At 54.7% G+C, this 101214-nt stretch overlaps 4 protein-coding genes across 7 annotated transcripts; all 4 read right to left on the bottom strand.

Moving 5' to 3' along the window:
* Positions 1 to 9158: 9158 nt before the first annotated feature.
* Slc8a2 (solute carrier family 8 member A2) lies at positions 9159 to 36847 on the bottom strand. 4 transcript variants are annotated; one of them, XM_058582923.1, is made up of 11 exons: positions 36729 to 36847; positions 33312 to 33390; positions 32384 to 33074; positions 28444 to 29108; positions 22079 to 22501; positions 17859 to 17962; positions 17699 to 17716; positions 15846 to 15970; positions 15487 to 15586; positions 12476 to 12754; positions 9159 to 10176 (listed from the first exon to the last, which is right to left on the bottom strand). In XM_058582923.1, exons 2-11 carry the CDS (start codon positions 33362 to 33364, stop codon positions 9800 to 9802), a joined length of 2835 nt encoding a protein of 944 aa, XP_058438906.1. In that variant the 5' UTR covers positions 33365 to 33390; positions 36729 to 36847; the 3' UTR covers positions 9159 to 9799. The 4 variants fall into 4 exon arrangements, with proteins under 4 accessions (XP_058438906.1, XP_058438905.1, XP_046311825.1 ...); XM_058582922.1 differs by lacking the exon at positions 36729 to 36847 and adding an exon at positions 34073 to 34478; XM_046455869.2 differs by lacking the exons at positions 22079 to 22501; positions 28444 to 29108; positions 32384 to 33074; positions 33312 to 33390; positions 36729 to 36847 and adding an exon at positions 19029 to 19122.
* A 2153-nt stretch (positions 36848 to 39000) lies between these two features.
* Positions 39001 to 46238, bottom strand: Kptn (kaptin, actin binding protein). Its single transcript, XM_046455819.2, has 12 exons — positions 45934 to 46238; positions 45519 to 45601; positions 45331 to 45415; positions 45197 to 45251; positions 43798 to 43873; positions 43615 to 43688; positions 43150 to 43259; positions 43004 to 43081; positions 42190 to 42265; positions 41475 to 41610; positions 41214 to 41396; positions 39001 to 39419 (listed from the first exon to the last, which is right to left on the bottom strand). Exons 1-12 carry the CDS (start codon positions 46154 to 46156, stop codon positions 39291 to 39293), a joined length of 1308 nt encoding a protein of 435 aa, XP_046311775.1. The 5' UTR covers positions 46157 to 46238; the 3' UTR covers positions 39001 to 39290.
* A 2409-nt stretch (positions 46239 to 48647) lies between these two features.
* Napa (NSF attachment protein alpha) lies at positions 48648 to 71970 on the bottom strand. The gene is made up of 11 exons (XM_046455753.2): positions 71723 to 71970; positions 61643 to 61722; positions 58938 to 59054; positions 54411 to 54457; positions 53166 to 53243; positions 52959 to 53014; positions 52798 to 52882; positions 51929 to 52033; positions 50642 to 50710; positions 50116 to 50166; positions 48648 to 49366 (listed from the first exon to the last, which is right to left on the bottom strand). The coding sequence occupies exons 1-11, from the start codon at positions 71818 to 71820 to the stop codon at positions 49265 to 49267; spliced, it is 888 nt and encodes a 295-aa protein (XP_046311709.1). The 5' UTR covers positions 71821 to 71970; the 3' UTR covers positions 48648 to 49264.
* A 4172-nt stretch (positions 71971 to 76142) lies between these two features.
* On the bottom strand, positions 76143 to 100462 carry Znf541 (zinc finger protein 541). Its single transcript, XM_046455832.2, has 15 exons — positions 100133 to 100462; positions 94742 to 94985; positions 91275 to 93126; positions 89361 to 89419; positions 88931 to 89090; positions 88482 to 88655; positions 87158 to 87479; positions 82411 to 82474; positions 81739 to 81881; positions 81274 to 81377; positions 80146 to 80221; positions 79547 to 79635; positions 77306 to 77446; positions 76946 to 77127; positions 76143 to 76846 (listed from the first exon to the last, which is right to left on the bottom strand). Exons 1-15 carry the CDS (start codon positions 100437 to 100439, stop codon positions 76675 to 76677), a joined length of 4089 nt encoding a protein of 1362 aa, XP_046311788.1. The 5' UTR covers positions 100440 to 100462; the 3' UTR covers positions 76143 to 76674.
* Between the last annotated feature and the right edge of the window lie 752 nt (positions 100463 to 101214).

Here is a 101214-nt window from a genome sequence, read left to right as displayed (position 1 = left end):
CCAGCCCTTTTATTTTCATTTTGGGACAGGGTCTTGCTGAGTTGCCCAGGCTGGCCTGGAACTCGCGGTTCTCAGGCGAGTGACACACATCTGCTGTGCAGGCTTTCTCTACATGAGGGGATCCTGAGACTCCTGCAGGGGAGTACAGTCGGGTGTCAGGAGACCTGAGAACCCCTGAAATGGCATGGAAATCCTGTTTTCCCTGGAGGTGCCCGTGGTCCACACTCCTGCCAGTACGAGAGACCTGACCCCCACGAGTCACAGACCATTCCTTCAGAGGAACAGCAGCGGAGCAAGGAGATGAGATCAGGAGGGGGGGGGCCCCGAGATGGGCAGATGGAGACCCAGAGAAAGGGGCAAAGACCTGGAGGGGGGACAGGGACCCAGAGAAGGGGCAGAGTCCCATAGAGAGCAGGAACAGAGGCTCAGGAAAAGGAAACAGGAGGCAGAGCGAGCGAGGAGGCAGCTGGAGGCTGTGGCACCCCTGCCAGGCTCTGGAAGGTGCCTTTTATGAGTGTCATAAACAGCCCACCCTGCGCCATCATCCTCCCCATCATGGAAACGACCCCCCACCCCCAGGCCCAGGGCAGGGGTGGGGCCAGGGGAGTGGAGCCAGTGGAGCCTAGCAACCTGGGGTTAGGCACAGCAGCACTTCCTAATGGAGAAGTTGAACAGGGCTGGGGGGGGGGGCGCGGGGGATGATGACCATGACCTCTGGAGGAAGGACAAGGAGAGATGCTGGCCTGATCCTCCTCAGGCCCCTGAAAGCCCCTTTCCCCCACCCGGGGCTCAGCTCTGTCTGTCTGTCTTCCCCCACCTGCCTCTGTCACTCTCTTCCTCTTCTCCTGTACTTTCTCTCCCCATTCTCTGTCACCTGACACCCTGGTCACATCTGCTCCCATGGCCATCTCCAGGAGTCTCTCTGGGAACTGGAGTCTGGACCCACCTCAGCCGGGTCCTCCTTTCCCGAGCCTCTGTCTCCCAACCCTGCAACAGGCTGGGGGCAGATAGTGGAGAAAATGTTAAGCCAGTGTGGGCCAAGACTCCAGGGGCCTTGGCTGAGTCCCAGGTACCCGCAAGGTAGCCCTTCCACCCCCCAGCTCTTGATCACCACTGACTGTCCTGCTGGTGACACTGGCCCTTTAAGGCAGGCAGAGAAGGGGTCTGGAGAGCCCTTAATCACTGCTGTGCACACCGCCCCCCAGATTGGGGTTTTGGAGCAGAAAATTAATTTAAATCACTTTTTAATTAAAGATGCAAAGCTTCTGTCGGCCCCACCCCCTCCACACCTTCTGCTGAGACTCAGGGTGAAGGATGGGGGGACTCGGCGTCCCAGCCTTGATTAGTGCCCTGGGATGGGGGAGGGGAAAGTCACCTTTGCCCTTGCTGAGCCTGTGCTGAAGGAAGTGTCCAGTGTCCCCGCTGGACAGTCCCGGGGCGAGTGGGGGAGGGCGAGAGCGCAGACTGGCAGTTTCCTAGAGGGCTGGGTGGCTGGGGACTCGCACCCCCCAGGAGGCCCCCCAAGGAGGAGCTGGGGCTCCTGGGTAAATCTTTCTAGCTGATGAAACGGACGGACAGGACGACGGGGAGGAGAGAGCGTCTGCGGAGAAACTGATGGGGGAGGCTTCTGGAGCGGGGGCGGTCGTCCCGCTTTCCCAGGTCCCCCCAGTCTCTCACGCACAGCCACACACACGTGCTCAGGGCACACTCACATGCACACGCGCAGGGCGCACGCAGGCCTCATCCCCCTGGGCTCAGGCCTCCTCTCCCCACCCACCGTGTCCCTCGCCCTCCCTGGACCCTTCTCTTCCGAGAGGCGCCAGCTCGCCCCTCCCGAGGCCCGCGCGGATGCCTGCTCCCTTGCCCCGGGCTGGAGAGGTGGCGCCCTGGGCCCTGGGCCCGTGTCACAGCCCGAAGACCCTAGGCCACTCCCACCCGGTAGCCGCTGGGGGCCTGCCTGGCGTCCCCAGCACAGGTCCCCCTCGGCCTGCCGCTGCTCAGACCCCCCCCCCCAGGATCTGCGCTCAGAGGCTGTGGGAACAGATGGAGAGAGCGCGACAGGCCCAGGCCCCTCCTGTCTCTCTGTCCTGCCAGCTCAGCCTCAGTGTCCCCTCTCTGTCATCAGCTGTTTGTCTCTCTCCCTTTGGGGCCAAGTCTCTGTCCCAGTCCCTTCCTCCTGGACTCTGGGGCCTGTGTCTGCTCAGGGCGTGGGAAGAGGAGGCCCCTCTCGCTCCCTGCCAGGGTGTGTGACCTGCTGTCTGTCTGTCTGTCTGTCCTTCTCCTCCGGTCTCTTTGTCTAGACAGTTTCTCTCTCTCTCTCTCTCTCTCTCTCTCTCTCTCTCTCTCTCTCTCTCTCTCTCTCTCTCTCTCTCTCTCGGCCACCACTCCCCCCATATCCTCCGGGCTTCAGCCTCCCCGTCCTCCCCACCCGGCTCTTGGTGAGGACATGGCCCTGCGGCCCCTCCTCCCCCTCCAGCTGCTGGAGAAGGAAACATTTATCTTGGAGGGTCCCCTGCCCCAGCACCCCTCGCCCCGCCAGGCCATCCATCACTGCAGCAGTGACTCTGGCGGCTCATTTGTCACTGCAGCCAGCCGCCCCTTCCCTCCCGCCCCACCAAGCAATCATACCATTAGCCATGGCTCAGCAGAGGCCACCAGGGGGACCCGGCCTGGCCCAGGGCGGGGTACGCCGAGCTCAGGCCGCAGGCTCCCCCTCAAGGCGCCGCCCCCCCCCGCTCCCCCCCCCATATCTCTCTTCTCTCACAGTCTTTCTGTCCCTATTGTCTGAGTCTACTTTTTTTGTCCCCAGTTGCTCTCTGGGCCTCCTCTCCTGGCCTCCTCCTCCTCTTCCCTGAGCCCCTCCTTTCTCTGTGCCTTCCTGTCTCTGGCCGTGTCTGCCTTACCCCACAGGTGAGCCCCCGTCTGCTTCCCATCCACCCTCTGTGGTCCCTGGTGTCCCTGTGCTGAGGCCACAGGCCCTGGCCAAGGGTGAGAGCCCGGCTTGCACCTGGGCCTCCACCTCTGCCTCTCTCCTGCTGCCCCGTGGGTTGCAGTCTGTGGGCTTCCAGGCTTACACTCTCTTGTTTCCTTTTGTCCATGTCCCTGCAGCCTCCCCAGCCCCCCTGTCCCCTTCTGTGGCCTCTACTCCCCCCTCCACTTGCCTCTTCCCCTCCAGTCCTGCAGCCTCCTCTGCTGACCCCAGCTGCCCTTTTCAATCCATCATCCTCCACCTCCCCTGCAGGGGACTGCAGTGAGACAGCCCGGGACAGGGAGGGCAGGGGACAGGGAGAGGAGACAGCCGAGGTGTCTTGGGAGGCACTGAAGACCAAGCTCCACTCAGGCCGGGAACCCTTCCCTCCTCTCCCCAGCTCTGCATGTCCCAAGTCCTCCCTTGAGTCTGACTTTAGTCCTTCAGGCAATCCTGAGGGGACACAGGCAGGACATGGAGGAGGAGCCAGGAACCAGTCCTTCCTGGTGCCAGGACAGGAGGCGGCCCTGGGGGTCGCTGGTGTCCACACATCCTCCCACTGGAAGAGGAGGCAGGGGCGAGCTCTGCACAGTCCCCTGGAGGTCCCGGGGGAAGCTGCCATCCACAGGACCTTCAACGTTTCCACCCTTGCCCGGCACACTCCAGTGCCCCTGGGTCACCTCCCAGGTCAATCACTGGCCTGCCATCCTTACTTCTGTGGAGCTCAGGAGACAGTGACCGGGCAGTGACTGCTGGGTGGACAGAGCAGGGAAGGGGAGAGAGACCTCAGGGGTGGCTAGTTGTGTTCACTTCGTGAGGCTACGGTGCCTGGATACTTGATCAAACACCAGACTCGATGATGCTGTGAAAAGTTTTGTTTTGTTTTTAACTTCATTATTTATTTATTATTTTTGTGTGTGGTGCTGAGGATCAGACCCAGGGCCTTGCACATTCGAGGCGAGCACTCTACCTCTGAACCACAACCCCAGCCCCCTGTGAAAAGTATTTTAAATGAGATTAACACTTAAATCAGCTGAATTGGAGAAAAGCAGATTTTTGTGGGTGGGCTGTAGCCAATCAGTTGAAGGCCTTAAGAGAAAGACACTGGGGTCCTGGTGGAAGAGGTAATTCTGCTTCCAGATGGTCTTTGGACTTGACCTGCAGCACCAGTTTCTTCTGGGTCTCCAGCCTGCCGGGCGGACTGACAGGATTGAACTTGGCCCCATGATTGCACAGAGCAGCAGCTCCCCCACGCCATGCTCACACACTGACCCTCTTTCTCTGGGGACCTTCGACCAGTGCACCTGCAACCACCATCCCGAGAGCCCGTGAGCCCTGGCAAAGAAACCACAGGAGCCTCAGAGTCGGGACTGGAGAACCAGGAAACCAAGTGCTGCAGCCATGCAGCGGGGACCATCTGTCCACCCCACGCCGCTCTGTGGACAAAGCCAGGCACCAAAGGCCACCTAAGCCAGATGTCCCCAAGGGCGAGACCCTGGGGCAGAAGGCAGCGACGGCCGCCAGGCTGGGGCAGGGAGGACGGGAGTGACCGCTGAGGAGTGTGGGGTGTCCTTCTGGGGCGATGACCAAGTTCTAGAAGAAGGAGGTGGCACTGTGGCACCTCACCCTGTGCCAGATGGAAGTCAGCGCAGCCTAAAGGAGGAAGGGGCTGTGTGGGGGACAGACAGCTCCAGCTGCCACCCAGGGGAGCACGTCTTGTACCTTCTAGCCCCAGCCCAGCTCCAGAATGCACAGGAGTGACCTCAGGGGCACTGCGTGGCACGGGAGAACCACCGGCCAACACCAAGACTCCTGAGAGACCATATGCAGCTGCCTCCAGCCTCCAAGCCCCAGGGGAGGGGCTGTTTGTTACTCAGCAGCAGATAACGGACACACACAGGCGGGAAGACCTTTGGGAACACAGAGGGAGGAAGGGAAGGTTCCGATGGAGAAGGCAAAGGAGGGAGGGGGAGAGAGACCCACTGTGGATCGAGGGGAGACTGTTCCCGGGACCTAGGAGAGGAGCGTCCTGGAGAAGTTGCCTGACCACTGTCACTACAGGCCTTGATCATCTGGAGCCATCGAGAATCTGCAGTTTATCTGCCACCACAGATGACATCGGCTAATGCAGATGAGGACCAGTGGAGGAGTGGATGGGGTGGAGGCCCTGTGGGTGCTGGTGCTGGTGCCCTCACCGGGCTCCGGGGCAGGTGTGCAGATGGCTCACCTCCCTGATCATCGCAGCACACCAGCATGGTGGGTTCTGTCATTGTCCTCATCTTATAGATGAAGTCAAGGAGGTTAACTTCCCCAAGTTGGCACAGAGAGGTTAAGGAACTTGCCCACAGCAGCACAGCTGGTGAATGGTGAAGCTGGGATTTGAACCCAGACAGTCTGACTCAAGAATCAACACCCTGGGATATTTTAAATCACTGATCAATTTGAAAGTACAGTGACTGTTACAGCCTCTCTCCTCGGGGAGTTCCTGGGACTTGTCCACGGACCTTTTTGGTGCCATGGGCTCTGGCTCGGACTCCTCATTAGTCTATTCCCTCGGCATCTGTACAGGTTCTTGAGTTCACACAGAGGAGCTGACTGACAGATTGCACGGAAGCAGATGTGCCACTCAGCATAGGCTGTGCTGCGCTACAGTAACAAACAGCCCCAACATCTCAGTTAAAGGGAAGAAAGGTGCATATCTTGATTGCATTACGAGGTTGTTACCATCACTGTGGGGCCCCTGGCTATTAGAGCAGGTGACTATGGACCCATCATGGATCGTCATGGCCAAGGGGGAAGAGACACAGACCAGGTGCTGACTTCAAAGCTTCCACCCAGGTCACACCTCACTTCTGCCCTCTTACCTGGGCTGAGGCAAGCTGCATGGCCACTCCTGAATGGAGGGCAGGCATGGGGAAGGGAAGCAGAATTTAGGACCAGTAACAAAACTTGTGGTGTGGAGTCTAGCAGAGGCTCAGAAGGCACTGAGTGGCCCAGGGGATCTGTGAGAGGCTGGCTTCAGAAGGAGGGCCCCTGTCTGGCTCAGAGCAACAGACAGGTGACTGCCCCCTGGGATGACAGTTGTAGGGGAGTGTGAGACACAGAGAGGGAGAGACAGACAAGGGAACATGCAAGTGGGACCACTGGAAAGGATCACTGTTCCTGTTTACTGGGTGCAGAAACTTCTCTATTATACGCTCATTTAATCTTGTGAAGTAGTGACCATCAGCAGCAGGATCACCCTATTTCCCAGGTTCAGGAACCCAGGCACAGAGAAGTCAAGTCATTATGCTGTGCCACCTCCCAGGGCTGTTTAAGTCACTCCTGAGCTGACCCCTGCATTCTGCATCCGAGTGGGAGTTGTAACGTCTGGGCTGGGACAAGGGACCTGTGTGACGTTCCTGGTCTTGCCAAGTTCCAGGCTCGCCACTCTTTGAAGCCAAGACCTTGCTCGCATTCTCACCCTAGACTGGAACTTTCCTGGTCTCTAGGCCCACCCCCCTTGTTAGGGTGGAAGTGTCCCTGTCCCTCTGCACCCCAGGCCTCTCATCTCCCACCTCTGTCCTTCCTTGCTGTGACACCCTGGTCAGGCTGCTCCACCTCTCTGAGCCCCTGGGGAGTGGGGTGGTTCATGCCACCGAGGTGGATTTCATGAGATTCAACTATGCCGAGGCGGAGCCCGCACAGGGCTTGGCACAGGCCGTCACTGCCGGCTCTGGCACTGTTCCCACGACGGCCATCCCTCCATTTCTCTTCTGCCCCTGGAGCCAATGCCTCCTGCTGGATGGCCCCTCCCACCCTGGGGACAAGCCCCCTCCCACCCCGAATCTTCCTCTGTCCTCCACATCAAGATTCCTCAAAGAGCTGTCCACGGCCTCAATGTCCCCAACTCTCTGTCCCCACTCCGGACCATCCTGATTCTGCCCCACACCCTCCAACAAACTGCCCTAATCAAGGCGGAAATCCAAAGGTCCTTCCTACTTCTCATGTCCCTGAATCCTTCACCAAGTTCCATCAGTCTCGACTTGGTCCCCCCCGCCACGTCCCCATCCTGGGCACGTGTCTCTTGGCCTTGGGGGTCCCTGTCACCTGGTTTATTTCCTCCCTCTCTGCTTTCTCCTCTGCCTACAGCTCTCTGGTCTGGCATGGGCCCCCTACAGGTGGGGCGTCTCAAGGCCCCGTTGATGTCACAGACCTCCTAGGCAGCCCGCCCCAGGGCTTGCTGACAAATCCCCAAACTCAAATCCCCCTCTCCTGAACTGCCGGTGTCCCTGCTCTGTCCCCTCCTGTTCCCTCTGCGTGAACCACCTGTTCCCCAAGCCTGTTCACCTGTGCTGGGGACTCTCCTGCAGGCCACCCCTCCCGCTTCGACCCGCTTCCACCCTCTGGCTCCACGCAGCGCCCCGGCCTGGCGCCTGCATGCCCCACACCTGCGACCCTCCACCTGGGCGGCCCTCCACCTGGGCGTGGGCTGGGCTCACCAGAGGGAGGCGGCAGCAGGGGACCGGTGGGAGGGAGCAGGGTAAGGCCCGGGTGCTGCCTGTCCCGGGCCCTCCCCGCTGGGCGTGGGCTGGCGACGCCTGCGCTCCTGTCCTTGGCCAAAGCCACAGCCACGCGTCTCCTCAGCCGCGAGGACCGCTCCCTGCGCCCCACGCCCGGGCGGCAGCGGCGCCCCCTGCTGGCGGCCCTGGGTACGGCGCCGCCCCGCCCCGTCCCCTGCCCGCAGGTCCTTCTCCCAGCGGCTTTCCGGCCACCTGCCTTAGAAGTGCCACCTTTCCCCGCCGGGATGCTCTTTCCGAATCCCTTCGCCGGCCTGGTCCCTTTTCCCGCTTCTCACCTGGCACTCCCGCCATCCAACCCAGCCTCCCCGCTTCCAGCGCCAACCTGGTTTCCAACTTCGGCATCGCGGAGAGCAGGAGGAGCCTCCGACCACGAGGTCCACTGCCACCGCCCGCCTCTCCCCCTTGGCGTCCCCTTCGCCCTTCGATTGCAAGACCTGCTGGAACGTCACCTAGGACGGGTCCTCTTCACGGCCCCGCCCACCCGGCTTATTTCCTACTGTCCCGAAGGTGCAGGACTCTGGAGGAGCCACCACCCGCAGCTCTGCACACCTTTGCACCGGCGGTGCCTCTGCCCGCGCGCACCCTCCTGACCCCAGGACGCCGAGAGCTGCTTTAGTCAGGAAGCCCCCACCGGCCCTCGGCTCAAGTCGGGATCCCTCTCCCTACTGTTCCCAGGACTGAAGAGTTTGGGGCTGATGAACAGGGCGTGGCCAGTGGGGGCCCCAGCCGAGGGCGTGGGCGTGGCTAGGGGAGGCAGCCCTCCTGCGTGGCGGGTAGACGTGGTGTCTCCCCCAGAGGACTGGGGACCCTAAAAGCCCAGATTATCTGGTCTGCATCACAATTGCCCACATCTCAAACACCTCATCCGCCCCCTCCTCTCGAATCCCAACGTCCCACCGCAAGACGTTTTCAGGCAGAATTTCAAAATTTTATGGCAACTTGTACGGAATCACAGAGACGGTGAGGGGTGCTGATGAGCTGAGGGCGAGGAGGGGTGGGTGAGTCTGGGTGTGGAGACTAGCACAACTGGACGACAGAAGGCGAAGAACTCGTGGGGAGCACGAGGTTATGGGGTGGCAGGGTCATCCTAGGGGCGTAAGGAGTGGGCCACACTCCCCATATCCCAGGTATGCCCTTTAGGCCGGAAATAGGGGCAGTAAGAAAATGCAGGAGGCTACCAACAGATGGGTGACCTCCAAAGTTAAAAATGCCCACCCAGACCCTGGGCCCCACCCTCCCACCCACACCAACCCCGCCCCCCAACAGGCAGAGATGTGGCAGCATTTGCTGGCTTGTAGCATTGGTCCTCTGGGACCCTCGGTCCTCTTCGAGGGTCCTGCCCAAATTGGCTGGCACTGAGGGCAAAATGAACCTTCGAGATTGTCAGGGGAGATGGGCTGGAATCCCTTTGACCCCCAGTCTCCTCCCCAAAGCCGGATCTCAAGGCTGAGGGAGTCTGCTGCCCTCTGAAACGGAAAGCCATTCACCCCTTTCCCAAGACATGCACCCTCCCGAGTCCCCCCTCCCCCAAACACACTATATACACGCACAAGCCCCTCCCTCCAAGGCGTGGCTGGGCTCCCAGAGGTAGTGGAGGGCAGGTAGGGCGCTGGAATGTGAGAAGTTGCGGGTTCGAGACGTGCCGCCTCCAGCCGGAGCCTTGGGAGGAAACCAGGCTTCTCCCTCCCTCCCCGGCTCGGGGTCAGTGTCCTCCCGCAGCCCCGGGGAGAAGTCCTAGCACACCCACCCACCTGCCCCCTGGGCCGACTGGGCTCCCTGCTGGGGAAGGGCTGCGCTCTGGCTTCCTGGGATGGACCCGCACCGCCAAGGCTTCCCGGGAAGGGCAAGTTCTGGGCACGGAAGGGGGGTGTCGTCGGGGGAAGGGAGACTATGGGACAGTTAGGCTGGGCGTCTGGGAGAAAGAGACGCTGGGCTCTCTGGAGGAATGGTCACTGGGGTGGTTCTATGGGAGGGGCCTGGAGGTGGACATTTCCCCGGGGATGTAAGTAACCAGGGTGGGCTGGAGTTAGGGTAACCACAGAGGTTTTCCTCAGAGAAGGCAGGGGAACTCGGGGGGTGGGGGGCCTGAGTCACTGGGGACAAAGGACAGGGGGCAATGGGATCCCAGGAATAGGGAAGCTGAACCCCAGGAGGCGGCGGCCCTGTCTTTGCGGAGGAAGGAGCTGAGTCCCAGCGTTCCAGGCTGAGTCTGGAGAACGAGACCGAGGGTCCGAGAGCAGGTGCAGCCGAGTCCCGCGGAGGCAGGGCCCTAGAAACCCCGGATGTGGCAGTAAGCCTCGAGGCTGGCGAAGAGGATGTAGAGGAACCAGAGGCCCAGGAAGAGCGCGGTGGTGGCGAGCTTGGGTCCGCGCGGGCCGCCCAGCTCGCCGCCGATGTGCGGCCGGCGCCGGTAGAGCAGCACGGCGATGCCCACGAAGGCGAAAACGGTGAAGAGCGTGACGGAGAAGGCCAGCGTGCCCGTGCGCACCTCGAAGGGGCGGCCCTGCACCGCCCAGTACACGGCGGCCACCGACCAGGCCACGCCCAGGCCCAGGAAGACGTTCACGGCGTTGGAGCCCGTCACGTTGCCGATGGACGCGTCCGCACACTGGTCCTGCAGCGCCGCCACCTTGCTGGCGAAGGTGTCTGCGGGGCAGAGACCGCGGTCGGAGGGGCCCAGCGCGCCGCCCCCGCCCCGCCGCCTGCTTTCCAGCAGACCCCCCCTACCCTGGGCCCTCGGCGGGCGCAGCTGGAAGCCGACCAGGACCCGGAGGCGAAGTCCCTGGAGGCTCCCTCCCCAGGGCGCAGTCGCCTTGCCAGGGCGCCCCTGCCTGCCCTCACTTATCCAGCTGCCCTGGGGACTGAACCCGGGCCCTGGACCCCCGGCCACATCCCAGCCCGCGTTATTTTACATCTAACTTGCTGAGGCTGGCCTTGAACTTGAGATCCTCCTGCCTCAGCCTCCCAAGTGGCTGGGATCGCAGGGTGCGGTGACCGGCTTCCCTGCTTACTTTGAATGGAACCCTGCTCATTCCCCGGGAACTGTTTGCATTCAGTGGGCTCTTCTTCCTGTCTCGCAGGGCCGCGGGCTGCCTTCCCTGGCCTCCCATCAGTGGGTGCCCTGCGCACCTTCACTGCCCGCTCACTGCCCGCTCCGTGGGGCCTGTCTGCACTCATTGGGCACCGCTGCCAGCTTCGGGGACACAGCGCCTCCCATATGACTTGCTACATTCAGTGTGCTCCGCAAGTCCCACAGGAAGAGGCCATGAGTCTCTTACCTAGCAGGCCGTGGAGCCTACTAAGTGCAGACAAACCGAGAGGGAGGCAGGAGTCTGAAGGCTGCAGCGACTCCGCTGAACCGGACGCTGCCGGTCCCGGGGAAAGCGGGCTGGGCAGGCTGCGCATGCTCCCCACAGCCCGCTGGCATGGCGGTTGTGAGGTCCTGGGTCCCCTCCTCTCCCCCGGATTTAAAACAAGGCGTGGCATGGAGCCCGCCAAACACGAGCCTCCTAGGAGAGCAGTGAGGCCCCTCGGGGGCCAGGGAGCCCACTGCCACCATCCTTTACCATAAAAGGAGGCAGCGAGACCCCAGGACAGCTGCCCATGGAGCCCACTGAATGAGCCCCACGGAAGACACGGGCCCAGAGACCGCGAGAGGAGACTCCACTGGAAGTGGGCCTCCTGCTGCGGTTTCTGTGGGTCGCCTGCACTTGGAGACAGAGCTGTCTATGTGGCCTGTCTGCATTCAGTGGGCACCATTGCATACTTGCAAGGCACTTGCTGCCTTTTCTTTGTGGGGATGATGAGCACTGGCAGACACGCCCTGCTTGTGGGGACTCACGGGCCCCACTCTCTCCACTCGACGAGGCTCACTACTTCTTTTTTTGGGACGTGTCTGCATTCAGTGGCCTCCACTGCATACATCTCTGGGATTGTTTACATTTAGTGGGAGTCAATGCATACTTTATGTAATATCCATTCCCTTTCTCTCTAGAGACATCTGCATTCAATTGGCTCCACTGTATACTCTGATACTCACTGCCTATTCCCGTGGGACTACCTGCTTCTATGAGACTTGTCTTTATTGAGTGGGCTCCACTGTATACTTCCTATCAAATTTGTTGTCTGCTTCTATGGGACTAGGCTGCACTGAGTGGGCTCCACTGCATACTCTGTGGGAATCCCTGCATCTTCCTGTGGAGTTGCTGCCCGGGGTGCGGCATGCCTGGTTTCTAGGGCTCCAGGCCCTTTCTCTGGGGCTGCCTGTGGTCAAGGGGCTCCAGGGCCTGCTTCCTAAGGGAGCCGCTGCCTGCTCTCTCTGGCACCCGCTGGTCACTTGCTGAGCCTTTAGGGGCATGGACGACAAAGGCGTGAGGCCCCTGCCCCCGGTGTTCCTGCTCTCAGGAGAGTTTCAGTTGTCACCTTGTTTCTGAGGGACCTTCCTTAGGGGAAGGAGATGTGGCTCCTGTGGGGACGTGCCCCCAAGTGGGCGAGGCCCGCCCTGGTCTCTGGCCCTCGCCCCTCCTGCCCTCTGCTCCTCTGCTCTGATCCACCCGGGCCGGCTGGTTGCCTTCAGGCCCACAGCTCCTGGGCCACCTTCTGCCTGGCTCCCTGAGGGAGGGGACACTAGTGTCCTCCCCCTGTGGAGCCACTGAACTGCTTCCAGGGAGCCTCTGCGGAGACCAGGGACCCCTCAGCCCCCAGCTCCGCCTCCTTTCTGTGGAATCCACGCCAGCTCCTGCCCTTGCCCATGCCCGGCTCTGCGGGAGGTCCTGCCGGCTTGCTTTGGGGAGGACGCCATTCCCACATCACCAGGGACCCTGCCTGGCTGCCATCATTCCCGAATCCATTTCTCAGGGACTGAGGGTGGGCTCTGTGGGACCCCTCCTCATCTCTGCAGGGCCCCTCTGGGTGGCCCTGCCCCAGGGGCTCGCTCAGGAGTTACCAGGGATGGAGGTGCCCAGGGCCACGAAGACCACGGCGTTGACAGAGTCCTTGAGGCCCACAGTGCAGCCAAAGTGTGAGGCCAGGTCGCCGATGAGCGCGGTGAGCAGGCCGATGACCAGGATGCAGACGCCAAAGCAGGCCCAGCCGTGGCAGTACTCGGTGGGGGGCACGCAGGCGAAGAGCACCTTCCAGAACACCGTCAGGAAGTGCATGACGTAGTCGAAGCAGGACGGCAGCCGCTCCTCCCGGGACCCGTCCTCCTCCTCCTCCTCGTCCCCTGTGAGCACAGACCCCGCTGGGCACACTCGCCTCCCTCGGCCTCGCCCCTCCACACTCTCAGTGAGCCTCACCAAACTCACTGCTTCCCCGGGCCCTGCGGCCAGGGTGGCCAGGTCAACAGCTGAAGAGCTACTTTCCCAGAATCCCTTGCCCTCAGAGAGCACATGAGCCTGGGCAAAAACATTCACTTCTCAGGATCCCACATGGCATAAGGCAGATAGGGGATGCAGCTAGAGGTGGTCGAGTCTGGGTTGGAGGGCACTAGGGAGCCATGGCAGATTTTGGAACAGGGCAAATACCCAGCTTCCCAGGACCCCTGCTCTAGGGTGGCTCTATTTCTAGCTAAAAATATCCACTCTTCAGAATCACTGCAGCTAAGTGGCCACATTCTCAGCTACACATACTCACTTTCCCAGAATCTCCTGCAGCAGAAGAGACACACACCAGCTAAAATTAGTCACCTTCCCAGAATCCCCTGAGGCTAGCAAAAACCATGACCTCAGACAAAAATATTCTGTTTCCCAGAATTCCTTGCAGCTAGCAATGTAAAGACATGCTTTCCCAGAATCCCTTGCAACAGTTGCCATCTTGCCTTGCCTGGCAGTGAGACATGAACAGGGTTTCTAGAAAGCTTTTCTGATGTGAGCACTGTGCGTGGTTGTATTTTTAGCTTTGTAAAGGAAGCCTCGTTTTTATAGTATGTCACCTAGCGTGACCTAATTTGAACCGCTTGTGGCCTGCAGTAACTTGCATGATGTAAAAGCACAAAGGAAATGTCTGGATGACCTCGTCCTAAGGCGAGAAGCATTTGGTGACGGATGACGCGCCTGTGCATCCCAGGCGGGACACCTGGAAGACACAGACACTATCACAAGCCCGGAGTGGACACTCAGAGCGCGCCAGCCAAGTGGGAGCTGGGTCAGCTGTGACAGAGCCCCTCCCAGGTTCAGGCTGCCGGCTCCTCTACATCTGTTTCCAAGAAACGTCAAAGTGTCAGTGAGCAGAGATGCCTGGTGACGGGGGCAGGGAGAAGCTGACCGTGCTGGGGTCCCAGGTCCCTTCCCTACTGTCCTGTCTACTCAGCTGCTTGGCCTGTCAAAGAAACCAATGCCTGAATTTGTAAGAGCTTAACTGAGTAGTCTGTGCAGTCTTCCTGCACACTGTCTCAGGGAGTGAGGTTTTGCTGCAACCTCAAGTAAAATGGAAACTCAGACTCCCTGCCCCTTCCTGCTTCCTCTCTCTTCCTGCTTGGAATAGGAACTTGACATCTGCTGGCACAGCAGCCATTTTACAACCACAAGGAAACTCTGAAAAAGGGAAGGAAAGCAAAGGAGCCAGATGTTCAGCAACGCCACTGAGCTGCTACACCAATTCATTGCCTGCTACAGGTTTTTTCATGAGGAAAGTAATCTTCAGTGGCCTTACACCACCTGTGGTTGAGTTTTCTGTTTGCTGCTGAATTTATCTGTAACTAAACCACAGGGAGACACAGCTGAGGCCAGAGCAGGGGGCTACGCTCTGGGAACAGGGTGCTGCCTCACTTTGGGCTTTTCCCTGCCCTGTTCCAAAATCTGCCATGGCTCCCTAGTGCCCTCCAACCCAGACTCGACCACCTCTAGCTGCATCCTCTATCTGCCTTATGCCCTGCACCAGGTACCTCTCCCCACCCGCCATCACCTGCCACGCCTAGACCTCTGCACATGGCTGTGCCTTGCCTGGGGAGCTGTGCTGCAGGCTCTCTCCCATCTGAACACAGCCTGGTGCCTCCTCCTCTGGGAGGGCTTCTCGGACCTCCGGGGGCAGGGCTCCCCCGTGTCTCACGTCCGTCTCTTTCACTGGACTGTGAGTTCCATGAGGACAGGGCCAGGGCTGTCTTGGTCCCTTCTGTGTCCCCAGCAATGTCCCAGAGGACCCTCAGAAACGTGTTGAAAGAAGCCTACTCCAGAGGGAGAGGCCATGGTCTTGCAGGTCTGCAGCCTTCCCCTTCCCAAAGCCTGGCTTCTCTGCATCAGGCCCCACCAGCTGGGGTCTCCCTGAAGGAAACCTGAAGCTGTGTAAAGCACAGAGCCCTGAGCTCTGTCCCTGGCCTCTGGACACCCTGTGGGACTCAGGCCAGTTCCTCCTCCAGCTGCGAGACTCTGTTTCCCCATCTGCCTGGCAGAGGGCCAGCCCCAGCGCCTCTCTGTGGACCCACATGCCGTTCTGTCTATGGCCACACGGGGGCGCTGCGGGTCCATGTGAGGCTTGAGGAGGGTGGGCAGGTGCAGGTGGGAGAGATGGGAGCCTGGTGACGGTCTCCATAGCAACGGGGAGCCCAGGCTCTGTCTGGGGGGGCCACACCATTTCCCCTGTCCCTACCACCCGGCTGCCTGATGCTCACCACCAGGAGAAAGCGCAGGCCGCCATGAGTCCCCTGGGCCCAAAGCCAAACCCTGACCAGCCAGCCTCTGCCACAACCTTCTCCACCTCTGTCTTGTTTGTGTCCCCCCCTGGGACTCTAGGGCCCTCTGTCTCACGCTTCCGTCTCCCGCCTTCTCTGGTTTCCGGTGAGCATCTGTGTCTGTCTCTCCTGTTTCTGTTCTGTCTCTCTGGACCCCTCTGATTTTCTCTCTGTCTGCCTCTCTGGGGCCAATTCCTGTCATGTCCCTCTGTCCCTGTCCCTCTCTCCATCCACTATTTCTCCCCTCCCCTCCATCTCTGCACCCCCTTCCTCCCTTCCTCTCCACTTACCTGCGCTCACTGTGACCGCCTCCAAAAACTGCTCCCTCCAGGAGTGGGTCCCAATCACCAAGGCCAGGTTTGTCTTCTTGATGAGTTTATCCACTGTGTTCTGGGGACGAGAGGGCGGGAGAGCCATCACTGCCCAGGAACACCGGGTGGCTCTGTGGGGGACAGAGGGACTGGCGACTCCCCCATGCTCCCAGTCCTGTCCTCCACAGCCCCCCACAGCCCGGTTGGACTAGCAAGTGGGGTGCTGTCCATGGTGCTGACACTGCCCTGGAGCACGGCTGTGGCTCCTCCCTCTCTGGACCTTCCCCAAGGAAGTGACCCAGGCCAGACTCCAGGAAGGTGAAGCCCCAGCAAGTCACCTTGAAGTCGTAGGACTCCTCGATGATGACCTCCAGCCGGCAGTTCTCCCCCAGCACTGGCTTGCCCATCTCTGCTATCCTCCGGGCCTCCTCCTCCTCGGCTGTCAGCTTCCTGTCCCCATCCCCTGCAGCATGAGGGACTGGGATAAGACTCCCAGGAGGCCTGCCTAAGTGGCCTTCGATGCTTTGACTACCTGTTCCCTTCAGTAGAGAAAAGCTCTCTGCTCTCTGGGAAACCTCTTTGGCGATCCCTCCCAGTTCCCTCCATGAATTCCCTTGGTGCTAAAACCCACGAGGTTCAGCTGTTAGGCTCTGGGGTTCATAGCATGGAGGCTGTGTGAGCTTGGGCAGTGCCTCAGCCTCTCTGTGCCTCAGTTTTCATATCTGTAAAATAGATATGAATACCTACCTGATAGGATGGTTGTGAGAATTAAGCGATTTAATTCATGTGTAGGGCTTGCACAGTGCCTGACGTGCAAAAGCTACTCAATAAGTGGCATTTTCTTTCCTATCATCACCAACATCGCCGTCATCACCACCCCTGGGGAGGCAGCCTGGTCTCTACAGCCAGGCTCTGAGGACACCCTAGAGAGTGTCTTATGTGGGAGGAAACAGGAAGATGCCTGATTTTGGTAAAATCTTGGGTCCAAACTCACCCTAAGCCCTGGGTCTGAGGCCCTTTACCACAAGCCCACACCAAGCCAATCCCAGCTCTGGTCCCCAACTGCAAGTCTGATTCTAACTGTGGTCCCACATGTGAGTCTTTTGTCACAACCCTGACTTTAAACCCCAACCCACAACCCCAGATCTGACCTCAACCCAACCCTCTCCCTAACCCCATCCCAACTCCAACATTGCCCGTCACCTGGCCCATTGGTACCCCCCAGCAAAATCCCAAATCCAACCCCTGACCTAACTCCAGCACCACACGTGACCCCAAACCACCAATAAAGAATGTGACCACGTGGCAGAGACAGTTCTCCACTGAGGAAAGAGCTGAACTACATTTCCCAGCCTTCCTTGCAGCTAGGTATAGTCATGTGACCCAGGGGCAGCCCATAGGATGAGGGCATAAGCAATGGACAGTTGGCCCTTGAAAACCTCCCAGTTAGGCCTCCAAACTCTCCTGCCCTGTCCTCCAGCAGGAAGCAGAGGGCCCCAGTGTGGCAAAGCCACAGGATGGAAGGAGACGGCCACCCGTCAACCAGGCACACTCACAAAACTGCCTGGGCAAGACACAGTGACGTGGGGTCGAGTTCTGGGATGAGCGTTCCCTTACAGAGGCTCCTGTTACCCACTCTGCCGTCTACCCACAGGCCCAACTCTGGTCCTCACTCCAAGGCGACTACTGCTATCTCCAGGCCACTGACCCTAGCCCTACTCTCAGCCCGTCTGTGACGCTGACCCGTGTCTAACCCCAACCCCTCAACCTTGAGGACTCACATGGGACTTGGGCTGCAGCTTGGTGTAAGTTGGACCCAGCTCTAATCTAATCCCAACACAGGCCCTGGAGGCCGCCTCTGGCTGGCCTCTCACCTTGACCCAGTTGGACACGGCTCTCAGGTCTCCACTCCACCTGGTCCTGGCCATCCCAAACCTGACTCCCCTACCCCAGCAGGGCCGGATCGGGTTCTATGCCTTCTGCCCAACATGACCACGAATACAAATCTGACCTCCACACCCCCGCCGCTAACCCCAGCTGAGGGGGGCCCAGTGTGTGGCCCCAGCCCTCACCCAGCCCCAGTCCAACCCCAGATCACCTGCAGCCGCCTCAGACCCCACCTTGGGTCCCCACCCCTCCCGCAGGCCCCCCAGCAGCCCCTCCCCGCTCAGGCCCGGGGCGCCCGACTCACCTTGGTTGAGTAGCAGAGCTGGGGAGAGACAGAGACAGGGAGACAGTGAGACCACGTCCCCGCGGAGCTTGGGTTCACAGCTGAAGGGCGCCCGCAGGTGAGCCCAAGGACCCCCCAGCCCTGGACCCTGCTTCTCCCACAGCCCGCGCGTCCCTCTCACCTGAAATCCCTCGCTTAAGCCACTGGGGCTGGCCCAGCTCGATGAAGAAGTTGTCCTTCTTCTCGTACTCTTCGTCGTCCACGATCTTCACCTGCAGGGTCTTCCTGGCAGCACGAGGCAGGACACCAGCGTCAAGCCCTCCCAGGCCCCGCAGCCTCCTCCCAGCCCCCGCAGCCTCCTCCCAGCTCCTGCATCCCAGGCCACCGCCTCCTTTAGCCCTCACGCGCCCAGGAGGGGACTTGCTGTTGTGCCCATTTGCTGGAGTCACACCCAGGCACCGAGGGGGAAGCCAAGCCAGACAATCTCAGACAATCCGAGTTGCCAAGGAAACCAACTTGAACTTTTCTCCCTCAAAACCTTGAGTCCCAGCCCCTCCCTGAGGCTTGGGTGGCCCTCTCCTCCACTGCTGCCCAGCCGCCATCGCTGCCCACCTGGACACTGCGCTCCCCTCCTACACAGCCTATGCCTTGGCGCCACCACCCACAGACCAAGTGCTCAACACAGCCACAGGGATCCCAGCAAAACCCTGGTCAGATGGGGTCCCTCCTCTGCTCAAATGTGTGCCTGGCCCCCGACTCACTCAGAATAAAACCAAAGTCTCGAATGTCCACTGGACTCCATGAGGCCGGCCGCCTCCTCTGGCTGTCCCACTCCACCTCCGCGTGGCAGGCCGCTCCTGGCCCGGCTCTGGCACCCCAGCCAGAACGCGATTCCCAGGTCACGCCCTCCTCCCTGCAGCGTTCTGCTCAGACTCCACCCTCTCCATGAAGCCCCCTCCCACCACCCTAGTGCTGACACCCCTCGCTGTCCCTGCCCAGGGCCCCGGGCCCTCACAGAGCTCTGCCCTAGTCTCCACGTCACTTCCTAACACACCCTGCGACACACTGATTTTGTTTGCTTGGCGTCTGTCTCCTTGCTTTAAAATGGAAGCTCCACCAGGTGACCTGCCTCGGTCTCTGCTGCACCCGGCACCTGCACGGGCACGTCCTCCGTGGACACCTGCTAACTCAGTCCCTCCGTGCAGACCAGCCTCAGCTTCCTGCTCCCTCCTGGCCACCCCCCGAGGGTCAGCCAAGGGCTACTCGATTGGCTCTGCCTCTGCTCCCATGGGAACCAGGTGAGGCTGGGGACAGCCAGACGTTACCGTTCCCTTCAGGGTACACAACTCACCTCTTCCCCCCATAATCACAAGGACCCACAATCCCAGAATTCCGCAGCTCGGCCATTACAACTCTCTCAGCTGTGGAACCTGTAGCCCCACAAGGCCTGGCCCAGCACCCAGCAACACAAACACCCAGCCCCCGCCGTCCCCAGAGAGGAAGCACAGCCAGTCACACCGCCCACGCCCCGCCAGCACCCCCTGCCATTCCCGATGTGTGGCGAGATCCACAGGCCAGCTGCCTGTTAGTTAGCAGGACACCCCCGCGGCCTGGTGACAGCGCCAACCTGAGGCCCCGCTGAGGTGCCACCAAGGCTCCCGAGGTCCCCTTCTCTGCCCCGTGTGTCTCTGCACTCTGGTCTCCACCCCCTTCCTGCTCCAATCCTGTCGGCTCCCCCCCCATCTTCCCTTCTCTTGTATCTGCTAGTGTGGGGTGCTGGGGATGAACCTGGGGGTACCCCACCACGGGGCTACTCCCCAGCCCTCTCTGAGATAGGCTCTTGTTATGTAACCCATGCTGGCCTTGAACCTGGGATCCTCCTTCCTCAGCGTCCCAAGTTGCTGGGGTTACAGTCACAGGGGACACATGCCGGGGTCCACCTTCCTGGTTTGGGGAGATTTAAATTTTCCTATGGATCAGAAGAAACTGGGACCTTGGGAGTGGGCCAGGTGCTGTCCGTGGTGCCGAAAAACAGATCTCCCAGGAAAACGTCCTCACTCTTGACAGGTTGTCACCCGTGACAATCACTGACATGGTGACGTGCTGACATGGTGGCACACACACATCTCCATCACGCACTCTTACAGACACACTGTGATCCACTGACACACAATGACTGACGCCCAGTGACATGCACATCAACTGGTGCTCTAGCAGGCATGTCATAAGGGGACCCAGAAGGAGGAGAAACCCAACTGTCAAAGGACAGCAAGAGAGACTCTAGCTAGGCAAGAGAAGGACTTCCTGAGATCTAAGGAGGCAGCCTTCCTCCCCACCCTGACCCCTTTGCTTCCCAGAAATCCCCGCCTCACTGGTCCCCCTCTCCTGTTGACTCCAGTGCTCTCTTTTCTCTAGAACATGGGCATCTCTCCTTCCCTGGATCGCAGTCTCCATGTTGTCTTTATCTCCCTGCATCTCTCTGTTTCCTCTGCCTCAGTGTCTGCCTGCCTCCCCACTCCCCAGCCTCTGCCACCGCTCAGTTTCCTTCTCCTTGGTCTCTGACTCTCCCTGGCATGCGGCATGCTGCCTCTGTCCTCCCTGTTTCCTCCTCAGGGTCTCCTCTGTCTGCCTCCGTCTCTTCCTGCCTCCTGCTCTGTTGATCCTGCCTGGGCCTCCTCTCCAGCCTGGCTGCTTCAAAGTGCTTCTAATTAGCGCCTGCCCATCACAGGAAGCATGTGTTTCCCTAAACGCTAATTAGCCTCCTGTTCTCTGTTTCTTGAAGCCACAGCTGGAAACTTGGGCGGGGGTGGGGGACACAGGGTGTCCCAGCCTGGGGAAGCCTGTGGGGGAGGAAAGGGCCCACAGAGGAGGAAAGCAGGTTAGACTTCAGGAAGGACCAGAACAGCAGAAACAACTCCCCCCATTTCCTTTCCCTCTGGGATGTGAGATGGGGCTGAAACGACGCTCCCAGAAACCCCCAACCCAAGTTCCCAGCAAGACAGAAAAGAGCCAGAGACAGCGAAGAGGTATGGAGAGTCTGTGTCGCAGACTGGGAACCAGATACTCCCGACAAAGCCAGGGATTAACTAAGACCCAGAGACCCAGAGAGGACGAGCGCTCCTGGGAAGCCCGAGATGCAGAGATGCAAAGGGAGAGATGAGAGACAAGCGCAGTCCGAGGCGGAGGCACGGAGGCCGGGAGGAGGAGGGAGAGGCGCGGTGGGGGCTCCGCGGGGCGGCAGGCGCGTGGGCGGCGTGCAGGAGGGAGACAGCCGGGCGTGCGGGGGCGGACGCGCGGGCAGAGGAGCGGGAGGTGCGGCTGCTCCCGGCAGGCGGGTGGGGGAGGTAAGGCTGCAGGACCTCAGGAGAGACTCGGGCCTCAATGTGAGGGGGCGCGGCCAGGGGGCACGACAAGGCAGCCGCTGCTCTCTAGCGTGCGTCTGTCTGTCTACGGGGCTCTGCATCAACGCGTGTCCTGCTTCCACCCGCGGCCCGTGCGTCTCTGCCCCCAGCCGCCTACCAGACCCAGCCCTCCAGGCCCCCAGCCTCCCCGGCCCTTCCTCCAGGGCCCCCACTCCTGCCCGTAGGCCTCTCACTTCCCCAGGTTCCTGCTCACGCCCACGACCCCCGCCTCCCCAGGCCCCTGCAGTCCCTTGGGGCCACCTTTTTCCGCAGCCCACAACTATTTCCTCTAGCCCCACGGGGACCTCACATCCTCTTCAGCCCCCCGCTCCGTCTCCAACGACAGCGACCCGGCTCCACAGGGCCCTGCCTTCATCCCCTGGATGGCCACACTGCGTCTCCTCCAGCTACCACCACCTTCGCCACACCCTCTCCTGCTCTCCAGTTTCTCCTCACCTGTCCACCCTTGTCACTCTACCACCCGTGGTCCCTGTTGTCGCTGGACCCTAGGCAGTTCTCTGGGCCAAATCCTGTCCTTCATCTCAGTCACGCCCCGCCCATCACGGCCCGAGACCCCACCTCATCTCCGCAGCCCCCCAGGCCTCACCCCTCCCGAGGTCCTGCCCAAGCCCAAGGTCCCCTCCTGCCCCCACAACCAGGCCCGCCCTTTCCCCAAGTCCATCTCCCAGGCCCCGCCCACCCAGGCCCCGCCCTGCCTCCACAGCCACGCCCTTCTCCCAGGCCCCGCCCTGCCTCCACAGCCACGCCCTTCTCCCAGGCCCCGCCCTGCCTCCAGCCACGTCCTTCTCCCAAGTCCATCTCCCAGGCCCCGCCCACCCAGGCCCATCCCTGCCTCCACAGCTACGCCCCTCTCCCAGACCCCGCCCTTCCCCCCGCCCCCACAGCCACGCCCTTCCCCCCAGCCAAATCCATTTCTCCCGCCATTTCCCCATCCACCCGCGCCTGGCCTGGGGTACCTGCCACGGACCAACGCACTCACATGGTCTCATCGTCGCCGAACTCAAGTTCGCCGCAGGCGTCCTCATAGTGCACGCCGCCGCCACGCGCCGTGCCGTCCACCGTGCGGTAGGGGAGGCGCACAGTGCCACGCGCGCCAGAGCTGCGCACGACGCGCACGTCCACGGTGCCCATGCACTCGCTCACGTGCAGCAGGCGGTCCTGGAAGGAGAAGATGCCCGCGTGGTCGTCGTCCAGGATGGTGACGGTGGCCAGCAACGGCGACACTAGTCGCCCCTTGGGCCGCCCCCCACCGTCAGGCTCGAACATGCCCTGCGCGTCGCCCACGCGCAGGTTCAGCAGTCGCACGAAGAAGTGTTCGTCCTCCTCGAAGATGTCGTCGTCGATGATGCCGATGCGCAGCTCCTTCTGCGTCTCGCCTGGCTTGAACACCAGCGTGCCCTCGCTGCGGCCGGGAAGGGCGAGAGGGAAGAGCTCGGTCAACAGCGTGTTGTAGGGGGTTTTGGGGTGGGCTTCCTGCAGGAGGGGCGGCGGAGCAGGGGAGCAAGACCGAGTGCGTCTCTCCCACCTGGAGGTCTTGAGGGACAGATCAGGGCAGGCTTCCGGGGTGACGACCTAACCCAGAAGGAGGTGTTCTGGGCAAGCTGCAGGCAACATGGGAAACCCCAGAGCTGAGGCAGGGGGTGCTCTCCAGCTGCTTCCTGAACCTCGGGGTGCTGCATGTGGATGCCCTGGTCTCCTAAACTGTAATTCTGGTTCAGGACCCCCTGAATCTCTCAGGAGCTTCAGGGGGTGTGGATGGTCTGGTACTGGGGCCACACTCTGAGAAGTAGGGATTTAGGGACCGTGGGACCGCCTTGTCACTCCTCTGACATAAACAAAACAAAATCTTATTGGGTTTCCACCTGTCCCCAAGAGAAAGTCTACATTCCTTAACTCAGCATCATCAATTTGTCCCACAGATACTCCCCAAGCTGCTGTGCCCTGTCCTGAGTGGCACCAGGGACACAGCCATGACCAGGTCCTGTCCTCACGGGGTTCCCAGCCCCACAGGAGAGTTGCACCGGAGCGACAAGTACATACTCAGTGGCAATTACACGCTTGTTCTTTTACTCACCACACACTAACTGAGCACCTGCTGTGTGCCAGGCCCTGGTCTCAGTGTGGGCAAGAGCAGCTAAAGCAGATCAGACACCCTGCCTGGCCCAGCTGCGTCAGGGCAGCCTGGAGAGTGAGGCCCCGGGGACAGGGTGCCGCTGAGCAGAGGGTGAGTAGCGGGAGGGGAGAGGGAGGTGTCCTGGGGGTGGGGAGCCTTCTGAGAAGCCCCTGTGAGCAGAGCTGGAGGCGGTGGGGGAGCTGTGGGGGATTCAGGGCAGGACTCCTGGGAAGGCGAGCAGGGGGCCGCGTGTCCCGAGGCGGGAGCTGAGCTGGGTTTCAGGAAACAGTGAGAGGGGCTGCAGCAGAGAGGGGACAGGACGGATTCGTGGGGCCTCGGTGAGGACGCCAGGTTTGAGTGAGGCAGAGCCATGGGAGTCTTCTGACTGGGGAGGCACGGGAGCTGGCCTGGGTTCTGGCCGTGGGCAGGCAGTGATAGCCCGAGGAGTGGGCTCCTCCTGGTGGAACTGCAGACATCGACCTGACTCTGAGATGGTATTGAACCTCAAAACCTGTCACTTCCCCGGAGTCCCTTCCAGCCTGCCACAAGGGGCTCCGTGTCACACTGGAAGGCGCTGTGAGCCTGGTGAGGGGTCTTGTTGCATCACCACCTTTGTGATAAAGGGCCTCTGGGCTCCAGTTCTTCAAGAGAAGCTCAGTTCTGTGGGAAGGACCAAGGGACCTCAAGGTCCTGGCAAAGAGACAGGGGTGCAGAAGCAGGTGGCAAGACCTGGGGTGGACGGACAAGGGGCTTCCTGCTGTGGAAGCAGCAGGCTTTGCTGTCCATGGTGGCTTCATGCTGGGTGGGCTGACCTGCTGCCAGCCGCCCGCTGTATGATGGTCACAGTCACTGATCTGCAGTCCTCGGCCTCAGTTTTTTCATCTATAAAATGGAGCTAATCACAGTGTCTACTTGCTGGCATTGTGCTGAGGACAGAGTTAACCTCAGGGAGGCCCTTGCAGGCCCCGTGGAAGCACTCGCAGAAGTTAGCAAGTGACAGATGCATATTAATTAATGCTTGAATCTTAGGACTCTAAATCCCCAGAATGTTAGAAATTCAAATAGCAGAATGTGGCGAATTTAGCATCAGCTTTGCCAAACAGTTAAACTGGAGAACCCCAGTGAAGGACAAGCAGGTGACATGTGCCTCCTGAGACAGTGTACCGGGGAGGACACGGCACCCTTCCATGCACTTCCGCCAGAGGTGCCCAGCTGAGTCTAACCGTGAGCAGACATGGGACAGACTCAACCAAGGGCTGTTCTAGCAACTGCCAATCATCTTCAAAAGAGCCAGGGACACAAAAGTCACAGAAGCCCATCCAGGCTGGAGGAGACCAACCAGACGTGACGGCCGAATGCCACGGTGGTTATGGATGGAGTGGGAAGACAGAAGAACACAGCCATGGGATGGCATGGGGACACTGGTAAACGCAGTCACAGGCTGGAGGCTGGACCACATCCATTCAGCAGTTAAGTTTCCCGAGTGCGATCATCAGGAAGCGCTCACACAGGAGAACGTGTCCGTTCTTCATCTCTCTCAGCGCTGGGGATCGAGCCCAGGCCAGCGCTCTACCAGCAGCCACACCTCCTGGCCTGCCTTATTCTGAGGCTGTAGGATTCAGGGGAAAAGGGTCTGCAGCTCACTCTCGTAGAGTGCCACATCCTTATTTCAAGGCTGGCGTGGTGGTGCACACCTGTGATCCCCGTGAGCCAGGAGGCTGCAGCAGAAAGATCATGAGTTCAAGGCCAGCCTCAGCCACTTAGTGAGGCCCTAAGCAATTTTAGTGAGACCCTGTCTCAAATAAAAATAAAAAGGGCTGGGGATGTGGCTCAGCAGTAAAAAAGAAGAAAAATAACACAGAACCACCCACCACTGGTCACAGAATCCAAGGCGGCAAAAACCCCAGAGCTGTCAAACCAGACAGTTGGGGTGTGGTTTAGAATGCCAAAATGTTAGAATCCTAGAATCTCAGAACTTTGGACATTTAGTGTATTAGGATTATAGAGCCTTAAATCTGTTAGAATAGTCATGTTATTTGGGGGTTTCAGAGATCAGGTTTCATTTGAAGAAACTGAGGCCCATAGGGCCACCCTTTCCCCATGTGGTACCTGGGTGAAAATTAGAAAAAGGCTCTCTTTTTGATGACCCTTATTTCCATGACTTAGGAAATTGTTCAAGTAGACATACACATCTACAATGTCCACTATGAATAGAGCATCCTCAGATATAGTGACCTTGCACAGTGTACAACCTCAACAACTGAATTCAGTAGCCCTATTTCCCCAAACAGAGGCAGAGCTTTGCCCAAGGAACTTAACTCTGTGCAGTGCTGGAGATGGAACCCAGGCCTCAAGCACTCTACAGGTACTCTGTCACTGAGCCACATCCTCAACCCTTTGCTCTCTTCCAACATGTTGGAGGTAAAGTCCTTTGCAGGTGAGAAAGTGGCCTCTGCTTCCTGCAGGGAACACCTGGACTCACTTCCTTCCACCAAGACTCAGGCTTTACCTGGGGGCAGTGCAGACCCGGGTGTGGACAGCAGTGGAAGAGTGGAGGGGGAGACCAAAGCAAGTCCCATCGCAGTGAATGCAGCTTCCCCAACTGGGGGATAGTGGGGAGGCTGGAGGAGGAGGTCACAGGTGGCAAAGGGATTCCCTGCCACGGATGTTGGAACAAAGGCCCGTGAGGAGTTGGCATGCTCAGGCAGGGGCGGGGGAGGGAAGTGGGTGGATGTGGGACGCTGGCTGGCTGAGCAGAGGGCAAGACCTACAAGTGTCCATAGTGCCGTGAAGGTGGGAAGTGATAGCCAGAGGGGACTGGGTGGCTGAAGGTCCTGCCGAGGCCCAGTGTTGGACCTAGAAACCTGTCAAGAAGAGAACCCAGCATCGGGGAGAGGAGGGCGGAGGGGCTGGGAGTGCAGCCCAGGGAGGCCCCCGCACCGTGACGGACAGGTGCAGCCCCTGTGGGAAGCCCCGCGCCAGCCCCTGTGTGCCCTGCCGACTGGCACGGCTCTTTCCGCTCCTGGCACTTTTACGTCAGCAGTGCTGGCCTCCCAGGGTCTCCCAGGAGCATCCGGGCTCCACCTGGACGGGGTGTCCTAGGTTTTTTCACTGTGATGGTCACCACCAGTGGCAGAGTAGACACATGGCAAAGGCTCGACCTGGACCAACAAAGGTCTTTGCGAAGCCCTGAGTCTCGAGGGCGCGGCCGCAGGAGAACCAGACACAGGAAGGATCTGCCTCTGCGAGTGAGCTGGGACCTCGGTGTCGTCGTTTATTGTCTGATGTGGGGTCCCCACAAATGCACCAAGCACACAGCAGGTGCTCAGCAGGAACTCTTGGATGAGGGGCTCTCCCAGGCCCACAGGAAGAGGGCTAAGGAGAGGGACCGAGGCAGTGACTGTGGAGACCAAGGATGGGATGTGCCAGCCGTCTCCCTCTGCTCCCCCTAGTCACCGTGCAGCGCGACATTTACTACATGGCACCTTCTGACGTGTGGGGTCACGGACGTCATTTTTGCAACTGGAGTGCAAGGACCCTGCCGCCCTGTTCACGGTGGTGTGCTCACTGGTACACAGTAGGTGCTCAGTGAGCACCTGCATTCAGGCAGGTGCCGTGGGCTGCTCGCTCTACCTGTGCTAGAGCCACAGGGTTAAAATGGAGCCGCGTGAACACCATACCAGACAGCTGCAGAATAGGGGCAGTGCGAAGCCCGAGCCTGTCCCTCCAAGCTACCATGTGAGCTGAAATCCTGGGGCGGTGCCTGGCACATGGCAAGTGCCCACTAAAAGGTAATCCTGTCACGACTGTGGGGACAGCCGCGCATCAGGCTGTGATAAGACTGAAGGCTGTGGATGAGTTATGACCATGGGAGGGGGGGCTGGGGTGAGAGATTCCCCACCACGTTCAGGCACCATGACAGGTGCACCGAGGATTGCCTCTGTCGCAGACCAGCTGAGGGTCACTGTACATGACGGGGCTGGGGACTAGATCAGCCAAGTCGTGAAACAGACACCAAAGCCACAACAGCTGAAACTGCACAGTTCTGACACTCCAGTGAAGCAGTGAACGACACAGGGGACCCGTGAGAGGACAAGGCTCTGTCTTCCAATCAGGCATGCGATGGCTGCTCCGCGTGTGCACAGGCACTTACCCTCCTAGATACAAGACAGACAGTGAAACTACAGAAATTCAAACAGCTGGGCCCCCACACAGGAGGTGCAGGTGGCGGGAGCCTTGCCCTGTGCACTGTTCTGTATAAATGCCTGGAACAGGTCTGGCACACAGTAGGCTCCCTATAAATGTGACTTATTACTAGAATACGGGAGGAGGTCTCCCCATAGGAGACGGAGCAGGTGACAGAGCTGCCATGGTTCAAAGGTCAAGGCCTACAGCAAGAGCCTCGCACAACTCTTGTGTGTTGGAGTGGCAGCCGGGCATGGCCGCCGTCGGCTGGGGCATGCCTTCAGCATGGCATCCAGAACAACGGCTGGCACAGGGGGACACCCCACTCGAAAATCAGTTACTCCAAGCATCAGGGAGGGTTGGTTCCTCTGAGTGACAGAACATTCATCACCACTGTAACAAGGAGCACAGCAGGTATCAGGCCCAGAGCCCACAGGTGGACAAGGAACAGCAGAGGGGCAGTCTGCCCACAGCCAGTTGTGTGGCCCAGAGCTGTGTGCCACACGCCTGGCCCAGTGTCTGACACAATGAATGTTCTCGAGGACCAGTGGGTGAGAGCCAGACCCCATGGCACACGCCTGTAACCCCAGCAACTTGGGAGGTTGAGACAGGACTGCAAGTCCCAGGCCAGCCTGGGCAACCTGGGGACTGTCCCAAAATTAAGAAAAAAAAAAGAGAGAGAGAAAATTAGCCAGGCGCGGTGGCGCATGCCTGCACTCCCAGCAGCTCAGGAGTCTCAGACAGGAGGATTGCAAAGCCAGCCTCAGAACCTTAGCAAGACCCTGAGCAACATAGCAAGACCCAGTCTCTAAAAAATAAAGGATGTGGCTCAGTGGTTATGTGCCCCTGGGTTCAGTCCCTGGTACCAAAAAAATAATTTAAAAAAATGAACCAACACCACAGGTCACCCGTAGCAAGGGATGGGTCCTGAGGCCAGAGCCGCAGGCTGCAGCTGGGGCAGAGATGGCCCTGTGGACAGCCGCCTGCGCAGCAGCAGGGGGTGGCGGCCTGGCCAGGGACCCACCTGTACTCGTCCGGGGACCTACCTGTACTCGTAGTCGGAGCCCGCCTTGGCCGAGCCGTCCTCCGTGCGGTAGTCCACGTAGAAGGTGCTGTTGCCCTCGCCGCCCTGGCAGGTGACCGACAGCAGCACGGAGCCGCAGTTCTCCAGGCAGTGGTACAGGCTGGGCTCGAAGAAGATGCGGCTGGCGCCGTCGTCCTCATCCTCTCCAGGGCCATCAGCGGGGGTGGCTCTGCGCGAGGCGTCGGCTGCGTGTCGCCGTAGCACGTTGCCCGCGCCGGTCATCAGCCGCGTGGCCTGGATGCGGTAGAAGGCGCGGCTCTTCTGCTGGTGCAGTAGCGCGTAGTAGTTGGCGATGCCCACCAGCTGCTCCAGGTCCTTGTCCGGGTGCTTCTGCTTGAGATCCTTGAGGATCTGGATGACCTCGCGGCGGCTGGCGTCCAGCTCGCGTGCCTCGGCAGGGCCCGGGCCCAGGCCGCCCAGCTCGCCTGGTGCCTCGCTGCCCACAAACGTGCCGTCCAGCTCGATGCTCTTGGGTGGGTCGCCCTCAGCGCCAATGATGATGCCGCTGCGCGGGTCGGTGCGGTAGCGCTTGTAAACGTACTTGTAGAACAGCAGCCGCTTGTCGGCCATCCAGGCGAACACCACACACACCGGGAAGAAGATCAGGGTCAGCAGTGCCTCCCACACCTGCGGGCAGCTGGGTATCAGGACGCGCCACCTCCGCGCCGGCAGGGGGACGCACTGCGCGGGAGCCCGTGAGTCTCCAAGCTGCAGCTCCCTGTGCGCCCCACCTCCCCGCGCCTCCCCTCCTATCCACCCAGCCACCCATCCATCCACCCATCCACCACCCACCCAGCCACGCAGCCAATCATCCATCTACCCACTCAGCCATCCATCCACCCATCCATCCACCTACCTACTCATCTACCCACCATCCACCCACCATCCATCCACCCATCTACCCACTATCCATCCATCCACCATCCATCTACCCACCCATCCATCAATCCACCCACCCATCCACCCACCCACCGACCTACTCATCCACCCACCATCCACCCACCATCCATCCATCCATCCACCCATCCACCATCCATCCAACATCCATCCATCCACCCATCCACCATCCATCCATCTATTCACCCACCCATCTACCCATCCACCCACCCATCCACCATCCATCCACCCACCCACTATCCATCCATCCACCATCCATCTACCCACCCATTCATCAATCCATCCACCCATCCACCATCCATCCATCCACTCACCCACCCATTCATCAATCCATCCACCCATCCACCATCCATCCATCCACTAACCCACCCATCTACCCATCCATCCACCATCCATCCACTCACTCACCCATCCAACCTACCCACCCATCCACCCACCCACCTACTCTTCCACCCACCATCCACCCACCATCCATCCATCCACCACCCATCCACCATCCATCCATTTACTCACCCACCCATCTACCCATCTACCCATCCATCCACCATCCATCCACTCACCCATCCAACCTACCCACCCATCCACCCACACATCTACCCACCAACCCACCCTTCTATTCACCCATCCACCCACCCATCCATCCATCCCCTTTTACCCACTGGTGATCATGCCTGGCTGCTCAGGTGCCAGAAACCCACACATTCTCAGCCACCACCAAGAGACACACATCCCCACCCTGTGGTTGGTTCCAGCCCCTGTGAAGGCGCAGAGCAGTCTCCTCCTGTCCCTCTCACCCTCCACCAGGTCTGGCTCCACTGCTCCAGACCCTGCCCACCCTTGGGGCCTGCTCCCTGCTCAGCGCGTTCCCTCCGGGCCTGCTCCACCAGCAACTCGCCCTTGCAGGCCTCCTCCTGGGGAGCTCGCAGGCCTCCTCCTGGGGAGCTCGCAGCCCTCAGGGCAGGACTCTGACTCCAGGAGACGCCCACGGCTGGACCACCATCCCGAAGCTGCCTCAGATGAGTTTCCAGTACAGACAAGGACGACCCGAGCTGAGAGCTGGGATCTAAGGAGGAGGGTGGCCCAGCCTCTCTGTCAGTAAAATGGGGACATTCCAAGATGGAATGAATACATGCATGAGCAGCACTCAGCACGACCAGTTCCCAGCACGTGGAGACGCTCAGGAAGGGCAGTCACACTGTCACCATCGCCTCTAGTCTGGTTATCTCGGGCCCAGCTGGCCACAGCCCGGGCACATTCCGAAAACACCAGCCAGGGCTTGCCAGTTTGCCCCGTGTGGTGGCACATGTCTGTAATCCCAGGGACTCGGGAGGCTGAAGCAGGAGGATCACAGGTTTGAGACCAGCCTTGGCAATTTAGCAAGGTTCTAAGCAACTTAGCAACAGCCTGTCTCAAAATAAAAAATAAAAAAGGCTTGGGGGTAGCTCAGTGGTAGAGCACTTGCCTAGCATGATGAGGCCTGGGTTGCTACCCAGCACGGAGGTCTGTAATCAAGGTTACGCAGGAGGCTGAGGTAGGAGGATCACAGACTGCAATTTAGAAGGATCCTGTCTCAAAAAATAATTTAAAAGAAGTAGCTTGGTGGTAAAGTGCCTCATTTTTAATTAATTAAAAATTAAATTAAAAAATGCCCAACTCAAATGCTGCCTTTCTTATTGAAGATAAAGGAAAGATGGAGGGTGGATCCCATCCGAGGGCCCAGAGGCCCTTACAAATGAGCCTGGCAGGGGACCTCTCTGAAGATCCAGGGCCCCACCCCATTCTGACTGTTTACCGAGGGCTAGAGGAAGGGTAAGGCTTGAAGGAACAGAAGCCTGCCGGCTCTGTGCACAGAAACCGCAGGACCCTCTCCCCGCAGCCCAACTGAGCCACTTGCAGCTGCGGAGTCTGTTTTCCCGGGAAGGAAGCCCCGCCTCCAGGGCCCGCCCCGCAGGTGAGTGACTGACAGGTGATTCTAAGGGGTTCACTGGAGTTTCTGGGTCCTCGTGCTGCCTGAAGCGCATCCCACAAAGCATTTTTACACCGCTAGCTTTAGATCCTTCCTGGAAGAAACTATTAACTGGCGAAGTGTGACAGGCGGGAACAATCACCCACAAGTGTGAAGGAAGCCTAGGCCACCGCGGATAAATTATGCATGTGCGTGAGCGAATCAGGACAGGCCATAAATAAATTATGCAAATGGAGTGGCAGCCAGGGAGCTGTGGGAGGTGCGTTAAGCAAATGTTGTCAGGGAGGCTGGGGGGGGGGCAGGTTACGACACAAATGTGAGGCAAATGGCCACGGAACGCAGGTGTCCGTTATGCAGCCGAGGCTGAACCGGTCATAGTAGGAAGGAATCATGCCAAGGGGCGCCGGGCTTGTATCTAGGGTGCACTGGACGGGTACACCCGACACTGAAGCCGCATAAATTATCTCGACATCAGAAACCAATTATGAATAATGAATGGATTATGCAAACGAGGGCTGCACGGCGCTGGGCCAGCAGATGAGGCCGGCCTCCGCGCAGGCCCCGGGTACATCCTGTAAATCCCGGCAAGTCACCCAAACCAATTAGCGCTGTCAGAAAACAAGGGGCTGGCGACGCAACCAAGTGCGGCATGAATTATGCAAACGTAGGACGTCTTATTGCAGCGGCAGGAATAAATTACGCCACCAGTAGCGAGTCAGGGTGAAGTGGCGGACAGAGCTGGGCGCATCACACAGACCACAGGGGCTGTCGCACACAGCACCCTCGTGAAGACTAAAAGGAACCCTCTGGTGGGTGCAGTGCTCCCATTTCGGTGCCGGTGCCTCTGCAGGCTCCAGCCCGGTCTCTCCTCTTTGGCTTGAGCTCCTTGTGCAGTGTATGTACTGAGTATGCACAACTGTACCCGGCGCCCGCTCCGCGGCGAGCACGCACTTTTTCAAATGTACAAGTCAACCCGCCAGGCCAAGAGTCACCCCTCGGGCTCTGCCCCACACGAGCACCAGGGGGTGTCCTTGCTTACCTGGACCACACCCGGGGAAAAGACGGCGAGGATGAGGTAGAGCCAGACGTAGGCGAAGATGCTCCAGGAGGCGGTGACGAAGAAGACCCGCAGGTGCTTGATCCTGCGGCTCTCCCCGGCCGGGATGACGTAGACGCACACGGCGATGACCACGAACATGTTGAAGGCTGCGCTGCCCACGATGGTGCCAGGGCCCAGCTCGCCGGCCTGGAAGTTGTGGCCACAGACCTCGATGACGGACAGCAGGATCTCGGGCGCCGAGGAGCCCAGGGCCATGAGCGTCAGGTTGGACACCGTCTCATTCCAGATGCGCACGGTGCCCACGCTGGTCTCCCCGTTGGCCTTGGTGATGGTGATCTCCTTCTCCTTGGATGTGATGACCTCGATGGACGCCATGAAGCGGTCAGCGATGATGGACACGCCCAGGAACATGTAGACCATGGCCACGAAGTAGACCACCGCCCGCGCCGCCTTGTCGCCCAGCGAGGGGTCGTCTGGCTCCCACACGGGCAGCAGCACCCCCGGCTGGCAGCGGTTGGAGCCCTGGCAGCCCCCGGGGCTGGGGTCGCTGTCATTGGCCGGGGGAGGCGGCAGGGAGGGGGTCGGGGTGGCCGCCCCTGAGCATGGGGGAGCCCCCAGGAGGAGCGCGACCCCCACCAAGGCCAGGGGAGCCATGGGGGGCGTCGGAGCCCTAGGGAGGAGGAGTCTGGTGAGGGGAGCAGCCCCTCCTGTCATGGCACAGCCAAAGCCCACGGGGTCACCCAGGGAGCTGAGGACGACATGGGGGCCAAAGGAGACACGGCGGACACAGAGACCCAAGGGGGAGGCACGGAAGACCCCTGAGCGAGCGTGGGCAGGAAGCTGGCCTGAGCCCTGGGGACTGCACCATGCACCCTGAGCCTCAGTGACTCCGTTCCTGGGAACCTACCCAAGAGAGAGAGGCCCATGTGTCCACCAAGAGGCACCTGCGGGAGTCTTCATGGCAGCTCGTCTACAGCAGCACAGTCCTGAAACAGCCCAGGCGCCAGTCAGCAGCCAACAGAAGCCCCGCGAGAAGGCCCGTGGAATAGTATACAGCACCAGAAAGGAGGGGACGTGGGTGGGCGCGACAACACGAAGCCCTTGAGGAAGCGACAGATGGCGGGAGCCGGGCATGGAAGAAGGCCTGTGGGCCTGTTGGTCTCAGGTGGGGCTGGGCAGGGGCTGCGGAGCCTCCCTCACCCCCACCCTGCGACACGGTCCCTGGGTGTCGGTGCTGCGCCTCTCCCCAGGCTCTGTAGGCCGCCCAGCTCCTCAGCAGCGGAGGCACCGGGACCTGAGCTGGTTTGTGCCATTCGTGGGCACGGGGTCCTTCTGCCCGCCTCCCTGGCCTGGTCTGGGCTTTGGGAAGCCATTTCTGCGTCATGTGCGGGTCTCCTAGAGACACCTGTTAGATCAGGTCCTCTGCTCAGAACCCTCCGGGGCTTCCTCTGGCCTCTCAGGTCCCGCACGTCCTGCCTCCCCTGGCCTCGCCCCCTTGCCCAGAGTGCACCAGCCACACTGCCCCTCCCCACTGTTCCTGGGACACACCAGACCAGTCTGCTCCCCAGGGCCTTTGCACCTGCTCTCCCCTTTCCCAGGACACTCTTCTCCACACATCACGAACCTTGCACCCTCTTCCTTCAGGTATCCACTCTGACGTCACCTTACCTGGACACTTAATCCAGAATGACACCACCCCCTTGGGGGAGTCCCCATCCATTTCACAGATGAGAAGCTCAAGGCTCAGAGGTTAAATAACCTGCCCAAAGTCACCCAGCACCAACTCTGTGGCTCCCAGGCTCTCTCCAAGAGGGGCTCAGAGTCTGAGCGCCTCTGCCCCACCCTCACGTTGCCATGGTAACCCAGTGCCTATAAATGGAGGAGAGAGGGAGAGAGGGAGGGAGGGAGGTGTCATCTGAGCCTCCACCCTCTCAGACCCCTCTCTCTGCCATCAGCCTTAAGTCTCCCAGTAACTTCCAATTCTGTCTAAAAAGTTCCTCTGGGAGTCTAACCCACAGCCTGCCCCCAACTCACACCCACATACCATGGGCTGGGAGCTGGCTCCTCTGGGGGAGGGAGGCAGAATGTTGGCAGAACTTCTCCAAAAGGGGGGGGTTTAGGCAGGGGCGGGGAGAGGGGTGATCCTTAAAGGGCCACGGAACAATTAGTCCCCTCAACAAGGCCCCTAATGATACATCTAATTAGCAGCCCCCTAATTAGCAACGACTTAGGCATAATTACAGGCCCACCAGGATCCAGAGCAAACACTTAAGCTTGTTCCTTCCTCCCTCCACTTTGCCTTCCAGGAGAAACGGGCCACCTGAGAGTGAGAATCCTTCAACACATTAACTCCCTTTCTCTGGGAGGGAGCTGCGGCCTGGGAAGTCTTCCCCCAAGTCTAACCACCGGTCTCTGCTGCTGCAGCCCTCAAGGGAGACCAGGTTCAGAGCAGGATGCCAGGATGCGTGCTCAAGCCCCCTCCTTGCAGGGCTGGCAAGGCAGCCTCCCCAAGGCTTTCCTGCTACCCAGTTCCCTCTCACTGGGGCCTGGAGAGGAGGCTGGAAGAGAAAGCACTAGATAAATATTTGTGAAATGATGACCCAGAGCCTGCCGCCCCTGCAGCTCGGGCTCCCCGCCTCCTCCAGCAGCGGCCCTGGAACCTGATCTGCTGTGTCGGGTGCAGGGGCAACAGGATCGCCTGAGCCGCGAGGGGGTGGGGCAGATAGCAGGCACCTTCTCTGGGGCCCAGGGAGGTGGCAGCATCTCCCGGTCACCTCTTACTGGCCTCGGCCTCCTGGGCCTGTGGCCAGCTGGGTCAGTGGTGAGCGCCCCAGTTCCTGGTCATCCACCTGGAGGGGTGCTGGGTGAGTGCAGGCCTAGGGGCACGTGGGCCTGGTGACCGGTGGGACCTCTGGGGTCCCTCACCTGCTCAGAGAGTGGGCGGGGCCAGGCAGGGTTCCTCCAGCTGGCCCTGGGAGGACGATGTGGTTTTGGGGTGCGGATTCTACCTGAGCTCCTCAGTGCCCCCAGGGCCCAGGCTCTCCTGCACACCGCATCCCAGCTGGGGACCACACACACCAACTCCATACACCAAGGGCTCGGCCAAGCCGGGGGCAGAGCATAGATGGAGAGTCCTAGCCCGGTGATCTCCCAAGCCATCTGGAGTCCCCACATGGCACTGTCACGCTGGGCGGGGACTTCACTTGCAGCCAGGAAGGAGGTGGACACACGGGCACATATGGTCCCATGCCAGCTCCAGCCATGGGCTCAAACTTCCCCCTGGTCACCTACTCTCTCTCGCCCACCTTCAGGAAGAGGATGTCCGGCGCCTCTGGACTCAGAAGGGTCCTCTCAAAGTCCCCAGGAGGTGTCTGGAAAGCCCTTGCAATCCAGCTTACTGACAAGTCTGAGACAGGCATGCCACAAGAGGGATGGAAGTGAGACTATAGGAAGGACTGGCATGACCTGAGCCAACACGAAGTGCTATGCCTGGAATAAGAAAGTCACTCAGCAGTTGGCAAAAGAATGAATAAGTCCAGAGCTGGACAAACAGCAAGAGGCATGGAAGTTAGACTGGAAGGTCTGGTCCAGTTTATTCGAAGAGGAAAGGAAAGGTTAGAAAAAGAAAGAACTACTCCGTGCAATCTCTACTACAAAGGTTTCAGGTTAGACTGCAGGAAGGACCAGCCTCTGAGTGCCAGCAACAAGGCAGGGGAGGGGCTCTGCTTGGGGAGAGATGGGGCGGATGCCGCTGGGAGGATGGGAGGGAACTCCGCTGGAGAGGGGCGCGGAGTTTGGGGGGCTCCAGGCCTGCTGGGGGCCACTCTGCGGGGGACCGTCTTCCCCCAGGTCCCCTGCCAGGGGCGGAGGCAAAGGTGTGTAGGAGGAGTAACCGGCTCCCAGGGCGAAAAGGAACAGAGACAGGGAGACAGGGAGACAGAGCGGTAGGCAGGCGGGAGACAGATGACGAACAGACCGACAGACAGACGGACAGAGCCCGGGACCGCCGGACCCGAGAGGCGGAGGCAGAGATGGCGCAAGAGGTGGCGGCGAACCCGAGGACTTGAAGTCGTCGCGGGGAGCCCGCGGACCCGCCGGGGGACGGAGTGCGCGGCAGACGGGGACGCCGGGAGAGGCGCGGGGACCCCGGGGGCGCGCCAGGCACGGGAAGGCGGCGACTGCGGCCGGGGTCTCCCGGGCCCCTGCCCACCCCGGTCCCCGCCAGACGCGCAGCCCGGCCCCGGGAGCCCAGGGAGCTCCCCCGCGTCCCCACCGCGCACCTGGGGGCCGCGTCTCCTCCCACGCCCCGCGCTCGGTCGCTTACCTGCGCCCACGGCCTGGGCAGGTGCCCCCAGCTGGGCTGGCCGCGGTGGGCGACTCCGCCAGCGGGAGAGGAGCGAGAGGCGCCGCGACTGGCGAGGGACCGAGCAGGCAGCAGGGGAGGGGGCGGGGGCCGGAGGGAGGAGCCGGCGAGGGCGGGGCGGGGCCGGACGGGGGGTGGGGGGAGAGGCCGGGAGCGGAGGCAGCCCGAGCCTCCGACCCAGACTCCGGGTTCAGCACCAGAGGCCAGGGACAGCAGCGGAGGGCGCTGTCTGCGGGTCTGAGAAGCGCCCCGACCTCTCCAGCGCGCGCAGTCTCCGGCCCATACATGGGCCCAGATGCAAAGCAGCTACAAATAGTCACGGGCCTCGAGGGGGGGCAAGAATGTTGGGCCAGTCGGTCTAAATTTGCACAGGGCGCCTGCGCAGTAACCCCAACAAAGAAGGCCGGAAACAACCACAAAGGCACCCATTAATAATAATAACAGGGCGGCCATTCACACAGCCCTACCACGTGCCAGGCACTGCGAGGACATGTTTATGAGGCCTGCCACTCGTCCACACTGCCGCCGCCGCTGAGTCTGGAGCAGATGCTACCATCGACTCCATCTCCCAGGCTGGGAAACTGAGGCGGGGGCGGTGAAACGCAGCTCTGGGCTCCGTGTCCTCAAGCCACGCGCTGCACCGCTGCAGGCTGAGGCTGGGGCAAGAGGTCAAGAAACTATTTGTTTAAAAAATGAAAAGAAGTCCGGAAGCCAACCACCAAGGCCCAGGAGGTGGCCCTGGCTCCTGGGACGTGAGTGCTCGGGCCCTGGAGTGGACACACAGGCACACGCCCTGCCGCACGTGCACAGACCCAGCCACCACTGCTCACGGCTGCCTCTCCCCACGGCCCTCTCCGCACCTCCCAGAGCAGGAGGTGATGGCCATGCACCAGGCCCCGGTGCTGGGCCTCTGCAGGTGGCAGCGGGGGAGGAAGCCGCTCAAGCCAGTGCCCGTGCCCACTGCCTGTCCTGGTGAGCCAGCCTTGGGCCTTCTGCCAGGAGGAGAGGATCCAGCTCCCTGCAACTCCCCACGCTGGGCCTGGCTTCTGGGAGACCCGGCGGGGGATGGAGTTTGCCGGGATGAAGGCAGGGAGGCTCCTATCTCCCACACTGTAGAGACTGGAGGCTGGGCCTGGTCCCGGCTGGTGGTCAGATTTATGGGAGGATTTCCATGGCCAGAGGCAGAGACAGATGGTCTACATGACCATGATGCTGCACCCCCACCACACACAGGAGCAGGCATCCCACCCAAGCCCAAGTCCCAGTCTGGAGCCTGCTCAGGAACCATGCCCCCCCCACCCTGCTGACCCGGATTCTATTCCTGGCCTGTGGTGGGGGAGGGCAGGCCTGCTTCCTCACTCATCTCCTGCCTTCTGCCTTCCATGGTCCCTGGGAGGCAGACTGGTTCCTTCTCCTGGGTGCCTGTGTGCAGCTCCAAGTCCTGGGCTTCTCATACTAGGTCTGACCTCAGCCTCTACAGTCCGGTGCACCCTGGGTTCTGTCTGGTTTTCACCTCAGTATTCTCCACTGGGATCTAAACTCTATTACTGCCAGCCACAGGGATGCACACCTGCAAAACCAAAGGCTGGGGAGGCTGGGGCAGGAGGACTCAGTTTGAGTCCAGCCTCAGAAACTCAGCAAAACCATGTCTCAAAATAAAAAATAAAAAGGGCTGGGATGTAGCTCAGTGGTAGTGCCGCAAACAAAACGAAAACCAAACCGCAGTTTTGTTCTGCTGGGCCCTAACCCAGGCCCTTTGCACATTTTTTTGAGGGGTCCAACCCCAGTATGATTCACAGGGGCCTAGTCTCACACCCTCTGCGGCAACTTGACGACGTTCTCCCACAAGAATTCCTCCCACCACAGTCTTTCCATGGAGTCTCAACCCAGATCTAGACCCTACCACTGGAGTCCTCAGTCATCCTGAGAGCTAAACTGTTCAACCTCAGACCAGTCCACGAGGGCAAACCTCCACCACTTGCCGGGTCTAACCTCAGACCCTTCATCTTACCCAGCGTTCCACAGTGGCTTGGTTCCCACTTTCTTGCTGGGGTCTAACCTTAGTTTTCTCCTTTATGGTCTACACTGGGACCTAATCTCTGTCCCGTTTCTGGGTCTAACCTTGGATTCTCTTGTCCTTAAAACCTCCTCCCTTGATTTTTCTAGGTGACTTCAGCATCCACAGAACCTGGCATACAGTAGGTGCTTTAAAAATGCTTGCCATACAAAAGAATGAAGTCAACTGTGAAAGCTTTGTTTCTCTGGACACATGACCAGTGCTCAGTGCAGTGGAGATGGCGGGTGGGATCGCCCGTTTCCCGCTGGGGATGCTGAGGCACAGAGAGAGGGGCTAGCCTGGGTCACAGGGCTCGTGGGGCAAAGTTAGAGCAGAGACTCAGGGCTGTCCCACCCGGGGACCTGGGGAGACCACACTCTTCTTGGGACACCTCCTCAAATCAACGGCTGGAGATGTGTCTCATGAACTGCTCCAGGTGTAAGAAGAATGAACCGACAGGTAGGTGCTCAGGAGGCCGGGGGCTCTGCAGGCCCTGGGCCCGACCTGTCCCCAAGCCCCCGTGGCCGCTGTCTCCTCTGTTCTACTTGACGCCGAAGCCGGGTCAGGACCAGCTCAGAGGCCTGGATGAGACTGTGCTGTGGGGAGAGGAGGAGGAGGAGGGCCAGCTGAGACAAAGCAGGGAATGCACCTAGACCACGGCCGGGCAGTGGGGACTGGACACCCAAGGGCCAGCAGGGCACAGAGCGCAGACTGCAGGGTGTGGGGAAGAAGGAATTTCTGAGACAGAACGAAGGCTAGACCCAGAGAGAAGGTCTCAAGTGAATTCCAGTGGGAAGGACAGGCCTAGACCCAAAAGTAGGGGAGCAGGCCAGAAATCAGTGGAAGGGTCAGAGATGGGTCAAAATAAAAGCAGATAACACTACAAAGGGAGTGAGTCCGACTACTAGAGGCTCAATGACCCTGGAGAGGCGAAGGTGAGACCCTAACAGCAAAAGAAAGGTCAACAAGGCAAAGAAGCCGCAGATCCAAGGGGAAGAGAGAGGCTCTATTAACACACGAGGGCCAGGGTTAGACCTCAGCTGGAAGGTCTGAGGTTAGACCTCAGCAGCTGGGAGAGAGGAGCAGACAGCTGGAGTGAAACGCTTAAGTAGACTGTGATGAAGGGTGATGTGGCAGCGAGGTCACAGTAAAAGGAAGCCCTTTCACCCACAATCAGACCACAGTCTTTTCCACTAGGGTCTAACCTCAGACCTCTTCAGTGGGGTTTATGTCCTTGGCATTAGGGTCTAACAGCAGCCTCTCTCCTGGCTCTGAGTCTCCACATGGTCTAACCTCAGGACTCATCTGCTAATCTCAAGCATCTCCACTGGAGCCTAACCATCTAAACCCCTTTTTCCTGAGACCTCACTTTGTCCTGCCCAAGGTGGTCCAACCTCAGATTTCCCACTGGAAGCTCACTCTATCTTCTCCTAGGGCCTAATCTAGACCATTCTGGAAGGATTAGCCTGTGGGAAAAGGCCCAAGGAAGACTCCAGCAGCAGAGGGGAGAGCCAGAGGAGAACCCAGGCTAGACCAGCCAGTGCGGCCCTGGGTCAGAAGGGAGGGAAGGAGAGAGCAGGGGTAAGGTGGGCAAGGTACGGTACAGCCTCAAAGGTGGGGTGACGGTCAGCAGAAGGTCAAGGCTAGACCAGAGCAGAGGGAGCCACATTGCAATGGAGGGTCCAAGGCTGGACCACGGGCCATTTCCATGGGTGGATGATGGACCAGGACAGGCAGAAAGGCACCTAGGCTGCTGTGCGAGGGTCAGAGGTCAGAGGTCAGTGGGAGGTCAGAGCACAGTGGCTGGGTGCCTGGAGCTGCTGCAGCAGGCAGCTGGAGGTCACGCTGCAGGGCAGGGTAAGAAGTCGGACGTGGAAGTCGATGCCACCAGCAATTGGCAGTTAGCCACAGCCAGTGCCGTGGGGACCAGCGGAGGAGAAAGGGCTGCGGAGGTGAGGCAGGTGAGTCCCCCAGACACAGGGGCAGAGGCTCCGGTGCAGGGGAAGACTCAGGTTGGCCCACGGTGGGCAGCGCTGAGGCTCGCCACAGAGAAGGGCAGCGAAGCAGAGCTCGAGGAGGGACCGTGGGGGTGAGGAGGGACCGTGGGGGTGGGGAGGCCCCTGGAGGCTGAGGGGAGCTGGGGCGGGCGGGTAACCTCCTCCCCCAGGAGGGGCCCACCCAGCTGCAGTGTGTGTCCTCCTGGCCATGAACCCCACGGGAAGGGGAGAAACAGCACTCATGCTCCCCCTGGACCAGGCTGAGGCCTGACCCCTCCTTAGCGTCCCGTCCTGCCTCCCTGATGCCCACGAGGACCCTGCGGGAACAGGCCTGGTCCCACAGATGTGCGGACCCTCCGCGGGCCCCGTGCCCAGCCCTGGCCTGCGAGTTACCTGCAGGATGTGCATGCCCTTCAAGGAGACCACGGCCAGCTCCTGCAGCCCGTCGCCGGTCAGGTCCACGTGAGCCATGGCCAGCAGGGGGCTCGAGAAGCTCCGCCGCCACAGCAGCTGGAAGCCAGGGGTGGCCCCCGGCAGCCCCAACTCGGGGCCGCGGTACTTATAGCAGAGCAGCTCCTGCGGCGGGAGGCAAGGTCACAGGCTGAGGGGGGCGCAGGGACATGGGGCACGGCAGTCCCAGCCCGCATGTCCCACCTGTCCATAGGTGGCCACCAGGACTTCTGGTTGTCCATCTAAATCCACATCAGTGACCAGGCCACAGAGGACGCTGTCAAACTGGTCACTGCCAGGTAGGAGAAGCTGGTCTTCAAGGCCCCGGTTCAGCAGGTCCCTGAGGACCAGCCCAGCGTCAGCTGGTCACTGACCTGTGCCCCTCAGGGTGTCTGCCTCCCAACTCTGCAGGCCAGGCCACCTCACACCCAAGAGGAGGCCCCGTGCTCCTCCTGGGGATTCGCACGCCCCGTCCCCAGTCTGGACACCCATGCTGTCCCCAGAGCCTGGACGGCTTGGACCTGGCTCGGGTACCTCCCGTCCACCCGTGGTGTGCCAGAGCTGGCTGTGTTGGCCCGTGGGGGTGGACGGGGCTTTCAGACGCTCTGGTCTCCTGCTGGGGTGCCTGCCCCACTCCACGGTGGGGGCACTGACCCCATGGATGCGGCCTGCCCAGGTGTGTGGGAAAATACTAGCTGGAACACTCCCTGGCCCACCCTCTCCAGGGCTGGGCATCTCTGCCCACCCGAGGCCTCTGTCCACTCTCTACAGGACCCGGGTGTTAAATACTCACAGTGCCCTTCCTGGGTCACCAACAGCTTCACCTGCCCAGCCCTGCCCAGCCTCACCCAGAGGGACCTCCTGCTGAGGAGGACAAGGTTGGGTCGCGGGGTCAGGCCCCCCCTGCCCAGGCCCTCACCGGTACACCACTGCCGGCTCCAGCATGCTGACCACGAGCACGCTGCACGCCTCCTGCCGCGGCTGGTCCGGGGCCTCTGCAGAAGGAACGGGAGTGGTGCGGGGTCTGTGGGGACAGGTTCCTCCCCACACCCCGTCCCCCTAGGTGAGAGGAACACCAGTTAGGTCTCAAAGAAGACAGGAGGTTAGAGGCTGGACCACAAGAGAAATGACGGAGGTCGGTACTACAGGGAAGAGCAGGTGTTAGATGGCCACGTGAGGGGCCTGAGGTTCGACCCAGCAGAGAGACCGGTCCCTGAGGAGTCGTGGAGAACACCAGGTAGGGGGTGCGAGTAAGGGCCAACCCCAAACGGCACAGGGGCCAAAGAAACGCCATCAAGGCCAGATGGGCCAAGGAACAGGAAGAGACCAACGCACGGGGGTTGATGGTTCCATCCTCAGTGGTGGGACAGTAGTCGGTCCGCAGACAGTAGAAAGGACAGAACGGGGGATGCGAGTACGGCACCAGGGGAGGAGTGAGGGTCAGACCACAGAGGGAATGGTGCAGCTCAACCCCGGAGCAAAAGTCTAGGTCAGACCAAAGCACGGAGAGCAGAGGTGGCCAGCGGAGAAGACCCGCGCTAGGCTACGTGGGCAGGAGGGGAGAGGAGGGGAGAGGAGAGGAGGGGAGGGGAGGGGAGGGGCACGCCATCGCGAGGGCTGGACAGGGTGCGGAGGGAGGGATGGGGTCTGACACCCCGGGTGGGGGAACCAACTCGGGTGGGGGAGCTGAACCTGCGGAGTTGCCTCCCCTGGTCCCTGTGCCCTGAGCTCACCCTCGGGGGCCGTGAGGCTGAACACGATCACTCGGGAGATGGGGCCGTCCTGCAGGACTGTCCACATGTGCAGCACCTCTGCATGGAGAGCAAGGACTCAAGGCTCTGCCCCCGTTCCCAGCCCTGGCGCACGGCCTGGCCCTCACCTTGACTCCGTTGGTCCACGTGGGCGACACGGACATAGCCACTCTGACAGCCGAGAGCCGAGAGGCGCCGGGATGTGCCGGGGAGGTTGTGGACATCAAGCCAGAGGACACTGGTTGGCGGGTGGATGGACAGACAAATGGACAGCACAGAGGACCATCAGTGGCTCCCAGCACCCACCCCTCCCTGCAGCACTTGGTCAGCAATCTGATTTGCAAGTCGTGATCCCCACTGCCCAATGCTCTGGGGCCAATCCCCATCATCTGATTACTGGGTCCACTTCCTGTTCTCTCTGGGGTCACCACTGTTGGTCAATTTCCCTGGGGGTCACACCTTGCCTTTTCTGAGCTCGTGCCTGCTGCTCAATTTCTCTAGGATCCCCTGTTGTCCTTAAAGGCACTTCCCACCACTGTCTTCTCTGAGGTTACAGCCTAGGTCCCTGCTGGCTTTTCTGGGGCCCATCCTACCTACTGGTCAGATTCGTGAGCTCTGGGAAGAGGTTCTCCACGGGCTGTTCTTCAAACTGATGCAGCCCTTCATTCTGGGGGAACACGATCCACCCAGGTACCTGGAGTTAGCCACCAGCCTCCGGCATCCCCCGCCCAGAGCCAGCCCACGGGGAACCCTGGCAGGGTGTGTTGGTGCCTCACCTCCTTGTAGAGATGGATGGCTGGGTCGTTCCCGCTCAGGAGAAACACAGTCTCCAGCTGATCCCCAACCTGGACCCTGCAAGCAGACAAATCGAGAAAATGGAAGGACCTGAGTGTGGCTGAGTCCAGATGTTTTGGATCCTCTTGGCAGAAATCCTGGCTTGTAAGAACCCTCACATTCAGATGGCAGACCCAGACTAGAATCTCAGACTTCAGCTCTTAGTACCTGCCTCTGTGAAGCGCAGACCTGCAGGAGCCAACCCTCTCAGAAGCTCAGAGCCACCTAACTGTGGTGCTGCCCCATCTCAGCACCACAGAAACTCACGCCAGCACCTCCCACTCCTGGGGCCCTCCCCGGCTGGAATTTTCTCTCTGGAATGGAACTGTAGAACCTTAAAACACTGAGGTTCTTCAATCTGGAAGCCCAGGATTCCAGAAGTTGTTTCTTGTTTTCTCTGAAAGACTAGGGCTTTTAGAAATTGTCATGGTGGGTATGTAGTCTCGTGGAACGTGTGGAACATCCAAACCCTAGCATCTAGAACATGGCTGAGTTTGAATCTTCAGTTTTAGAACTTTTATCTGCTAGACCCAGGTTGGCAAACCAGGACCTGCAGACCAAAACCAACCCACTGCCTGTTTTTGCAAATAAAGTTTATTGGAACACAGTCGTGCTCATTCATTTGCACAGTTATCAACAGCTGCTCTCCTGCAACAATGGCAGAACTGAGTAGTTGTGACAGGGACTGGTCCCCAAAACCTAATATTTTACTATATGGGTCTTCACAGAATAAATTTGCAAAAATACAGTTTTCCAACCCTTATGTTAGAACACCGGTGTTCTACAAGCCCTGGAGTGGAATCCACATAGTTGGGAACACTAGAACTTTGAGATTCTAGATGGTCTGTGTTTCATCTGCTTGTAACACGAGAATGTTAGAAACCTTATACAGAATCTCAGAAGATGCTGGTATCCATAAAACTGTAGAACTTTCAAACCTTGGAATCTTTGAGCTTACAACTCTATAAAACTTAGCATCTTTGAACCTGGGGATGTCAGAATCTAGAACCTCAGAACCTGCTAATTCCTGATGTCTACAGCACAGGTGCTCAATGAGCTCTCTCAGGTAATCTTCTTCAGGGTTGAGAAAGTGGTGGCCTCTGGCTGTCTGGTCCACATTCACCTTAGAAGCATACTGTCCATAGGCAGGTGTGTGGTCTCCAGCTGGCTACTGCCCCTACCACACCCCATGCCCTCCCTCCCTGCTGTGCTGAACCTCTCTGGCCTCAATGGCACTTTGGTTTCCAGTCCTTGATTGACTATAACCCTTTTGTTTTCTAGATGGGGAAACAGACTCCCACTGACAGGGGTCTGGGACCCCAGGTGCCCAGTGACACTCACTCTGTGTGACACAGCTGGAAAGGTGTGAACTGGAGCTCCAGGTTCAGGCAGCTCTCTGTAGGAGGACACAGGCAAATGGGCACCCCACACTTGCCAGGCCCCCCTCCCACCCCCCAGTTCCCAGCCTCACTCACGCGCAATGGAGTCAAGGTTGAATTCAGAGCCAGGCTCATAGTCGCAATAAATGTTAAGAAAGGGGCAGCCCTTGTCCCCTGAATCCTGGGGAAGGAAACTGGCTTCAGGGGTAGCAGGAGGGATTTTGGGAAGGCACGATGGCTGGTGTGTAAGGAGGGTGTGGGTAGGTGGAGGGTGCTCTGGGTACCTTGATGAAAGTGATCCCCACAACCAGGCCCTGCTTCGGGGGTGACTTGTTGAAGGTGTCGATGGAGACAATCTCTGCATCCACTGGAAGGGGACAGTGAAAATGTCACTGTTGGACAGACTTGAGACTCCTGGTACCACCAATCACAGCGACTTCTGACCACCACAATTATGGGTCTGCGAGAGTCCTGACCATCACTATCTGACTACCAGGTACCAGCATCTTGACCTTTGCTTTAGGAATCCTGAATCCTACCCACTTTCAAGCCCCTATTATCCCTGCCCCCGACCCCAGTGATAATCAACCTCGACTCCGTTCAGTCACCCAGTCTCCCATCGTGGTGACCGGGCTCCAAAAGAGCCTCAGAAGCCTCAACACCACGTTTCACTCCCCCCAGCTCTATGGCGCCACGCACCGGGGATGTAGTTGAACTGCAGCTCCTTGGCCACCGGCCGGATTTTCTGTCGGAGGTCTTGGTAGCGGAAGCCGAGCACCTTGCCTTTAAGGGTGGCCGCGAGGAGCTCCCCGCGTCCACCCGCGCCGCCGGCCAGCCCGTACACATTGCTCTGCGACGAGAAACGCGTGAAGCTGTCCTCGCGCAGCGGGCAGGGCCCCGCGGCCACGGCCGCCTCCCCCATCACGCCCCTCCGCAGCCTATGCCTCGGACCACTGTTCTCTACCTAATCCATCGGACGCCTGCCAGTCGCGCAGACGGATGACGTAAACAAACTGCGGACGTTGCCCTGTATCAAGATGGCGCCCACACCACTTTGTCCTATTGCGCTTGCGCGCTCTTCCCTTTCCATTTCACCCGAAGGAAAGGGGCTGCAGGAGTGTAACCAAAGATGGTAGGTGGCGACCCTCGGCCCTTCCTTGTAGGCTGTGTGGAAGGTAGAATGAGAATCATCATAAAACTTAACATTGCCCTTCTGTGCCAGGAACAGTTACTCTGAGGGCATTCAACCTAACAATCTATTCAAAACTCACCAGCAGGCCGAGGTAGATACATCCACTCATATCTATTTTACAGATGGAGTTGAGGTACAGAGAGGTCAAGTAACTTGCTTATGACCACACAGCTATAAAGAACCAGTTAGGCCGAATGCAGTGGTGAGCGCCTGTAATCCCAGGGACTCAGGAGAATCGCAAGTCAAGAAGTTCAAAGTCAGCCTGGGCAATTTATTGAGGCCCTGTCTCAAAGTAGAAACTGAAAAGGGTTAGGGAAACAACTCAGTGGTAAAGCGCCCCTGGGTTGGATCCCCAGTATATATCTCCCCCAAAAGCAGCAGCAGCATTGGAGCCCAAACAAGTTGGTGCTTTACTTCATTATTTTAACTACCATGTTCTTACCCTAAAACAGATCTATCAGGGTGGCACATAACCACCTCCTTTCTTGAATGCCACCCCGCTGACAGTCCGGTTGGCCATTCTTATGGGTGCCACACAACTATTCAGTGGGGCCAGTGGGTACCTTCCCCCTTTCATTCACTAAGCTTTCCCCCTGTGCCAGGATACCATTTACAGATTTTACCCAGAAAATCCTTGCAAGAACCCTACAAAGAGATTTATATCCCAATTTACAAATAATGAAATTGAGGCTTGGGGACAGTAAGTCGTTGGCTGATGGCCAGGGAGTGGTGGCGACAAAATGTAAAATAGGTGTTTGAGGCCTCCAGGGGTTCTTGTTCACACTTCCTTGTCCCTAGGACAAGGTTTGGGGACCCTGTGTGCATCCATATGTCATTTCCAGGAGACATGGGTTGGTCAGGTGTCCTGGCCACTTTGAGTGGAGACTGCGTCTCCCTAGGCTCAGCCAAATCGCCAGCACCTGGAACACTAGGCCTGACTGAGCAGGCAGCAGTACCTGTTCAGAACCATAGAGCGCATGCTAGGCCCTTCACCAAGCCCTGGGCGATTAGTACCTGAAGGACAGCACGTGCAAGCCCTCAAGGCAGGTGGACATGGAAAGTGGGGAAAAGAAAGCGGGTGGACAACCCCAGAGATCTGGAGTTGGTAAGAGCTCCTAGGCGCAGCCCTGGGTGTGCCCAGAGTGTGCCTTCGACCTGGCACAGAGAGGAGAAGCCTGAGTGAATGGGACACAGGGGCCAGTGTCCCCTTCCCATGTGGCAGCCTGTGAACCTCGTTCACTTAGTAGTTGTTGAGTGAATGAAAAACACATGAAGTTATGATGGCAAGGCAAAAACTGCCCCCTTCAGGTTTCCCCCCCGCTGCTCATTTGAACCACCTGTGGAGCTTCCCTAAGACCAACCCAGAGCAGGAGCCTCACTCAAACCACGACTTAGCGTAGGCTGTGGCCCGAGGTGGAAGACGTTCAATGGCTTGAGAGTTAGACCTAGGTCATGGGCGCAGAAACAGCTTCCCACCCTTCCCCGTCAGCAGCGCCTGGAGCAGACCGGGCCGCCTGGCCACTCCTTCAACTCCGGAGCCTCACCAGAACTTCCTGCAGGGCCAGTGCTGGAGCCTCTCCCAGGCAGCCCCTCCTCATCACTGTCCCTGCTGCTTCGTGACCATCCCACATGCTGTGACACTCTGCCTCCCTGCAGTCTCCTCCAGCCAGTGCCCCACCACAGGGAGGGGTCACCCTGGGGAAGCATAGGCGGACCAGGTAATCTGTCTGGCTCACAGGGGACCCCACTCTGGAGTGTGGCAAAGCTGGCCAGTTCCCACCCACCTCTGTCAGGCAAAGGGACCTGTCACCTGTCCCACCCCCAGACCCACACAGGACTCACACTCTGCCCACAAAGTCAGTTCTTCTCCATCCCGTGACAGATGGAACAACTGTCACTGGGCGTCCAGCCTGCCCCCCAGGGGAACCTGGACGTGGGTGAGGGTGGGACAGTTCAGGTTCCCTTCCGCTCCGCCCTCCAGCCAGCTCTGAGGCTCCCCAGTGGGTGAAACCAAGGCCCACAGACCCCAAAGCCCAGGAACGTGGGACCAAGCCCTGAGGCTCCTCTGAGCCCACATCCCGGGCCTCCACCCCAGGACCTGCCCAGCCCAAGTCCCTGTCAAGCTGCTTGGGGGAGCATGTCCCACTACCCACAGGACGCACCATGGCCAGGCGGGGATGCTGTGGGCTGAGGAGGGCAGCAGAGGTGAGGAGGAAGAGACTCATGCAAAAATGGCGATTTTTATTTTCCTTCTCTGGCAGCTGCAGCTTCCAACCAACCGACAAAACCTTGAAGCACTGGGGAAGGAGCAGGCGCAAGGGTGGGTCTGGGGGACACCCTCTGGGCTCCAGGGCCCAGAGCTGACCTGAGAGGTAGGGGCTGCAGACTGCTGGGGCAAAGCGCACCCCGAGCAGTGAGAGCAAATCTCAGTGACTATGTGTACTCAGGGCTCATCTGGGGTCAAGGTGGGTGAGAAGCCGCCGACCTTGCGGCTCAGCTGCTCAGGAGCCGGGACCAGACACTGATCCCAGACTCCAGCAGGATCCAGAGCAAACAGGTCTCTATTAAAGATTCTGTACACCTGGTTTCTTGGGTGGAGGACACCTTTAAGGGCTTAAATAAATGGGCAGGGGTGAGGGATGTAGCGAGAACAGAGGGTGACTGTCCAGCCAGCAGGCCCTGGCCTCTGGCGCCCTGAAGTGGTGCTGAGCCCACACTGCCACCCACGTGGCCTGCAAGACTCCCCAGGTGGGGAAGGGGAGGGAAGGTCTCAAGGCCAGCTAGTCTCAGGCCCCGCCTCTCTGAGCAGACAGACAGAAGACAGGCGGGAGACAGGGCCTAGCGCAGGTCCTCCTCGTCGCCTTGGATGGTCTTCTTGATGCGCAGCAGCATCGTGGTGAGCCACTGGTCCAGCCGTGAGATGGAGTCGTACTCCTTCACCTGCAGGGGCCGCAGGTGAGACAACCGCTGCCCCCACTCCAGCAGGGCACCCGAGCTCCAGGCCCAAGCTTTTCAAGATGTGCTCCTGTCACTTTGGTCCCCGAGAAAGAGCCCAGGGGACTAGCCCTGCCTGCCCTCCCACTTCCCTGGGGCAGATGGGATCGGCTGGGGTTGGCTTAAATTCCTGGGAGCACTAGGGAAAAGTTGGGTGGCGACACCACCCCAAAACCAAAGCAGGCCAAGTCTGGGGTGGACACAACTGAGTTCCAGAATATCCAGGGCAGAGTGAGGAAAGGGCAGGAGACCCCCGGTGGGCAGGTCCACTGGGGAGGGGGGAGCTGGCCCCCTCGGGTCCCTTCCCACTCTCCTCTTCCCTCCCTAGAGGCTCCTCCTCCTGGGTCACCCAAAGTGCCTGATGTGAGACAGCTTCCACTGCTCATCCTGGGGGACTCCCAGTGGTGCAAAGACCTTGGCCTTTGTGAGCAGACAGATGGGGGTCTGCACCCTAAGGGTCCAAGGCCAAGTCCCCTTCCTTCCTCAGCCTCAGGGCTGCCCCTTACAAAGCTACCCACACCCTGGGAGTTACTTGTAGATTTTGGGGCAACTGACTGAGGAAAGGAAATTCTAGTCAGGGCCTAGGGACCAGAGACCAAAAAAGGTGAGATTTTGTGGGACAGCGTGTTGGAGAAGGCAGTCTGCTCTGGGGGTCACCCCCTTGGAGGGATCTGGCCACCCATACTGCCACTTACCGACTCTGTATAGCTGTCCACATTCTGTTCCTCATGAGCTTCTAACAACTTCTGCAAACAAATGGCAAGCCGGGGTCAGGGAGGCTAGCTGGGGCCTGGCCTGGACCAGATCCAAGCACAGGCTGGGAAGGGGTCTGAAGGCGAGGAGGTGGTCTCCCGTGCCACCAAGAGGGAGAAAGGGACGTGTCTCAATCCTGTCTACCTACTCATCAGAAATGACTCCCTCCCAGGGCACCTCCTGGCAGAATACCACAGGGTATGTATGTGTGCCTGTGTCAATGTCCAGCACCCAGCCCTGCCCCTGGCCTGTCCCTGGCTCTTCTCATCTAGAGACTGGAGAGCCAACTGATAGAAGGAAAAAAAACAAAACAAACCCTTTGAAAAGCACTGGGCATTGAAAAGCATTGGTAGTTATCCTACCAGGAGCCCAAGCAGCCAGGTCCTGTCCTCAGGAGCCCCTCGCCCTGACAACCCAACCGCCTTGCTCCACTGTGGGCTGGGGGTGGGTCCTGAGCCCAGCACTCACTTTCATCAGCTTGCACTCCCGGGAATCCGAGAAGGCCGGGAACAGCTCCTCGTACCTCTGGACAGCGAGCTGGGCAGTGGGGGAGGGAGGGAGAGGGAAGAACAGGGCAAGCCAATGAAGGGAGGGTCCGCTGGAGACTGGCCTGGTGGGAGAGGGACCTGGCTGCTGCTAGCAGCCCTGAGCCGGCTCTCTGCCCTTCTCCCCCAGCCTCCAGTGTCACCTGGCTCTGAGCCTAACGCTACCTTGGCGGAGCGGGGCTCAGTGCCAGCCTGGTTGCAGAGACGGTAGCAGGGAGGGGGTGGGCTTCCTGGACAGGTGCCCATGACCCTCCTTTCTGTGCCTGGGAAGGGGCAAATGACCTGTATGGTAGACCTATGTGGTAGGCCTGGGGCTGGCTGCTCCCCACGCTGACCTTCATGAGGACCCCAGGAAGGCCAAATGATGGCAACCCCATTTTAAAAATGGGAAAACACCCAGAGATGGCACAGGGGAGTGGGGCGGGGCTGTGACCACAGGCCAACAGGACCCCAGCTCACAGGCTGGAGTGTGCTCAGTGGTGGAATGCCTGCTGCACAGGCTCAAGGCCCTCGGTTCCAACCCCAGCACCACAAAAGAATCCTGACCTGACAGCCACCTTGCTGGGCCCACAGAGGAGCAGGGCTCACAGGGAGGTGGCCAAACACAAGCACCACAGCCAGAGAGACAGCAGGACGCCCCAGACCTGGCAGAGGCCTCAGGGTCTGCCTGGGCTCCAGCTGACCAGAACCGAGTGCCCACTCCCAGCTTCTTCCCGTGGCCAGCCCCTCTCCCCCAGCACTGACTCCTCTTGCCAAGAAGCCTTGGAAATAGCAAGGAGGACAGGGGCTGTGGCTACAGTCACCATCGGGAAGCGCGTGCTCGGCAGAGCAGGGCCGTAGCTCACTAGCCTCGAGGTCTCCATGAGGAACTCTCAGCCCAGCTCCTTCCTCAGCAAAAGGAGGTGACAGCACGGCCTTTAAGGGGTGCAGTGAGGATCTGGGAAGTACATCCACAAAAGAAAGGACCCAGTACTGGGTGAGCCAGAAGGTAGGAGCTCAAAGCCTCTAGGGCCAGGCAGGTGACAGCAGGATGGGTTGGCCTCAGTACAGCTACTGTCTCCCATGCAAAGGCCAACGGGCAGGGACAGATAGAGCAAGAGCACACCCCTCTCCCTCTGGCAGCAAGGGGCGACCTGGTGACGACACTGGGGTCCTGCGGCCACGGCCTGGCTGGAAGGAGGAACTCCCAGCAGGCCCAGGTCTGGCTCACCTTGGCATTCAGCATGTCGATGCAGAAGTGGCAGAGAGCCGCCTTGAAGAAGTAGTCCTTGGCGCTGTACTTGAGAAGGGGGCTATCCATGGCGTTGGTTCCTACCTGTGGTCATGTGGAGGAGCCCAGTGAGTTCAGGATGGGCAACTGGAGGGCAGACTCACGGCCAGGCACTGGGGCTGGCTGAGAGCCAGGTCCAGCCCTGGGTGAGGCCCTGTGACCTGAGGACCCCAAGGCTAGCGAGCCAGGGACTGGCCCAGGGTAGTCAGGAACTGGAACTGAGTGACCAGGACCTCCTGATGTGATAGGGCAGGGCTTGGGACAGGCAGAAACCAGGTGTCTGTGGGCCTCCCAGGGGCCCAGGACAGCGCGGAGGCGACACCCTGCCGTTAGGCCCACAGCAGACTGGCACTCAGTGGGCAGAGGAGTGGCAGCTGCTCGAACACAAGAGGCAGTGCCTGCCCCTCTCCCCAGAGGCCAGCTGCTTGCCTTCCTCTTGGCCACAGCCCAGCCCTCCCCATACAGCAGAGGGGGACCATGTGACATTCCCTGCCTCCCACTGCAGAGAAGGGACCCTGATCTGCCACCCATGGCCATTCCCCTCCCGCCTCACTGGTTGTGTGGAGGTTGCCTTTCTCTGGAGCCTGCAGGCAGCTCCTGTGTGGGGGTGACAGAGCACACCCCAGGGAGCGTGGTGACACCACATGAGGGCCCGTGTGGGTGGGGAAAGCCATTAGCCGGGGTGAACGCTAGGTGAAGGCCACAGAGGCAGGCAGATGGAGACGGGGAGAAGCAGGGAAGAGGACAGATGAGAGCAGGACGCGGCTTTGGCACTTCTGAGCAGACGGTAAGGCCCGTCCCGTCCCTACCTGTTCGTAGATGTCAATTGCCTTCTGATATTGCTCCAGCTGGGCGGCGTAGCCAGCCACCTTTAGCAGACACTTGTTGGCTGAGCTATGGGGAGGAGAGGGATGAGCAAAGGTGGTGGCGAGTCCCGCATCACCGAGACATGGGCAGGTGGGAGGACTACCTGTTAGACTCCTCGCCTTTGTAGTAGTCTGCAGACTGCTCGTAGTGGGCGATGGCCTGGGGAGACACGAGTGGGCACGGGCTGGAGGGAGGGCAGGCCTGGGGTTGCACCCTTTACCCAAGCTCTGGCAGCACTAGGATTCTCCTGGGAGGAGGGAGAAGCTGTGGTCCTGGCAGGCGGCCCAGCAAGGCCTTGGCACCCACTCACCTTCTCAATGTCCACCAGCTCCGTCTCATAGATCTCAGCAATGGAAATGTGGTGCTTGGCTGCGATTGTGAATCGGCCCTGCAAGGACAAGGGAAAGGGCCACTGTGACTGAGACTTCGTATGTGACCTACCCCACCGTCAGCCATGGTCCCTCAGCTCCTGTCCCTTGGCCATGCCACCATGAAGCACGTAAGAGGGCAGAGAAGGCCGACACCTAGTGGCCCAGGGGAAATGCTGTGCTGCCAGTGGCCTGGGCAAGTGCCCCCGTGTCCTGGCCTGTATCCATCCTGTCTGCAAGGCACAGGTGGATGGCGATGCCCCAAAGGTGATGTGAGTGGGCAGAACCTGGTCCAGAGGGGAAGAAAGATAAAGAATCACCAGGTGGAATGCTTTGGAGAAACCAGCACCAACGGCTGTAGAGTCCTGCTGCCGAGGGGCCCTTCCCCGTGTGGCCATGGAGCCAGCCCTTCCCACAGGCAGGTACCTTGCCCTTCCGCCTCCTCTGGGCATGCTCAGAGGTCCTCAAAGGAGCCCCAGGTTCCAAGACACTAAGTACCCCCATGTCCCTGGGCAAGGTGCCACTCCTGCCTTCCCACATTCCTCGACTATCAAATGGAAATCAGGGACAGCCAACCTCAAGGGCTGCTGCTGACCACCTGCAGTTCTATGTCAACAAATGGCCACTGCTGTGACCGTTTAACTACAAGGATTGCTGCAGCCTTGCCCAGCAACTGTGTTCCTGCCTGGGGGAGAGTCTGATCAACAGGGGTGGCCTGTGACGGGGTAAGCAGCTGACAGGAGCCAGGGCAAATCTGTGTCCATCACCTGGCTCCTTGCCATGGCCTGCCAGCTGCCTCTCTGGCTGCATCCCTGGGGTAGGGCAGGGGCTAAGCCTTCTCTGGGCTCTGCCTCTCCCTCTGGGATGCCAGGAGTTGCTCCTCACATGGGACCCTGGGCAACACCAGGCAAGGGGAAGGTGCTGGATCCACAGATGCCAATAACCAGAACTCCTGACACCAAACCCAGACCACCCAGAGGGTGGAGGCAGGAAATAAGGAGGGGCTGCCTGGCTCCTGGCAAGCTGCCGAGGATCCCGTCAGTCCAGTCCAGCTCAGGTGACCAGATTCTCCAGGGCTCCTGCTTCCCCGCTGGTCTTGGCAGTGGAGCAAGAAACACTGCTGGGTGCTAAGGCAGGGGAGGCGAGGCTGGGAAGCTGGGAGGGAGCGTGACAACCAGTGGCCTTACCATGTCTGTGTAGATCTCGATGGCTCTCATCAAACAGTTAATGGCCTCTGGGAAAGAAAGAGGAAGTGGAGAGAAGAAATGAGAGCTGAAGTCAGGGCAGCGTATCCAGAGGAGAGCGGGACGGCTGTTGAGAGCAGCAGGCGCTCAGGGCTGGGAGGAAAGGGGAAGGAGCTGATGATGGTCTCTGCACACTGTGGCGACTGAGCGTCTTCACAGGGAGACCTTCTCCCTTGGGCTGCTAAGAGTCTACCAGCTTCCTGGCAGCTCTAGGACAGGGCACAGCTGGAAAAGACAACCAGACTCCCAGGGGTGTGCTGAGCTAGACATGCCAAGGCCCTGCTCTCAGAGACAGAGCTGCTTGCGGCAGGCGGGGTAGGGCTGGAGGCGCTGAGCCCAACATCTGAGGTCAACTGGAAGTAGCAGGGAAACCTGGATCCCACCTGGGTTCTGCCAGCCCTGGGTTCTGTAGGAGCCTAAGCAGAATTTGTCCCCTATACCAGTCTCGCCTGGATCTCTGGCACAGGAGGCCAGATGCTGGGAATATCAGGACCCCTCAACATGGACTTGCCAACACCCTTCTTCCCCACACCCTGGGAAGCAGTCGGCACAGCCCTCTAATCCTGGCCCATCACCACAGGCTCCTCAAGCTGTAGGTTTCACCAAAAAAAACCCCCAAGCACAGCAAAGTGGCACTGAGGAAGAACTCAGCCACCTTTGTTGTACTATCTCTTGCAAGATTTTAAATTTGGGAAAGGCTTTTTCTTCTTCTTTTTGAAAAGTTATTTGGAGAAGAGAGAAGCATGAGTGGGAGGCATCTTCTAGCAGATAGAAATGAGCTCTCGGTGGGTATTTTTTTAAACATCAGTTTAATGCATCTCAGGAGCGGATGCTGGGGGAGGGAGGTCGGGGGAGGCAGAGGGCCTGGGCAGACCACAGACCAATCCCAGGTCCTGTTCCCCACCCAGTTGGCTGGGCAAGTGGCCTGAGCTCACCTGGGATGAGGATGCTACAGGAATGCAGCAGGCCTGATGCCTGCTTCTGTGGGGCTCCTGGCCTGGCCAGGGCACCAACTTCCTCAGGGAACCACCTGAACAGAGCTGAGCTCTCAGAGGTCTACAACCCCTTCTACATGTACATATGGGAAAAAGGGTGTCTGTGTACTACTCTGGGAGTCTGCAAGGTTCTGTCCAACTCTGAAAGGCCTCAGGGGACCCCAAAAAGATTCAGAGAATGTGCACCATTCAGTAAGGTTTGGAGACTGACGCTGGAAGAGGGAGGCAGTAGGGAGAGGAGAGAAAGGGGGCAGAGTAGATGGAAACGAGAACTGACAACAAATCAGTGGCTTGAAAAGTGTTAATTCACATCCACTCACAATTTTGTAACACAGCAGGTCTGGAAGCAACAGCTGAGCTAGCAGCTGGCCGTGGCAGAGAGGCAGCGGCCTCCACCCTGGCCAGGCTACTAGCTGGCTCCCTCTGCTGGTCAAAGGCCAGGAGCTCTACCTGGCCTCCTGCAGGCAAAGGATGCTCCTCAATGAGAACAGCAGCAGCTGTCCCCCCCAGCCTGCTGGCATGGGCTCTAGTCAGCAGACAGTGGCCCCTGCAGTGGCAGCAGGGGAAGAACATGGACTCATGGAGCTAAGTCTCCTTTGTGCCAACTCCTTGATCTGGGAACAGCTATCCTGGAAAGTGGCCGGCTGCCAGATGACACCTGCCTCTTCCTGGAGGAGCTTCTGACATGCCTTCCAACACTGGGCTTATCTCAGGTCATCAGGCCTCTGCATGTCCCTGGACAGACAGAGCAGGCCCGGTTCCCTGGCCAGCCCCACCCCTCTGCCCACTCGCAGGGACTGGCGAGGGGCTTCAGGAGATTCAGCCTAATACGGAGAGCGAGGCCCAGGCCACCCCACCCCACTCCCGCTGCAGCTGCTACCCCTGGACTAGAGCCAGCACACTCTGCCTCTCCCGGAAGCCCTCCCTGATCACATCCAGGCCTCAGCCCACCTCCTCCTCAACAGAACAGGCACAAGTTCCAAAGCGAACAAGGAAGTGGATGGGTTAAAAGATGCCAAGGGTCTGGTATACAGTAGGCACCCACTAAATGGCAGCAGATGTGGAGGAAGGGGAAGACAAATGAGGGCTGGGGCACTTCCCTGCCCCGGGGACACATGCACTGTGTACACTCTGCTCAGCATTGAGCAGGCCAAGGAAGGGGACTTCCCAGCCCTAGTCCACACAAAGCAGCAGCCAGTGGTCTGGGGGCTCTGAGGAACCATGGACAGCATGTGAGGCCTCTCTGGTGCCACCAAGGGGCAGCTGCCCCCCTCTGCAGAGGGAAAGCACAAATCCCAAGTGCGGCCTCAGGCTCAGGGAGCCTCCGGCAGAGACACTGGCCAGGCAGGGGAGGATTTGGGGTGAGGGAAGACCCTTGCTAGGGGAACCTGGGCAGGCAGGACCCCAAATGCACCCTCCAGCTGTTTCACAAAGAACTAGCCGAACTCAGAGCGCAGGCCAGGCAGGAACACCAGGCTGATGGGCACCAAGGGCTGCCCTTTTGGGGACGTGTGTGGTTCAGGGCCCGGGGCCATGCCAGCACATCATCTCACAGGAGACCTGTGCTTTAACACAGGAGCAAATGGAGGCTCCGAAGAGTCAGTGACTTGCCTGAGGTCACTGGATCCTCCCGGAGATCATGTATCTCCTCCCCTGCAGAGCCACATACAGCTGCCGCACCCGTGTCCCTATGGGCCGACTGCCCAGACGCAAAGCAACTGTCACCCCCATGCAAATGTGCCCCTTTCCCCTCGCTTCCGGCTGGCCACAGCCCCGACTGGAGCTGTGACTAGGGAGGACTTCTGGAGGTGGGGGCTGCTGCTGCCATCCCTGCCAGCAGAAACCCTCTTGCAGCAGCGCCCTCCTTCCTCCGTGAAGGGTCCCCTCCAAGCCTGTGTCCCCACCCCGCTCTCCAGCTGCACCCTCATCATACTTTCCCACTGGTCTGGCCTCCTCAGCGGCCACCTTCTGTGCTTTCTGTGGCCAAGGATGCGCCACATCTGGGCAAGGCCCACAGCCCGCAGCTCAGATCAGAAACAGGGAAGGCAGTGACCACACTCCAGCCAGCCCAGGCTGTGGGAACAGCACGAGGCACATGCACACATCAGGCAGCCTGGCAGCGGCCACCCCAGAAACAAGTCCTTCCAGTCACTCCGGATGGGGCAGCAGCTGAGCGTCACAGATGCTAAGGCAGCATCTCCAGGCCAACCAGTTCCTCAGGGAGCAGGAGGGCCAGCTGGGGGAGTGCTCTGCAGAGGATGCTGAGACTCCCAGGCTGATTTAAGCTGAAAACAAACCCAGGGTCACCCTGGGTCACTGAGTCACCCACAAGTTCTGCTGTGGCCAGGTGCTCCCAGCCAGGAACCCCTCTCTTGTCCTTGTCAAGCCGAAACCCCATATGAAACCACTTGGGCCAACCTCTGCGAGACACCAGCTAGACAGGAGTGACTGGTCAGCATGGGAACAGAAACGCTTCCTGCCTGCACGACCAAGGAGAGAGAGTGCACGGGAACTGTGCTCCACAATGCTGCCAGGTGCGGCAGCAACCCCCAGCGGTGGTGTGTAAGGCAGCATTTGAGGGGCCCTGGTGACACCAACGAGCCCTGCCGAGCACCAACCTCTCCTGTCAAGGGTAGGCCTTCATGCCAAAATTACATGTTCACCTATTTTCCATTCTCCTGAGAAGATCCTGACACTAGATGGTCATTTTTTAAAAAAATTTCTTTGCTTGCTAAAATTAGTCAGCAACCTCTGTCTGGCACAAAGGTTAAGAGGAAAACAAAACTCCTGGGAGTGGGGAGACAGGGCTCCGTGGTAGACCACATGCTCACCATGTGCAAGCTCTGGCTGAATCCTGTACACACACACACACACACCCCAAAACAGCAATATCCCAGCCCCACAAAACCCCAAAGCCTGGGACCCATGAGCTGTGCCTAGGCTTCACCACAAACCCAGTGGGACAATAACTGTTCTCTCCGAGCCAGCTCCACGCGAGGCTTCGTCCCCACTTGCTCTCCTGTGGAGGAGCCCGTTCTCTGGCAACTGGATGCGAGGCTCTGTTCTCTCCGACTTTCCCCAGGGTGCAGGGAAGCCAGGTAGGAGAATTTCCGCTCCTTTTTCGGCAGCAACTCCTACCTGGCTGGTCTTGGCGCCCCCGCTCCCTTCTGCATGTTAATTCTGACAACAGAACAGCTTTGCTTCTCTCCCTGGCAGGCGGAGGGTCTGAAATCTAACTCCCACTCCCAAATGCTCGCAGGCTAGGGGAGGGGAGTGACAGGCGGCACATCACAGGGTAGGGGGAGGCGGGGACCTGGAGCAGGACGCCGTGCCAGTGGAAGCACGGCCAATTCTGAAGTTAAGGCTGGCTTTGCCTCAGCCTATCACATGTCAGTCACTGGAAAAAAGAGAGCGGCTGGGACACCTGAGGACATTGAGGAGGGTGGCTGGCCGTGTGGCCCACAGAGGCCCTCACCTTGGGGGTCGGCTTTCTTGAAGGCGTTGCCAGCGTCCACAAAGCAGGTGGCCGCGTCGTGCTTGCTCTGGAGCTGCAGGTGCAGCCGGGCGGCCTGGCAGAAGGCGCTCCCAGCAGCTGCAACAGACAGGAAGGGTACCGGCCTCAGTGGCTGCACAGACACTACCCTAGAAGGTTGGGGACGCTAGAAGGCACAGAGAGTCCTATGTGGGCCAGGACTGGCTGGAGCAAGACCAGCTGAGGCCCAGGCTGCAGGTCTCCTGAGCTCTGGGCTGAGGCTCCTGGCAGTCCCTCTGTAGTCTCTGAGGAAGACAGGAAGCTGCCTCAAGGGGCAACACTGAGCCCCAGACACTTTGCAAGAGGTCCAGGGTTAGCCCAGCTCAAATCCCATGTTCCTCATCCTAGTCTCTGTGACATCTCCAGGGCCACCACTTCTAAAGTTCGAAGCCGCAACAGGCCCTGGAAGGCACGGTGGAGCTGAGTGGCAGAGCAGCCTGGAGGGGCAGTTCCGGGAACAGGAGGCAAGTGCAACTAGGATAAGTGACCCTCCCACTTGCTCCCCTTTCCCATCCTGCTCCTTGACCCCCAGCTCCCTGAAGCTCCTTCTAGTTCCCGCACCCTGGGTCTCTGCCCACACTCTCTGGCCTCATGCAGAGGCTGCAAGCTCCTGTGGACAAGGTACCACACTCGCTGCAAGGCAAGTGGCAGGGGACCCAGGGTCCACCCACTCCAGGGGCTCCACATACAGAAAGGGAGACGGACATGGATGGCAAGGGCTCAAATACAAATAGAAAAGTGCCCATGCCCAAGACCTCGTCCCCCAGGGCCTGAGCCACAGTTCACATGGCTCCTGACTGACTTTTGGGAGGCATCATGGTCTCTCCCACTGCTCGAGGGCTCCTGGCTCAGTGCCAAGGCTTCTCAGCGGGCTCTAGAATCTCGGAATTCCTGAGGCCGAGGTGGCCAGGCCCAGCCTCCAAGTGGGACACACAGCCTTCGTGAGCTTCACTCTGTCGTTTTGTTTACTGTTATCACTGTTCTTTTTCCCAGTACCAGGGGTTGAACCGAGGGGCACTTCACCGCTGAGCCACATCTCTAGCCCTTTTCATACTTTATTTGGACAGGGTCTCACTAAGTTGCTTAGGGCCTTGCTAAGTTGCTGAGGCTAGCTTTTAACTTGTAATCCTCCTGCTTTGACCTCCTGATGACTGGAATTATAGGTGTGTCCCACTGTGCCCTGCTTGTTTATTATTTTCATTTTGGGTACCTGAGATTGAACTCGGGGGTAATTAACCACTGAGCCACATTCCCAGACCCTTTTTTTTTTTTATTATGTTTTATTTTTAGACAGAGTTTCATTGAGTTGCTTAGGTCCTTGCTAAGTTGCTAAGGCTGGCTCTGAACTTGCGATCCTCCTGCCTCAGCCTCCCCAAGGTGCTGGGATTACAGGAATATGCCACCATGTCTTTCTTCATTATTATCATCATTATTATTTTTAAAATTTTCTTAGTTGTAGTTCGACACAATATCTTGGTGCTGAGGATCGAACCCAGAGCCACGCATGTGCTAAGTGAGCGCTCTACTGCTGGCCCTAGCCTCAGCCCCTTCATTATTATTTTTAAGAGCTCCAAATCTGACTCCTAAATTTCAATATAAAAGGGCTAACAGCAGGGAGAATGGACTGGGACTTCTGTTTGAATCACTGGGGAGGTGGTAACCAATTTTAGGAGAAAAGTAACATGTATGTGAGTAAAAAATAGGCCTTCCTTCTCTTAGGGCCCTTTATGAGTCTGGGAGGATAAACACATGCAGCACCAGCTTTATAAACAAGGCATCTTGTGAAAGTTCAGGAAAAAACTCTTCTAATTTTTGGGAAACCAGGGAATGGCATTCTCAGGACCTGGTGACAATCAACTCCGCCCTGCACCCCGGCAACCTACCTCCATGGCTCATCCATGGGTTGACTTCCTCCTTGTCTAGAAAATTCCTCTTTGGGTTCCAAAACTATCTCTGGCTTGATCTGATCTAACACTAGAAGTACCAAGGCCTCCGGGCCTCTCCTCCAGGGACACGCAACCCCCAAATACACCCTCACCTCAGTGCCCTCAAGGACCACCCCTGGCCCCTGCCTGCCTTTTCTCCCTAGGAAAGCTCTGCACCAGTGGGTGAAGCACCTGGGCTGCACCCTCAGGAGCCCTGGCTTCGGGACCCTGGTCCTGCTGGTTAGCAGTCATGGCACCATGATGAGGGGTGAGCCAAGCCTTAGTCTGAATCTCTAAAACGGGGATATTAATGGAACCCTCGTGGGTCACTGGGATGGTTTTCTTAAGCTGTGTGCGATGGCTACTTCACAGCACTCTCAATACATGGTAGCTGTGATTAATGTTATCCTGGAGTCACCAGGACACACCCTCAGCCCAGAATCATGAGTCTGATGGATGCAAAAGGGAATAGTTTCCAGGAAACCTGAAGTTCTGGGAGAAATCCTTCAAAGAACTCGTCCAAGTTGGTCTACCAGATTCGACCATCTATTCATCTCCACGCTTTCCATCCTTCTCTATCTCTGTCCTCCCACCTTGACTTAAGGTGCAAAATATCTCATTGGACTTGGGCCAGTGGGCTCCTGAGACTGGAGAGGGAGCTGCAAGTCGACCTCCCACCCAGGACAGCAGGACTGGGAGCTGAGCTCGGCAAAGAGCACGTACCACTCCAGTTTTTGGCCATTTTGAACAAGTTTGCTGCTCTGGCGTAGATTTCACACGCTTCCTCTATTTTGGATGAGCCTCTGGGGAAGAAGAAAAAGGAAAAAAGATAAGCAGATCGTCTAGTCTGTTATCAAAAAGAAAGCAGACATTCTGCCTCAGCGACAGTGGACATGTGTTCCAACCCTCAGTCCGATTTCCCTGTTAAGCCACCTCCCCCTGTCCTCCTGAGTCTGTGGTTCCCACCCCTGCACACAAAGGCACAATCTGCACAGGCAGAATGGCTACTGGCATGATTCCTGGAGGGGACTGGGTGGGTGCTCTTGGGGAGAGTGGGGCTTCCTGACCTCCCCGTACACCCAGCCTGACAGCCTCTTTCACTTCCCGCCTGGGTGTGGGGGGGTGATCAACGGGTCCCAGGCATCTGCAGATGCCTTTTCCCCAGAGACTGCAAAGCATTCTGGGGGACTGCCCCACTGGAGGTGCCCACTGCTTCCTGGGTGCCTTGATCCTGTGCCTAGCACACGACCACTCTTCCATCAAGACCTCGCCACCCTAGGGGTGTGTCATGCCAATTCGGAACTGGCTGGATGCAGCACACAGAGCATACATTATTTTAAGATATAAACATAAAAATGTTCCCATTTGGGGAAAAAAAAAACAACAGGGTGAGAAGAATAGAAACATACATGTTTATACAAACAGAATATCTCTAGACAAATACACAAGGCCTAGTGACAGCATCTCTACTGCAGAGTCACAGCACGGCCAGCTGTTGGGCAGCTTCTTCACCACACCCCCTCATTTGTACTAACTGTTTTAACCATCTGCACATTTTATCTATTCATAAAAAGACATTTAATATTAGGATTTAATTTGACCCTGTAGTCCAGAAACTTCTTACATTTCTAGCAATTTTCCCCAAGAAAGGAATTAGAAAAGTTACAAGAATATTCAGCATAGAGTTATTTAAAACATAAAACAATCCTCAAAAACTGAACTGTGCAATAGAACAGGCCTGGGAGATATAGAGGGTTCTTTCTTTTCTTTTTTGGTGGTGCTGGGGATGGACCCAGGGCCTTGCACACACCAGGCAAGTGCCCCATCACTGAGTTACACTCTAGCCCCAGGTTTAGGTTTTTAAAAAATAAAAACAGAGGCTGGGGTTGTGGCTCAGCAGTAGAGCACTTGCTTAGCATGAGCAAGCCCTGGGTTTGATCCTCAGAACCATATAAAAACAAATAAATAAAATAAAGGTATTGTGTCCAACTACAACTAAATGTGTGTGTGTGTGTGTGTGTGTGTGTGTAAATAAAAACAAAGGGCTTCTTCAGGCAGCTTTACTCTGGCTTCTTGACCTTCATGTGGCACACATGAACTTTACTGAGCTTGGGGTCCTTCACCACTAGCTCAAACCCTAAGCCCCTACCTTTGTTCTCCGTTTTTCTACCCCCCATATCCAACCAGGACTAGCCCATGAGGGCCGTGGTCTCCTAAGTGTTCAGATTCCAATCGCCAACAGAACCAGAATAAAACCTGAGCCCTTAGGAGTTCCACCAAACAGATTTCAAACTCTTCCCACACTTGACACAGCAGTGTCTAAAAGCCACACAAGTCACCCTCCCCATCCCACCCTCCACCGGTGCCCAGCAGCCCAATACTGTCCCCACAGCTTCAAGCTGTAGTGCAGGCGCAGGATACAACCTGCTTGCAGCTCTGAACCGCTGAGGTCAGACCCACAGCCACACTCCTAGGCCCTACGCAGCAGGTCCAGGGCCTGCAGTGGGATCCGGAACCCCTGGATTCCGGAATTCAGGTGTGTTCAGATGACTGGGCAAGTCTGGAAGGGAAAAGTGAGGCTGACTCCTGCGCCAGCCTACAAACTCCGGAGAGGGAATGGGCTGGCAGGAACCAAGCCCCCTGAATCCAAAACACACCAGGAACGGTTCCTCCTCAGGTAAGGTCTACCCTCAGCTGTCCCCAGGAGGCAGCCTGAAGCACTAGGCTCCTCCCACATGCACAAATGACACCAGGCCTCTCTGCATCCCCCAAGCCGCGCCTTGGCAGGCCAGTGGATTTCTTTAGAGCCCACTAGTGGCTGTGCAGAGTGAGCTTTCCCAAGCTTCCAGCAGTAGAGAATTCAGAGGGTCCCTCAGACCTGGCTGCAAAACACCACCGGAGGACCTTCTCTGGAATGGCCTTCTGTACGCTGGGGATGGCCCAGTGCCTTGCACATGCTAGTTAAGTGCTCTTACTTTTGAGGAACACCGCCCCCCCCCAATGTCTTCTTACACGTTCACAAATTTTAATCAGAGTCTGCCACCCCACAGACCCCCAGCTCATCCTTCCTTCTTTGTGGGTACAACCAAGACCTAAGCAGCTCCAGATGCTGTCAAAAGACCTTGGCCTCCTGACAGAGCAGAAATGGGCCATTCTACTGGGAGGCCCAATGCTGGTGAGCAACAATAAGCAGAGTCATCCCAGCTGGGCTTGCTCGGCTCAATGGGACAGAGCGGATCCCAGGCACAAAGCCCGTCAGCTGCCTGGACTGAACCTCTCTGACCCCAGACTAAGCCGAGCCACCCCTGTGCTGGGTCGGCAACTCTGACCGTGGGGTGGAGGAGCCCGCACAGGGATTAATGCCCACACAGGCCCTAGGCCTGCCCTCTCCTTCTCTTGAATACCCTGGGCCTGGCCACTGCTGCAGTGGGTGACAATGGATTGCTGGAGTCTCATCCTCTTCTTTTGGAGTTTGGAGGCAAGTCCCCAAAGCAGGAAAGTGATTTGCATACTTTAACTGGTAAATTCCGAAGAAGTCATTCATGTAGAAATTTCTCTACATGGGGGACAAATATCTGGTACTTTGTTATGTGCCAGGCACCGAAAATGAAAGCAACAAAGAAGGGCCTGGCCCTTGATAGCAGGGACCCACAAGCTGCCTCACAATGACTGTGCACTCCAGGAGCTGGGACCTCAGGGATTCAGGAGCCATCCATGGGAAGGGACAAGCACTCCAGCACGTGCAAAAGCCCTGAGGCAGAGACACAGGCAAGCTGGAGGAAGAGAAGCGGGCCAGGATGGCTGTAGCACAGGGAGTGGCAGGAAGGAGCTAGGTGAGGCAGGCAGGGGACTTTGTGCTGGAGGCCAGGGCAAGATTCCAGCCCTGTTCTAACAGGGCAGAGCAAGACTGACAAGGCAGGAATCCTGGTCCCAAGCTCATGCAAGCTGTCCCTCTGCATGGCTCACTCCAGGCTTTCTACTCCATGTCAGGAGGGCTCATGTCACCTGTCTAAGGGTGGCCTCTTGACTGAAACTGCAAGCTCCTCTGCCTCTTGCATGAGATCCAGAAAAGCTCGCTGGGCCTCCTCCTGAAGGGTCTAGGTGGCAGCACATGTGACAGCTGACAGCCCCTCCCCCACTGGCCTCCTCCAAGCTGCCTCTGCTGCACTCTCCCATCCCACGGCTCTGAGCCACTGGGAATACAGGGAACTGGTTTGGGCCGGCCTGGTGCAAGGCTGTCTATAATTACCACTCAGCCTCTCTCCCCACCCTCCCGAAAGCGGAGGAAGCAGTCTCAGGTCTCCCAGGCACAGCCACCAACCTCCAGCAACTGCCATATGGAGGGGTGAGCACTGCCAGGAAAGCACAGATGCCTGGCAGGACCCTGGCCAGGGGGTTCTGCAGGGTGATTTCAGTCTCCCTCCCTCCTTCCTCCATCCCGGGCACTTCCTGGCTCTCTGAAACAGGCCACCCCTACCCCCACCTCCAGTTCCCCAAGGACCTTGAAATGCTGGGCAGATGGACGAATTCCTCCTCCCCTCTGCAGCACCACAGACCCCCGCCCGCTGCCTTGGTTATCAAGTCAGTACCCTCAGGAAGAAGGGACCTGAGGACCTGCCACCACCCTTACATGCCTCACAGCCTGGCTCTCAATTTGCTGCTTGTTTTCACAGTGACCATCAGTGGGCACTAACCTCCTGAGGCCACCACCTGAAGGGGTGCATCCAAAGCTGTGAGCCCTGCTTCATAGAAGAGGGTAAGGGACCCAGTCAAGCCGACACTGTAGGGACTGGCAGGGCTGGGAGAGGGGCCTTGGGGCCCTGGGGATCCTGTCCTGCCCTCAGCTTGCCCTCACTCACATAGAAGAGTCCTCGAGAAAACGAAGAGGGTGGACCAGGGCCTTGCTGCCTCCTAGATGAGGCAGCCTCACCACCCCAGCTTCCCTCTTCTGACACGTGGACCCTGCTCTCTCTGGAGCTGCACCCAGCCTCTGCTAGGCTAGAGAGCATCAATGAAGCCAGATCCCCACAGAGCCCCCCAGCACAGTCCAACAGGAGGGGGGATGGGAGCAAAAGAGGCACAGGCGCTCCCTCTGGTCCTGCTTCTCCGCTGGCTGCCCTCAGGCCTCTGCCTCCCCCACCTATAAGTATTGACCAGCCACAGCCTCCAGGTTCTGCAGCGCCCTCCCAGATGGCTCTGGGCTCCAGCAGCTCTGCCTCCTACCCTCCTCACTGCTTGGCCAGGCCGGGGGAAGCAGTGATGGCAGACTAAGGCCCCATGTGCTGACCTTCTCACAGTACGCCTACAATGCAAGGGCAAGGGGCAGAGAGAGAATGACTCTGGAGCATAGTGACCTGGGCAGGAATATTTCAGGTACTTTGCTAAGTGTGTGGCCCTGGAGCCTCTGTCTCTTTAGCTGTAAAGTGAAGACAATGAACCTGACCTGGGAGGAGTCTCTAAGGAGTGTGCAGCAGGAAGCAGGGGCCTGAGTGGCTGCCACTGGAGGAGGAGGAGAGACGCACTCCAAGGGGTGCCAGTTCCAATGGGAACTCCGGAGTCACCTGTGGTGCTGGAAGAAGTGCTGAGGGCAGTCAGACAGGTCTGGGCTCAAATGCCAGCTCACCGCTTGCAGCCTTGGTTTCCTCATTTGTCACTTGGGATGGGTCTAACGCCCCACAGGCTGCTGGAAGCATGAGCAATCTCACAGAGCACCAGCTGAGTGCCCACCATGCCACAGGGGCCACTGAGAGCACAGCGAAGTTACCAACTCAGCGTGGGCTGCATCTCTTCCACTCTGGGCAGCTAAGTGTTGCCCCCTTTCTGTTTCCAGCGTCCTGGGTCTCCCACCAGCCTGCCCCTGCCTCATGATGCTGACGTGGTCAGCCCTGCACCACTGATTCAACTATCAGTGGATCAATATTTTTTAAAAAACTGCATCGTACTGAACATATAAAGACTTGTCCTTTGTCATTATTCCCAAAGCACATGGCATAACAAGTACTTCTGCAGGACTTACGTTGTATCAGGTATCCTAAGCAACCTGTAGGTCACAAATATCAGACATTCTACACGAGGGAGTGGAGCCTGGGCAGACTTCGGTATCTGCTGTGGGATGGGGAGTGTTCTTAGAACCAATCCCCTGGGATGCTGAGGGATCACTGTGCCTACCTGAGGGCCCATAGCCCTCTAGTTGGCTCAGAGGCAGGGACTGTGGCTGCCACCTGACCTGGCAAGAGGCCCACGTTTCTTATTCTTAAAGTGCTGCCCTCTGCTCCCAGCAGGACCACCCTGCACCACAGCCCCAGGGTGAATGTTTCATTTCCTCAAAGGATATGCAGAAAGCTCCTCAACTCTCAGCAGCCCGATTCCAAGCAGGAGCACAAAAACCTCTGTATAACCAGGCAGCAAAATCCCATCTGCTGAGAAAGCCAGGTTTCAGATTCCCTAGAAACCCCGCCTGCCCTCAGGAAAGACGCCATACTGGGACTGGGCAAGAAAAGCCAACTTTTCAGATGTGGATCTTGGCAGCCAGCACAGTGATTCACCATGGTACCCACTGGAAAGGACACCAGGGGTTACTCCAGGTTGTAGGGGATCAGGAAGCAAAGCTGGAGACTCATGCCTAGACCAGCTCAGCGGAGACCCCTGCAGGCCCTGCTCAGGGACACCCACCCTGACCCTGGCAGCAATTCTTCGCTCACAAAAAAAGCCCTCCAGGGCTTTTGATGCCCACAGGAGATACAAACAGGAACTGACTTGTCAACATCTGAGCTTTAGGAACATGCTGTTTGTTTACAGAACACTCTGACACCTCTCTTTCAACTCTATTTCTCCAGCACCTCCAGTTCAACTTCCACGACACTGTCTAGTAAGAACAGCCCTCCTGAAGCACTGCGGGGGCCCAGCAGGGTCTCAATGTGCTCCTTGGGACAACCCCAGGAAGTAGGCATCCTTCTGGTTTTCACTTCACAGGTGAGAAAACTCCTGTACATATCAATGTTCAAGAGGAAAGGAGTCTTTATTTGAGATTTGGGATGGGGAGACCTTAGGGCTGAGGAGGAGCAACAGGGCACAGAACTACTGTTCAGAACCTGTATAATCCCACAGGGGCTCCACAGGGAAGTCCCTGGACCCACTGGGAGACCAGAGCAGGAGGAAGGGAAGGGAAACTTGCTTCTCCCTTGCCCTTTTCCACCATCTTACTGTGCTTCCAGAGCACAGGTGTTTGCTACTCCTTCACCCCCTATTGCCCCCTACTGCCCAGGGAAGGTACAGAAACATCTCTAACTGCTACTGCTGTGGCCCTCAATGGCTGCTGGTACATCAAAGCCCCTAGAGTCTGGCAGCCTGGAAATAAGGAAGAGCAAAGGCACCAAAAGCAACCCACAAGCATCCCAGGGGAGGGCTACTGTACCTGGCCTGCTTGACATTGAGCAGAGGCCTCTTCATCAGGGAAGTTGTCATCAAAGAGGTTCCCAAAAGGGGTGGGAGAAGCACCAGAGATGAGCTGAGCCCTAGCACGCCCTTCTCAAAGCCTTGAGTGAAGGCCAGCTGGGAAATGTTTAACCAGGGCAAGCCCAGTTCCAGGGGAGGAGGCACTAGGAGTGGATCCCACCCCTAAAGTAGGTTCTCTTGAACTGACCTCTGGACACGCTCCCAGATTCGGGCTCCAGGTGGGCCTTGCTCACTCCCTGGTCAGCACATCCTCAACTCCTCATGGAGTTGCAAGGGACCAGAGGAACCCATCTGCTTTCTTTCAAATATTTGGAGAAAACTGCCATGGGGAGGTAATCAGAGGGTGGCAGAAAACCAAACCACGGACTTTGTAAGCATCCTTCCTAAATGTGTGCCCAGAAATGGAAGTGAGCCTCCAGGATAAACTATGTTTGTAGCACAGCAAAGTGGCTAAGCAAGAGGGCTGTGGAATCAGGCAGGCCTGGGTCTGAGCGCTGCCTCTCCCACTTATTGTCGCTCTGTGCAAATAAATTGACTTCTCTAAGCTCCCTTTATCCACCTCCACAGGGATTCTGTGAGGACTAAATAAGGGTAAGTGCCAGGTCCAGGCCTGACTCAGAGGCAGAGGGAGCACTTCACAAATAGTATCTTCTAGTTCCACTGTCACTACTACAGCCTCCAGCCGTCATTCTCCCCCACACCAGCTGCAGCCCCTTTGAAAGGGCAAATGGGAAGCCTCCAGAACTGGCCCCACTAAATTTCTGTGCTCTCCAGCACCTCCTCACACCCAAGTCCTTGTTTACAGGTCGCATCTATCCAGTCCTGCCTCACTTCCCCCATCTGCCCATTCTAACATGATGCTCTAATGTGGTTCTCCCCGCACTAACCCTTCGTAACACAAGCTTTGCTCCTCTGGGCCTTTCCTCAAGCTGTCTCCACTACCTGGAGTGCTGCTCTCTCTCAGAGTGCACTCCCAGAACTGTTCAGCCCCACCCAGATGGAGACCTCTCCTCTAGGAAGCCCTTCCTGGTCCCTCTGGATCTTGGTACCCACTGGGTAGATCATCCCCTCACACTAGACCTTTGCTTACATTATCCCTGTGGAGTTGCTAAGGCTGGCCTCAAACTTGTGAGCCTCCTGTCTCAGCCTCTTGAGTAACTGGGATTACAGGTGTGTGTCACTGCACCCAGCTAAATTGCACTATCTCTGCCACCTATAACACCCTCCAGGTACCTGCTCCCTTGCATGTCACAGTTCCTTAGAACCCAGCTCACTCCTGAGGGACACCCTCCAATTCACACAGCATCCTCTCAGCTCAGGAACTTCACATAAAGGTCATAACCTGGTCCTTCCTTACATATGACAATTTGGCTTTACTAATACTTGGCTAGTATTAACCTTGCCTTGCCCACCATATGGCAAGTGTCTCAGGGGTTCAGGGGCTCCCCACAAACATGGATCAACGGTACACTAATCTTTGGGCCAAAAGGACCAGACATTAAAAACCACCAGGAAAACTACCGCTGAAAACTGAGCTCGGGGCCCACCCCAAACACTGAACTCCTCCATTCGCCAGGAAGGAAGACACACACACCCTCTCAGTTGCAGCCTCTAAAATACAACATTCCTCACTTCATCAACACAACCCATCTGACCCGGATATTTCTCTATGTCAGGCAATTCATCCACATTCTTTAAGTTCTTTTGCTAAACATTATCCAACCTCAAATAATGAGGACTGGCTCCATCTCCTCTCCTGGAAAGATCCCTCCCTTTCCTTTCTTAGCAGCCATGGCCAGGCTCCTAACAGTCTCTTCCAACCCCCAGGCCCTCCTGCCGAGCCCTTTCCCCAGTCTTCTGGCAGCCTGTGGCCTTCCCCAGGCTCTGCCTCTCTGGGGTTCCTGACTCTGTGTCCCACCCCACCACAGGTCCTCCCTCTCACCAGCCCACCCGGCACCTTTCCCAGTCGTCCTCCGTCTCAACAACTCCCACAGCCCCGTTCAGGACCCCCAGCCTGCTCCTCCCCTCTCCTCCCAGCACCCCTCAATCTCCTCTGCCAGAGCCTCATCTTCTTCTCCCGACCCTCCTGAGGCCTCCCCAGGGAAGGCCTCAGGGCTCATCGCCCTCTCCCCATTCCTCTCCAGGTCCTCTCTCTACTTCCCAGGCCTTCCCTCCTCTCACCCCTTCCAGGCCTCTCTTGGTCCCCTTCAGCCCCTCACGTGCTCCAAACCTGTTGCCATCTGGCTAGTGACATTTACAGGGCTTTCACCACACGCCAGGTTCAGTTCTAAACACTTCACACAAATTTGATACTTATAACAAACTTCTGGAATTGATTTTACCAGCGATCCCTTTATCGGGGAAATCAGCTCATCCAACGCCATGAAGGAAATGGCAGAGCCACATTTCACACCTGGGCTTTTTAATGCTCCTAAGCTACCAAGAGTCCTCAAAGAGTGGTTGGCTTTCATGAGCTGACAGGAACCTTATGTACCCCTCTGCCACCTCCTAGGCGTTGGCTCTGCTCCCAGACCTAGAGGCCTTATTGGAAGGCATGCCACGGTCACCTCTCCTGACTCCCCAGGCTTAGGACCCATACAGCAGGCCTCTGACCCCCCCGCCCCCTTCTCCCTGTCCCCCTCTACTCCTCCCCCAGGTGGCTGTCATCTCCCCCAGCTGCAGTCCCCAGCTCTCATCCCAGGCCGCCTCATTCTTAACTCCACCATCTGGGTCCTCTGCTCAGGTCTCCTTTAGTCACTTTTTACCAGGGCCACACTCACCCAGCCACCTGGGCACACCCATTTCACTCCCAGGATAACCTTACTCCTGACCCCTCTGCCGGGTGTCAGATATCTTGAGCCCTCACGCCCATCACCCAGGATCCACACAAACCCATTGCCACCGGCTGCGGAAAGGTCGGTCCCTCCGGCAGGTGTCCCGGGTCCAGGACCCTTCAGACAGACTCCCCAGGAGCTCTAAAGGCTGCGGAAGCCGGCTGCTCTCCGGCTCTGGGGCAGGTGCCCCCCAAGGCCTCAGGCCGTATTTCCCTTGCCCAGTTCTCCTCTGGCCCTCGGCCAGTCTTCAGCTCGAGTCCCCTTCCCCAACTCAAGATGACGTCGCCTCGGCCTGTGCGACCTCATTCCAGGTCTCTTCCACCATCTCAGACTTTTTCTCCTCGAACCGTGTAGCCACGGCCCGGGTCCCTCAGTCCGTGTCCCCTGTAACTTCGGGCCGCGTCACCACGCGGAATCCCCTCTGCCCCTTGGGATCTACCCCGCCACCTCAGACCACGACCCTTCGCCTTCTCGGCCTAGGTCCAGGCCCACCCCTCGCCCTCAGGGTTCTTACCCAAAGAGACCGGAGAAGAAGGACTGCGAGTTCTTCACTTTGCGCTCCGCCTCGGCCAACAGCGCCATGGCCTCCGCTTCCTTCCCGGAGTTATCCATGACGGCCACAAAGGTTCTCAGCAAACCTCCGGACCCGGGACCTGGGAGGACTCCGCCACCGCTGAGCCCCGATACACCGGCCGAGGGAGCTTAGCGGGCTGCGTTGACGTCGCACCGGCGCCCGCCGCCTGAGGCCCGGAGCCAAGTGACTCGCGCCCGCCAATCAGCACTCTCGCAGCGCGGCGCGAGCTCCACCGGCCACGCCCCCGCCAGTCGCCGCACGACTTCCCGTGACTCACGACATCCAATCCACGCCCTGAGACCTCAAAGCAAGCGCATATACCCGCGTAGGGCTAGCTTGGTCGGACACCTACACGTGACTTTCCAAAAGCCAATCGTAGTCCCCACTGCTTAAGACCCACCCCCCAAGGTACTAGTGTTCATCCTCCTCCACCAATCAGCGGCAGCCCTCAGTGCGACGCTCCCCTCCCTGCGCAACCTGTGCGCTAGTCAGCTGACTGCTGAAGCCCATGTGATCCATGTTGGCCCACACCCGGCTTGACAGTTCCTTTGCGCAGTCTAGTCATTTCTCCGCGCTTTATATCACGTCATTCTTTATTTGGAGGGCCTTTTGTCATAAAAAGGAAACTGTTTTACTTCTTGCGCCCTCTGTCGACCGGTGCTGTAACTGGCACCAGAGAAGTGCTTGACAAACAGGAAAGAAAAAAACAACAAAAACACAGAGGTTCTCAAACCCTAGTTTCTTAAAAAAACAGCTGAAGAGAGCGTGTTAAGAATTCAGTTCCAGCACACATAGTACCCAGATTTTAGGTTTTTAAAACTCTCCATAAAAGAAACCAGGGTACCTAGGAGAAATGGCTGGTTCTAGGACTGAGCAGGAAATTTTACAAGATGAACCAAGTACATTTCACAATGCCAGAAAGGAAGTACACAAACACACCAAATAATGTGTTTGTCTAGGAGAACCAGGAGTCATGAAAATAGATGCCAGTGTTCAACCTGGAACGATTTGAGTAACAAAGTAGTATTGGATTATAACTCAAAAGCATAGAATATTCATGAGGAGCCCACCGCTAATATAAATGAACAACTATATACTGCGAAAATAAATGGGGAGAAGAGACAGGCAGCCTGTTCAGAAGAATTCCAAATATTCTTTGTAGATACCCTGCCCTCAAGAAGTTGGAGCATGATTCCCCAACCTTAATTCCCAACATTGGAATGTGGACGTGCCTATGACGTCTTTCCAGACAAAACAGCGTGGGAAGTGGGTTCGAGCAGGAAGGCTTAAGTTCACAATGGAGAAACCTGACATTGTCCACTGGGCAGTTGAGATTAACATAAAAAATGATGTCGTGTTGATAATATGGACCCTTAGTAACGTGATTAAAACACCATTTCTGTGGTCTTTCTCCAGGTCTAATCATGAGGAAAAACACATAAATACCAATCGAGGCACATTTTCCAGAAACTCTTGACCCCTACTCCTCCAAACTGTCAAGTCATCAAAACAAGGGAAATCTGAGAAACTGTTACAGCCAATAGGAGCCTGAGGACAGACTGCTAAATGTAACATGGTAAACTGAGTGAAATCTTCGCCTAGAAGGACATTGGTAAAAACAAAGCAAATTGAAATAAATAATGGACTGTTGTTAATAATATTGGATTGATATTGGTTCATTGATTGTAATAAGTGAACCATACTAATTTAAGATGTTAAAAATAGGGGAAACCAGGTGTGGTATATAGGAGAATTTCTTTGGTACTATATTTGCCAATTTTTCATACATTTTAAACTATTCTAAATGTTTTTTTTTTTTTTTTTTTTTTGTAGTGCTGGGGATTGAACCCAGAGTCTTGCACATGCTAGGCAAGTGTTGTACCATGGAAACAACAGCCCCCTCTAAAAGCCTTGTTTATATAAAATCGGGTTCCAGGCACCTACCCTCAATTCCAGTTCTGAAAGTGCAGAGCACAGGAATCTGTATTTTTTTTCCCCTTTATAGAACCCCAGCAGATTAGGAGGCAGAAAATTCAGGGCCCAAAATTTAAGCAAACACTGTTATCTGGGTGGGGTGTTGGCTGGGTAGGGTAGCAAAAGAAACTTCGGTCCCGCTCCCTTCCTCCTTAGGCTCCCCTGAACCACTCCCTTGTGTGGTCACCACTGGGTTCTGACCACAGAGCAGGCGGGGCTGGTCTGGATTACCACAGCAGTTTCAGTTCTTTCCCTGTCAAGGCAACACTAACATCAAAGCTTCCATTTGTTTTAAACTGCTAAATTTCAGGGTAATTTGTTCAGCAGCAAAAGATAATGAACTCATTCTAACCCTTTAAGCCAGTTTTTCTTTTTCAGAGTCATTGAATTTAGTCATTTGTTAGATCCAAACATTATCAGAATAGAATGCACATTAAATAGTAGTAGATAGAGGTCATAGGTGCATCTGCCAGGGACTTTACATTTTACATTTTCTCACTTAACTGATACATGGTGGGAGGCACTCTCCACACCCATCATCATCATCATTATTATTGTAATACTGGGGATTGAACTAAGGGCACTTTACCACTAAACTATATCCCTAGTCACTTTTTTTTTTTGAGACAGGGCCTCACTTAAGTTTGGAGGCTCTTGCTAGGTCAGAGAGGCTGGCCTTGAATTTATAATCCTTCTGCCTCAACTTACTGAGTTGCTGGGATTACAGGCCTGCACCATGGTGCCTGACTCTTCCTCCCATTTTACAAATAGAGAAAACTGAAGCTAAAGCAGGAAAGTGACTTGCCCTAGGTCACAATGACAGAAGAGGAGCCAGGGTGCAAATTCAGGTTCATTGGAGGCCTGAACTCTTTCCTTTAACAAAAGTATTCCGACTGCTTCAAAAAAGGCCCCTCTGTGAGACCATCTGACACTACCCCTACTGTGCTTGCCCTGCCATTACTCAGGACACAGAAGACACTAGTGCAAACATCTTCCTGCCAGGATTCAATCAATCCTCTCCCTTACTCTTTCCCATTGGAGTTAACTGCATTGCCTCAGCTGCTCACCCCAAACCTACCATGCTGACCTTGATCTTTTCCTTACCCTTCCCCCTGTTGTGTGACAAACTAACAAGCCCATGGACTCCACTTCTAAAATGTATGCCTCATCCCCAAGCCTCTGGCCCTCTTTGCCAGCCCAGGCCACCATCATCTTACTTTTGAGTCTACTCTGGGAACTTCCGGTCTCACCCTCTACAATCACCACACAAAAACAACTTCGTTGTTGGTGTTCTTTTTTCTATTTTTTGTTTCTGGGATTGTACCGGGATGCTTTACCACTGAGCTACACCCCAGTTACTTATTTTTTGAGACAGGGTCCCTCTAAGTTACTCAAACTGGTCTCAAATTTGCAATCCTTTGGTGTCAGCCTCCCAGGTCACTGGTATTACAATGTGCCACCATGCTCAGCTATGCAGTTGTTTGTAGTGGCACCTGAGATGCCATTTCCTGGCCTAACACCCTCTGCTAGTTTCCCATGGCAGAGTCTATGCTTGGTCTCCCGTCTATGCTATGGCCTGGGATCCAGATCTCAACCTCCCCATGTGCCCACTTAACATCTGCACCATCATTTTCTTCATGTTATTTTGTAGCTGACACAGTGGTCTGCTCTACCCAGTGGCCACTTGTTTTGTCTTCTTTTCTTGGCTAACAGGATTCAAGTTTTGTTCAGGTGGCAACAAGCTTCAGGGAACAGAGTTTTACCCTGTCCTGGAGATAGCTCTTGAATGTTCAAGACGACTGTGGTCATTTTCCTTCCCTCTGTCAGGGACCAGTTTAGAACTCAGCACAGGCCACAGTCCTGGCCAATGAGGTGTAAGGGGTAGTCTGCTGGAAAGCACTGCAGGTTTCCCTTGGGAAACACAGGAAAAGAGGCCCTGCTCTTTCCTGCCCCTCTGGCCTCTGCTACAGGTGAGGTACTGCCACCACCTGCCGCCAGGGGTCCTTCATTTCACAGCTGAGCCACTAGAGCCACCAGTGTCCTGATGCTTAAATCATTCTGTTACTACGGACAAAGCATATCCCCTCCCTGTCTTATCTAAAATCACCTTGTTTGCTTATTTATTGCTTCTACCTTCCTGCTCCTAAAATGGAATCTCCCTGAAGAAAAGGGCTTTGTCACTCTTGTTCACCACATCCCCATTCAAGGACTGGGAACTGTCTGGCATGTCCTACTGCAAAGTCTTAATAAATGCATACTGGACTGACACACAGATGGACACGTCCAACTTCACCAGGCCCTCCCGGAAGGTTCCAGCAGCCTCGCCCACCTCTCCGACCTAACAGGTGGCTGTGGCCCAGAAGCCTCTGTGGGATCCATGGCTGGAAGTCAGAAGACAGCTGCTCAAGAACCTAATTTAATAAGATTTACAAGTAGACACGTACAAAAACACACTAAACAATGTACAAGTCATCACGAGACAAGGGACTCTGGAATGCAGAAAGGACCTGCTCCGGAGGGGGACCCAAAACGTTGGAGATCTTAAGGTGTTTCCCCACCTTGGCCTTATCTAAGCATATAACAAACCCCAACACTGAGGCTAAGATTTAAGAGCTATCCAGATCTGACCTTTTGTGCCTATAAGCCTCCCTGCTCTCTAGGCAACCTGGGACTGAAAGAAGGGGAGATGATCAACCTAAAGAGAACAGAGCCCCTGTCCCGTCGACGAGACTTCAGAGCTGTCCAATCGTGGCTTCTCTGCCTGTTTATGGTCAGATGCCCACCAAGTTTGCTAGCGAAGCTGGCCAATGGGAGGCAGCAAGGGTGGGAGGAGGCAGAGGGATGCCCCAAACACCCCAGAGAGGCCAGGAAGGTGAACAGGGCTGAAGACCCCATGCAGACTAGCTGCCAGCAGGAAGTCACCACTGCAGGGGGCCAATGTCTGTCCCCAGCTCCTCCTCCTCTTCCTCTTCTTCCTCCTTTAGTGGGAATGGCTTCACAGGCCACTTCACTCTGACAACAGGCTCCACATGCTCCTGAAGGCGGTGCCGCTTCATGTGGGCATTCCGACTCTTGATCTTGTCGAACACCCTGAGGAGTTACCAGAGGACAAGGAGTCAGAGGAGGGAGGGAGGCTGGTGACTCAAGGAAGGGACCATCTGTGAGCATCTCCAGGAAAAGGCCAGGTACCTCTCACACTCTCTGCATGGAAAAACGCCCTGATTCTCCACGCTCCCTGGTGGCTCGGGGGTCCGTTTGGGGCCTGCACTTGGGCTGGAATTGAGGATGGACTCCCTCCTGTAGCTCTTGGTCTTTATCTTTAACTCAGGAGTTGGTCGGTGGCTGGGTCTCTCCCGAGGGCTGCAAGTGACCTGCAAAGGGGTTAAAAACAATGTAAGGCACTAACCTTGTCCCCCTGTAAGGGAGACACAGATTGGCAGGCAAACATGTTCTCTGCAGGGAGATACCTCCCTAGGAGTCCCTCCCCCAGGCTCAGGCTGCAAAGGGAGTACGCCTGCAAACCAGACCTCTCCCTCCTGGGTCCTCTACCTTTTCTTCTGTCCTTTCTACCTCTTCCAGCTCTCTCTTGACCCTCTTTTCTAGCCCTGAGGCTCGGCCGCAGTCAAACTTGATCATTTTTTTCCATATGTAATAATATTCAACACACTGTGCTACAGTCTTTGTCTGGACCTAGTGGAACAGAACAGAAATGGGCCGTGGGCAGCACCCCACAGACCAGGCATGATCCTGCCCTGTCAGCTGGCACTGGCAGACACTTTCCACACCAGCTCTCCCCCTTGGTTTGACGTGCCCCTTCACTGCAAGGTAGAGGGCCACAGCACCCTCCCAGGGTGATGAAGCAGTCCAAGGTGAAGCCACATAATAGTTACCAACATCTAAGTCCGGCACACATGAATCAGCAATGCCAGCCCAGGAATCCCTCCCTGTAGGAGGCAGCCCACAAAGACCCCCAAGTGAGGACACTCACTGTGATGTCATGCCCACAGTCATGTGTTCACCACTGGCACCAGTTTCAACCAATGCCCTGGTTCTGTGGAATACCACACAGACATTCTGGCAAGATACAGCCTTGGAAACCTCGTCATAAATGTGGTCCACAGAACAGGAGGTCCAAGTCTTCAGTTCATAGCTTGAGTGGAGGACATTCAATTAATATCATCACTTGATCCTCCCTCTATTAAAAGAGATTCCATTAAAAATAACTCTGATGTGGAAAAAATTTTTTAAAAACTGGGGCTGGGTTGTGGCCCAATGGTAGAGCGCTTGCCTCGCACATGTGAGGCACTGGGTTTGATCCTCAGCACCATATAAGAATAAATTAAGATATTGTGTCCATTTACAACTAAAAAATATTTAAAAACAATTTTAAAAATTTGTAAAAGCAGAATGGAGAACTGGATGTATTTCAGTGACATAGTGTTGCTTAGCATGTGTGAGGCCCTGGGTTCAGTCCCTAGCACAAAAAAGAAAAAGAAAGAAAAATGTAATTGCTCTAGAAAGAGAATTGTCTCATGAAATTGAACTGGCTAGTGAGATCACTGCAGAAAATACTTTCTCCATGAGAATTTGTTTCAACTTTGTGTGTGTTCACAAAAGAGGAGTCAAACAGTATATCCTCTGCCTAAGAAACATCACCAAGTTACAAAAACAGAAGTTGGACTTCTGCTTCTGAACAAGATGGAAAAACAGGAACCAGATTTACCCTCCCACCCAAAACAATGAAACCAGTGAAAATATACAAGACTATGGTGACCTGGTACTAGTCAACAAAGATCAGCTCAGGGCTGGGACTGGGGCTCAGTGGCAGAGCGCTCACCTAGCACATGTGAGGCACTGGGTTTGATCCTCAGCCCCACATAAAAATAACTAAAGATATTATATCCACCTAAAACTAAAAAATAATTTTTTTTTTTAAAAAAGGTCAATGAGTTCTGAGAGTAAACTTGTACATGAATATTCACCACAGGTTTTTGTACCCTAAACCCAGGAACACTTAACCACTGAGCCACATCCCAGCCCTTTTTGTATTTTATTTTGAGACAGGGTCTCGCTAAGTTGCTGAGAACCTCACTAAGTTGCTGAGGCTGGCTTTGAACATGTGATCCTCCTGCCTCAGCCTCCCAAGCTGCTGGAATTACAGGTGTGTGTCACCGCACGTAGCTTCAACTGCTTTATTTATAACTGCCCCAAACGGGAAACCACACAAATGTCTTATACAATGGAATACTATTCAGAAATAAAGAGGGGTAAACTATTAATATATGCAACAAAGAAGAAACTCAAAAAAATTATGCTGAATATAAGAAGCTAGACAAAGCCGAGCACATACTAAATGAGTATTCCACTAATATAAAACTCTAGAAAGTGCAAGCATATTTATAGTAATAGAAAGCAGAGCAGGGGCTATCAAAGGCAGCAAGTGGCATGGGGGGTGGACTGCCAGGGAGAGGAGGAAACTCTTGGGGGTCATGGATATGTTCATTATCTTGATTATGGTGATAGTTTCATGGGCATATAAATATGTCAAAACTTACAAATCTTGTACTTGAGTATGTGCAGCTAATAACCTTATCAATCAGAAGTGGGGCAGTGGTCAGGGGCGTGGAGATTTGTTTTAAGGACAGAACAGATTTCTGTACTGCTTGGCTTTCTGAGATGACAACCTTTTACAGTCTGAGAGCAGCGTCACCAAGGCAGCTGAGGGGCACGGCCCTAGCTTGCTGTGGCTGCATGCGTAGGCCTGGTCTGCCCAGCCCTCACTTGCCTTACCATCTTATGTATCAGGTTAAAGTCCTTCTTGTGGGCACAGAATGCCTTCTTAAAGAGCCTCTTCTCCATGGGGGTCCAGATGTCTGAACCTATCATAGAAGACAACCAAGAGGGGAAGACATTTCTCCGTGTGACTCCATGGCTGAAATGCAGACCATACTTCTCCTTAAATCCATTACCATGTACCAATTATGTACCAGTCTCATATCATCTTCACAAAAACCATACAAGGTGGTTCCATTACTCTCCCTGGTTTACAGATGTGGCAACGAGGCTTCAGAGGTTTGCCAAAAGCATGTGGCGACCAAGGCTGCCTGACACCAGGACTGTGTGTACTCAACCACTGAACCCAAGCTCATCTTCCTGCAGGAGCACTATCACCACCTCGGGTGGGCAGGGTCCTCAGGGAACCACTGGAAAGGATGAACAAGCAGAAAGAAGTGCTATCAAAGGCACTCCAGAAGGACAGGCCCTGACAGACAGGCAGGTGGAGGCCTGGGGAGAAGGCCAAGAGGCAGAGGCCGAGCTGCTCTCAGAGCTCACTTGCTGGCAGGGCTCTCAGCCAGGCCCCAGCATCCCAGCAGCCTTGCTCCAATCACCTGTGTAGCGATAGTCGGCCAGTGGGTGAGTCCGCGGCTTCTGTGGTCCTCTGAGTAGGAGAGTCTCCAGGGCAATCTGGAATGAGAGGAGGTGCAGGCCACACAGGACAGGGAGGTGAGGGACATATGGGAGGACCACTCCCATTCTTTCATTCATTTGAAAAACACAGCCAACCTTAAAGTCTCTCCCAATCCCAGGGCTACTCAAAGCAGTCAGTGCTTGGATTGGTGGAGAGTCTGTGGGCACATGATGACATCAATCTGAGTGTAGGTGGCGTCACTGTTTTTTTTCATACCACTGTGGCTTCCACAGTGAAGGACACAGTGCAGACTTACTCCCATCAATGACTGGTGTTTGAAGGAGCACTACCCTGGCACACTGCCTCCATTGTACTTTCTCCTAGTACTTACTGTTAGCGAAATAAAATTTTAAAACGTATTTCCCATTTTGACTCTTAAAAGCCCATGAGGGCAAGGATTTTGTCTCAACCACCTGTGTAACACTAGTCAGGACCAGATCCATAGTTTTTGGGGTTCAGTGCAAAATAAAAGCAGGGACTTTTTTTCCAAAAGTGTGAAGAATTTCAAGACAGTGACAACAATCGCAGAGCACCAAAACATGGACAGAGTCCAGGGCTGTACTGACCCCAAGCCCACAACACTGCAGGCACCCAGAGGATACTCAATGAGTATGTACAAATCACTCTGCTGAGGATCCATCAGGAGTCAGGCATGGCTCTCCGCTTGACAGAAAGCAAGATTGGGGCACACTCGTTGCCTGCATCTCCAACACAGGCAGTGCGACTCTTCTATTATGCTTTTAATTTATTCTCTAACCCTCAGGGTTGGGAAAGGGTGCATGGAATGAGGTGCTCATGTTGCATCAAAGGCTTTTATACACCACGCAAACGTAAGCTCAGTAAATAATTCAGATTAATACAGTTCACTGGGCTCTCCCTCCCCAGGACCCTGATTTGTCTCAGAGAATAACTAACTGATGGATTGAGCCCATGGCTAAGCATTCTCCTGGGTCAGTTCACAGGACCACATAAGGCCCCTGCAGAGGATGGGCTGCAGCACGCTCTCAGCCTTGTTAGCTGTGAGCCCCCAGACCCCTGGCCCACTCACCTGAACGCTGCCCTGGGCTTCATGCAGGCAGTGCAGAGCAAGCTCCAGGTTGGTGCCCCCTCCTGGCATCACGCTGGAGCAGGCCACATTGCAGAGCTCAGTCACTGTGGTTCCAAGTGAGAAAGGAACGAGTACAGGAAAGAGGAGACAAGAGGGAGTCAGCAGGTGCCAGGGAGGACACCTTCCTGGACAGCGAGAGGGGCTCCCTGTCACCTTCCCTCCCTCACACATCTCCACCATGTACAGAATGAGAAAAGGGTGACAAGGGGGGAGGGCAGAAGCCCTGCCTGGAACTTTGTGTGACAGAAGTGGGAGAATGCTGCCTGAGAGAAGCAATATACGCTGAAGGCCAGTCCTCCCCTCCCTACCCCAGGGGACACACTTCCTGGTCAGGGAGAACTCAGGGGGAAACTCCTAGAGTTGGGGGGAAGGGCTTTGAGAATATGACCCCAAAGCATTAGCCACCTCTGTCCTGTGTCTCTGGATTTGTCATCACATCTCCCCATGGCTTCCAGACTAGAGAGGCTACATGCTCATCAACTCCAGCCAGCAACCTCTCCTGCAGCTCCGGGATCTCAGCCTGAAACCGGCTTCCTATGTTGATGTGTCTGAAACGAGGCCACATGTACAGATGCATGGACATAAAGGTGACTAAGACAGGAAATAGAATAGAAATGCTTTGGGTGCCCTCTCAGCCACAGCCTGCTCTATGGAAACCTGTTGCCATCTCTTGGACACGTGGCCTTTCATCACTGTGACAGACAAGTGCAGGCTCTCCAGGGATGCTGCCTCATTCCTCTGTGCTCCTTTATGGCCAGATTTCTGGTATGGGGTGCCTCTCTAGGACATGGAAGTTACTTGCTGATACCTGGCCACATTTGTCTAGCCATACCCCACAGATACTCTCCAGCCTGGCACTGGGCCATTAGCAATTCTGCCTGAACCCCAAGGTCCCAGACATTTGCCTCTGTGTGCTCAACTGTATTGGGAGAACTACTACATAATCTGGAGAAACCCCCACTTCTCAGGGAGTTAGACCTGACCTCTCTGTGAAGAAGGAGTTCTGCAAAAATGTGACGGGGATAAAAGTACCCTTGGTGGGAAGGACCCTTAGGTTCTAAGTGTGTTGTAACTCACGGTTCAATGCTGATCTTAGTATCATCCTTCACCACACAGATGCCAAAAGAGCCATCCACTTGATCTAGAAAACACATAGAAAAAAGCCTCAAGACGACTGACCAGATGTGACCCACAGGGCCCTTGACCAGCATTTGTGGATACAGATGAAAATGGGCCTTTAAAATCCCACAGGAGGGCTGTGGCTGTGGCTCAGTGGTAGAGCACTCGCCTAGCACATGTGAGGCACTGGGTTCGATCCCCAGTACCACATAAAAATAAATAAATAAAATGGAGGTATTGTCTCTATCTACAACTAAAAAAAAAAAAAAACTTAAAAAAAGAGATTCCACAGGAGTGGAAGGATTTTCAAAAAAGAGGAGGGAACTTAGCAAACAACAAACTAATAGATGAAAATCACAAAAGATACTAAGACAGTAAGTTAAAGTCTCTGGAAATTGTCCTAAGGACATATAGTGTCTACAGAAATACTCATGACTGACTAAATCTGGGGAAGAATGAAAGTATGTGGCATTTGAGCCACAACCAGCGCCACGCGTGGAGAAGTGCTCCTCCAAGGGCTACACACCAGGCAGCTGTAGCCAAGATGGGGGCCACCTCTCTCCGCAGCTCCCACGTTTAAAAAAGTAGAAGAAGGTAGAATGACAATTTCTCACCAAAGAATACCACTGAGAGATTTTTTTAATAATGTAAATGCTGGGGTTGAAAGGCACAATAGCCAAAATAGGCCTCAACAGGTCTGAAGTGGTTGAAGGATGTAATCAGCAAACTTGAACACAGATCCTCATGCAACTGAAGAACAGAGAAGAAACAACAAGAAAAAGTGAAAAGAGCCTCAGAGAAATAAGAGACACAATTTAGTGCAGCAACCAGGTGTGACGAGAGTACCAGATGAAAAGAATAAAGGGACAGAAAAATATTTAAAGAAATAATGGCCAAAAACCTCCCAGTGTTGACGAAAAACAATATACATGTTGAAGAATCTCTATGAACTCAAAATAGATGAACAGAGAGGTCTACATTCAGGCAAAATGTTGCAAGTCAAGATAAAATATCGCAAGTGAAATGAGAAAAAAAAAATCCCATGGCAATCAAAGGAACACTGGCAAGACCAACAACTGACTTATCACCAGAAACAAGGGTGGTGAGAAGGCAGTGGAAAAACATGCTCAATGTGCTAAAGATGATTGTCAACCAAGAGTCCTGTGTCCAGCAAGTTAACTTTTAAAAATGAAGGTAAAACAAAAACATTCCTAGATTTTAAAAATTAAGAAAATCTGTTGCTAGCAAACTTAGCTTAAAAGTTTACTGAGCGAAAGCAGCTAGACACAAAGAACCACATACTGCATGACTCCACCTCTATGAGCTATCCAGAATACCAGATTTATAGAGGCAGAAGGTAGATAAGTACTGGCCCAGGATAGGCAAGAGGCCAGGAAAGAAGTGACTGCTAAGAATGCACTTTCTCTCTAGAAATGTGTGTCTGAAAACTGATTATGATAAATGTGTCTGAAAACTGATTATGGCGAGGTGGCACACCTCAGTATATATGCTAAGAACTACTGAAGTATGTGCTTTTTTTCAATAAAATATTTTTAATGCCTACATTTTTTTACATACATAAATTGCAAAACATTCACCTGTATATGCAAAAATATGTTCTCTTGCAGGTCAACAGCACCAGAAAACAAGCTAAGATATATAAAGGAATTTTTAAACTTGATTTGTCCATTAGGTAAAAGACCTGATGGATTTAACAACTTCAAAGAAATCTATATTCCACTCTTAAGCAAACACTAACTGAAGTATGTGCTTTAAAGGGATGAATCATATGTGAATTATATCTCACTAAAGTTATTGTTTTAAAAAATAAATACTAAAGATAAATCTTCAGGCTGAAAGTAGGTGACATCAGAAAGTAATTGGAATCCACACCAAAAAAAGGGGGCTGGAAAAGGCAATCATGTAGGAAATTACAAAGGTAGTATAACTTCATTTTTTAAAATTAACTTAAAGATCAACTACATAAAAAATTCATATGAGGGCTGGGGTTGTGGCTCAGTGGTGGAGCACTTGCCTAGCATGCATGAGGCACTGGGTTTGATCCCCAGCACCACATAAAAAAACTAAATAAACAAAATTGTCCATCTACAACTAAAAATATTTTTTAAAAATACATATGATAATAGCTGGGCACAGTGGCACATCCCTGTAATTCCAGTTACTCCAGGAGAACTGAGGCAGGAGGACCATAAGTTTGAGGTCAGCTTAGGCAATTTACTGAGACCCTGTCTCAAAATATAATATTTTTAAAAAGGTCTGGGATGTGGCTCACTGGTAGAGTGCTTGCCTAGCATGTGTGAACCCTGGGTTCAATCCACAGTATTGAAAAAAAAAAGGTATTATGGACCTAATAATAACATCTAGACATGTTAATCTATGTTGCAATAACAGCACAAAGGAGCAGAACTGTAGTGGAGTAAAGAAATAGCACCTGCTCTCTCTGTGGTAGAGCACTTGCTAAGCACACATGAAGCCCTGGGTTCAATACTCAGCACCTCATAAATAAATAGATGGATAGATAAACAAAATAGAGACTCTGGGTTCAATCCCCAGTATTGCAGAAAAAATATATAAACGAACATATATACACCTCTAAAGAGAGCCCCAAAGTACAGGAAGCAAAAACTGACAGTATCAAAGGATTTAATAAAGAATTCAGCAGGGCACAGTGCCACATGCCTGTAATCCCAGTGACTCAGGGGTGAGGCAGGAGGATTTCATTTTTTAAAATTAACTTAAAGATCAACTACATAAAATTCAAACCAGCCTCAGCAACTTTTCTAAACCTTCAGTGACTTAGTGATACTCTGTTTCAAAATAAAAAATAAAAAAAGGGCTAGTGATGTAGCTTAGTGATGTAACTTGGTGGTAAAGCACCCCTGGGTTCAATTCCCAAAACAAAAATAAGAAAAAACAAAAACGTAGAACTCAAGAGTTATTGATGCAGCACAGTACCTTACTTGCTTAGCATATGTAAGGTACCTGAGCTCAATTCTCTATTGAAAAAAAAAAAAAGCTGTAGATTTCAATACTTTTGATAATGGACAGGATAACTAGGGAGAAGATTAACAGGAAATACGAGACCCTAGACCAACATAAACCCTAGACCAAGCATTCCATTGACATCTTCTCAAATGTACATGGAACATTCTTCTCCAGGATAGTGCACATCCCAGCCCATAAAATACGCATCAATACATTTGAATTCATACCAAGTATCTGTTATGACGACAACAGAATTAATTTAGAAATCATAGAAAAAGGTAATTTAGAAAATCCAGAAATATAGAAATATTCACAAATAAAAAATTTAATAGCATACTCTAATAATCAATGCACCAAAGAAATCTCAAGATAAATTAGAAAATATTGGGCTGGGGTTGTGGCTCAGCATAGAGTGCTCACCTAGCACGTGCGAGGCCCTGGGTTTGATCCTCAGAACCACATAAAAATAAATAAATAAAGGTATTGAGTCCAACTACAGCTAAAAATTAAATATTTTTAAAAAATTAGAAAATATTGACAGGAAAGAAAACAAATATACAACATTTTAAAACTTAAAGAAATGTGGCTAAAAGCAGTGTGGAAAGGGAAATTTATGCTATGTCTATAGTTTTAAAAAGGAAAATGTCAAATTACTAATCTAAAAAAAGGCTTGGGATATACCTTACTGGTGAAGCGCTCCTGCATCCAATCCAAAAAATCCCCCAAAACCCCATAACAATGAGATACCACTTTATGCCTACTAGGATGGTTACAATTAAAAAAAAAAAAATCAGGCCAACCTGGGTACAGTGACACACACTTTCTTGGGAGGTTGAGACAGGAGAATTGCAAGTTCAAGACAGGAGGATTGCAAGTTCAGCAAATTAGGAAGTCCCTGTCTCAAAAAATAAAATAAAAAAGGGCTGTAGATGTAGCTCAGTGGTAGAGTCCTTAACAAGTGTTTGTAAGGAAGTGGAGATATCAGAACTCATACACTGCTGGTGGGAATCCAAAGTGGTGCAAACATTTCAGAAAATAGTCTTGTAGTTCCTTAAACAGTTAAATAGCTACCATGTGATCCAGCATTGTACTCTAGGTATCTACCCAAGAAAAACAGAAACATTCATACACACAAAAGGTTGTACACAAAGTTCATAGCAGCATTATTCACAATAGCCAAAAAGTAAAAACAAGTCAAAAGCCAATCAACAGATGGATAAGCAAAATGTGGTCCATTCATTCAATATTCTATCGATCAACCATAAAAAGGAATGAAGCACTAACAACATGGATGAACCCTAGAAGCATCATACTAAGTAAAATAAACTAGACACAAGGGTCACATGACATCTGAATACTTGTATATGAAATATCCACAACAGGTAAATCCATAGAGACAGGAAAGAGATGAGTGATTACCCAGGACTAGGGGAAGGGCATGGGCTTACCAGGGTGTGAGCTGGGAAGGGGATATGACTGCTAGTGGGCACAGGCTTCTTCTGTGGATAATTAAAATGCTCTAATGTGAAACTGTATAATGGGTGCACAACCTTGTGACTGCCCTCAGAAACACTGCATGTTTGAAATGGGTGATCTGAATGGTACATGAATTATATCTCAATAAAACTATTTAAAAAAAGACAAAGGCAAGCAGGCAGAAAGGTGGTGCCCTGCAAGCGGGGACTCTGGCCTCACTCACCAAGCACAGAGCTGATGAGCTGGTGGGGACCAGCCTGTGACGTGGAACAGAGAGTGCTGAAGTAAAGTCCGGAGCCCTCCCGGATGGGGCTGAGCATTGGAGGCGGTGTATAGGGGGAGCACTGGAATAAGCCCTTCAGGAGGTGGTCCACCAGGAACACAGGAGACCGCAGACAGCTCTGGTGGCATCCCCCAGGGCCCAGCTCCCCAAACGCAGAGGGTGGAGGAGGGATGAACAATGCCTTGGGCTGGGGGCGCTTCTTCCGCTTTCTATGTTGGCTTCTCTCCTTACTGTCTCTCTCTTCCCCATCTTTCTCTTGTCCCTGGAGAAGAGAATTCAGAACCACGAGAGGTCACTTGAGGCCACCTGTTGGAATATTCAGGGTGACACAAGAGTGGGAAAGGGAACTGTCCATGGAGACAGAGGGCAATAGAACTCCCATGCTCAGAACAGCCACACCCAACCCTACAGCACTGGAAGCTGAAGCACTGCCCAGACATGCCTGAGCCAGAGCCGAGAGGCCAGGCCTGGTGACACCCCAAGGCTGCAGCTTCACATATCCATTTAGAGAGTGTCCATGGTTCAAATGCCTAGCACTTGAGAGAACGGAGGCCAGGGGCTAGGCATGTAGCTCAAGGTTAAGAGCGCTTGCCTAGCATGGGTAAGACCTTGGGTTCCATCCCCAGTACCACAAAAAAATAAAATAAAAAAGTGGCCAGAGATGCAATGATGGTGTGACAAAAATGAAAAATTATTCCACTCAAATAACAGCAGGTCCTATGACACCAACAATGGGATTGTCATTGATTAAAGGGACCTTGAGTCCAGTCACCCTATCCCTGAGTCCCACTTGAGCTTCTCCAGGTGCAGGCCTACAGTACAGGCTCAAGACCACTGCTCCAACTCACAGTACTCACCCTCACCTTCGGGAAATGCCCTCTTCCCTGCCAGCCCCACTCCTCCGCCTCCTCCAGGTCCTAGCTCCAACGTCTCTCTTCCAGGAAACCTTCCCTGATCTCCCCAGGCTGGGTTAGGGGCCTCCTCTTAGTCCCCCAGCCCTGCAAACTCTGGGATGCCTATTCCTGTCTGGACTGGGAGCCCCATGAGACAGGGCCTGTGCTGTTGTGGTCACTGCTGGGTACCCAGAACTGCCCAGTACTGGGACTGACAGAGGGGCTCAGTGAATGCTCAATGACTGAATGAATGTGCAAACCAAGTAATTCTAGAGTCAGGACTCCTTGGAACATTTGTTTTGTGTTTTTCCCACAGCTCCCACCAACAGGTGGGAAAAGCAGTGGGAAGAAGTAGACAGATAAGCACCCACCTTGGCCATGCTCCCCAGGGGGCAGGGTGCTGGAGCCACAGGGACCGACACGGGGATCACCAAAGGGGCTGTGGCCATGTGGTCCAAGGGCTTCTTGGCTCCTGGGGAACTCTGCCCGATCCTGTCTGGCCTCAGCGCCTGTCTTGGAGGCTTGCAAAACTCTGTGCCAAACACCTGAACATGGAGAGATGATGGCTCTTTAAGAGAAAGAGCAAGCAGGAGACTGAGAGCTGCTCCTGAGGACAGCTAGAAAGCTGCCGCAGAATTCCAGGCAGTGAGGCTAGGGGTAAGGACCAGGCTGAGGAGACGTGCTGTCCTACTGTGACAGTGCGTCCAGAATGGCTGGACCTGACCCACATTTCCCAGGGGCAGCCTTCAACCTGAGAAAAACACACCCCGAAGCCTGTCAGACCCTGAAATCACGGGTGCCGCTGATCATGCCTCTTTACCTGCTGCTCCTGCTTCCCCGGAGGTGAAGGCCACTGATCACTGTGGAAACACATGTGGCTGCTCAGCCCTTTCTCGGTATAAAACTTCTGGCTGCAGTTCTTGCAGATGTAAGTACTCCTTGGCTCTGTCCAGTCTGTGGGACCTCCATTTTGCTGGTTACTGTGGGTAGACAAGGCAGGAGGGAAGAACAGGGGAATGGGACTCCATTCTTGGTCACAGATTTTTTTGTTTGTTTTGTTTTGTTTTTAACTAATCCACTGACAACACTCGATAAACCCTAAAAAGGAGGTGATATTCATGTTCTCCATGGGCTGAAGCATCCTTCTTAGGACAAAGGCATCCAGCTCATTCACCAGAGCCAGTACAGAAAACCACGGGGGACTCCCCCCAGGGGCAGCGCCAGGCAGGGCTGGAGGCTTGGCAACTTACCATCCACCTGCTGTGCTCTCTTCCTTCATGGGCTGGGGGAGCCTATAGATGTTTCCACCCTGAGAATGAAAATGTACATGAGCCAACACAGCAGAGATAAGCAGGAATAGAAGAGTGGAAACTGTGAGACCCTCAGAGGACAATGCTGGTGTGAGTCTCTGTGACACTGGATTAACCAATGGTTTTAGGTATGATTCCAAAGTAAAACAGAAGACCAAACAGACAAACTGGACTTCACTAAAACTGAAAACTTCTGTCCTTCAAACAATGTCACAAATAAAAAAAAAAAGTTAATTTGCAAAACGGGGGCAAATATTTGCAACTCATGAATCTGATAAAGGGCTTACATCCAGAATACATAAATAACTCTTAGGATTTAATAATAAAATAGTAATTCAATTTTGAATGAGCAAAGAATCTGAGTAGATATTTCTTCTAAGAATATATACAAGCAGCCAATAAGCACGTGGAAGAATACTCAACATCATTAGCCATCGGGGAAATGCAAATCAAAACCATAAGATACCACTTCACACTCACAACGATGGTGATGATCATCATCATAAAGGACAAAAGCAAGTGTTGGTGAGCACATGGAAAAACTGCAATTCTCATGGACTGCAAGGAAGAAGGGGGCGTAAAATGTATAGCTGCTTTGGAAAAAACAGTCAAATATTAAACATGGACTTGCCATGTGACCTGGCAATTCCACCAGTAGGTGTTTACCCAAGAGAAATGATAACATGTATCCACACACAAAATTTTACATAGCAGCTTATTCACAAAAGTCAAAAAGTGCAAACAACCTACTGAGGAATAACTAAATAAAATCTAGTCAGTCTAGATAATGGGATATTGCTTAGTCATAAAAAGGAATGAAGCACTACAACATGCTACAACATGGATGAGCCTTGAAAACACGACTGAACAGCCTTGAAACACAAAGAAGGCAGTTACAAAGGGCCACACATTCAGTGCATGAGTCCACTTATAGGAAATATCCAGAATATGTAAGTCCATAGAGACAGAAAGTAGATTTGTGGTTGTCGGGGCCTGGAAAGATGAGGGGTGATGATTAATCCTGATGACTGCAGGATTTCTTTTGGGGGGGGTCATGATTTATTTTCAGGCAAATAGTGGTGATGGTTGCATAACCTTACAAATGTACTAATAACTACAAAATCGCATGCTTTAAAATGGAAATTGTATGGTAGTTGGATAAATAAAGATGTAAAAAACAAGGGGCAGCTGTAGGATGATGGGATGGATGCTGGTGTCACTAAGAGAAGTGGCTGAGTGCCTCAGAGCAGGATCTCCTTGTTGCCATGCACAGAGGAGCTAGGCTTATGCTCATCACCATAGGGGACACAAGAGGTTTTGCTTGTATTTGATGGAACCATGATTCACAGTCAGAAAATATACATCCATTCCAGAATAATTTTTGTGGTTTTCTTTTGGGGGGGTTTTGCTTTATTTTATTTTATTGGTGCTGGGTATGGACCTAGGGCCTCAGCATGTTGGGCAAGGGTTCCAGCACTGAGCCACCCTAGCATTCCATGCGAAGTATTTAAGGCAGGGGGTCTCTACCTTTATCTCTCTGAAGAATTTAAGGAGGCAAATCCAAAAGAAAATGAGAGGCAGAAGAAAGGAAGCAAAAAAGGCTTAGTGAAATCACAAAATGACAAAAAGGACCTTGGACAAACTCTGTACTGTCCTCGTCCTGGTCTTCTTTTGCGGGTGAGCACAATTTCTCTGAACCTTAACTTCCTCACATCTAAGAATTTACTGTAAAATCACATCTAAGGATTCACTGAAATGAAATAAAATGGCTGGAAACTAGCAAATGCTAAAGCACTCAACAAAACTCTGCCTGCACTGTGATCAACACCCCCACCCAAAAGAGGCATCGTGTACCTGGATTCTGTTGAATATTGTCAGCTTGGACTTTGCATCCCTGGTGGGATCCACAGGAGGCCCAGTTGATGAGAAGGAGGCCATGGCCACCTGGCTTGGGGAAGCTGCACAGCACACATCCATCTTCACCTTCTCCTTTCGGAAGCCTGAGAAGCGCTGGGCCCTGGGGTTGCCTGAGAAGAGCCTGTAGCCTCCGCCCCGGGAGCAGGCTGGGCCCTTCTCACCTCTCACAGTCCCTGAAGCCACACCATTCTCAGCAGGGGCCTTCTTCCCAGACAGCTGGACTCCAGACAGCTCCTCCCCACCTAAAGGGGTCTGCCGAGGGCCCGTGGTGGGAAAGATGTCCCCCAGGTCCAAGGTCCCTTTGGAAGATCGTAATTGCTTGGAAGAGATGTCTGGATTCCGGGAAGGATCCACAGACTGTGCTGTGAGGGATGGTGGAGCTGAGACCATTTTTGGTCCTCCCTTTGTGTCTCGTCTTGTGCTGCCAGGGGAGGCCTCTCTGGGTACTGAGGGCATGGTTTTTCGCCTGCGGGCTGGGGATCCTTCTGGCTCCAGGTTTCCAAGGCCCACCTGGAGAGAGTCCACAGTGGGTGCTGGTAGCGGGGGCTGCTGTGGCCATGGCCCCTGCAGTGACTTCAGGGCAGCCTGCTTGCCCTCAGGCCCTGGGTGCTGGGAGGAGGCTGCTGCCACCTGGGCATGGGAGAAAATCCGCTGGGACTTGGTGATCATCTGGAACACCTGCATCTGCTCATGGCTCACCAGAGACTCCTGTGACTTCAGGAACAGCTGCCGGAAGAGTGGTGTGGCATCTGATGGGAGCCCACCTGGGTTCTGCACATCCTGGAGAGCAGGCTCCCCGGGGCTTTGCCATGAGAAGGACTCACAGTCAATCTTGCTCTTCTTCGAAGCCCAGTTGTCTTCTTCTCCACCTCCAAACCTGGGGTCACCTGGGGCCTCGCTGGGTGCCTTCAGGAGTGCAGAAGCAAAGGGTGGTGTGTCCTCTTGGCTGGTGCCCATGCTGGGGGCGGGTTCCACTGGGGTAGAGGTGCTACCAGGTCTGGGGCCAGACTCAGAGCCTTCTCGGGATGGTGCTGCAGAGGGCTTGTGGACCACAAACATATTGTTGTTTTTGCTCTTAGGGCAGCCAGGTAGGTTCCGGAGCCACTGGAAGTTGTGGCTTGATGACTGGGAACTGGCAGGGACAGGCTGGCCTCTGAAGAGAGGCAGGCAGGCAGGCAGGGAGCTGCCCTCGGGCCAGCCCTCCAGGGAAGATGGGAGCTGAAGCAGGGGTGACTCCAACTCCGGTGGATCAGGAGCACCATTTTCTGTAGCTCTTGAATGGATGGCTGTGAATATTTCAGGAGCTGACTCCTTTTGTGGGGGATGAGGCTCCTCAGGAACCTCGGTGCCCAGAGTCCCTGAGGCTGCTGAGGTGCTGGCTGGGGTACAGGAGGACCCGGATGAGGTGGGGCAGGGACAGGCCGAGTGCCTCCCTTCACCATCCAAAGGTCCCGCTGGGGCTGGGCCAGGAGAAGGGATTTTCTGGTGGACAATGCTGCTCACAATACAGCGTAGGAGGTCTCGGTTAGGCAAGACAGAGCCAGGGGATCTGGCTTCTGGGGGCCCCAGGGACCGCAGGCCACTGGGAGGAGGCTGGCTGGCCGTGTCATGGGCATGTGGGGAGTCCCCATAGGCTTCCTCTTCTGGGGGGGCCTCCTTCAGGATGCACAGGCCATGCTGGACCTCATAGTGTCGACGCAGGGAGCGGTAGTCACAGTAGCTCTTGCTACAGCCCTGCTCGATGCACACAAAGGGCTTGGTCTTCTGATGGGTGAGCATGTGCCCAGTCCTGGAGTCAGACATAAAAAGGGAGGTCAGTGGGTGCCTGGGATCCAGCCTACCTCTGCAGGACCCCAGTGGCCCTGAGTGTCTTTGGTGCATCTGTACCACAACTCATAAAAGGTATTTGGCACTTGAGGAAAGACCACAAAGCCTCCCTGCTCTGTCAAAGCAATCTGGAAAGGGCCCACCTCACCCTCACCTTTAAGGAAGTCCCTTATCTGAGAAAAAAAGTCCTTTGGAGCCAGATCAGACTTCCCCAAAGTGGGTTCTCAAGGAACATCAGTCCTTCAGAAATGACCCCTGAGGGCTTGGACACATTTGGCAATTTTGGGGTGGGGGAACAACTATTCATTCTTTGAAGGTTCATAGGCACAGGGCCAAATTTAAAGGGAGGCACTGTTTAACTTCAGCATCTCTCATTTGCCCACAGAAACTTTGTTATTCAAATAGCCTATTAACACTCCTGAGAAGCAGAATTCCACAGAATACTTTTGAGGAGATGCCAAGGGATTATCCTTACTGCAACAAAGGAGTCTGCTCCTTACCATAAGATTTTCTGTAGAGACAGATACTTAGAATACCCCACAGCAAAGAAATCAATTTGCAGATACCCAATCAATAAAAATTCTCTAGCGCAAACCAACCAAATGTGCCTATAATGTCTCCAAGTGTGAATGCATACAAATATGTATTATATTTACCTCATACCTACATCTCTATTAATATTTTACAAACACATGAGTAGATCACCCTCTGGGGTCCCGACAGTGCTGCTCTAGATAGCCCTAGTGCACATGACCACGGGGGATGTCCAGTGACTAAACTTCTCCCCAGAGGTTAGTTAGCCTTCTGAGGAAAGCAACCAGAGAAGTAATCAGAAAACCTAAGTTGTAGCCCTGTAACCAACTTGTGGTATGATCAGATTACTTCCATTCCCTTGGGTGGGGCTGGGCCAGAGGACAAAATGGAAGTTAGATTCACCGAAGCCCTCTGCACTGTAAAAATGCAATGTGTTGTCCTCTCCCACTTGCAATCCTCTTAGTTTGAAAGCACTCTCTTTTCCTTCCTTATAGGCAAGAAAAGTTTATTATTCCTAAAATGTTAAAAACAGTGAATTCTGCTTCTAACTCTTAAGTTGGGTTTTCTTTTTTAAAACATTTTTTTTTCAAATCAAGAGTTTTTAAAAGTAAGAAAAACAGAGGTTAATGCTCCTTTACCATCTTCAGAATTGAACACTGTCCTCAGACACCTACCAGGGAGTCGGGACATTTCTCTAATAAGTTAGCCAAACTCTTCCAAGACACAATTGCTTTGGGAGGGAGCATTTTTAAACCACTAGGGTCCCATCTACAACTCAAGGCAATGATTTCCTCACTGGTGTAATCTGGAGGCTTTGAAAAGCAACCTGTCTGGGGCAGAGCCAGGCCTGCCCTGGGACACTGGAAGTGTGAGGAGAACGAGTCCATGCCCACCACAGCACAGGTGATACACATCTGGAGAATCAGGAAGTGGGAAAACCCAATAGAGGACTGGTAGGTTGATCTGGGAGGGATGGAAAAAAGGCAGGAGCATGCCCACCCCCGCACCCCTGAACAGCATTTCCTGACCAGACTCCTACATACAGGTGGTCCTGACGCTTAAAGGCCTTGCTGCAGATTTTGCAAACGTGTTTCCTTTCCTGGCTGTGCGTCAGGTAGTGCTTGCTAAGAGAACTGGCGCTGCTGAACACCTTCCCACAGAGGCTGCAGTCCAGAAGCGGATTTTGAGGGGAACTGTGCTGTCGCTTTCCTTTCCTTGCACTCCCCGAGGTGGCCCTGCCTCCTTCGTCAGCCTCTCTGGGCACCTTAAGTGCGCCTAGCCCCAGGTCTAGACAGAGGGAGAAAGCACAGGTTATATACAGCTGGGGAAATCAGAGAGCACCACTAAAGCACTCTAACACTCAGCCCGTGCTGGCCTCGCAAGTCCCCTAAGATGCTCACTCCAATGTCATCAGCTTTGTGTGTGCAGAAAACAAGGCTCAGGATCAGGCGAGGGGAGCAGGGCCCCTGGTCAGGCCACACTTGCAGGACTTGCCCAGTTTTGGTGCACATGTGGAGGGACAGGGATAGTGACAGGATGAAACTCTCAGGGACAGTGTGACCAAGAAAGGCATGGCTTGAGGACTATACCATCACCTGGTATTCACAGAAGGGCAACCTAGAAACATGCAATCCAAAATCTTGGGAAAGTACAAAATTTTGCACTCAGCCAATTCTGCTTCTGGGTTTTTAATTTTCTCTTTGGAAGAACTGGGGATTGAACTCAAAGGTACTCTACCAGCGAACTACATCCCCAGCACTACGCCCCTTTTTTTGGGGGGGGGAGACAGGGTCTCACTAAGTTGCCAATGCTAGCTGGGAACTCCCACCTCAGCCTCCCAAATCACTGGAATTACAGGTGTGTGCCACCATGCACAGCTGGGTTTTTAACTTTAAACATAGCTTTCTGCAAAGGTCTAGCTGTAAGGGAATTAACTGAACCACTGCTTTTCCTGGAAAACTGTTTTTTTGTTTTTTTTTTAAAAAACCCGATAATTGACAAAAGGGCACGTAGATGACTGTTTTATGGTTTTAATGCTGTGTGAAAAAAGCTTTTCCAATAAAACTTAGAAAAATCTGATGCAAGGCTGTTTGTGCTACACTACTAAAAAAAAGCAGCCTACTGCAAAACAAAATTGCCCTGGCTGTTAAAACAAAAATATATTTGAAGAGAAATTGAGAGAATAGACTAACTGTTAGGATGGGTCAGGGTTTTTTGTTTGTTTGTTGTGGTGCTAGGGATTGAAACCAGGGCCTTGTGCATGCAGCGCACCCTACCAACTGACCCAGCCCAGGATGGGTCAGTTCTATTTCCTCTGTTTGTGTGTCTGGATTTCCCATGTTTTCTGTATCTTTGGAGTAAAATGAAAGAAGGTACTTTTATTAATCATGTCACCTAAAGAAAACCTGAAGGAACTGGGAATACTCAAGTAGGAGAGGTGTCAAGTATAGGAAGGGCCAGTATGTGGAGGAGGGAAGGAGGGAGCTTCTCTCTTGTTCTAAGGGACAGAACTAGGCTCAGTGAATGAAGATTAAAGGTAAGCTGATTATAGACCAGTACAAACAATGGGCCATGGATACAAGGACTGTCCAGCTCATTGCTTTGTTCCCAGATCCTGGAATTAGCATCCTAGCACTAGCAAACACTCAATAAATGTTTTTTTTTTTTTTTTTTTTTTTTTTTTTTTTTTTTTTAAAGAGAGAGTGAGAGAGATAGAGGTAGAGAGAGAGAGAGAATTTTTTAATATTTTTATCTTTTAGTATTTGGCGGACACAACATCTTTGTTTGTATGTGGTGCTGAGGATCGAACCCGGGCCGCACGCATGCCAGGCGAGCGCGCTACCGCTTGAGCCACATCCCAGCCCCTCAATAAATGTTAAATGAATACATAATGGAAGATGTTTCTAACCATTAGATTGTCCTACAAAATGGATTACACCATCCTACAAGATGGAAAGTTTAGAAATATCCATTTATTGGGGAGGTTACAGAGACGAGATCCAAGAATCTAGCGACTGTAGCACAGTGATTGGGGAAGGAAGAGAGTTGCACTAAAGAATCCAAAATGCAGAATGTCTGAGGCTGGCAGACATGCAGAAAGGAAACTGGACTCTCGTTCCAGCTCTGCTTGTGGCCTTAGACCATTTGTCTCTTAATTTGCCTGGCCTTCATCTTCTTCATATGAGAAAATACTGTGTGAAGTCAGGCACAGTGGCACACACCTGTAATCCCTACAACTGGGGAGGCCAAGATAGAAGGGTTGCAAATTTGAGACCAGCTTTGGCAACTTAGCGAGACCCTATCTCAGAATAAAATAAAGGCTGGGGATGTGGTTCAGTGGCTAAACACCCCTGAGTTCAATTGCCAGTACCAAGAACAAAGAAATAAAGAAAAAGAAACAAAACTGTATTCAGTTACCTTCATTTTCTGACATTAAATAAAAGAAATAAAGGAATACTGTGCTAAGTAGCTGAATAATTCCACCAGTTTAAATAAGGACAAATCAGACTCCCTTTGGATATAGTCTTCATTCAGCCTTGGTGAGTTAGTTTAAATGCTCCTTAAAGCAAATGTTAAACAAAAAACCAAAATGTTGTAAAAAATTGGAAGGATGTTGAAAATTAGGCAAACAGAGTCACTGGCCTGAGAAGCCACTTGAACTTTCTAGAAAGCAGTGTTATAAAGCTCAAAATCGTTCATATGCTCTATCTGAGAAAAATGTTCAAAGAACTAATCCAACAGAAAATCCAATATGTACAAAGTTGTTCAAAGACTTTAACAGTGTAACAAGAATGTGGTCTAATAATTCAATGGAATAGTTACAATAAGTTGTACTGTCTACCTTCACATATTAAAACAAATACACTTGAGTTTGTTTTTTTTAATCTATTAACAACTTTTTAAACAAATTTATTTACTAAAATTTTTATGTGGTGCTGAGGATCAAACCCTCACTTGTGCTAGGCCAAATACTCTACCACTGGGCTACTGCCCCAGCCCTTAAGTTTGTTTTAAAGCTTCAAACAAAACTACGTGTTTTTTCAGCACTGAGAATGGAAACCAGGGACTAAGCACTCTCCTACTGAGCTTAATCCTCTTCTCTCTAGGAACTTAATATTAACACTATAAAACTATGTATATAGGGTTATGGTGTGGCTCAGTGGTAGAGTGCTGCCTAACACGTGTGAGGCCCTGGATTCCATCCCCAGTACTGCAAAAAACAGATAAACAACCACCACCACCACCACCACCACCACCAAAAACCCAAACCAAAAATCGATGTATGGCTGAGCAACTTCACCCGTGCACTTAAAGGGTTATGTATGGAAGCCAGGGTGGAGACTTCTTGTTCACTTCTTTTCTTTGTTTTCTAAGTCTTCTCTAATAAATACATATTATTTTTCTAATTAAAATAATTATTGTATTCTGGTCTCAATTAATATATTCTGGTTAATGCCTAGGAGGCTGAGACAGGAGTTTAAGGCCAGCCTGGGCAACAAACAGTGAAATCCCATCTCAAAAAAGAAAAAGAGAGGCCCATAATGGTGGTGCACACCTGTAATCCCAGTGGCTCAGGAAGCTGAGGCAGGAGGATCACAAGTTCAAAGTCAACCTCCACACTCAAGGTGCTAAGCAACTCAGTGGGACCCTCTGTCTAAATAAAATACAAAAAAAGGGCTGGGGATGTGGTTTAGTGGGTAAAGTGCCCCTGCATTCAATCCCTGGTACCAAAAGAGAGTGCAAGAGAATGAGAAGAAATTAAAATAAGCCTATGCATTTATAGGGACCTGAATTTATGGGAGAGAATTATAAAGACTTGAAGTTTAATATTCAGTGGATTCCTTTTCTATAAAGTTAAAAAAAAGTTCACATGTAAAGCAAATTCAGGGAAGGTTGAATTAGATTAATCATTTATATAGACCTTGTGAATATCTGACGAACGTTAGTATGTCTTCCCAGCAAAATATACACATATGCTATGCTCCAGCATTTTCCATGTAATGTCCAGGTGACCCAGGCTGAGAATCCTAACCACTGGCTCCCGCCAGGCCCAGTGCCTGCAGTTCTGCAGCTGCCCTGTCCTGTATGATACCTCATGACTCTGTCACTGTGGCCACAAAGTGGCAAGGGTATCATCTGTCTACTATATCTTCTGTGGAGCCAGAGCCCTCAGCTTTCATTTCGCAAGAGCACTTCTTGAGCTATTTATCCCAGTTAAGATTAACATTTGCTTTGCAGGACATTTCAGATACACAAGGTGTAATTATAAATGTCCCAAAACTCTAGCTCAGTCAACTCATTTAAACAACTTACCCAGGAAATGATGAAGAGAGACAAAAACAAAAAAACAAATGAATTTATCTTGTAAGGGAAGCCTAAAGGCAAACCAAGTTATTTAATTATTTCATTAGCTCTCCTTTTGTTCCTCCATTACTGAAGAGAAAGGTTTAGAACTAAATCAAGGGTCTATTTACAATTAAATATCACTGTATTGGTGTGTACGTATACGTATGTACATGTGGACATGTGTATACACAGTTATGCATCTCCAGGCTTGGTGACACAGGAAGAGTCTCAGCTACTCAGGAGGCTGGGGCAGGAGTATTGCTTGAGTCTGGGAGTGTTGGGCAACACAGCAAGACTCTTTATCTTGGGGCTGGGGTTGTGGCTCAGTGGTAGAGCGCTAACCTAGCATGTGTGAGGCACTGGCTTCAATTCTCAGCACCACATAAAAAAATTTAAAAAAAAAGATATTATGTCCATCTACAGCTAAAAGTAATTTTAAAAAGACTCCCTTAAAAAACAAAGTAAATGGGGGCTGGGGCTGGGGCTCAGCAGTAGAGTGCTCGCCTAGCATGTGCTATGTCTAACTACAACTAAAAAATATTTTTAAAAAACCAAAATAAATGAACAAACAAAAAAACCCAATCTCTGTCTAGTGCTTTATGGTGAAAAAAGTGCTTTTTACAACTGTTTCTTCTTTTGCTTCTTACTGTTCTTATTCTGCAGGGAAGCAGGGGGAATATTACTATCCCCCTATTTTATGGATGAAGTCAGTGAAGCCTAAGAAAGTTAGACAACCAAGAAGCAGAATTGAACAGGACCCAAGTTCAATCTGGAAAAATGAAAAGAGCCCTTGAGATATGGTAATGATAGGAAAGTTGTAAACCTTAAGGTCTTTCCACATACCAGCAAAAGATTAGGGTATCTCCAAACATCTGTGTTCTCAATATTATTCCCTTGGATTAGTGTTCTGTTTCCTTTACTAGGAAGTTGGTAACAAATCCAAAATAGGGGAAATAAAGAAACTTTTCCCTAAGTCACTTGTAAAGAGGAAATTTTTCTTAACCAATCCATGCCGATTCAATCCCTAGCTGGTTGCAGGAACTGTCAACTATTCCGCCAGGCCCTTCCGCCCAAGTGGACAGCCTCACCTTGTAAGGAAGTCTGAGATTCCGGATCTGCATATTCCTCCAGCAGCTTCACTGAATCACTGTCCTTCCCTGAGTACAGGGACAGGGCATCTAAGTTGTCCTCCAGTACCTCACTGGGCATGTCAGGTGCTGGGAGACTGGGGTCCAGGTCTAAACCACTCAGGCCAGCATAGAGCAGGTCTCGTGTGCTGGGACCCAGATCCCGGTTGAGGGTATCACTGCAGTTGAGCCCTTGGCTCTCTGAAAATGAAGACAGGTGCATTTCTGATGGAAGGGCACCCTCGTCCCCAAGGCTGTACTGGTCCATGGTTCTTCGCTCCCAGCTCTTGGCCAAGAATCACTCTCCAGAGGAGCAAGGCCGTGTAAAGAGAAAGGACAGAGCCCTTGATAGCAGCTAATTCCTGAAAATGAAGAAGGAGGAACCAAAATTAAGAGGTGGCAATACAGCATGGTGGGTAGAGCACAAACTTGGAATTTAAACAGGAACAGGCGAAACAAGTCTGATTTCAGTCACCTAACAGCCACCTGACCTTAGGCAAGTCACTGGAGCTCCGGGAGCTTCTGTTTCCTTGTGTAAATGAGGCAAAGAAAAGGATCATGAAAAGGTTTCTACCACAAGGTGAACTGAATGGACTTCTTCCTCCAGCTATAAGCACGTAGAAATGTGACAAAAGACAATTTTTAAGGCATAGCCAAGCTCAAAAGACAGTTAAGTAAAACCCCAATGCCAACAAGAAGAAAACTCGAAGCCAGAGGTTAGCCCAAGGAGAACTCAGACCCAGGTAGGAGGCCCGGAGCTGCACTGTCTACTATAACAGCCACTAATCCTATGAGGCCAGGAGGCACCTGAATGTGACTGGCCCAATGGAGACATGGTATGAGGGTAAAATACAACTTGAACTGGTAAGACTGAACACAAAAACAACGTAAATTGAGTAGGTTTTTATATAGAATAAATGTTGAAATGACAATATTTTAGAGGCATGGGCTAAATATGTTACTAAATAAACTTTATCTGCTTCCTTTTGTAAAAAAATATTTTAGTTGCAAATGGACACAATACCTATACCTATCTATCTATC

The sequence above is a fragment of the Marmota monax genome, unplaced genomic scaffold (genome assembly GCF_021218885.2).
Source record: "Marmota monax isolate L192 unplaced genomic scaffold, Marmota_monax_Labrador192_F-V1.1 WCK01_AAM20220418_F8-fsc00149, whole genome shotgun sequence".
Classification (NCBI taxonomy): domain Eukaryota; kingdom Metazoa; phylum Chordata; class Mammalia; order Rodentia; family Sciuridae; genus Marmota; species Marmota monax.
The sequence above is the reverse complement of the archived record's forward strand: the minus strand, read 5'-3'. Positions and strand labels throughout refer to the sequence as shown.

Excerpts from the sequence above, each read along its gene's own strand:
- Slc8a2 (XM_058582922.1), bottom strand. The coding sequence starts at position 34,124 with ATGGATGGGGACTCCCCCAAGGGGGTGGTGTCATTCTGGATTAAGTGT. Across the intron at positions 33,391-34,072 it reads ATTCTGGATTAAGTGTCCAG|GACTGTGCTGCTGTAGACGA; the intron begins GTAAGGTGACGT and ends GGGCTGTTTCAG. Across the intron at positions 17,963-22,078 it reads TTCGGCGACGATGAGACCAT|GAAGACCCTGCAGGTGAAGA; the intron begins GTGAGTGCGTTG and ends TCGTGCTGCCAG.
- Kptn (XM_046455819.2), bottom strand. The coding sequence starts at position 46,156 with ATGGGGGAGGCGGCCGTGGCCGCGGGGCCCTGCCCGCTGCGCGAGGAC. Across the intron at positions 43,082-43,149 it reads CGTGGACCAACGGAGTCAAG|AGGTGCTGCACATGTGGACA; the intron begins GTGAGGGCCAGG and ends CTCTCCATGCAG. Across the intron at positions 39,420-41,213 it reads AGGGCATGCACATCCTGCAG|CACAGTCTCATCCAGGCCTC; the intron begins GTAACTCGCAGG and ends CTCTCCCCACAG.
- Napa (XM_046455753.2), bottom strand. The coding sequence starts at position 71,820 with ATGGATAACTCCGGGAAGGAAGCGGAGGCCATGGCGCTGTTGGCCGAG. Across the intron at positions 59,055-61,642 it reads AATGGCCAAAAACTGGAGTG|CTGCTGGGAGCGCCTTCTGC; the intron begins GTACGTGCTCTT and ends TGTCTGTTGCAG. Across the intron at positions 53,015-53,165 it reads AGCTGGTGGACATTGAGAAG|GCCATCGCCCACTACGAGCA; the intron begins GTGAGTGGGTGC and ends GTGTCTCCCCAG.
- Znf541 (XM_046455832.2), bottom strand. The coding sequence starts at position 100,439 with ATGGACCAGTACAGCCTTGGGGACGAGGGTGCCCTTCCATCAGAAATG. Across the intron at positions 88,656-88,930 it reads CGGGGAAGCAGGAGCAGCAG|GTGTTTGGCACAGAGTTTTG; the intron begins GTAAAGAGGCAT and ends CTCCATGTTCAG. Across the intron at positions 76,847-76,945 it reads CCATGCAGAGAGTGTGAGAG|GGTGTTCGACAAGATCAAGA; the intron begins GTACCTGGCCTT and ends GTAACTCCTCAG.